Below are 144179 nucleotides of genomic sequence, written 5' to 3'. Positions count from 1 at the left end.
CTTTGAAACACGCACCATAAATAAGCCCAGAATCGCAAGAGCTTCATCAGAGCTCTCAACCGGACCGCCAAGAAACGAGCGAAACCCATCCAGCGAGCCCCATCCAGACTGCCAGGCAGCAGCCAGGCTGCAGCAACTCGTTTGTCACAGACCCGCTGCAGAGCCAAGGAGGGCGGAGGAGAACGCCCACGGAGGGAGGAGTTGGAAGCAGAGGGGGGTTTCCTGCTGTTATGGAGGAAATTACTGTTCAAAACTATTGTTTAGATGTCTGACGTCTTACTGATGCCAAAAATGAATGGTTAAAGTGACTGTTCTATCGAATTTCACAAAAAGCCGTTTATCTCAGAATAATTTTTCTGACGCTGAAACCATGCTGTATTCAACTGCTAATGCTTACATAACTACTAACTCTACAAACTAACTCTTTTAGACAGAGAAAGCACACATTCTATTAGTTCTTTTGAGATATTGTGTGTTCACAAAATCTTAGCAGAAAAGAATCCTCGGGTCTTGAAAGATGAGCCAGAATCCTCAAAAAAACCCTCTGGCAGAACCTACCTACAGTAAAAAAAAAACGGCTGGCAGTGAATGTGTTCAAGCTTGAGTGGTGATCTTTATATCATATGAAAGTAGAAGAAATAAGGAATCGATTGGGATGAAGCATGTCAACCTAGGATGTCGGGAAGGGGGGGTAAATAACGCTCCAAAGTTGATGAATTGGAATGTAACTAAACGAGTAGTGCAGCACTGTGCACGGGAAGACACACTCTCGTTCCAGATGCAATTAAGTGTAATTTAACGCTATTTGACAACAGTTTCGGCCATAGACTTTGTCAAGTATCATACAAACAGTGCAAGACAGCCATTATAAAGACAGGTTGGCTGATTGAATGGACAACACCTGTCTTGTGAAAGCACACCTGAGTGTGAGACATCATAGGATCAGTCATGCAGTAGCCTAATAGGCTACATTTTCGGTACTGGCGCAGATTAAGCAAAACATTGATGTCACAGGTAGGCTGTATTGAAGAGAAACTCCGCACATCTTTCAGGACAGGTGCGTCGGGCAAAGACAAAAACGTCCGTAATAAGTGAAAAAAGAGTCCCGCACACTGTTAAGTTGCAATCAAATTTGTTTTACTGTGACGTTTCGGTCACCGACCTTTTTCAAACAAACATTTAACAGAGGTGAGAAAACCATCTTAAATAGGGGCTGGCTGTTTCGTTGTAGCCAATCAAAGCTCCCTACGGAGACTGGTGTTCAGCTCTGACAAGACAAGTCAATTGCCTAAAAGATACAGCACTGAGTGATCTGTACAAATAGACATTTTACAAATACACTTCAATGGGTGAATAAATAAGGTGAAGCTCCACAGGGAAATAGACAGTAATACAATGATAATAAATAGACAAAAAGGCATGATAGTACAGTGGTTAATTTAGGCCAGACTGTCTTCAATTAAGTCCTGAGCAACAGGGACCCCGCAGTGAAAAGTTAAAGGGGAACCTGTGCGCAGATAGCCCATACACATGTGAGTGAGCTTCACAGTAACCAAGAGAAAAAATGAATAATAACAAGAGATAAATAGATAATAAATTTAAGGGAGAACACAGAGACTTCTCTAAATCATCCATAGTATTTCCATACACGTGTGGAAGTGGACACAGTCGGCAGGGGTTATGAGGAAAGAGAGCCTGACTGTTCTGTGCCCAGCACACACATGTAAGGTATAGGCTCCTTGGCTCCTTGAGGAGGAATGGAAAATATTTAAAATATATAGTAGAAAAAAAGAAAATACAATGTAAACAGGGATCACAGGAACATGTTGAATAGCAGTTCATCATTCAGTCCTTTTGGTGCCAATGTTTGTAATGTGTGGATCCAGAAAGATTCTCTTTGTTTTAGCAGTTTGTCATGGTCACCGCCTCGAGGTGGCAAGGTGACCTGCTCCACACCACAGAAGCGCAACGTAGAAATATCATGGTGAGTATCATTGAAATGCACCGAGATGGGATAATCCCGGTCATTTCTCCGTATTGTGCTTTTGTGCTCACTTACTGTATTCTTTGTTTCAGTTTTCTAGTTGTTTTCCCAATGTAGCTCAGTCCACACGGGCAAGTGATCATGTAGATCACATGTGTGGAAGCACATGTGATGACACTCTTGATGGGATACGTCCTACCTGTGTGAGGATGGGAGAAAGAGTAGGTTTTTACAGTGTTGTTGCATTGTGCACAGCTGCCACAACGGTAGTTGCCATTGGGGAGGGGGTGCAACAATGTCTGTGTAAAACCACTGGGTCCTCTCATTGGACTGGAATCTGCACGGACCACAAGATCCCTGATGTTTTTCCCTTTCCTGTTTACAAAGAGCGGCGAGTACTTAAAAATAGAAGAGAGTTCAGGGTCGGACTTCAATATGTGCCAGTGTTTTTTTTAAATGGATCTAAAAGCAGCAGAGTGGACCGAGTATTGGATGACACATGTGACAGAGAATTTCATCTGTTTTTTGACACTTTTTTAAAAAAGGTCAGAGCGTGTCTTTTTTATGGCCAAATCATATGCATGATCGATCCACAGGGGTGGATATCCCCGCTGGAGGAATCTCCTTCTCATTTCCACAGCTTTCTCATTAAAATCCTCAGTGGAGTGGCAGATCCTTCTTAGTCGAAAAAACTGACTAATGGGGAGCCCCTTCTTTAAGGGTGTGGGGTGAAAACTTGAAGCCAACAATAAGGTGTTTTTATCTGTATAATGTTGTTAGGAGGGAGCCATTATTCCAATGTCCAATGAGAGGACCCAGTGGTTTTACACAGACATTGTTGCACCCCCTCCCCAATGGCAACTACCGTTGTGGCAGCTGTGCACAATGCAACAACACTGTAAAAACCTACTCTTTCTCCCATCCTCACACAGGTAGGACGTATCCCATCAAGAGTGTCATCACATGTGCTTCCACACATGTGATCTACATGATCACTTGCCCGTGTGGACTGAGCTACATTGGGAAAACAACTAGAAAACTGAAACAAAGAATACAGTAAGTGAGCACAAAAGCACAATACGGAGAAATGACCGGGATTATCCCATCTCGGTGCATTTCAATGATACTCACCATGATATTTCTACGTTGCGCTTCTGTGGTGTGGAGCAGGTCACCTTGCCACCTCGAGGCGGTGACCATGACAAACTGCTAAAACAAAGAGAATCTTTCTGGATCCACACATTACAAACATTGGCACCAAAAGGACTGAATGATGAACTGCTATTCAACATGTTCCTGTGATCCCTGTTTACATTGTATTTTCTTTTTTTCTACTATATATTTTAAATATTTTCCATTCCTCCTCAAGGAGCCAAGGAGCCTATACCTTACATGTGTGTGCTGGGCACAGAACAGTCAGGCTCTCTTTCCTCATAACCCCTGCCGACTGTGTCCACTTCCACACGTGTATGGAAATACTATGGATGATTTAGAGAAGTCTCTGTGTTCTCCCTTAAATTTATTATCTATTTATCTCTTGTTATTATTCATTTTTTCTCTTGGTTACTGTGAAGCTCACTCACATGTGTATGGGCTATCTGCGCACAGGTTCCCCTTTAACTTTTCACTGCGGGGTCCCTGTTGCTCAGGACTTAATTGAAGACAGTCTGGCCTAAATTAACCACTGTACTATCATGCCTTTTTGTCTATTTATTATCATTGTATTACTGTCTATTTCCCTGTGGAGCTTCACCTTATTTATTCACCTATTGAAGTGTATTTGTAAAATGTCTATTTGTACAGATCACTCAGTGCTGTATCTTTTAGGCAATTGACTTGTCTTGTCAGAGCTGAACACCAGTCTCCGTAGGGAGCTTTGATTGGCTACAACGAAACAGCCAGCCCCTATTTAAGATGGTTTTCTCACCTCTGTTAAATGTTTGTTTAAAAAAGGTCGGTGACCGAAACGTCACAGTAAAACAAATTTGATTGCAACTTAACAGTGTGCGGGACTCTTTTTTCACAGGTACATGTAGGCTGTATACCATAATATATCATGAATCTATGTGAATAAATAGATTTATATAAATAGTAATCACAGCCTAATGCATAGAGATAAATCCTGAAACCTTCTCGCAACAGTTCTAGCCTAAGCCAGTGGTTTTCAAAGTGGGGTCCCCAGCAAAAAGGGGGGATAATCTATTTTCACTATAATTCCATGCCATCCATAAGTAACACAATCTAAGATAGTGTAGAAGTGAGTAACTAGGCTAATTATAACCATAACAGCACAAATAATTGACAAAAATCTCGAAATAAATATACAGTATTTACTCTGAGAAATGAAATAATGAGAAAAGGAACAATTATTGATGGTTAAAACTGAATAATGACATCACAACAGTCTAATCCTAATGCTAATTTAAAATGAGATTTGGGCGTTTTGGGCAAAAGAGAAAAAAAAAACGCCCAAATTTTTTTGGCCGTTTTTTGAAGCTACCTCCCCTGTTACCAATCTCACCAGCCGCCATTGGGTTGCAGGGCCTTTCTGAGCAACAACCTGGAAGGGCTGCGTGAACTTGAAGCGTCCTTTCTTTGTGATCCCAGGCTTCCTAACCCGCACATAAGGAACCACACTGAAACATAGTCAAGTCAAGTCAAGTCAAGTCAATTTTATTTGTATAGCGCATTTACAAGCGGCTGAGCCACAACCAAAGTGCTTCACAAAAGTGCAAGAAGGCATAAACAAATGATATACGCTATATAAAGCATTAAAAAAAAATAATAATAAGTAGAAGAGTTAAAAGACATTGACTAGCTACACGGTTAAAAAAGAATATATCAAACATAGGAAAACAAAGAAAATTAAAACGGTGGCTGAGGGCTTTATTTAAAGGCTAGTTCAAAAAGGTGGGTCTTCAAGTGGGATTTGAAGGTGTCCAGGGTCTGAGCTGCACGGATGCGGAGAGGGAGGCAGTTCCAGAGTCTAGGGGCTGTAACTGCGAAGGCTCTGTCCCCCCTGGTTTTTAACCTGGACCTGGGCACCTCCAGAAGCAGGTGGTCGGCTGACCGTAGTGCTCTGGAGGGGGTATGGTGGTGTAGGAGATCGGACAAGTATGTGGGGGCTAGACCATGGAGGGATTTATAAGTGATGAGTAGGAGCTTGAAATCGATGCGATATCGGATGGGGAGCCAGTGGAGTGATGCAAGCACCGGGGTGATGTGCTCACGTTTTTTTGTGCAGGTGAGGAGTCGGGCGGCTGCATTCTGGACTAACTGTAAGCGACGAAGCTGTGATTGGCCGATACCAGAATACAGGGCATTACAATAGTCCAGTTGTGAAGTTATGAAGGCGTGTATGACTGTGGCTAGGTCCCTCTGGGGCAGGTAGGCCTTGGTCTTGGCTAGGGTTCTCAGGTGGAAGAAACTTTTCCTAACCACTGCACTAACCTGCTTCTCGAACTTAAAAGCACTGTCGAGGATCACGCCGAGGTTTCTGACAGGGGTCCGGATGTTAGAGGCGAGGGGGCCTAGGGCATCAATGGAGGGGGCTGGGGGGGATTTTCCAAAGATGATGATCTCCGTCTTGCTCTCATTGAGGTTGAGGAAGCTAGCACCCAACCATTCTCTGATGTCAGCCAGACAGTCGAGAAGTGGCTGGAGTGTAGCTTGCCCAACGACCTTGAGGGGGAGATATAGCTGGATGTCATCAGCGAAGCAGTGGAAAGAGATGTTATGTTTGGCCAGGATTTCCCCTAGGGGTAAGATGTATAACAGGAAGAGGATAGGACCCAGTATAGAGCCTTGGGGGACCCCACAGGTGAGGGGGGCTAGTGAAGAGAGGAACTCCCCGAGCTGAACGGTGAAGCTCCGGTCAGCTAGATAGGACTGGAAGAACTTCAGGGCTGTGCCTTTGATGCCTACATGTTGCTCTAGTCGTGACAGTAGAATCCTGTGGTCCACCGTGTCAAAGGCTGCTGTGAGATCTAAAAGGACCAGGATTGCAGGGCTACCTGAGTCAGTGACTAGGAGCAGATCGTTTAGGACTCTCAGAAGAGCCGTCTCTGTACTATGAGCTGCCCTGAAGCCAGATTGAAATGTCTCATAGATGTTGTTAGTGGTCAGGAAGGATTTCAGCTGGACATAGACTTCTCGTTCCAGGACTTTAGACAGGAAGGGTAGTTTGGAGATGGGTCTGAAGTTTGAGAGAATGGTGGGGTCGAGATTTAACTTCTTTAACGATGGCTGCACCACAGCATGTTTGAATGCTGCCGGGACACAGCCAGTGGAGAGGATTGTGTTAAATTAGCAGCAGGAGGAAGGGGGCGACCGTGTCAAAGACTGTAGCATCTTTGAGAAGACGGGAGGGCAGGCAATCAGAGGGACAGTTAGTTGGGCGCAGGTGTTTGACTGCGTCTGAGAGAGAGGATAGGGTAATAGGCTCAAACTGCTCGAAAACAGCTGGCTGGGGGAGGGAGAGAGGGGCGAGGGGGGGGGGGGGAGGGGCAGGGAGTGGGGTGGCAGAGCTATCAGTTGGCCTGAGTGCAGCGATCTTTTCGATGAAAAAGTTTAAGAAGCTTTCACAGAGGGCAGGTGAGGGCACAACAGGGGACTCATCACGGGGGTTGATGAGAGAATTTAGCGTAGTGAAGAGAACCTGAGGCTTGTGGCTGTTACTGGAGACTAGAGTGGAAATGTAGTGAGATTTGGCTGTTTTAACAGCTCGGTGGTAGTCCGCTAGGCAACTCCGAAGGATTTGGAGGGACACATGGAGGCGGTCCTTCTGCCACTTACGCTCGGCACGCCTACAGGCGCGTCTGAGGTTACGGGTGGTGTCATTAAGCCAAGGTGTTGACTGTATTTTAGTGTGTTTGGTCCTGAAGGGGGCAACAGAGTCCAGAATGTCAGTGCAGGTTGAAGAGAATGTGGCAAGGAGCTCATCAGCACTACACTCAGAGCTATTATCCAGTGAGGGCCTACATAAAGGGGAGTCGTTGAGGGCGGCTGAAAATTGCCCAGCAGTCGAGGGGTTAATCATACGCGAGACCCGTTTAGAGACAGTGGAGGTGGTTCCTGAGCATGGGGCTGATATAGTGAACAGAATCGGAGAATGGTCAGAGAAGGACATGGCACAGATTTCATTCACAGAGACAGAGACACCATAGGATAACACCAGATCTAGTGTGTGTCCCTTTTCGTGCGTTGGGCCGGTGACAGCTTGTTTGAGATTGAATGAATCTAATAGATTCAGGAAGTCCCGGGCCAGTGGCTGTGACATACAACAAACATGGACATTGAAATCCCCACATAACATTATATGATCGTATTTCACCATAATGCCAGACAAAAAATCAGCAAAGTCGTGGATAAAATCTTTGTTGAATTTTGGTGGGCGGTACACCACTGCACACAAAATGGGGGCAGACAGAATTATTTCGAACAATTGCAGTTCGAAGCTAGCAAATCCAGCGTGTGGAATCTGCCGACAGTGGAAGAGAGATTTGTAAACAGAGGCTATACCACCTCCTCTCCCTGTCACTCGAGGGGAGTTTAGGAAATTACAATCCGGTGGGAGGAGTTCAGAGAACAGTATGTTTTCACCGACGGAGACCCAGGTCTCACACAAGAGCATAAAATCCAACTCGCGATCGATAAAGAAGTCGTTAAGCATGAATGTTTTGCATGCCAGGGACCGCACGTTTATCAAGGCCATCTGGAGGGTTAGCTTGTCGCTAGTCGGTGGCCTAGTGCGCTTCAGCAGGCGGAGGCTGGAGTGGTCAACACCACGACTGAACCTGGGCAGGGAGCGCCAGGAAGCCGGGTCCGAAATGGGGACTTGGGTACGTCGCGGTCCAATCAGCGCTGTCAGGACCGCTGGAGGGGCTGGGATCTGCGATGGGCGAGGCAAAGCATCAAGGTGGAGGAGGGCTTTAGCAGGAGTAGCAGGCGAGTCGGATACAACAGGACGAAGCCATCGCACTAAACGCCGAGCAGCAGCTCGGGTGGCGGGCAGCTGGATCTTAAATTTCACCAGTAGGCCACCCCTCATTCCCCGTCTCCTGGACCGCCTTTTGCGACGAGGAGCCACTGGCAAACGGCGCAGGTAAGCTGGAACATCTGACAACACCGGAGGGGGAGGTTTAGTCCAATTTCCTGATTCAGGTCTGGCTACCCGAGCCTCACTAAAGTTCAGATCGCGAATATTAAGCAGGGCTTGTCGATCGTAGCATAGTAGAGCAGAAACATCCAGATAGATACATAAAAACAGGGCTGCAGCAAACATTACACGGAGCGTCCGTGGAAGACGAGTCGCCGAACAGACTGGCGCCATCTTGAGGTTATAGAGAGGATGACTGCGAGAGGAGACCGTGCACCACGACGCACATCTGTGTACCTCTTAAACTTGGCTTGTTTCAGAGCCGCAGTGTGTCTCATGGTGTCACGCTGAGAAGAGGCAGCAGGGGGCGCAAGACCTTTGATGTTCAGTTTGGTGCGGAAGAGACGGACATGTAGAAGTTCAGCAGGGGAGACTTGAGTTACTGCATGGGGAGTGGCACGATAAGTAAGGAGGAAGTCAGTGACAAAGGGCTTCCAGGGCTGGCCTTCAATGTCAGCTGTTTGGAGACGGTCCTTGAATACTCTGTTCCATCTTTCAACCTCTCCATTACTCTGAGGGTAGTAGATGGAGCTGCAGCAGTGTGCAATATCCTGAGCTGCCAAGAAAGCCTCAAACTCAGCAGAGACAAAGGAGGATCCATTGTCACTCAGTCACTAGTTCAAGAGGGGAACCTTCACGGCTGAACACAGCAGACAAGAAAGCTATGACAGTAGCAGACATCACATCCGAGGTGAATGCCACTTCTGGCCATTTACTGTAATAGTCCACTAGCCTGATCGCAACACGGCCGTCAGGGGGAGCCGAGTGAAACGGTCCCACTATATCCATGGTGAGTTTTTTGATTGATTGATTGAAAAGTTTATTTCTATAGGGACAGATACATAAACATAGAGCATTCACAGGAAACAGTCTTTGTTATATATCCTGACATTTATAGCCTAAGCTAGTTTGCAATGTTTGTCCCTAGATGTTATAAGGCAATTATAAAAACAGGGTACAGAATACAGACTATAGAATACAGCTGTTAGGTTACACAAAATATAAAACACAAAACAAATATACATCTGTTATGTACAGTATACAAGATATGTAGTAAATATACATTAGTGTGTTAATGTAATACATTAATAACATCAGCAACATAAGATTAGCAACTTCAAATGGGGAGTTTTATCCACACTCACACCCATCCACTCTCACACTTAGTCAATTACACTGGCAACATCCATCTATCCTACATACACACACGGCACACACACACGGCACACACGCACACACACACACACACACACACACGCACACGCACACGCACACACACACACACACACACACACACACACACACACTCACACACCCAACCCACACATGCACAGCAGATCAGTTACAAGTGAGAGCATGACTGCTGGCTCTTCAAATACTGTTTCACATTGAGTTGAATGCTGCATTGGGAAGGGGGACTGGTTGCAGAGGAGCAGCTCTATAGTTTTGGCAGTTTTGTCATGCTGGCAGCAGGTGGTACATGACTTAATGGCAGCTTCAACATCAGAGTCCATACCAGGCCACCAATAGAGCTCCCTCAGCCTCTGTTTAGTCCTGACAGTTCCCTGGTGAGTATCATGGGCCAGCTGTATGAGTTGTGACTGAAGAGTTGGGGGAATCACAACACGGTGGGTGCCACCAATCAAACAGCCATCTAGCTCAGCCAACTGTGTCTGAATACAGGGCAGCAGGGCCGGATCCAGGCCTTTAGCAGCGCGAGGCCACCACCCCTTACGAAGGTGCTTGATAACCTGCTACAACACAGGGCATTCTTGCTAGGCCGTGTGTAGCTGGTCTGCAGTGACAGCTGTGAGATCAACAGACACCAGCGCTATCACATCCTCCTCCAACTGCAGTTGATCAGAAGAGGGCAGACGTGACAAGACAGTCCGCTATGACATCATCACCACCGGGTTTGTACTCCACAGTGCAGTTAAACCACATGGAGGCGAGCAGACCACCTCGTGATCCTCATACCTGCTCTTCCAAAGCCTTTTGAGGATAGCAGCGTTGTAAGTGGGGCTATGATCAGTGTGCAGGGTGAAGTGCCTCCCCCACAGGTACGTACGCCAACGCTCAGCAGCCCCACACGCAGGCGAGGGCCTCTTTCTCTATGATGGAGTCATTCCTTTCACTTCTTAGAGACACACACACACACACGCACGCACGCACGCACGCACGCACACACACACACACACACACACACGCACACACACACACACACACACTGGGCGAGTATGCAGAAACGGTGTCATGCTTCATAAAGAAGTGTACCGACGACATAGTCCCCACAAAAAAAGTCAAAATAATGCCGAACCAAAAGCCTTGGGTCAACAGTGACGTCAGGGCTGCCCTTCACGCCAGGGCCACCGCCTTCAGCTCTGGCACAACTGACCAATACAAGCAGGCACAATATGCCCTCCGGACCGCTATAAAAATAGCACGTAGAGATTATGGAAGGCAGCTGGAGTCAAAACTGGACACTAACAACCCCAGACACCTGTGGAGAGGGCTCCATGCTGCCACAGACTTCAAAGAGGTGAAACGACAGAACCCCAGCACGTCACCCACCCTACCGGACGAACTCAACGCGTTCTACGCTAGGTTCGACCCCTCTGCCAGAGTGCCTCCCCTCCTCCCCCCCCCCTCTCCCACCCCTCTCCCCCTCTCCTCCCCCCCCATCACCCCCCCCTCCCTCCTCCCCCCCACCACCCCTCCTCCTCCCCTCCCCACCCCTCCTCCCCTCCCCACCCCCCCTCCTCTCCTCCCCCCCCACCTCTCCCCCCCCATCACCCCTCTCCTCCTCTCCTCCCCCCCCTGCCACCTCTCCCCCCCCATCACCCCTCCCCCTCTCCGCCCCCCCACCACCCCTCCTCCTCTCCCCCCCCCGATCACCTCCCCTCCCCCCTTCCTCCCCCCACCCCCCTTCCTCCCCCCCACCCCCCGATCACCTCCCCTCCCCCCTTCCTCCCCCCCACCCCTCAGCACCCGCACCCCCCCCATTCCCACCTAACCACCAACCCCCCCACCCTCCACCCCCCACAGACCGCCCCCTCACCATCACTGAGGATGAAGTGTGCCGGTCGTTCCTGCGTATCAACCCACGCAAGGCGGCCGGCCCGGACGGCATCCCCGGGCGGGTCCTCAAGGCCTGCGCCCACCAGCTGGCAGCCGTGTACACAGACATCTTCAACCAGTCCCTCTCCCTCCGACGAGTTCCCTCCTGCTTCAAGGCAGCAACAATCATCCCCATTCCCAAACAGCAAAAAGTGACCAGCCTCAATGACTGGCGCCCTATAGCCCTCACACCAATAGCCAGCAAGTGCCTTGAAAAGCTGGTCATATCAAAGATCCGTCCCACACTCCCCCCGGACCACGACCCGCTACAGTTTGCATACCGCCCCAACAGGAGCACAGCGGATGCAGTGGCACACGTGCTCCACACCGCCCTGTCCCACCTGGAGGGGAAGGACACCTATGTGAGAATGCTGTTCGTGGACTACAGCTCAGCATTCAACACCATAGTACCCTCCAGGCTGGTAAGCAAACTCAGGGACCTGGGACTAAACACAGCGATGTGCGACTGGATCCTGGACTTCCTGACAGACCGCCGCCAGGTGGTGAGGGTGGGCAACCTCACCTCCTCCCCGCTGACCATCAGCATAGGAGCACCCCAGGGGTGCGTCTCCAGCCCCTTCTGGTACGACCTCTACACCCACGACTGCGTGGCGACTCAAACTTCAAACACAATTGTGAAGTTTGCAGACGACACAGCGGTCGTGGGGCTGATCTCGGGGGGCGACGAGACGGCCTACAGAGAGGAGGTGGGGGTACTGGAACAATGGTGCCAGGACAACCACCTCTCTCTGAACGTCTCCAAGACCAAGGAGATCATTGTAGACTACAGGCGAGGGGGGGGCGCACACCCCCCAATCACCATCAACGGCACAGTGGTGGAAAGGGTGGACAGCTTCAAGTACCTGGGAGTCAACATCCACCAGGACCTGACCTGGGCCGGCCACACCGCCACTGTTGTCAAAAAGGCCCAACAGCGACTACACGGACTCAGGCGCCTGAAGAAATTCGGGCTGAGGAAAGAAATCCTCGGGGACTTCTACAGAGGCACCATTGAAAGCCTGCTGACAGGCGGCTTCACCGCCTGGTACGGGAACTGTACCACCATGGACCGCAGAGCGCTACGGAGGGTGAGGCGCGCGGCCCAGCACGTAACAGGAGGTGAACTGCCAGAACTGCACGAACTGTACAACCAGCGGTGCCTCAGGAGGTCCCTGAAGATCATCAAAGACACAAACCATCCCCACAACAGCCTGTTCTCCCTGCTACCCTCAGGGAGGAGATACAGGGTTCCAAAAACACGCACAAATCGCTTGAGGAACAGTTTCTTCCCGCAGGCCACGAGACTCCTTAATATGCACAAATAGTGCAGTAGTCGTACCGTACCGTACTGCAGCTGCTACTATTACGGATGCCTAACGTTTAATTGTAAATTTAAGTGTATGTTTAATAAGGTGCCTAACGTTTAATTGTAAATTTAAGTGTATGTTTAATAAGGTACATGCTATTTGCACATGTATGTATAAAACGTCGAATTTGGAATGTCTGAACACGTCTAACGTATGCACATGACATGTGCACCTATGTGCAATGAATATGCCACTGTCGTATAAGCCACCGACTTGTCTTATTGCTTATTGATGCCTATTTCTTATTGCCTTATTGCTGTCTTATTGCTTATTGATGCCTATTTCTTAATGCCTATTACTTATTGCTTGTTGCCTATTTGTACTATGTCGTAAACGGAGTCCACTGCACAAGAATTTCACACGTGGTACTTGTACCATGGAGTGACAATAAAAATCTTGAATCTTGAATCTTGAATCTTGAACACACACTTTATTTTTTTTATATAATATATTTATTTGAGATTGGAATTTTGCAAAGTTGTATACAAGGTACAGACAGAGCAGTGACATTTCTTCTCTCTTTATTCTTGGAGTGCACAAGTCACAGACTGGAGCACAACCTTTTCTTATACAATCTCACATTGACAAAGGCAAAAACAGAAGGAAAACTAAAACAACAACAAAACAAACAGACAAAACAAACAAACGAACAAAACAGTAAGTCTACCTAATAACACACAATTCAGACATAGGGAGTCACATGGGGGGTGATGAGCAATAGACAAGTCTATATAGGAGGAGACAGTGAGAGAGAGAGAGAAAAAAGAGAAGTATATATAAATGTAAAAAGAGGATGCTCAGGGTGTCCATCTCAAAAAGAATAAAGTAAAAGTCAGTTTGGGTCCAATGAGAAGAGTGAGTTAACATAGGAGATGATAGGCTGCCATCTTCAATTGATCCTCTCACAGAGTGCTCAATTTTCTCCAAAGACAGAGACATGAAATCACTCAGCCAGGATGTAGAGGGAGGAGCCAGGATGTAGAGGGAGGAGCCAGGATGTAGAGGGAGGAGCCAGGGTGTAGAGGGAGGAGCCAGGATGTAGAGGGAGGCGGGTTTTGACTTTTCCAATGCAACAGAAGACGTCTACGGGCTATGAGTGAGGCAAAAGCGACAACATCAGATTCAGTTTTAGAGATTAGCTCGTGTAGAGGGCACCCCAAAAATGGAAATAAACGGACATGGGTTGAGTGTAATATTAAGGGATTCGCTTAACATGATAAAAAAACATGAGCAGAAATCAAACAGCTTTGGACAGAGGAAAAACATATGGGTATGATCAGCTGGAGAAAAGCCGCATCGGTCACAGGTGTCATTTGTATCAGGGAACAGCCTGCTAAGCTTAGCTTTTGTGTAGTGAACCCTGTGTAGAACTTTGAACTGGATTAGGGTTAGACGAGAGCATGAGGATGAAGAGTTGACTCTAACTAGCGCCTCCTCCCAACATTCATCAGACAGTTCTTGTCCAAACTCCTCCTCCCACTTACCCCTAACTCTCACAAGAGAGATGGTGTCAGAGTTCAGTATGAGGTTATACATAAGTGAGATGAAACCTGGTGTTTCAGGAAGAGACAACATATCAGATAGAAAAGAGGTTGCAGGGAGCAGAGGGAAAGATGGAGAATGTGTGCGAGCGTAATGACGAGCCTGCATGTATTTAAACAAGTGGGAGTGAGGTCAATTATATTGTACACAGAGGTTCTCAAAAGATGCAAATGTAGCCTCTAAGTATACATCTGAAAAGCAGACTAGACACACACACACACACACACACAGACAGACAGACAGACAGACAGACAGACAGACAGACAGACACACACACACACACTGACACACACACACACACACACACACTGTTTCTCTCTCTATCTACTTCTTTTTTCTGTCACTTGTTGCTTCCCTCTCTTTCTCTTCCTCTCCCTCCCTCTCTTTAAGCCACTTTCTGTCTCTCCCTCTCTTTCTCTCTCCCTCTCTTTCTGTCTGTCTTTCTGTCTCAAATGTCATTTGATGACATTTTGTGTGGAAGAGCTGTGTGCTCAAAATGTCACGCAAAGGCACAATAATAATTGAGCTAAAACATAATAATTCACCATAATGTAATTAAACAAAATAAAATAAAACGTAATGAAAATCCAATAATGTGATCAAATCTTGACCCTGTAACATAATGTCATCTTTGCTCATATAGGCTAATAACTTATGTTATTGCTATTTCACATTACAGGCCTGATAACAGCATAATGCAACCAGTTAATGGCTGTGGTCGGTGCATGCAGTGCTTAACATAATAAAATACATCAGAGTCATATAAATACATGTAAGATACTCATCTTATTTAACTCAGTTCATACACATTTATTATTTATATTGTTTATTTTCTGACACAGTTTCTCTCATTTCTCTGAGTTGTTTGTCTTTCATCCAGCTGGAGAGAGGCTGGCTGTGTTTCTGCTTTAACTTCATGGTTGTATGTAGGCTATATTGTGTATGTGTCATTATATGTTGTGTGAATAAAATAAAAAATATACCATTAAATAAAACATGCAGTTTTCAGTAAGGTCACCTTTGGGACAATGAGATCTGTTCTCTTTAAGATGAGGGTTTGTGTGGAGCAATGTCGCCCTCTGGTGGATTAAACAGGCCACGCTACAGCATGTGTGCAGGCTGGCTGGCTTTGTTGTTTCTACTCTGAAAGTAAAAGGAGCGTCCTGCACGAGATGGAGTTTAGCGCGCGCGCGAGAGAGAGAAAGAGAGAGAGAGAGAGAGAGCGAGGGGGAGAGCGACTCGCGCGCCCGAGAGAGAGAGAGACTCGCGCTCTCTAGTGCGCGCGAGTCTCTCTCTCTCTCTCTCTCTCTAGTGCGCGCGAGTCTCTCTCTCTCTCTCTCTCCTTCAGTCTCAACCTGCTTTACTGGCTTGTTGACAAGAACATTCGGTAACACTTTACAATAACGTACACAAATCCTATAGTAGTTACTGATAAACTAACCATTAACTAATCGCCAGTTAATCATTCGCTAATGAAAAATTTGGCATTAGTTTATCACTAGTTAATCATAGTTAATGAGTAGGTAGTCATTAGTTAATGATTAGTATCTAATTTCCTGAGTAGAGTAGTTAATCAGTACCTAATGATTACTAAATTTCAGCTCGTGAATAGAGTAGTTAATCATTACTTAATGATTCCAAAACGTCAGTGCGTGAATGTATTAGTTAATCATTAGTTAATCATTAGTTAATCTTTTTGTGTACCCTATTGTAAAGTGGTGCATCATACTCAGTGGTTTATGAATACTGAATCATTACCTGTCCATTAGTTACTCTTTTCGCACCCTAATATAAAGTGAAAGATATCCTTATCAAATAAACACTCCCTCCAGGTGAGATTCGAACCCTGAACCCCAAGATTGTTAAATTGTAAGTCTGGTTCTCTACCATCTGAGCTAACCAGCCTGTTGCTTGTTTGAGCCATACTATTGAATGTAGAGCCTGAGACCAAGTATTATAGTTTAAAGGTATATTCCACCCAAATACTACTTTCTGTCCAAGTACTTACAAGTACTTAGACATAAGTAGTATTTGGCTGAAACATACCTAAGTACTTGGACATGAAGTAGTATTTGGATGGAATATACCTTTAAAACTATAAGTATTTGGAGAGAAGGTAGTATTTGGGTGGAATATATCTTAAAAACTATAAGTACTTGAACAGAAAGTAGTATGTGGATAGGACATAATACTTAGTCTCTGACTCTACAGACCTATAGTATGGCTCTACCAAGTAACAGGCTGGTTAGCTCAGATGGTAGAGAACCAGACTTACAATTTAACAATCTTGGGGTTCAGAGTTCGAATCTCACCTGGAGGGAGTGTTTATTTGATAAGGAAATCTTTCACTTTATATTAGGGTGCGAAAAGAGTAACTAATGGACAGGTAATGATTCAGTATTCATAAACTACTGAGTATGATGCACCACTTTACAATAGGGTACACAAAAAGATTAACTAATGATTAACTAATGATTAACTAATACATTCACGCACTGACGTTTTGGAATCATTAAGTAATGATTAACTACTCTATTCACGAGCTGAAATTTAGTAATCATTAGGTACTGATTAACTACTCTACTCAGGAAATTAGATACTAATCATTAACTAATGACTACCTACTCATTAACTATGATTAACTAGTGATAAACTAATGCCAAATTTTTCATTAGCGAATGATTAACTGGCGATTAGTTAATGGTTAGTTTATCAGTAACTACTATAGGATTTGTGTACGTTATTGTAAAGTGTTACCGAACATTCCTGTGTTGCCAAAGTGAACGGATGAAAAAGAGAATCAATAAAAGACAAATATATTTGAGGGAAATCAAAACAAAGAAATAGAAGCTAGAACAGGATCAAAGTACATCAAGTGAGCATAAGATTGTCAAGACAAAGTATACAGTGAGTCATGTGTCATATAAATCCATACAAACAATGCAGACTACATGAACATATACATGACATCATATGAAAGCAGAGACAGAAGACAGTTTGTAATAATTCTGTGATGTAAAGTTCTACATTGTTGCTGTTATGTCAGCAGAGACACATTTAGCTGCTAAGTGCTTCACATGAGTACTTAGTGCTTAGTAGATACTGTACATGAAGGCCAATCAGAGGCTCAGTCACATCTTCAACCAATCACACACTAATGTCAATCAACAGTTACATGTTCCTTGATTTTCATCACTCAACTGATTTAACAACAGAGCAATAATACACTGCTTTATTTAAAGACAACAATAATGACATATTCAAGTCAACAAGTTCTGTTTCAAACTATACACATCAAACATTCTTCATTTAATGTTGATCATTTTCAGACTAAAATGTCTGTTCTTGTTGCATCATGTGATGTTACAACTCTGACCAGTTACCCCCCCCCCCCCCACACACACACACACACACACACAATGTTCACAACCACATGAGCAATGAACTTGCATGCAAACACTATTCTGACTTTAGGTGTTTGTGTTTGGTCACAGTGTGTTTCTGTCTCACTCCTCTATCTGACACAGAGACACGGAGGCATCATAATCACAGAGGTAAAACCCAGGGTAAAGTGGTTCAGTGAATGAAGAGTGGAAAGTGTGGAGGTGAATCAGTTTGTCAGAGGAAACTGTGTAGAAGGACAGAGAGCCAGCAGGACAGTCAAGATACACTGCGACTCTGTTAGAGAGAAAGGAGCGGGGGGGAGGTATGACTGTGGGTCTGTTATTGTGCCAGGCAGTGTAACTATTATCAGAGCACCTCAGACTCCAGGACTTTTCATTCCCTCCAAGCTCACAGTCAACACTCTGTGCTCTCCTGCTGATTCCTCTGTAAGTCACTCCTATATAAACCACTCCTTTCCTCTCCAGCTCCCAGTAACAGCGACCAGTCAGACCAACTCTACACAGCAGCTGGTCATAGCAGGCAAATCTCTCTGGGTGGTCAGGATATGGCTGCTCCTCTCTCACCCTCGTCACCTTTCTGTTGTCTTCAGACAGGAGGAGGCATCTCTCTGCTGTGATGGGTCCAGTGTGAGATCACAGGCATCTGATGAGACAACAAGACTTGTCACAGCAGCAGCTTCTCATCTAATAAACATGTTTGTTTGTTTGTTTGTTGATTTATTGACAGTTCATTTCTCAGCAGTTTGATGATGTCACATGATGTCAGCCATCTTCCTGACTCACAGGATGTGAATGAATGGACGTCACAGACTGTGCTGTAGATGCACTTTCCTTCTCACTAGTTGAATTTAAATTGAAGTCTTTAATGGGTAAATGTACCTTTTCTTACTCGGCAGCAATTTTATGGAACAAACTCCCGGAGAGTATAAAGACTGTTATCTCCAGGTTTTCCTTTAAGATCGCCTTGAAAAAATGGCTGGTTGGTTCCCAAATAGGTTCCTAACCTTTTATTTTCTCTGTCTCCTGTATGCTTGAAGCATTTGAACCCCTGGTAGGTCTTTGGTTTATTTTATGAGCTGCTCTCTCTTTTTATTTATTGATTGGTGTATTTTTGTTGTTGTATAATCAGTCATTCAATGACTGATCAGTCATTGAATGACTGATCTTGAATCAAATGAATGATTGATGTTGAGTAGTGTTGTTTAATATATTTGTTGTTTATGTTGCCCGCGTGCACACACACACACACACACACACATGCACACACACACACACACACACACACACACACACACACACACACACATGTGCGCGCTCACACATGCACACATACACTCACTCCACTTGTCCCATACAAAGGACCACAATGGAAACAAGCCAAAGGGCTTTATTGTGTTTGCTTTGTTTTCATGAATCAAACTAAATACACACTTACATTTACTCAGATCAGAGCTTTTCAACCAGTGCTCTCCACCATGTTCCACACTGGAGGAACAAACAGGGAAGAAGTCAGACCAGCAGATTCTCTTTGATGATGGAAACATGGACATTTATTAAGCTTCAATATGAAGGATTTCCACTCATATCCTCCATTAAACATGAAATATATTCCTCATCTTCTCAGTGTGACAGAGAAAATGTGTGTGACTCTCAGTCTTCTAGCAGATGTTGTCTCTTCATACCTGAGAGTCTCCAGTCTCCAGGTTGGATCCTCCAGTCCAGCAGAGAGAAGCTTCACTGAGGTTTCTGGATGATTGTAGCTCAGGTCCAGCTCTCTCAGATGGGAGGCGTTGGAGCTCAGAGCTGAGGCCAGAGAAGCACAGCCTTCCTCTGAGAGCAGACAGTCTGACAGCCTGCACACACACACACATACACACACACACACACACACACACACACACACACACACACATACACACACAAACACACACACACACACACACACATACACATACACACACAACACACACACACACACACACACACACACACACACACACACACACACACACACACACACACACACACACACACACACTTAAATGGGGTCTGCAACCGGAAAGTTGGAACACATTAAACTTTTGGAGAAACACAACCTGACGTCACACTGCAGTGGCCAATCACATCAACGCCCCCCCCCCACACACACACACACACCCACACACCCCCACACACACACTCACTCACACACACACACACACACACACACACACACACACACACACGCAGACTGTTTCTCTCTCTATCTACTTATTTTTTTCTTTCACTTGTTGCTTCTCTCTCTCCCTCTCTTTTGCTCTCTCTTTCTCTCCCTACCTCTCTTTCTCTCTCTCTCTCCCTCTCTTTTGCTCTCTCTTTCTCTCACTCCCTCTCTTTCTCTCCCTCGCTCTCCCTCCCTCTTTCTCTCTCCCTCTTTCTCTCTCTCCCTCTCTCTCCCTGTTTCTGTCACTCCCTCTCTTTCTCTCCCTCCATTTCTCTCGTTGCCCCTCTTTCTCTCTTCCTCTCTTATTCTCCCTCCCTCTTTTTCGGTCTCTCCCTCTCTCTCCATCCCTCTCTTTCTCTCTCCCTTCCTCTCTCTCTCCCTCTCTTTCTCTTTCTCTCTCCTTCCTTCTCTTTCTCTCCCTCTCTCTTTTTCTCTCTCGCTCTCTTTCTCTCTCTCTCCCCGTCTTTCTCTCTCTCCCTCTCTTATTCTCCCTCCATCTTTCTCTCCCTCTCTTTCTCTTTCTCTCCCTCTCTCTCCTTCTTTCTCTTTCTCTCTTTGGTACACTTAACATCAATAGCACCAGAGACCATGCAGGGGAAAAGGGGCTTAGTTATGATTGGAATATGTCAAGCAAAGGGCTGGAGGTCACTATTGTGTCACAGAAGGAGGTTCATCAGGGCAGCTGTTGGTGGTGAGAGGCTGCATTCATAACAAGCTTTTTGTTTTTGTTCACATTGATGCTTATAGGGAGAGAGAGAGGTGCTGTTTGCTGCCCTAAGGCAGGAGCTCCATTCACCTTATGTTCCAACACAGTTACTTCCTATTGTGTTGACACTTCCTGTGACAGTACAGTACTAGTGAGCAGGTAAAACAGAACACTTCCTGTGACAGTACAGTACTAGTGAGCAGGTAAAACAGAACACTTCCTGTGACAGTACAGTACTAGTGAGCAGGTAAAACAGAACACTTCCTGTGACAGTACAGTACTAGTGAGCAGGTAAAACAGAACACTTCCTGTGACAGTACAGTACTAGTGAGCAGGTCAAACAGAACACTTCCTGTGACAGTACAGTACTAGTGAGCAGGTAAAACAGAACACTTCCTGTGACAGCACAGTACTAGTGAGCAGGTAAAACAGAACACTTCCTGTGACAGTACAGTACTAGTGAGCAGGTCAAACAGAACACTTCCTGTGACAGTACAGTACTAGTGAGCAGGTCAAACAGAACACTTCCTGTGACAGTACAGTACTAGTGAGCAGGTAAAACAGACGGTGTTTTGAACAGGAAGTCATAACACAAATGGGTCAAGTGGGCGGGGCTACATAGCGTGAATAGGAGAGGAGAAGATTTGAGTTATGGCAGGTGATTGGAACTGCACGATAGACCCCACCATGGATAGGAGAGGGGAGGAGCCCCATCCAGGTGCTGCAGCAGAGACATTGTGAGCAGCTGTGACTTAAGCGCAAATTATGCTCGAGCGAAATCGACGGCGCTGACTGCGCCGAGGGGGTCGCCGCAGCTGGGCGTCCTATCGGCGCAGCTCGGCGTAGGGGGCGTGCAGCTCCTCGAAAATATGACTCCGCGGCGTCAAGTCATTGTTGTGAGGAATGAGGAAATGCCATTTCCTCATTTAACAGTGCTTGTCCCTCATCTAGCAAAGCCTTCTGCAGGCTCACCGGAATGAGTTTTGAAATGGAGGGACAATGAAATGTTCCACCACTGACATGATTGCAAGTTCTTGGTAAACATCAAGATAACGTTTTGGACGAGGTACGTTCGAGTATGCAGAGTCTCGCTGTCGCCGCTCGGCGGCGGCAAGGCTCCAAGTCGTGGCTGCGCAAAACCATGCCGGGCGCTTTACACAAGCTGCACTCACTCTCTCTCCCACCACCTTTATCCATGTAAACTGCCTGACATCAGGGTGCTTCACTCTCCAGGCATCGACTATAGACCACATACATTCTCAGTCGGCACAGCAACAGGCTAGTGAAGGCTAGCATAGCTACAGCTAGCTTTTCAGATCATCACTTGGCCCAGGCTAATATCATATAAGAAGTCTCTGTCTCTGTGGAGAGAGAAGAAGAGGGAGTTTGACTAGCTGGTAAGGCTCATATGAGACACTTGTGCCTGCAGTACACTGCTTTGTCCACAGCAGAGGTTAGAAGGCTGTTAAGTGGGCTGGAGAGTAGCATTATGGAAGTGGAGGAGGAGCTGGTTTGTCAGGATAGACCGGGGCTGCAGCACAACCTCGCTGAGCTGTGCAGGGACTTGGGTGGGTTCCTGCAGGAGCGAGCAAAGGGGGCGCTTGTGAGGGCTAGGTTCTCCATGCTCAGGGAGATGGAGGCTCCTAGCTCCTTCTGTTTTGGGCTGGAGAGGAGACAGGGCGATGACAGTCACATGTTTCCACCGCGGTTAGCCGATGGGCTCGTCCTTTACAAGTCCTTTACTTTAGGTTTCAACAACAGATGCAGTAAAGAGAGGAGATGATGCAATATTCTAGCACAGGATAGAAACTAGATGTGATCAATGTTGGTATCTCAGCTGCTTTCAAAACTCACATCAGCAGGAAAATACAGAGGTCAGGTATTTTCACTGATATTAATGTGCATAAAGCCACATTTAAATGGTGGTCTGTTGAACAGTATCAGTAATACTGACCTGAGAGTTTCCAGTCTACAGTGTGGACTCTCTAGTCCAACAGAGACCAGCTTCACTCCAGAGTCCTGTAAGTCATTGTTACTCAGGTCCAGCTCTCTCAGACTGGAGGACTGGGAGCTGAGAACTGAGGCCAGAGCTTCACAGCTTCTCTCTGACAGCTTACAGTCACTCAGCCTTAATGGATATGAAAAGATAAGGAAATATGATTTTATCATTTCAGTCACACAACTCACGTAAACAGATTATTAATTAATGCAAATATAGATACAGAGTTCAGTATGGCATCTAGGCTCTGATGATGTCACTTCCTGTAGCACTGGTTCAAATCCTAGTTGCTCTATTCTGAACCAGCTGGAGAGGGGGGCAGTCTGCACTGTGGAGGAGGAGGAGCTGAGGGGGGCAGTCTGCACTGTGGAGGAGGAGGGGCTGAGGGGGGCAGTCTGCACTGTGGGGGAGGAGGGGCTGAGGGGGGCAGTCTGCACTGTGGGGGAGGAGGGGCTGAGGGGGGCAGTCTGGAGTGTGGGGGAGGAGGGGCTGAGGGGGGCAGTCTGCACTGTGGAGGAAGAGGGGCTGAGGGGGGCAGTCTGCACTGTGGAGGAAGAGGGGCTGCACCACAACCTGGCTGAGCTGCACAGGGACTTGGGTGGGTTCCTGCAGGAGCGAACAAAGGGGGCGCTTGTGAGGGCTAGGTTCTCCATGCTCAGGGAGATGGAGGCTCCTAGCTCCTTCTTTTTTGGGCTGGAGAGGAGACAGGGAGATGACAGTCTCATGTTTTCACTGTGGTTAGCCGATGGGCTCGTCCTTTACAAGTCCTTTACTTTAGGTTTCAACAACTGAGGCAGTAAAGAGAGGAGATGATATTCTAGCACAGGATAGAAACTAGATGTGATAAATGTTGGTATCTCAGCTGCTTTCAAAACTCACATCAGCAGGAAAATACAGAGGTCAGGTATTTTCACTGATATTAATGTGCATGATTTAAATAGTGGTCTGTTGAACAGTATCAGTAATACTGACCTGAGAGTTTCCAGTCTACAGTGTGGACTCTCTAGTCCAACAGAGACCAGCTTCACTCCAGAGTCCTGTAAGTCATTCTTACTCAGGTCCAGCTCTCTCAGACTGGAGGACTGGGAGCTGAGAACTGAGGCCAGAGCTTCACAGCTTCTCTCTGACAGATTACAGTCACTCAGCCTTAATGGATATGAAAAGATAAGGCAATATGATGTTATCATTTCAGTCACACAACTCACGTAAACAGATTAATGAATGCAAATATAGATACAGAGTTCAGTATGGCATCTAGGCTCTGATGATTTCACTCCCTGTAGCACTGGTTCAAATCCTAGTTGCTCTATTCTGAAGCAGCTGGAGATGTGACAGTGAAGTATAGCTGATCTGGTTTGTGTTTTCATTTCAGTTCTGGACTCAATGTGTGACAGAATGTGATAAATCCTTTACTTTAGGTTTCAACAACAGATGCAGTAAAGAGAGGAGATGATGCAATATTCTAGCACAGGATAGAAACTAGATGTGATCAATGTTGGTATCTCAGCTGCTTTCAAAACTCACATCAGCAGGAAAATACAGAGGTCAGGTATTTTCACTGATATTAATGTGCATGTAAAGCCACATTTAAATGGTGGTCTGTTGAACAGTATCAGTAATACTGACCTGAGAGTTTCCAGTCTACAGTGTGGACTCTCTAGTCCAACAGAGACCAGCTTCACTCCAGAGTCCTGTAAGCGAGTCTTACTCAGGTCCAGCTCTCTCAGACTGGAGGACTGGGAGCTGAGAACTGAGGCCAGAGCTTCACAGCTTCTCTCTGACAGATTACAGTCACTCAGCCTTAATGGAGATGAAAAGATAAGGAAATATTATTATTTGATCATTTCAGTCACACAACGCACGTAAACAGATTAATGAATGCAAATATAGAGAGGTGCAGCAATCTAAATAAGATATCAAAGCATGAGGTTTGAGGTTAATTGCTGTTTATAGATGAATCAGCATGTTTGTAAACAAACAGATTGGCTATACTTCCGGGTGTAACTGCCATTCATTTTAAACAGCAGTTCATGGTGAAACCACACCCTCTTTGAACTCTACCTACTCCTTCATACTTTAAGATAGACACTCTAGTCAAACTTTAAACAAGTCACCACATATAGGACTCTATCACCTTAATTCAGATTTAATTTATCTCTTGTACTGTTTTAGAAATCACAGTTTAAGTTGATACTTTTTTCAACCTTTGTAGTGGGACCCTATGCAGTCTGCCTTGAGTGTCCTTTTTACGGAATTCACACATTTTAAAACTGTGACACTTTACACAACATACACAACTACATACATAACACTCACACTACATACACATCAGACCCTTAACCTACTTCTGCTCTCACTCACCATGTCAAACTATACAGTAGTATGTGATGTGATTTTTATTTTATTTTTTATTTAACCTTTATTTAACCAAGTAAGTCATTAAGAACAAATTCTTATTTACAATGGCGACCTGGCAGAAGGCACAACCTTTTGAGGGAAAAAATGTATAGTTTTTGAGATATTAATGGTTGTTTGCCACAGCGTTTCAGCTTTATTTCATACTAGTTTCTGCTGCAGTGGCACCAGGAAGTACTTTGTTGTTGTTGTGATGTCACAGTGATTTTTCCTATGACGTTTGATCAGAATAAAAGTCTCAAAACCTGATGTAAAACTTGCAGGTCAACCTTTACAGAGTCAGGAATACTGACCTGAGATACACTGTTTTGAGAGTACATACCTTAGTTTGGAGAAATGTGTCAAATAAATTAGAAAAACTGTAAATCAAAATCTTACCTGAGAGTCTCCAGTCTACAGTGTGGACTCTCCAGTCCAGCAGACAGAAGCTTCACAACTGAATCTCGCAGCCGGTTCTTACTCAGGTCGAGCTCTCTCAGAGGGGAGGGGTTGGACTTCAGAGCTGAGGCCAGGACTTCACAGTGAGTCTCTGAGAGTTCACAGCCAGAAAGTCTGTGATCACAGATTTAATGTAAGATTAGTTGTATGAAAGCAGAGTTGAGACTAAGCCCACATCAAAACATACACAGCATACTACTACTACTTCATAATAAAAGTGATAAACATGTAATATCACAAAGCAAAGCACAACAGAATGTACATGATGCAATTCTGTAAAATGTGTGTTTTTTTTTTATTATATACAGATTTTAGCCTAAGCTTCACAGGCAGTTCATTTTAAATTGTGCTAAAACAACACAGGATTAACATGACACTCATGTATATTAACACAACAATAACACTGTCCACAGGAAAATATTGCTGTCTGTTGTGATAAAATGTAGTTTTCCAAAATGTTTTAACCACAGCCTCTTAAAGGACGTGGGGCCCTATCTTCCCAAAAGCGCAAATTTAGCGTTTGCGCTCGTTTAACGCCGTGTGCAATGCAAATTGGGGGCGGGCACAAGCACATGCCTGTTATAATTGTACTGGGCATAGGCGTGCCACATGCCAAAGCAGGCGTTTCAGCGGTAAAATGTGGGGATAGATGGCATTATCCCTATCGTCAGCAGCGCGCAATTACTTTGTGCTAAGAGCTTTGAAAAGGACCTCTTACGCGCTAAATACCTCGCTGCGGTGGGAGCGCACTAATTTCCGTGCAGCGCAGCGCAGTGCAAAGTAAAATTCCTTTTGGATATGTCATTACGCACAGCCTTGCCACGCCAGGACATCAAATTATGCTGCTAAAATTGGGTATTAGCAGATAATTCAGTGAGGCAATCAACTATAACTCACTGAGAAACTTTTATCACATCGCAAAGAGGGAAATGAATTGAGAAAACTTGTTGGACAATGGACATAGGCTATTTACCTTCATAACCCGGAGGGTCGTTGGCACCACAGACGATCTGTCAATAAGCTCTCTCCATCTCTCTCTGTCCTTGCACGAGTGAGTACACTCTATGACACATGGAGAGAATTACAGCATATTGCATGCCTCGCGCAAACAGCCATTGCGAGACGGGAATCTGATTGGTTTTGATTGACGTAATGCCCAGCATTGCCTGGCCGCACCCGTGAATTTTGGTGCGCAGATGATTGGCACGGCTCTAATTTGCGCCTGCGACACGCAGTGTTGGGCACTCATTACTAAAAAAGTAATATATTACATATTACTCGTTACTATTTTCAAAAGTAATATTATTACTTTACTTATTACTCCATGCCAAAAGTAATTCGTTAGATACTCGTTATATTACTTTTCCGTTACATTCCACACAAATGGCAATAGGCCTTTTTCACTGCAGCGATTTTGTGTCTAAAAGGCAGGAGGTAACACAGGTGCACCAAGATGTTAATTAGGGCTTCCAACTTCCAGTCCATTTAGGTGTTCCAGTGCTGGAGCCTTAATTAGTTAGTTGGTTGCACCTGTGTATACTCTGTCTTCTAGACACAAATGGCCGTTGTGAAAAAGGCCCAAAGCGATTTTCTCTTCAAAATGCAGACTTTGCGGTGCGAATGTGTGAACTAGGTCTATTATGTGCCGTTCCATTTAAACTAATCGCTTTGCCAGAGCACAGCTTCCTACAGAGATGCTTGATGAAGAGCACACCTGGCTCAAAGTGATGACTGACAAGATGCAATCTTAACAGCTTCTGTTTTATAGAATGCAGTATGCACTGCCAATGCAAACTCAATACGTATAGGCTACATCTTTGCTTAACAAGTTTGTGTCACAAATAACGTTAGCTTTGCAACATTAACATTAACCTGACAATAATAACAGCAATGTTTGATGTCCACCAGCTTGTGAGTTTTTACGTTATCTCTGTATTTCAACAGTTTTCCGGTTTCTGTTGTGCTGTCCTCTCGTCTCGTAACGTTAACGTTAGGAAGTTTGAGGTCGTGTTTTTCACAGTGGAAAGAGTGTTAGTAGCTTACCTGTCCTGGACACCGTTTACATTTGACTTTGATGTTCAATCGTGTCACCTTTCTTCCCGACAAAAACAAAGTCATGGGAATATATCCGCAGCCACGGATTTTCCTCCTCGGCTCGGCAGGACAGAGAGGGAGGTGTGCCTGCCTGCCTGTTGCCTGGTGCTCAGAATGGGCTCTGCGGTGACGTCACCTTGTTTTGGAACGTTAAAGCCATGCTGCTTGTGATCAGTGAATGCCGACTGCGTGTCGTTTTGAGCGCAGTGGCATCGCAGAATGGACTCAACAAAAGATGTAACGACTAACGTAACGAGCTCGTTTATCTTGAAGTAACTGTAATATTATTACTTATATTCTATAGTAATTCGTTACACTACTCGTTACTTGGAAAAAGTAATATTATTACAGTAACGAGTAACTAGTAACTCGTTACTTCCCAACACTGGCGATACGTGCCGTGAACGTTTCGCATCCCTGGTGAGAATTGCATCCCCAACATATTTCGGGGCTGTTTTAACTTAGAAATCAGGGAGGTCACATCTAACAGACAATTTTATCACTTTTAAACAGTTATATTTCTGTATAAATCATTACAATTATGCTCCCGTGAGGTGGGGATGCTTTTTTTTACACTCGGCATAACACCTGGACAGCGGACTGCAATCTTCCCTGCTTTAAGGCACGCGCAAACAGGTGTGCAAGCGCTATTAGGGGATAGTGCCTGTACGAAGATAGGGCCCAAGGTGTTTTTAATACACTGCTTACCATCAACAAATCCTATGAAAATAACAAAATCAACAATGCTTTACTCTCGTTACTTTCCATGTACCATTTTTAGCCATCAACGCGGAAGTCATTTGCTCCAATTAAACACATGGCTTCATTGGGCACAGGCTACATGGACGAGATTTATTGGCATAACAAAATTATTGTTGATTTTTGTTATTTTCATAGAATCTTTTGATGATTAACAATGCATTGAAAACACTGGCCTTATCCTTTAATTCCTGGCTGCGCTCCTTGGCTTGTTTGTATTAAGCGTTCAGCCCAGGGCTCGACACTAACTTTTTTCATCATCGTCCCAGAACCGTCCCAAAATAAACCATCCCGAATTTAAAGTCTTTGTTTTTGTTATGACTGTGTCGTTTGTTTTTCTTCTTTTCTTTGTGATTCATATAGTTTATATGTAGACTCGTCAATGGACTGAGAGTCCGGTCCATTTTCCTCGTCTTTAGCTATTTCTGTGACATACTTCCTGGTTGCGGGTGTTTATCTTGTTGTCGACAGTGTCTTTGGCTCAGTCTTTCCCAGGTGCAGCTGGTTGGAGATTTGAGTGGACTGATTACATGCTACAGTTGCTGATTGGATAGCAGCCATGTCTGTCTGCCTATATAGGGGACTCATTCCAACATGGCGACGGAGTGGTACTGGAGTGTGAGACCTGTACCCTCTCATCCGCGCACTTACACCTTGTTTCATTCAATTGTTTTTCTTTGTGCATTTTGGTCTTTATTTCTAAATCATGTTTCTTTCTTTGTGTGTTGCAGGAACGAGGCGCTACCTGTTGTGTTGGAGAACAGCAGTGCCGACTGAGGGGTTAACATCAGGTAATAGTGAAGGCGGCGGCCTGCTGGACCAGATTTCCCTGTCAGTAGAGCGTCCTCGTTCCTCTTTTTTTACATTTTTGAGCAATAAACCATTTATGTTGCAAATTTGATACTTGTTTCTGTGCATTTCATGTTACGGTCCTAACCTTAGAGTTTTCTACATTATTTGTTTTTTTTCTTTGTTTTTTAATCAAAGTTACATTATTATTTGTTAAAATCATTCAAAGTGACCTTTAACAAAAATAAATAATTTACACCGACCCATATATCTGCTTCCAGCGGATGTACCCGCCTTATATCCGTTGGGAACTATTGGACTCTGATGGTCCCGCCTGATGGCCTGACCAAGTTTCACTTTGTGTTTTGACCAACTTTCTTCCTGCATAAAGTAAAGACTGCTAGGTGGGAGCATTTGCAAATTGTGGGAGCCAACGTGTCCGTTTTTAGGAGACTACGGGCCCTATCTTGGTACAGGCGATATCCCCCATTTGCGCTTGCGCACCTGTTTGCGCGTGCCTTACGGCAGGGAAGATATCGGTCTGCCTTGCGCATTTTGTCCAGGTGTTATGCTGAGTTTTGCAGCCCCGCTCGGCAGCAGCTAAATGCATCCCCACCTCATGGGAGCATAATTGTAATGATTTATAAAGAAATGTAACTGTTTAAAAGTGATATAATTGGGTATAGACGTGACCTCCCTGATTTCTAAGTTAAAACAGCCCCGAAATATGTTGGGGATGCAATTCTCAGCGGGGATGCGGAAACGATCACGGCACGTGTCGCAGGCGCAAATTAGAGATGTGCCAAAATCATCTGCGCCCCAAAATGCCTGCGCAAGCAGGATTTGGGCGACTATTACTACTAGCCACTATTCAAGGGTGTGGCCAGGCAATGCCTGGGCGTTACATTAATAAAACCAATCTGATTCCCGTCTCGCAATCGCTGTTTGCGCGAGGCATGCAATATGCTGTAATTCTCTCCATGCGTAATAGAGTGGACTCACTCGTGCCGAGGACAGAGAGATGGAGAGAGCTTATTGACAGATCGTCTGTAGTGCCATCAACCCTCCGGGTTATGAAGGTCAATAGCCTATGTCCATTGTCCAACATGTTTTCTCAATTCCATCTTGGCGATGTGATAAAAGTTTCTCAGTGAGTTAGTTGATTGCCTCACTGAATTATCTGCTAATACCCAATTTTAGCAGCAGAATTTGATGTCCTGGCGAGGTAAGGCTGTGCCTAATGACATATCCAAAAATAATTTTACTCTGCACTGTGCTGCGCTGCATGGAGATGCACTCAAGCGCAACGGGGTATTTAACGTGTAAGAGGTGCTTTTAAAAGCTCTTAGCGCAAAGTAATCCCCACATGTTTGCGCTCAAACACCTAGTTTGGCATGTGGCACTATATGTCCAGTACAATTATAACAGGCATGCGCTTGCCCACGCCCCCAATTTGCATTGCACGCAGCGTTAAACAAGCGCAAACGATAAATTACCGCTTTTGCAAAGATAGGGCCCTACATCTGGACTAACCGAGCCTCTCTGCAGTTCCTCACAGCTGGGAACAGTCTGCTTCGTCCCTCCTTTGATGTGTTGTACGCGTTCGGGTCGAACACATCTAGAACCTCCTCTGACATCTGCAGCATGTAGGCCAGAGCTGAGCAGTGGACCATAGAGAGTTTCTTCTTTGACTTGTTCTTTGACTCCAGGAACTTTTGCATCTCCTGTTGTACTGAGTGGTGGTTCATCTCCATCAAACAGTGGAAGATGTTGATGCTTCTGTCAGGAGATATATTGGAATTATTGGTCTTCTTCAGGTGGCTGATGGCTCTCTGGATGCTGTCTGGACTGCTCTCTGTCTGACCCAACAGACCTCCTAAGAGACTCTGGTTAGACTCCAGTGAGAGGCCATGAAGGAAGCGGACAAAAAGGTCCAGGTGGCCATTTTTACTCTTCAGGGCTTTGACCAAGGCTTTCTTCAGGAAGGCATCAAGGGATTGGGATTGATCACATTTATGCCAGTCTTCTCCCAGGAATGTGCTCAGTACGTTCTCTGCCCTGTTTGTGTAACAGTGGAACATGTAGACTGCAGCAAGAAACTCCTGGATGCTCAGATGAACAAAGCAGTAGACCGTCTTCTGGAAGAGCACACACTCTCTTTTGAAGATCTCTGTGCACACACCTGAGAACACCATGGCCTCACTGACATCAAGACCACACTCCTCCAGCTCTTCTTGGTAGAACAGGAGGTTGCCTGTCTGCAGATGATCAAACGCCAGCTTCCCCAGCTTCAGAAGAACATCCCTGTCAGTCTCCATCAGCTGCTGTTGACTCATCTCATGGCTCTCATCATACTTCTGCTTCTTCCTCTCTGTCTGAACCAGCAGGAAGTGTGAGTACATCTCAGTCAGGGTCTTGGGCAGCTCTCCTCTCTGGTCTGTAGTCAACATGTGCTCCAGAACTGTACCAGTGATCCAACAGAAGACTGGGATGTGGCACATGATGTGGAGGGTCCTGGATGCCTTTATGTGTGAGATGATTCTGCTGGACAGCTCCTCATCAGTGGATCTCCTCCTGAAGTACTCCTCCTTCTGGGGGTCAGTGAACCCTCGTACCTCTGTCACCCTGTCTACACATGTAGGAGGGATCTGATTGGCTGCTGCAGGTCTGGAAGTTATCCAGAGGAGAGCCAAGGGAAGCAGATTCCCTTTGATGAGGTTTGTCAACAGCACATCTACTGATGATACCTGTGTGACATCAGACACAACCTCATTGTTGTGGAAATCCAATGGAAGTCTGCTTTCATCCAGGCCATCAAAGATGAACACAACTTTACAGACAGAGAGCTTCTCTGCTGTGACCCTCTGTAAGGTTGGATGGAAAACATGGAGCAGCATGAGAAGACTGTACTGCTCATCTCTGATCAAGTTCAGCTCCCGGAACGAAAGCGGAATCACAAGAATGACGTCTTGATTTTCCACGCCCTCTGCCCAGTCCAGAGTGAACTTCTGCACCGAGAAGGTTTTACCAATTCCAGCAACACCATTCGTCAGAACTACTCTGATGTGTGTCTCTTGGTCAGGTAAGGGTTTAAAGATGTCGTGGCACTTGATCTGAGTGTCATGGAGAGTCTCCATCTTGGATGCTGTCTCCAGCTGCCACACCTCATGTTGGGTATTAACCTCTTCACTCTGTCCCACTGTGATGTAGAGTGCAATGTAGATCCTATTGAGGGGAGTTCCAATTCCTGCTTCAGCTGTTCCTTCTGTCACAAAGTCACATCTCATTATCAGACTGATCTTATGAACGTCTAAAACCTCCTGCAAAACGCTGTCCGCTGGAAGAGAAGAAAGATTAAACAAGTGTTTAACAGATATGCTGTTGTTTCCTGGTTTTAGAAATGGTGACAACAGTAGACAGAACGGCAGTCTTACATTGTGCAATGCTGGTTTGACTGGGTGTCTGCAGTCCGGATCTTGTTCTGGACCTTTTTCTACACTGGGGACAGGCGGAGTCTCCTGATGAACCGGACTGGGCCCAGTATGAGGTGATGCACGGTCTGCAGAACCTGTGTCCACAGCTGGTAGAGACTGGATCCCTCAGGACCCAATGACACAATGCACAGCAGGACAGCTGCTGCTTCACAACACCTAGACTCCTCTTCCTCATTCTGTAGGGATGAAGGCAATTTATTATGACTGATCAGATGAAGATCTAACTAAAAAATTATAATTTGAACAAAAGTTCAAAATAACTATCTCTTGTTCAAATTGTAAAACTATTAAAATATTTTGCCCATACTATCTTTATAGATGCTCAGACAGCACCGTGCTGCCATCACATGTAAAGTTTATTTTCACATGTATATGTTGTCATAGTTGTAGTTTAATCAGTGGAGTCAACATTGCATACCCATCATGGATACATGTCACTGTGGTGATCATGGATGAATGCAACATTGTAACAGTTTTTCTGTTTGTTTCATGTAATTATCATTAATGAATGTTCAGCTCCAACACACAGTCCTATTACATCAACACTGATGACATTTGTTACAGAACACAGACAGTGTCTGTCAGTCATTGGTAAATAAATAAGTTCCATTCTTGATAACCTCTGACTACAGATAGTGTTAGCAGGGCACAGACATTGATCACAGCAGTTAGGGTAGATACGATGGTAGAGTTCCATTACATTACATCTACAGTATCAACCACTGTCTGTGTTTACATGTCAAACACTGTATGACTGAAAATTGGCTTTTCAACAATGATGGGAGGTTTTGGTGTTTAAACCATTTCCTGTGGGCGTGTCTTATGCGTGTGGCCAGCAGTGAGCTGTTGTGGCTTTTAAGGCGGGGCTAGCAGGATGAGGGAATTTGAGCAACTCTGGGAGGAGGGCGGGGCTAAGGGTCAGCATCGTCAGTCTGATATCAGATTTGTGAATTACGTCAGTATCGGCAGCCCATACTGATATTGGATCAGTCACATCTCTAAGTCAAGGTCAAGGTCAAGGTTACTTTATTTGTACCCATAGGTAGATTTGGTTGCAGGGAGAGTCACTCAATTTTAAAAAGCAACAGACAATAAACAGTAGACAGACATAAAAGTGCCAAGTGCCATAGTTCCAAAGATTATTATTATTTTTTTTTTTTTAATTAGATTATTATCATAGATTATGCATGTACCTGTACTTTGCACGCCCACTGGCAAAAAGGGGGTGTGGCCAATCACAAAAAGGCACCTACATTTCAAATGGATTCACGTAACATCACAAAAGTCTGTAGAAAGGTTGGCGGAGGTATGCACTCTACAGAGCGCCCTCTAGTGTTTATATGTTTTCCTTTGTTTTCATACTGTATGTATTAATACTTTCATATTGTACATACTTTTCATTCATGTTTCTTGGCCTTGTTATGTTCTAGTGGTAGAACAGGTCAGTCTGTCATCTGTTGCAGACATTTCTACACATTTTGCCAGGCTGGTTTTCATCATCTGTATCTGTTGATCCAAACTCACATTGACATGAGTGATGACTTGTTTGACTCACGAGAGGCTTTCCGGTTGATTGGCCGTGTCATTTAAGCCCCCTCCCCTTTCCTAATTGACTGTTTCTCGTTAAATCTATTGATCCCAGGCCCAGGGTAGATAACTATGATGACCTCAGTATGTAGGATTTGACTGATAAATGTATCTTAACACTGTGAACAAAATGTGAGAGCTAATAATGATGTGATGAGACCAAGGAAGCATTGTTTTAAGTAACCAATAAGCTGTTTTAGGCTTTGATATTTGGTTTCATAAGGACAAACAGTTTCCAGCTTATCAAATGCTTGTTGTGTTTGCAATTGTCAGTTGTGTTATATTTAATTCCACCCACTGTGGCTTATATTTTATTTAGTTTTATATATTTTGATATTATTTGTTGCTCAATTGATCCAAATCTACAGAGATAATTTAAACTTATCTCATTTTATTGTTATCTTATTCTTATTCTTAGTGAATGAAATAATCCTCTTTTTTTCTACTCAAATATCAATGAGCCTGTATTTTTCTCTTTCCAGTATTCCTTCATATCTTTACTACTAACTTGATTTCATGAATACAATCTCATTGAACCATATTCCATCAGGTAGGCTTATGGGATAACAGTTCTCTTACCTTGTGTCTGAAGGTCCAGGTTCATTACTGAAGTGTGGAGGATTGTCTTTAGATCGGTCACTCTTCATAGACAGACAGCTGGGTACTGGAGACTCTGCTCTCTGCCTGTGGTGCTGACCTCTGGAAATACAAATGTTTGATACATATCATTAGTTCAATCATGAGAGGCCAGTTGGTAGGATTTAACTAACTTTATTTAGCAATCGGCATGCATGGCAAATACTTTGGCGCATGACTCCATTGGCCAGTGGCGCTGCTCTTGAGGCAAGAGGAGGGCATCTGCATAGGCTTGGAGATCCCCCATCCGTGGGGGATCAGGAGTCAAGACTCGTTGGTGGCGGACTGGGGAGGTGGGTGGGGAAAAACAACGCTTCAGAGGACGGCTTCAGGGGAGATGGACTGCCGTGAAGCTAGCTGCTGCTATGATCAGCCAGAGAGAGAGAGGTGACGTAGAACCCTTGCTATATATATGAGAATTAACTGACGTCATATCTGACGTCATTGCAGACGTCATACTAGGACTTTGACTGACCACGTCATACTAGAACTTGACTGACGTCAGGGGGTGATCGCATTATGCATGAGCGGCCTTCTGCTTGAAATTTGGTCTGGAGACCTCACTTCTAGTGACTTTAAATTCATGTTTTGTTCTCATATTCTACTATTGTCTTCATTTGTTGATTTCTATTTTATTTGTTTAGATTATTTAGATTATTTCTTATGTTTAGATTATTATCATAGATTATGCATGTACATGTACTTTGCACGCCCACTGGCAAAAAGACGGTGTGGCCAATCACAAAAAGACACCTACATTTCAAATGGATTCACGTAACATCACAAAACTCTGTAGAAAGGTTGGCGGAGGTATGCATTCTACAGAGTGCCCTCTAGTGTTGATGTTTTCCTTTGTTTTTATACTGTATGTATTAATATTTTCATATTGTACATACTTTTCATTCATGTTTCTTGGCCTTGTTATGTTCTAGTGGTAGAACAGGTCAGTCTGTCATCTGTTGCAGACATTTCTACACATTTTGCCAGGCTGGTTTTCATCATCTGTATCTGTTGATCCAAACTCACATTGACATGAGTGATGACTTGTTTGACTCACGAGAGGCTTTCCGGTTGATTGGCCGTGTCATTTAAGCCCCCTCCCCTTTCCTAATTGACTGTTTCTCGTTAAATCTATTGATCCCAGGCCCAGGGTAGATAACTATGATGACCTCAGTATGTAGGATTTGACTGATAAATGTATCTTAACACTGTGTGAACAAAATGTGAGAGCTAATAATGATGTGATGAGACCAAGGAAGCATTGTTTTAAGTAACCAATAAGCTGTTTTAGGCTTTGATATTTGGTTTCATAAGGACAAACAGTTTCCAGCTTATCAAATGCTTGTTGTGTTTGCAATTGTCAGTTGTGTTATATTTAATTCCACCCACTGTGGCTTATATTTTATTTAGTTTTATATATTTTGATATTATTTGTTGCTCAATTGATCCAAATCTACAGAGATAATTTAAACTTATCTCATTTTATTGTTATCTTATTCTTATTCTTAGTGAATGAAATAATCGTCTTTTTTTCTACTCAAATATCAATGAGCCTGTATTTTTCTCTTTCCAGTATTCCTTCATATCTTTACTACTAACTTGATTTCATGAATACAATCTCATTGAACCATATTCCATCAGGTAGGCTTATGGGATAACAGTTCTCTTACCTTGTGTCTGAAGGTCCAGGTTCATTACTGAAGTGTGGAGGATTGTCTTTAGACCGGTCACTCTTCATAGACAGACAGCTGGGTACTGGAGACTCTGCTCTCTGCCTGTGGTGCTGACCTCTGGAAATACAAATGTTTGATACATATCATTAGTTCAATCATGAGAGGCCAGTTGGTAGGATTTAACTAACTTTATTCAGCAATCGGCATGCATGGCAAATACTTTGGCGCATGATTCCATTGGCCAGTGGCGCTGCTCTTGAGGCAAGAGGAGGGCATCTGCATAGGCTTGGAGATCCCCCATCCGTGGGGGATCAGGAGTCAAGACTCGTTGGTGGCGGACTGGGGAGGTGGGTGGGGCAAAACAACGCTTCAGAGGACGGCTTCAGGGGAGATGGACTGCCGTGAAGCTAGCTGCTGCTATGATCAGCCAGAGAGAGAGAGGTGACGTAGAACCCTTGCTATATATATGAGAATTAACTGACGTCATATCTGACGTCATTGCAGACGTCATACTAGGACTTTGACTGACCACGTCATACTAGAACTTGACTGGCGTCAGGGTGTGATCGCATTATGCATGAGCGGCCTTCTGCTTGAAATTTGGTCTGGAGACCTCACTTCTAGTGACTTTAAATTCATGTTTTGTTCTCATATTCTACTATTGTCTTCATTTGTTGATTTCTATTTTATTTGTTTAGATTATTTAGATTATTTCTTATGTTTAGATTATTATCATAGATTATGCATGTACATGTACTTTGCACGCCCACTGGCAAAAAGACGGTGTGGCCAATCACAAAAAGACACCTACATTTCAAATGGATTCACGTAACATCACAAAACTCTGTAGAAAGGTTGGCGGAGGTATGCATTCTACAGAGTGCCCTCTAGTGTTGATGTTTTCCTTTGTTTTCATACTGTATGTATTAATATTTTCATATTGTACATACTTTTCATTCATGTTTCTTGGCCTTGTTATGTTCTAGTGGTAGAACAGGTCAGTCTGTCATCTGTTGCAGACATTTCTACACATTTTGCCAGGCTGGTTTTCATCATCTGTATCTGTTGATCCAAACTCACATTGACATGAGTGATGATTTGTTTGACTCAGGAGAGGCTTTCCGGTTGATTGGCCGTGTCATTTAAGCCCCCTCCCCTTTCCTAATTGACTGTTTCTCGTTAAATCTATTGATCCCAGGCCCAGGGTAGATAACTATGATGACCTCAGTATGTAGGATTTGACTGATAAATGTATCTTAACACTGTGTGAACAAAATGTGAGAGCTAATAATGATGTGATGAGACCAAGGAAGCATTGTTTTAAGTAACCAATAAGCTGTTTTAGGCTTTGATATTTGGTTTCATAAGGACAAACAGTTTCCAGCTTATCAAATGCTTGTTGTGTTTGCAATTGTCAGTTGTGTTATATTTAATTCCACCCACTGTGGCTTATATTTTATTTAGTTTTATATATTTTGATATTATTTGTTGCTCAATTGATCCAAATCTACAGAGATAATTTAAACTTATCTCATTTTATTGTTATCTTATTCTTATTCTTAGTGAATGAAATAATCCTCTTTTTTTCTACTCAAATATCAATGAGCCTGTATTTTTCTCTTTCCAGTATTCCTTCATATCTTTACTACTAACTTGATTTCATGAATACAATCTCATTGAACCATATTCCATCAGGTAGGCTTATGGGATAACAGTTCTCTTACCTTGTGTCTGAAGGTCCAGGTTCATTACTGAAGTGTGGAGGATTGTCTTTAGACCGGTCACTCTTCATAGACAGACAGCTGGGTACTGGAGACTCTGCTCTCTGCCTGTGGTGCTGACCTCTGGAAATACAAATGTTTGATACATATCATTAGTTCAATCATGAGAGGCCAGTTGGTAGGATTTAACTAACTTTATTTAGCAATCGGCATGCATGGCAAATACTTTGGCGCATGACTCCATTGGCCAGTGGCGCTGCTCTTGAGGCAAGAGGAGGGCATCTGCATAGGCTTGGAGATCCCCCATCCGTGGGGGATCAGGAGTCAAGACTCGTTGGTGGCGGACTGGGGAGGTGGGTGGGGCAAAACAACGCTTCAGAGGACGGCTTCAGGGGAGATGGACTGCCGTGAAGCTAGCTGCTGCTATGATCAGCCAGAGAGAGAGAGGTGACGTAGAACCCTTGCTATATATATGAGAATTAACTGACGTCATATCTGACGTCATTGCAGACGTCATACTAGGACTTTGACTGACCACGTCATACTAGAACTTGACTGACGTCAGGGGGTGATCGCATTATGCATGAGCGGCCTTCTGCTTGAAATTTGGTCTGGAGACCTCACTTCTAGTGACTTTAAATTCATGTTTTGTTCTCATATTCTACTATTGTCTTCATTTGTTGATTTCTATTTTATTTGTTTAGATTATTTCTTATGTTTAGATTATTATCATAGATTATGCATGTACATGTACTTTGCACGCCCACTGGCAAAAAGACGGTGTGGCCAATCACAAAAAGACACCTACATTTCAAATGGATTCACGTAACATCACAAAACTCTGTAGAAAGGTTGGCGGAGGTATGCATTCTACAGAGTGCCCTCTAGTGTTGATGTTTTCCTTTGTTTTTATACTGTATGTATTAATATTTTCATATTGTACATACTTTTCATTCATGTTTCTTGGCCTTGTTATGTTCTAGTGGTAGAACAGGTCAGTCTGTCATCTGTTGCAGACATTTCTACACATTTTGCCAGGCTGGTTTTCATCATCTGTATCTGTTGATCCAAACTCACATTGACATGAGTGATGACTTGTTTGACTCACGAGAGGCTTTCCGGTTGATTGGCCGTGTCATTTAAGCCCCCTCCCCTTTCCTAATTGACTGTTTCTCGTTAAATCTATTGATCCCAGGCCCAGGGTAGATAACTATGATGACCTCAGTATGTAGGATTTGACTGATAAATGTATCTTAACACTGTGTGAACAAAATGTGAGAGCTAATAATGATGTGATGAGACCAAGGAAGCATTGTTTTAAGTAACCAATAAGCTGTGTTAGGCTTTGATATTTGGTTTCATAAGGACAAACAGTTTCCAGCTTATCAAATGCTTGTTGTGTTTGCAATTGTCAGTTGTGTTATATTTAATTCCACCCACTGTGGCTTATATTTTATTTAGTTTTATATATTTTGATATTATTTGTTGCTCAATTGATCCAAATCTACAGAGATAATTTAAACTTATCTCATTTTATTGTTATCTTATTCTTATTCTTAGTGAATGAAATAATCGTCTTTTTTTCTACTCAAATATCAATGAGCCTGTATTTTTCTCTTTCCAGTATTCCTTCATATCTTTACTACTAACTTGATTTCATGAATACAATCTCATTGAACCATATTCCATCAGGTAGGCTTATGGGATAACAGTTCTCTTACCTTGTGTCTGAAGGTCCAGGTTCATTACTGAAGTGTGGAGGATTGTCTTTAGACCGGTCACTCTTCATAGACAGACAGCTGGGTACTGGAGACTCTGCTCTCTGCCTGTGGTGCTGACCTCTGGAAATACAAATGTTTGATACATATCATTAGTTCAATCATGAGAGGCCAGTTGGTAGGATTTAACTAACTTTATTTAGCAATCGGCATGCATGGCAAATACTTTGGCGCATGATTCCATTGGCCAGTGGCGCTGCTCTTGAGGCAAGAGGAGGGCATCTGCATAGGCTTGGAGATCCCCCATCCGTGGGGGATCAGGAGTCAAGACTCGTTGGTGGCGGACTGGGGAGGTGGGTGGGGCAAAACAACGCTTCAGAGGACGGCTTCAGGGGAGATGGACTGCCGTGAAGCTAGCTGCTGCTATGATCAGCCAGAGAGAGAGAGGTGACGTAGAACCCTTGCTATATATATGAGAATTAACTGACGTCATATCTGACGTCATTGCAGACGTCATACTAGGACTTTGACTGACCACGTCATACTAGAACATGACTGGCGTCAGGGGGTGATCGCATTATGCATGAGCGGCTTCTGCTTGAAATTTGGTCTGGAGACCTCACTTCTAGTGACTTTAAATTCATGTTTTGTTCTCATATTCTACTATTGTCTTCATTTGTTGATTTCTATTTTATTTGTTTAGATTATTTAGATTATTTCTTATGTTTAGATTATTATCATAGATTATGCATGTACATGTACTTTGCACGCCCACTGGCAAAAAGACGGTGTGGCCAATCACAAAAAGACACCTACATTTCAAATGGATTCACGTAACATCACAAAACTCTGTAGAAAGGTTGGCGGAGGTATGCATTCTACAGAGTGCCCTCTAGTGTTGATGTTTTCCTTTGTTTTCATACTGTATGTATTAATATTTTCATATTGTACATACTTTTCATTCATGTTTCTTGGCCTTGTTATGTTCTAGTGGTAGAACAGGTCAGTCTGTCATCTGTTGCAGACATTTCTACACATTTTGCCAGGCTGGTTTTCATCATCTGTATCTGTTGATCCAAACTCACATTGACATGAGTGATGACTTGTTTGACTCAGGAGAGGCTTTCCGGTTGATTGGCCGTGTCATTTAAGCCCCCTCCCCTTTCCTAATTGACTGTTTCTCGTTAAATCTATTGATCCCAGGCCCAGGGTAGATAACTATGATGACCTCAGTATGTAGGATTTGACTGATAAATGTATCTTAACACTGTGTGAACAAAATGTGAGAGCTAATAATGATGTGATGAGACCAAGGAAGCATTGTTTTAAGTAACTAATAAGCTGTTTTAGGCTTTGATATTTGGTTTCATAAGGACAAACAGTTTCCAGCTTATCAAATGCTTGTTGTGTTTGCAATTGTCAGTTGTGTTATATTTAATTCCACCCACTGTGGCTTATATTTTATTTAGTTTTATATATTTTGATATTATTTGTTGCTCAATTGATCCAAATCTACAGAGATAATTTAAACTTATCTCATTTTATTGTTATCTTATTCTTATTCTTAGTGAATGAAATAATCCTCTTTTTTTCTACTCAAATATCAATGAGCCTGTATTTTTCTCTTTCCAGTATTCCTTCATATCTTTACTACTAACTTGATTTCATGAATACAATCTCATTGAACCATATTCCATCAGGTAGGCTTATGGGATAACAGTTCTCTTACCTTGTGTCTGAAGGTCCAGGTTCATTACTGAAGTGTGGAGGATTGTCTTTAGACCGGTCACTCTTCATAGACAGACAGCTGGGTACTGGAGACTCTGCTCTCTGCCTGTGGTGCTGACCTCTGGAAATACAAATGTTTGATACATATCATTAGTTCAATCATGAGAGGCCAGTTGGTAGGATTTAACTAACTTTATTTAGCAATCGGCATGCATGGCAAATACTTTGGCGCATGACTCCATTGGCCAGTGGCGCTGCTCTTGAGGCAAGAGGAGGGCATCTGCATAGGCTTGGAGATCCCCCATCCGTGGGGGATCAGGAGTCAAGACTCGTTGGTGGCGGACTGGGGAGGTGGGTGGGGCAAAACAACGCTTCAGAGGACGGCTTCAGGGGAGATGGACTGCCGTGAAGCTAGCTGCTGCTATGATCAGCCAGAGAGAGAGAGGTGACGTAGAACCCTTGCTATATATATGAGAATTAACTGACGTCATATCTGACGTCATTGCAGACGTCATACTAGGACTTTGACTGACCACGTCATACTAGAACTTGACTGACGTCAGGGGGTGATCGCATTATGCATGAGCGGCCTTCTGCTTGAAATTTGGTCTGGAGACCTCACTTCTAGTGACTTTAAATTCATGTTTTGTTCTCATATTCTACTATTGTCTTCATTTGTTGATTTCTATTTTATTTGTTTAGATTATTTAGATTATTTCTTATGTTTAGATTATTATCATAGATTATGCATGTACATGTACTTTGCACGCCCACTGGCAAAAAGACGGTGTGGCCAATCACAAAAAGACACCTACATTTCAAATGGATTCACGTAACATCACAAAACTCTGTAGAAAGGTTGGCGGAGGTATGCATTCTACAGAGTGCCCTCTAGTGTTGATGTTTTCCTTTGTTTTTATACTGTATGTATTAATATTTTCATATTGTACATACTTTTCATTCATGTTTCTTGGCCTTGTTATGTTCTAGTGGTAGAACAGGTCAGTCTGTCATCTGTTGCAGACATTTCTACACATTTTGCCAGGCTGGTTTTCATCATCTGTATCTGTTGATCCAAACTCACATTGACATGAGTGATGACTTGTTTGACTCACGAGAGGCTTTCCGGTTGATTGGCCGTGTCATTTAAGCCCCCTCCCCTTTCCTAATTGACTGTTTCTCGTTAAATCTATTGATCCCAGGCCCAGGGTAGATAACTATGATGACCTCAGTATGTAGGATTTGACTGATAAATGTATCTTAACACTGTGTGAACAAAATGTGAGAGCTAATAATGATGTGATGAGACCAAGGAAGCATTGTTTTAAGTAACCAATAAGCTGTTTTAGGCTTTGATATTTGGTTTCATAAGGACAAACAGTTTCCAGCTTATCAAATGCTTGTTGTGTTTGCAATTGTCAGTTGTGTTATATTTAATTCCACCCACTGTGGCTTATATTTTATTTAGTTTTATATATTTTGATATTATTTGTTGCTCAATTGATCCAAATCTACAGAGATAATTTAAACTTATCTCATTTTATTGTTATCTTATTCTTATTCTTAGTGAATGAAATAATCGTCTTTTTTTCTACTCAAATATCAATGAGCCTGTATTTTTCTCTTTCCAGTATTCCTTCATATCTTTACTACTAACTTGATTTCATGAATACAATCTCATTGAACCATATTCCATCAGGTAGGCTTATGGGATAACAGTTCTCTTACCTTGTGTCTGAAGGTCCAGGTTCATTACTGAAGTGTGGAGGATTGTCTTTAGACCGGTCACTCTTCATAGACAGACAGCTGGGTACTGGAGACTCTGCTCTCTGCCTGTGGTGCTGACCTCTGGAAATACAAATGTTTGATACATATCATTAGTTCAATCATGAGAGGCCAGTTGGTAGGATTTAACTAACTTTATTTAGCAATCGGCATGCATGGCAAATACTTTGGCGCATGACTCCATTGGCCAGTGGCGCTGCTCTTGAGGCAAGAGGAGGGCATCTGCATAGGCTTGGAGATCCCCCATCCGTGGGGGATCAGGAGTCAAGACTCGTTGGTGGCGGACTGGGGAGGTGGGTGGGGCAAAACAACGCTTCAGAGGACGGCTTCAGGGGAGATGGACTGCCGTGAAGCTAGCTGCTGCTATGATCAGCCAGAGAGAGAGAGGTGACGTAGAACCCTTGCTATATATATGAGAATTAACTGACGTCATATCTGACGTCATTGCAGACGTCATACTAGGACTTTGACTGACCACGTCATACTAGAACTTGACTGACGTCAGGGGGTGATCGCATTATGCATGAGCGGCCTTCTGCTTGAAATTTGGTCTGGAGACCTCACTTCTAGTGACTTTAAATTCATGTTTTGTTCTCATATTCTACTATTGTCTTCATTTGTTGATTTCTATTTTATTTGTTTAGATTATTTAGATTATTTCTTATGTTTAGATTATTATCATAGATTATGCATGTACATGTACTTTGCACGCCCACTGGCAAAAAGACGGTGTGGCCAATCACAAAAAGACACCTACATTTCAAATGGATTCACGTAACATCACAAAACTCTGTAGAAAGGTTGGCGGAGGTATGCATTCTACAGAGTGCCCTCTAGTGTTGATGTTTTCCTTTGTTTTTATACTGTATGTATTAATATTTTCATATTGTACATACTTTTCATTCATGTTTCTTGGCCTTGTTATGTTCTAGTGGTAGAACAGGTCAGTCTGTCATCTGTTGCAGACATTTCTACACATTTTGCCAGGCTGGTTTTCATCATCTGTATCTGTTGATCCAAACTCACATTGACATGAGTGATGACTTGTTTGACTCACGAGAGGCTTTCCGGTTGATTGGCCGTGTCATTTAAGCCCCCTCCCCTTTCCTAATTGACTGTTTCTCATTATATCTATTGATCCCAGGCCCAGGGTAGATAACTATGATGACCTCAGTATGTAGGACTTGACTGATAAATGTATCTTAACACTGTGTGAACAAAATGTGAGAGCTAATAATGATGTGATGAGACCAAGGAAGCATTGTTTTAAGTAACCAATAAGCTGTTTTAGGCTTTGATATTTGGTTTCATAAGGACAAACAGTTTCCAGCTTATCAAATGCTTGTTGTGTTTGCAATTGTCAGTTGTGTTATATTTAATTCCACCCACTGTGGCTTATATTTTATTTAGTTTTATATATTTTGATATTATTTGTTGCTCAATTGATCCAAATCTACAGAGATAATTTAAACTTATCTCATTTTATTGTTATCTTATTCTTATTCTTAGTGAATGAAATAATCGTCTTTTTTTCTACTCAAATATCAATGAGCCTGTATTTTTCTCTTTCCAGTATTCCTTCATATCTTTACTACTAACTTGATTTCATGAATACAATCTCATTGAACCATATTCCATCAGGTAGGCTTATGGGATAACAGTTCTCTTACCTTGTGTCTGAAGGTCCAGGTTCATTACTGAAGTGTGGAGGATTGTCTTTAGACCGGTCACTCTTCATAGACAGACAGCTGGGTACTGGAGACTCTGCTCTCTGCCTGTGGTGCTGACCTCTGGAAATACAAATGTTTGATACATATCATTAGTTCAATCATGAGAGGCCAGTTGGTAGGATTTAACTAACTTTATTTAGCAATCGGCATGCATGGCAAATACTTTGGCGCATGACTCCATTGGCCAGTGGCGCTGCTCTTGAGGCAAGAGGAGGGCATCTGCATAGGCTTGGAGATCCCCCATCCGTGGGGGATCAGGAGTCAAGACTCGTTGGTGGCGGACTGGGGAGGTGGGTGGGGCAAAACAACGCTTCAGAGGACGGCTTCAGGGGAGATGGACTGCCGTGAAGCTAGCTGCTGCTATGATCAGCCAGAGAGAGAGAGGTGACGTAGAACCCTTGCTATATATATGAGAATTAACTGACGTCATATCTGACGTCATTGCAGACGTCATACTAGGACTTTGACTGACCACGTCATACTAGAACTTGACTGACGTCAGGGGGTGATCGCATTATGCATGAGCGGCCTTCTGCTTGAAATTTGGTCTGGAGACCTCACTTCTAGTGACTTTAAATTCATGTTTTGTTCTCATATTCTACTATTGTCTTCATTTGTTGATTTCTATTTTATTTGTTTAGATTATTTAGATTATTTCTTATGTTTAGATTATTATCATAGATTATGCATGTACATGTACTTTGCACGCCCACTGGCAAAAAGACGGTGTGGCCAATCACAAAAAGACACCTACATTTCAAATGGATTCACGTAACATCACAAAACTCTGTAGAAAGGTTGGCGGAGGTATGCATTCTACAGAGTGCCCTCTAGTGTTGATGTTTTCCTTTGTTTTTATACTGTATGTATTAATATTTTCATATTGTACATACTTTTCATTCATGTTTCTTGGCCTTGTTATGTTCTAGTGGTAGAACAGGTCAGTCTGTCATCTGTTGCAGACATTTCTACACATTTTGCCAGGCTGGTTTTCATCATCTGTATCTGTTGATCCAAACTCACATTGACATGAGTGATGACTTGTTTGACTCACGAGAGGCTTTCCGGTTGATTGGCCGTGTCATTTAAGCCCCCTCCCCTTTCCTAATTGACTGTTTCTCGTTAAATCTATTGATCCCAGGCCCAGGGTAGATAACTATGATGACCTCAGTATGTAGGATTTGACTGATAAATGTATCTTAACACTGTGTGAACAAAATGTGAGAGCTAATAATGATGTGATGAGACCAAGGAAGCATTGTTTTAAGTAACCAATAAGCTGTTTTAGGCTTTGATATTTGGTTTCATAAGGACAAACAGTTTCCAGCTTATCAAATGCTTGTTGTGTTTGCAATTGTCAGTTGTGTTATATTTAATTCCACCCACTGTGGCTTATATTTTATTTAGTTTTATATATTTTGATATTATTTGTTGCTCAATTGATCCAAATCTACAGAGATAATTTAAACTTATCTCATTTTATTGTTATCTTATTCTTATTCTTAGTGAATGAAATAATCCTCTTTTTTTCTACTCAAATATCAATGAGCCTGTATTTTTCTCTTTCCAGTATTCCTTCATATCTTTACTACTAACTTGATTTCATGAATACAATCTCATTGAACCATATTCCATCAGGTAGGCTTATAGGATAACAGTTCTCTTACCTTGTGTCTGAAGGTCCAGGTTCATTACTGAAGTGTGGAGGATTGTCTTTAGACCGGTCACTCTTCATAGACAGACAGCTGGGTACTGGAGACTCTGCTCTCTGCCTGTGGTGCTGACCTCTGGAAATACAAATGTTTGATACATATCATTAGTTCAATCATGAGAGGCCAGTTGGTAGGATTTAACTAACTTTATTTAGCAATCGGCATGCATGGCAAATACTTTGGCGCATGACTCCATTGGCCAGTGGCGCTGCTCTTGAGGCAAGAGGAGGGCATCTGCATAGGCTTGGAGATCCCCCATCCGTGGGGGATCAGGAGTCAAGACTCGTTGGTGGCGGACTGGGGAGGTGGGTGGGGCAAAACAACGCTTCAGAGGACGGCTTCAGGGGAGATGGACTGCCGTGAAGCTAGCTGCTGCTATGATCAGCCAGAGAGAGAGAGGTGACGTAGAACCCTTGCTATATATATGAGAATTAACTGACGTCATATCTGACGTCATTGCAGACGTCATACTAGGACTTTGACTGACCACGTCATACTAGAACTTGACTGACGTCAGGGGGTGATCGCATTATGCATGAGCGGCCTTCTGCTTGAAATTTGGTCTGGAGACCTCACTTCTAGTGACTTTAAATTCATGTTTTGTTCTCATATTCTACTATTGTCTTCATTTGTTGATTTCTATTTTATTTGTTTAGATTATTTAGATTATTTCTTATGTTTAGATTATTATCATAGATTATGCATGTACATGTACTTTGCACGCCCACTGGCAAAAAGACGGTGTGGCCAATCACAAAAAGACACCTACATTTCAAATGGATTCACGTAACATCACAAAACTCTGTAGAAAGGTTGGCGGAGGTATGCATTCTACAGAGTGCCCTCTAGTGTTGATGTTTTCCTTTGTTTTTATACTGTATGTATTAATATTTTCATATTGTACATACTTTTCATTCATGTTTCTTGGCCTTGTTATGTTCTAGTGGTAGAACAGGTCAGTCTGTCATCTGTTGCAGACATTTCTACACATTTTGCCAGGCTGGTTTTCATCATCTGTATCTGTTGATCCAAACTCACATTGACATGAGTGATGACTTGTTTGACTCACGAGAGGCTTTCCGGTTGATTGGCCGTGTCATTTAAGCCCCCTCCCCTTTCCTAATTGACTGTTTCTCGTTATATCTATTGATCCCAGGCCCAGGGTAGATAACTATGATGACCTCAGTATGTAGGATTTGACTGATAAATGTATCTTAACACTGTGTGAACAAAATGTGAGAGCTAATAATGATGTGATGAGACCAAGGAAGCATTGTTTTAAGTAACCAATAAGCTGTTTTAGGCTTTGATATTTGGTTTCATAAGGACAAACAGTTTCCAGCTTATCAAATGCTTGTTGTGTTTGCAATTGTCAGTTGTGTTATATTTAATTCCACCCACTGTGGCTTATATTTTATTTAGTTTTATATATTTTGATATTATTTGTTGCTCAATTGATCCAAATCTACAGAGATAATTTAAACTTATCTCATTTTATTGTTATCTTATTCTTATTCTTAGTGAATGAAATAATCGTCTTTTTTTCTACTCAAATATCAATGAGCCTGTATTTTTCTCTTTCCAGTATTCCTTCATATCTTTACTACTAACTTGATTTCATGAATACAATCTCATTGAACCATATTCCATCAGGTAGGCTTATGGGATAACAGTTCTCTTACCTTGTGTCTGAAGGTCCAGGTTCATTACTGAAGTGTGGAGGATTGTCTTTAGACCGGTCACTCTTCATAGACAGACAGCTGGGTACTGGAGACTCTGCTCTCTGCCTGTGGTGCTGACCTCTGGAAATACAAATGTTTGATACATATCATTAGTTCAATCATGAGAGGCCAGTTGGTAGGATTTAACTAACTTTATTTAGCAATCGGCATGCATGGCAAATACTTTGGCGCATGACTCCATTGGCCAGTGGCGCTGCTCTTGAGGCAAGAGGAGGGCATCTGCATAGGCTTGGAGATCCCCCATCCGTGGGGGATCAGGAGTCAAGACTCATTGGTGGCGGACTGGGGAGGTGGGTGGGGCAAAACAACGCTTCAGAGGACGGCTTCAGGGGAGATGGACTGCCGTGAAGCTAGCTGCTGCTATGATCAGCCAGAGAGAGAGAGGTGACGTAGAACCCTTGCTATATATATGAGAATTAACTGACGTCATATCTGACGTCATTGCAGACGTCATACTAGGACTTTGACTGACCACGTCATACTAGAACTTGACTGACGTCAGGGGGTGATCGCATTATGCATGAGCGGCCTTCTGCTTGAAATTTGGTCTGGAGACCTCACTTCTAGTGACTTTAAATTCATGTTTTGTTCTCATATTCTACTATTGTCTTCATTTGTTGATTTCTATTTTATTTGTTTAGATTATTTAGATTATTTCTTATGTTTAGATTATTATCATAGATTATGCATGTACATGTACTTTGCACGCCCACTGGCAAAAAGACGGTGTGGCCAATCACAAAAAGACACCTACATTTCAAATGGATTCACGTAACATCACAAAACTCTGTAGAAAGGTTGGCGGAGGTATGCATTCTACAGAGTGCCCTCTAGTGTTGATGTTTTCCTTTGTTTTTATACTGTATGTATTAATATTTTCATATTGTACATACTTTTCATTCATGTTTCTTGGCCTTGTTATGTTCTAGTGGTAGAACAGGTCAGTCTGTCATCTGTTGCAGACATTTCTACACATTTTGCCAGGCTGGTTTTCATCATCTGTATCTGTTGATCCAAACTCACATTGACATGAGTGATGACTTGTTTGACTCACGAGAGGCTTTCCGGTTGATTGGCCGTGTCATTTAAGCCCCCTCCCCTTTCCTAATTGACTGTTTCTCATTATATCTATTGATCCCAGGCCCAGGGTAGATAACTATGATGACCTCAGTATGTAGGACTTGACTGATAAATGTATCTTAACACTGTGTGAACAAAATGTGAGAGCTAATAATGATGTGATGAGACCAAGGAAGCATTGTTTTAAGTAACCAATAAGCTGTTTTAGGCTTTGATATTTGGTTTCATAAGGACAAACAGTTTCCAGCTTATCAAATGCTTGTTGTGTTTGCAATTGTCAGTTGTGTTATATTTAATTCCACCCACTGTGGCTTATATTTTATTTAGTTTTATATATTTTGATATTATTTGTTGCTCAATTGATCCAAATCTACAGAGATAATTTAAACTTATCTCATTTTATTGTTATCTTATTCTTATTCTTAGTGAATGAAATAATCGTCTTTTTTTCTACTCAAATATCAATGAGCCTGTATTTTTCTCTTTCCAGTATTCCTTCATATCTTTACTACTAACTTGATTTCATGAATACAATCTCATTGAACCATATTCCATCAGGTAGGCTTATGGGATAACAGTTCTCTTACCTTGTGTCTGAAGGTCCAGGTTCATTACTGAAGTGTGGAGGATTGTCTTTAGACCGGTCACTCTTCATAGACAGACAGCTGGGTACTGGAGACTCTGCTCTCTGCCTGTGGTGCTGACCTCTGGAAATACAAATGTTTGATACATATCATTAGTTCAATCATGAGAGGCCAGTTGGTAGGATTTAACTAACTTTATTTAGCAATCGGCATGCATGGCAAATACTTTGGCGCATGACTCCATTGGCCAGTGGCGCTGCTCTTGAGGCAAGAGGAGGGCATCTGCATAGGCTTGGAGATCCCCCATCCGTGGGGGATCAGGAGTCAAGACTCGTTGGTGGCGGACTGGGGAGGTGGGTGGGGCAAAACAACGCTTCAGAGGACGGCTTCAGGGGAGATGGACTGCCGTGAAGCTAGCTGCTGCTATGATCAGCCAGAGAGAGAGAGGTGACGTAGAACCCTTGCTATATATATGAGAATTAACTGACGTCATATCTGACGTCATTGCAGACGTCATACTAGGACTTTGACTGACCACGTCATACTAGAACTTGACTGACGTCAGGGGGTGATCGCATTATGCATGAGCGGCCTTCTGCTTGAAATTTGGTCTGGAGACCTCACTTCTAGTGACTTTAAATTCATGTTTTGTTCTCATATTCTACTATTGTCTTCATTTGTTGATTTCTATTTTATTTGTTTAGATTATTTCTTATGTTTAGATTATTATCATAGATTATGCATGTACACAGGCCCGCCGCACCCCATTACGCAGAGTACGCAGACTGCGTAGGGCATCATGTGACTGAGGGCACCAATTTTTTTTTTTTTTTTTTTTTTGGTGCCCTCAGTCAGGCCACTCACTGAACAGCAGGCCAGGCGCCGCCTACTGGTTTACTAGTGTTTTTATTACTTTATTCAGGGTTAAAGTGGGTGCATCTCATTGTAAAATTGGACTCGGCCCAAATTGGGCTTCAAACGGCCCAAATCTGTCTTCAACTGGCCCAAATCTGGCTTCAAACGACCCAAATCGGGCTTCAAACGGCCCAAATCTGGCTTCAAACAGCCCAAATCTGGCTTCAAACGGTCCAAATTGGGCTTCAAACGGCCCAAATTGGGCTTCAAACAGCCCAAATTTTTCACCGCCGCCCTTCGGACGCCGGCACGCACGTCGGCCCGTATCGGCCTGGCCTCCTTGGTATCTAATGCCCAGCCTGAATTATGATCCCAGTCTGCCCCTGCTTGCATGTACAGTTTAACAATCGCTTGTTTGCTGACATGTACAGTAATTCTAACAATTGTTTGTTTGCCACATGTAATGTAATGTGAGATACACTAGTATCCTTCATAATTAATGAATTTGCAGTCTTTCGTTTGACAGTTATTGAAAGTTTTGCGGGGGGGGGGGGGGGGGGGCACCACAAAACAATTACGCTTAGGGCACCCAAATGGCCAGCAGCGGCCCTGCATGTACATGTACTTTGCACGCCCACTGGCAAAAAGACGGTGTGGCCAATCACAAAAAGACACCTACATTTCAAATGGATTCACGTAACATCACAAAACTCTGTAGAAAGGTTGGCGGAGGTATGCATTCTACAGAGTGCCCTCTAGTGTTGATGTTTTCCTTTTTTTTTTATACTGTATGTATTAATATTTTCATATTGTACATACTTTTTATTCATGTTTCTTGGCCTTGTTATGTTCTAGTGGTAGAACAGGTCAGTCTGTCATCTGTTGCAGACATTTCTACACATTTTGTCAGGCTGGTTTTCATCATCTGTATCTGTTGATCCAAACTCACATTGACATGAGTGATGACTTGTTTGACTCAGGAGAGGCTTTCCGGTTGATTGGCCGTGTCATTTAAGTCCCCTCCTCTTTCCTAATTGACTGTTTCTCGTTATATCTATTGATCCCAAGTAGATAACTATGATGACCTCAGTATGTAGGACTTGACTGATAAATGTATCTTAACACTGTGTGAAAAAAATGTGAGAGCTAATAATGATGTGATGAGACCAAGGAGGCATTGTTTTAAGTAACTAATAGGCCTAAGCTGTTTTAGGCTTTGATATTTGGTTTCATAGGGACAAGTAGTTTCCAGCTTATCACACATTAAATGCTTGTTGTGTTTGCAATTGTCAGTTGTGTTATATTTAATTCCACCCACTGTAGCTTATATTTTATTTAGTTTTATATATCTTGATATTATTTGTCGCTCAATTGATCCAAATCTACAGAGATAATTTAAACTTATCTAATTTTATTGTTATCTTATTGTTATTCTTAGTGAATGAAATAATCGTCTTTTTTTCTACTCAAATATCAATGAGCCTGTATTTTTCTCTTTCCAGTATTCCTTCATATCTTTACTAGTAACTTGATTTCATGAATACAATCTCATTGAACCATATTCCATCAGGTAGGCTTATGGGATAACAGTTCTCTTACCTTGTGTCTGAAGGTCCAGGTTCATTACTGAAGTGTGGAGGATTGTCTTTAGACCGGTCACTCTTCATAGACAGACAGCTGGGTACTGGAGACTCTGCTCTGCCCTCCTCTTCCTCCTCCTTCCACATCTTCTGGACTTTGTGATCTTGTATCTGTGAAAGGTGCTATACAAATAAGCCTTAGTTATTTTCTCACTTGTACACTTCAGTCAGTCTCAGAGGTAAACCAGTTATACTGGGGGGGGGGGGGGGGGAACGGTTATATTTAGGCAATTAAAACAACTTGGTTCAGGTTAGGGAAATGGTTTGGTCATGTGTGTGTTTTTTTATGCAACTCACGGTTTAGAAACGCTGGGAATCGAACTCCGGCAAACGTCTGGCCACCAACCCCCACCACACCGCTCTTACTGTCCACCGTGCTATTTCAATGCGACACACACACACACCCACACACACACACACACACACACACACACACACACACACACACACACACACACACACACACACACACACACACACACACACACACACACACACACACACACACACACACACACACACCATTTTATTCTAGCTTAATTCATTATTGGGTTTTTTATCAGCACTTGTCTTGAATGAGAATTGCATTTTCAAGCAGATCCTCAGCTGGCTGTAGTGTCGGGTGGATACTGTCAGTCAGGTGCTGAAATCTGCAGAACAGGTGCATCAGCGCCCCTCTGTGGTCACCCACGGTATCCACAGATTTCAGTGAAACTGCAGGTTTCTCGGCAAGTTGACGCAAGTTGACGCATGTAGGCTACAGTAGGCCCTCTGTAGGCCTTAATATAATATGAAGCAGATTAGTTTCCCACCCCGCTCTGAAGTCCTCATCTGCCTGCAGAAAGTCAACAAGCCGTTTCTCTCTTCATGAGGAGTCATGTGACTGAAAGACGCTCATCTCGCAGAGTCTCAGACACACAGATGGAATAAAACTGGGTTAATTTAATGGTTTAATAAACTGCGTCATGTCGGTATTCTGTGAAGTACAGGCCCCACCCACATCAACTTCCCTGTTTGTTTTACTGACGCCATTATCTCACTGTTACATCTTTTCTACGAGCGAGAGAGGAAAAGAGGCAGGTGAACGCAGGAGAAGATCGTAGACAACTGAAGGTCCTTGCACATAGAGTCCGTTTTTTCGTCCGAAATTGACGCACGAAAAAAATAAAAATACGACCTCATTTGTGTCAATCATCATTGACACACCGAGTCCGACAATTACGTCCGTCATTTAAGTTTTCGGACGAGGTTCGATTTTCTGCGTTTTTCCGCATCCATGAAATCGTTTTGACAGGTGTTTGACCACCCAGAGCTGCCGTAGTGTTGCTATTCACAATGAAAAATGGCATCTGAGAAGTTAATTCAGTTCGTCTCCCAGCACAAAGCATTTTATGGCAAAGCAGGAATACAGAGATTCGGAATTAAAAGACAGAATGTGCCGGGTGATTGCAGACCAGCTTGGAATGCGGGACGCGGTGTGTGTGTGTGTGTGTGTGTGTGTGTGTGTGTGTGTGTGTGTGTGTGTGTGTGTGTGTGTGTGTGTGTGTGTATGGGGAAGGGGGGGGGGGGGGGGAGAGAGACAGAGAGCCACACAGACACACTGCCAGTTGTGGATCAATAGGATCGCGGTAGTTTTCTTTTCGTTGCGAATCTTCGCAACGAATATTGGATAATTAACGCATCGGACTCAGTGGGCAAGGTATCTGTGCGTGACGTGTTTTTTTCGGATGACGGATTAAAAAAACGCAGCGAACAATTCGGACTCTGTGTGCAAGAACCTTGACTCAGAGACTTTACAATAAACAGGGACCTACAGTAAACTCAGTGGAAAAAGGTGACAGATATCAGCCCGGGCAGAGACACAAAAAAAACCTCAAATCATTAACTTAACACAAGTGCGAGAAGGTGACTTTTACCTCATCTAAATGTACATAAAGGTGACTAGTTTCATCCCTGAATAAAATAATGATAGGAACTAGAACGGGCTAAATTTGCTGAAGCAAATTTGATTGTGCTTGCTCCCGCGTGACGTTCCGCCCCCCTTGCACCGCCCCTGCCTTAGACCCCGCCCTCCCATCCAGTATCAATACAGCCCCAATCGGCAATGTGTAGCTAGGACGTGTTTAGGCCGTTGCAAGGGTGTATTAACTGGATGCTATGGTGTTACAGGTACTGAATGCTGCTATAGCACCCCCTAGAGGCGAAATGACAAAATATTTGTCCTATAGGCTCAGAGTACATCCGTCCACACCTGTACCAAGTTTGGTTAGCATCGGACGATCTTTGTGAAATAGGCCCCACCCACAGAACTTTGGAGGTCGATTATATAGCAACGGTGCGGAATTTAAAAAAAACGCAAAATAAGTTTTGTGCGGGACAGTCCACACACGCTGTGTGATGTGGTTTGGTGAAGATCGGGCAAAATTTGAAGGAGAAATAGCGAAAAAACGCTTTTCGACAAAATTCAAAATGGCGGAAAATCTAGTTAGACGGAAATGAGCGGTGCCTATATCAGCAGATGCGGAATGACCCAAGGAATCCAGGGAAACAAGAATTTTGAATGTAGCCCTTACGGTTCAAAAGTTATGGACCAACACGTAAGGATGGCTGTTATAGCGCCCCCTAGAGGCGAAATGACACAATATTTGTCCTATAGGCTCAGAGTACATCCGTCCACACCTGTACCAAGTTTGGTTAGCATCGGACGATCTTTGTGAAATAGGCCCCACCCACAGAACTTTGGAGGTCAATTATATCGCAACGGTGCGGAATTTCAAAAAAACGCAAAATAAGTTTTGTGCGGGACAGTCCACACACGCTCTGTGATGTGGTTTGGTGAAGATCGGGCAAAATTTGAAGGAGAAATAGCGAAAAAACGCTTTTCGACAAAATTCAAAATGGCGGAAAATCTAGTTAGACGGAAATGGGCGGGGCCTATATCAGCAGATGCGGAATGACCCAAGGAATCCAGGGATTTTTTTTTTTGAATGTAGCCCTTACAGTTCAAAAGTTATGGACCAAAACGTAAGGATGGCTGTTATAGCGCCACCATCTGGTCAACTAGTGTAATTTTCCCGCACAGAGTAAAAGGTGACTCTGTAAACCTACCTACAAAGTTTGGTAATAGCAGGTCATACGGTGTCTGAGCTAGAGCTAATTTAATGCCAACGATTTCGAAACCCCATTCAAGTGAATGGGGAAAAAAATCGTACGTTAACGCCAATATCGCGAAAACCGGCGAACGAAACCCTTAGCAATCCAAATGCACACGATTCCTCAATGAGTCGCACGTTTTGATGTCTCCCATGTCTGTGTAGTGTGAAAACTGTAGGAGAAATGGCGAAGCAAACTTTTGGATAGAAGAAAATATAGAGATAGTAAATAAATACTAGAACGGGCTAAATTTGCTGAAGCAAATTTGATTGTGCTTGCTCCCCCGTGACGCTCCGCCCCCCTTGCACCGCCCCTGCCTTAGACCCCGCCCTCCCATCCAGTATCAATACAGCCCCAATCGGCAATGTGTAGCTAGGACGTGTTTAGGCCGTTGCAAGGGTGTATTAACTGGATGCTATGGTGTTACAGGTACTGAATGCTGCTATAGCACCCCCTAGAGGCGAAATGACACAATATTTGTCCTATAGGCTCAGAGTACATCCGTCCACACCTGTACCAAGTTTGGTTAGCATCGGACGATCTTTGTGAAATAGGCCCCACCCACAGAACTTTGGAGGTCGATTATATCGCAACGGTGCGGAATTTCAAAAAAACGCAAAATAAGTTTTGTGCGGGACAGTCCACACACGCTCTGTGATGTGGTTTGGTGAAGATCGGGCAAAATTTGAAGGAGAAATAGCGAAAAAACGCTTTTCGACAAAATTCAAAATGGTGGAAAATCTAGTTAGACGGAAATGGGCGGGGCCTATATCAGCAGATGCGGAATGACCCAAGGAATCCAGGGAAAAAAGAATTTTGAATGTAGCCCTTACGGTTCAAAAGTTATGGACCAAAACGTAAGGACGGCTGTTATAGCGCCACCATCTGGTCAACTAGTGTAATTTTCCCGCACAGAGTAAAAGGTGACTCTGTAAACCTACCTACAAAGTTTGGTAATAGCAGGTCATACGGTGTCTGAGCTAGAGCTAATTTAATGCCAACGATTTCGAAACCCCATTCAAGTGAATGGGGAAAAAAATCGTACGTTAACGCCAATATCGCGAAAACCGGCGAACGAAACCCTTAGCAATCCAAATGCACACGATTCCTCAATGAGCCGCACGTTTTGATGTCTCCCATGTCTGTGTAGTGTGAAAACTGTAGGAGAAATGGTGAAGCAAACTTTTGGATAGAAGAAAAATAATAAAAAGAATAATAAGTATGAGAGATTCTAAGATTGTGCTTGCCTATCTGCAAGCACAATAATAATAATGTAATAACACTCACCCTGCTTCTCCCTCCTGCTCTGCTCTCTCAATGTAAAATGGAGTCGGTCTGACTCGCTCTCTGAACTGACACATTTTACTTTCACTTTCAACAGTTTGCTCCGCCTCAGCCTGTACAGTTTGATATATTGTGCAAAATAAATAAAACTCTCAAGAAACAATTGACAACAATAGCCTATAGGCTAAACTGAGTTTTTTCAATTGTGCCTTCAAAGAAGTTCCTATATTTTATTTTTTACATGCGTGTTGTAATAAGACCGGAATAAGGCGGACTATGAGGGTGGATCATGCCTAAATCAAATAAAATACACACATTGAAATACTATGCACACATTGAAATACAATACACATATTGGAAATACAATACATACCGTATATTGAAAATACAATACACATCTGAAGAATACAATACATGTGTAACAAATACAATACCAAAATGCTTAAATACAATACACATATTGAAAATACAATACACATCTTGAAAATACAACAACTGTATTGTATTTTCGATATGTGTAGGCTATTGTATTTTCGATATGTGTATTGTATTTCGATATGTGTATTGCCTTTTCGATATGTGTATTGTATTTCAATGTTTGTATTGTAGTGAATTTTGTCATGAATAATCCTGACTGGCATTGAAAAACATGGCATTTTTTCGCTATGGCAACCGCAAATCTCAGGTGAAGCGTATTTAGTTGTGTGTATTGTATTTAGTTGTGTGTATTGTATTTAGTTGTGTGTATTGTATTTAGTTGTGTGTGTATTGTATTTCAGTGTGCATTTTTATGACGCGGAGCGGACGCTCCGCTCAGCTGGCGGCTATGGAGCCATGGAGCAAATTCCTCCTCCCAGTACCCCTCCTCCACCAGCCACTCAGCATGGGCCCTCAATATGCCCCAGTCATAGACGGATTATGACTTCACGGGCCCCTGGGCCTGCCCCCCTCACGGGCCCCCCCTCACAGCGCAAAAAAAAAAAAAAAAAATTTTTTTTTTTTTTTTTTTTTTTTTTTTTTGCCCCGATTTTTTTTATCCAGAATGCAACTCGGGCAAGTTATCAGATATCTGCACTGATTGCAAAGGATGGACACGCTTTTTCATGTGGTGACTTTGTGAAACAGTGTCTGAATGTGGCTGCGGATATATACTGTGTTCACTCCTGAGATTGCATCCCTGCAAATTGTCATGGCAAATTGTTTACAAAAGATGGACAATAAAGCTGCTTTTCAAAGTACCTTGAGGATTTTTCAAGTTGTGAATTAAGTCAAATTTCTCTCTTGATTACAAAGGTGGAAAATACAACTGTTTTTAACTGGGTGTTTACTGATTAAATGTTTAAGCTCCCCACAAATGCAGATGTTTTTTTTTAAATATATATAACCAATTGTAAATTATTACAATTACCAAACAGATAAAAAGTAGATTATTATATTGAAATGTTATTTTAGATTTAGAATGTTAATTTTCTATAAAACACAATACATTTTAATGTAATTCCACAACGTTTATTTTTGGCCCTCGGCCCTCCACCCAGATTGAGTTTTGGCCCTTCATGGGAAAGAATTTGGGCACCCCTGAGCTAGAGTCTCTTAGCAGGCCGCCTGCGAAGTGAGCTCAGGGGCCCATAAGCTAGAGTCTCAGCTGCGAAGTGAGCTCAGGGGGCCCATAAGCTAGAGTCTCAGCTGCGAAGTGAGCTCAGGGGGCCCATAAGCTAGAGTCTCAGCTGCGAAGGCCTGGGCCCGGTAGGCCCGTTCAGTAATACAGCCCTGGCCCCAGTATGTGTTAGCCTCATCTGGATCAACTTCCATGGGAGTTCATGGTGCTGTGCAAGGTAACGTCAAAACGACAGGACAATTATCTAGCTAGCTAGATATTTTCCAGTGGTTTTGACGTTAATGTTACCTTGCACAGCACCCCAAACTATTGATTCCATGGAAGTTGATCCATGTGAGGGTAACGTTACAGACATTGGGGGCACAGGATGAGCTGCTGGAGGGGTGTCCACCCGCTATGCCGACCACCCGCAATGCCGACCTTAGGTTTAGGCGTGGGGGGTGGGAGAGGTTAGGTTTTTAGGGTTAGGGTCTGGGGGAGGTTAGGTTTAGGCGTGGGGTGGGAGAGGTTAGGGTCAGGGTTAGGGTCTGGGGGAGGTTAGGTTTAGGCGTGGGGACTGGGAGACACTTAGCTCCAGCCGGTCCACACCGACACGCTGCACACCGCCTCGCTCAGCTGGTTCTGCTTGTGGGCTATCGGCATTGTGGCCTGTCGGCACTGCGGCCTGTCGGCACATAGACGTGGCACCGCTGGAGGAGGGGTACTGGGGGGAGGAATTAGATCCATGGCATTAGCTGCCTCCCGCAGCAGATCTGCCCACAGGGGCGGACTGGGAAAATAATTCAGGCCGGGCATTAGATACCAAGCAGGCCAGGCCGACGCGCGAAAAATTTGGGCCGTTTGAAGCCCAATTTGGGCCGTTTGAAGCCAGATTTGGGCCATTTGAAGCCAGATTTGGGCCATTTGAAGCCCAATTTGGGTCGTTTGAAGCATGATTTGGGCCGTTTGAAGCCCAATTTGGGCCGTTTGAAGCCCAATTTGAGCCGTTTGAAGTCCAATTTGGGCCGAGTCCAATTTTACAATGAGATGCACCCACTTTAACCCTGAATAAAGTAATAAAACCACTAGTAAACCAGTAGGCGGCGCCTGGCCTGCTGTTCAGTGAGTGGCCTGACTGCGGGCCAGGCCAGGCCAGGCTAGCCTGGGTAAACCCATCCCCCACGTGACCTGCTCTCAGACCTGTTCTCAGTCACTATGGGTTTACCTAGGCTAAGGCCAGGCCACCGGGCATTTGCCCGACGTGCCCGATTATGCAGTCCGCGCCTGTCTGCCCACGTCTTCGTCGACATTTTGCCAGCAAGGTAGCCAAGGTAGCCAACTTAAGCTTAATTTATACTCTTTAGAAAGTGTCTCTAGTCTCGACACATGGTCGCATACTAAAAAGACGTGTCTCTCAGGGTGGTGCACTCTGAGCCAGCTGAGTGGAGCGGGAACGGAGTGATTACTTCACAACTCACGTCACAATGTCACAAAAAAACGGGAAACATTCCTGATTGACATTGAAAATACAATACACATCTGAAGAATACAATACATAAATACAATACCGAAATGCTTAAATACAATACACATATTGAAAATACAATACACATCTCGAAAATACAACAACTGTATTGTATTTTCGATATGTGTATTTCGATAGGCTATGTGTTGTATTTCGATGTGTGTATTGTATTTGATTTAGGCACGATCCACCCTCCATAGTTCCTATACAGATTCAATCAAAACAAATCAAGATTTCCCACACATGAATTTCTTGATTTGAAAATTGTCAGAGTAGCCTGCGCACACACACACACGCACACGCACGCACGCACGCACGCACGCACACGCACACACTCACGCAGAGCCTGCTGTGTGAACGTAACGCTAGCTTGTCTCTCTGTGAGTGCCGTAGTTGTAGTAGTAAACATGGCGTCGGACAGTGACAGTGATGAGGACTTTGTAACTTATGGCACGCCTTTGGAGCCCCTAGAAGAAGGTAGGACGTGTTAATAACTCCCAAGCTGCCCGTTTGCAGGTTAACCTGTTGCCAATAGTAATGCGATGTCTCCAACAGTTATATTAACATGCATTGCTAACCAGCATGCTAACACCAAGGCTATGTTATGCTATGCTATGCTATGTTATGCCTAGCCGCGATATTACACCAAACTCTATTCAAAATGTTGATAGTTTAATATTGCCTTACATATTGGCTACGGCACCGTCAGAGTGAAAGTTAGCGTGATTGGTGTTTTGAGTGTATGCCGAATTGAAGAGTGGTCCCGACCCTCACTATTCATAAAAGGTTTTAAGTCAGATTCTACCACCTGTGTGTAAATTGCTGACATAAATTCGCTATATGAACTTGGGTGCGATGGTATCTCCCATGCGTGAGAAAGCCTAGGCTAGACGATATATCAATATCATGATAATCATAAGGTTGTTTCTCAATACCCATATAGACTAGCTCAAAATTCCTTGATTCCAGCTTCTAAAATGTGAATATTTTCTTGTTTCTTACTCCTCTGACAGACAGTAAATGGAATATCTTGGGGTTGTGAACAAAACAAGAGATTTAAGGATGCCATCTTGTGCTTTGGAAAACACTGAATGACATTTTTCACCATTTTCTGACATTTTATAGACTAAACGACTAATCGATTAACCAGGAAAATAATCAACACTTTAATCGATAGTGAAAAGAAACAATATTAGTTGCAGCTCTGACCCTAACACACTCTTATTCGTGAAACTATCTGAGACTTATTTCACAGTATGATATATTGAATATGTTGAGTATGGGCTTATTTACATGTAACTTGTGTGTTTTGTCCAGATGAGCCGTTGAGGAAGCCGGTTCCTCTCCATGAGCAGACGGTGAAGGATGAGAAGGGTCGCTTCCAGAGGTTCCACGGAGCGTTCACTGGAGGCTTCTCTGCTGGCTACTACAACACCGCGGGCTCCAAGGAAGGTCTGTGCTTCTGCCTCCAAACACCAAGGCACTGTACATGGCTTACCTGCTCTCACTGTGTGGCTGACTGTTGGGTTTGTACCTGGCTTACCTGCTCTCACTGTGTCACTGTCAGCGCTTTCAGACAGGCACGGTTCTGGTTCTGGCTCCGGCTCCGTTCTGGAGTCTCAGAACCTTGGTGCTTTCTGGCGAACCAGCCCGTGTTCACACCAGTTTAAGCGGAACCAAAGTGGGAGGACATTATTCGGTAGTCCTTCTTCAGTTTATTTTTTATTTTTTTAAGTTTATTAATTATTTGGTCTGGCGTTCGAGTGAACCCAGCCTTGGCCCTCTCTTCTGCAAGTTCGGCATATGACTTGCTCTTCCTTGTACTGCTTTCTAGCTTTTCTTGAGATTCGGTAGATGCCCAAAACGCCACTAAACATTTGGTTTCCTCAGGAGACCACTGCAAATTATTTTTCTCTGTGTTGTCACTGCCTTCTTCTCCTTCCTGCTCGTTTTCACAGCCTAGAATGAGACACGCCCACTGATGATGTCACGGTTCCCAAGGAAAACCAACTATTTTTTGGTTCCGCTGAGAACCAAATTTTCAGGTTCCGAACCAATTATTTTTTCGGTCTGAACGCCCCGGCCAGTTCAGATTAGGGTTCTGGAACCGGAACCGGCACGGAGCCCTGCCGGTGTGAAAGCCCTATGTGTGGCTGACTGTTGGGTTTGTACCTGGTTTACCTGCTCTCACTCTGTGGCTGACTGTTGGGTTTGTACCTGGATTACCTGCTCTCACTCTGTGGCTGACTGTTGGGTTTGTACCTGGATTACCTGCTCTCACTCTGTGGCTGACTGTTGGGTTTGTACCTGGTTTACCTGCTCTCACTCTGTGGCTGACTGTTGGGTTTGTACCTGGATTACCTGCTCTCACTGCCTCACTGTGTGGCTGACTGTTGGGTTTGTACCTGGCTTACCTGCTCTCACTGCCTCACAGTGTGGCTGACTGTTGGGTTTGTACCTGGATTACCTGCTCTCACTGCCTCACTGTGTGGCTGACTGTTAGGTTTGTACCTGGATTACCTGCTCTCACTGTGTCACTGTGTGGCTGACTGTTGGGTTTGTACCTGGATTACCTGCTCTCACTGTATCACTGTGTGGTTAAACACAGCACAAAATGAATCACTGCCACAAAACTTTGCATCATGTAAACTATTATTAACTAAAAATAGATTATTTTGTGTTTTTTGTGTTTTGGGAATCGATACAGCAGCATCACAAAACATAATATTGCAATACTCAAGTGTATCGATATTTTCTTACACCCTTCATCCAGTGTTTCTTTTATTGACTTAGCAGATCCCCCTTTCCCTCACTCACACACAGGTAGTAAAATGCTGATACAAGGGGGGGGGGGTGTAACCTTACTGCTCAACGTGTTACAATAAATTACATTTGGAACACAGCTGTCCATTATGTCCTGATGTTAACATGTGAATAACAGCTGCTGTTAAACTGATCCTGGAAGGCTCCAGGACGAGTGGACCCGGGTCTCAGAAGCAGCATTACCAAGCACATCTTCAAATCACCAGACAGGAAACACCAAATAAGTCAAATACTGCTGTGGCATTGGTTATCTGTGGCACGTCTCAAACATACAAGTTTCATCATTCATTCATAAAAAAAAATCACATGCAACTGCTCTGCTGTTCCACCTGTTTGTACAGGCGTGGATTTGCTCACCAAACAAAACCTATTTCAAACACATTTTAGTGGCTGATCCTCTGTTATCATCCTCTCAGGTTGGACCCCAACCAGCTTTGTATCGTCACGGCAACTGAAAGCTGAGAAACAACATGTCAGACCGGAGGATTTCATGGATGAGGAGGTACTGCCATAGATATAGATATATATATATATATACGGTATATATATATAGATAGATAGATAGATAGATAGATAGAACAGACTCTTCACCCAGGTGATGCTGCAGGTGATTCAGACTAGCGATGCCACATTTCTAGCAAAAATACTATTCGAAGTTGGCCAGACCATGACACAATATCAGCTTTTCTTAATGCAGTAACATTGTTACTTACTTGCAACCTTTTCCTTGTGGCGGAGTGTTGCTTTAGTGCCGTACCACATTCAGTTTAACACAATTTCTGGGTGCTACTGTGCTACTGTTACCACCCGACAGGCTGCCCAAGCTGTTCTGCATGGGTTCGCAGCATGTACGGCAACGCCACTTGGACAAACTTGATACAAGTGGTATTGCCAAGCTCTTAAAGAGACGGGCACCGGTAAAAACAAGGGAAAATGTACTTTTTCAGACAAGCAGATTGTCACATAAACTATTGGATTTTTTAAATTTATTTATAATAAAATGACTTTTGGAAAACCATTGCCCATCCCTACTTCAGAGAGAGCGAGCAGACACTGTATTCCCTTTAGGGAAATATGGTTGTCGCAGCAGTAAATAGTGGCAGGATGCAGGAAAGAGAAAAGAAAAAACGTGTCGATTGATTGATTGATAACTTTATTGATTCAATAAGAGCAGAATTGTGCAAGACAATACAACAAAAATATTGATCAAAAGGAATAAAACACAATAAAGCCCAAGGGCTTGTTTCCATTGTGGTCCTTTGTATGGGACAAGTGGAGTGAATATGTGTGCAGGTGTGAGCGCGTGTGTGTGCGGGCAACAAACGCAAACAAGGAAACATTTAACAACACAACCATACACTCAATGACTGATTAGTCATTGACTGAATGGTTATTTAAATAACAACAAAAAATGCACCAATCAATAAATAAAAAGAGAGACCAGCTCATATAATAAATCAAAGACCTACCTAGGGTTTAAAAACTGCGAGCATACAAGAGACAAAAGAAAAATAAAAGGTTAGGAACCCATTTGGGAACCAACCAGCCATTTTTTCGAGGCGAGCTTAAAAGAAAACCTGGAGTTAAGGGTCTTTATACTCTCAGGGAGTTTGTTCCATAAAATAGCTGCTGAGTAAGAGAAGGTACATTTACCCTTTAAAGATTTAAATTTGGGGGGAACAATGTTGGAGGTGCTTCCTCTTGTGGAGTAGCCATGTACATCACTGACAGTCTTAAGAAAGGAACACCAGAAAAATGACAGAGAGAGTTGGCTAGTATTGATCCCAGCCTTGTTGTCCCCGTCAGGACATGGGTGAACATGGCATCGCCCCCAGAGAGATCACCCGGAGCCGGGAGTTCTCGTCCAGCAGGTTGGACCCGGCCAGGGAGAAGGCCCGGGCCCTCAGCTCCCTGTCTGCACCCATCCCCGGAGACACCCTGCTGGAGGAGCTGATCGCCCCCGCCAGGTACCAACCACCACATCAATAGCATCCTTCGTTAAACGAGGACCTGCCATGAGTTTGGCAGCTAGGGGGCGTCGGAACCCTCCCCCCTTGGGAGAAGAAGTCTACACCTGGTGGTACTGGGGTGGAAGCTGGAGAGGTGGTGGGTTGACACTGCAGCAGAGAGGAGACAAGAGCATCAGACAGGTTGGAGGGAACACCCCCTTTTAAACACACCGCTTGGAGAGATGGCAGGCTGTCATTGGATAATTGATAATGATGATGTAACTACTAGTTCCGTCTCTGGTAGAACTTCCGTAAACTCTCATTCCTTCAGTAACCTGTGAGAGGCGATAAATACAGAACCCACCTTTTCTCTCGATTTTTCAGAAAAAGCAACAAATTTTACTCTAAAAACTAATTTGTGAATTTGTGAATGAGAACGGCAACAGCAAGGAGCTTTCTCTTGTCAACATCCCTTAGCTGATTCATCCAGAGAAGCATCACTTAGCTTCTTAGTATAGTATATATACTGTATATATATATATATATATATATATATATATATATATATATATATATATATATATATATATATATACATATATATATATATTAGGGCTGTCAATCGATTAAAATATTTAATCGCGATTAATCGCATGATTTCCATAGTTAACTCACGATTAATCGCAAATTAATCGCATTTTTTTAATCTGTTCTAAATCTACCTTAAACCGAGGTAGGCTACTTTAAACCTGAGAGCTTTGTGCAAATATGCACTGTTGTATTAATATGGGTAGCTATCATTCGTATGGGTAAGTATTTGGCCATTGGTAATATTGTTATTATTGCTACTAGTTACTGGGAATACACATCTCTCAGGCTGCACTGTGTGAAGTTAATTGGTGCGATCCTCTACATCTCTCCAGCCACAGACAGGAGAAGCTGCGTGCATGCTCTCTCCCCCCTCTCTCTTTCTCTCTGGGTATCTCTCTCTCTCGCGTTCCCGTTCTCCGTCGGTCCCTCTCTCACTGCCTGTCTGTCCATCTCGCTCGCTTTCTCTGCCTCTCTCTCTCCCTCGTCACCCCCCCCCCCTCCCGTTCTCCGTCTGTCTGTCTCTCACTCTCTCTGCCACGGTGAGACGAGACAGACGCGCTCCCTCTCTCTCACCCAAAATGCTTTCTCAATTTGAAGCTGAACTTGCCAATATACCCATTTTATTCCTCCTTCTCTGCTCACAGAGCTTTCTTTCTGCTTGCTATCAACGTTACTGCTTCCTGATTTCCAAAACTACGGGTCGGACCAAGGCTCAAACATCACAGAACGTGCATGCGTTAATCGCGCGTTAAAAAAATTAGTGGCGTTAATAGGAACGATAGTTAACGCGCGATTAACGCGTAAACGCTGACAGCCCTAATATATATATATATATACGGTGTATATATATATATATATATATATACGGTATATATATATACGGTATATATATATATATATATATACATATATACAGTATATATATATATATATATATATATATATATATATATACATATATACAGTATATATATATATATTTACCATATATATATATATATATATATATATATACATATATACAGTATATATATATATATATATATATATGTATGTATATATATATATATATATATATATATATATATATATGCACAAAAGGCGTCCGCTCCTGAAAGGGGCTGCAGCCGGTGTTTTTCTTCCTCAGAGTGGAGCAAGTCAAAGTGCTGGTGGTGGAGAAATAGGATGTTGTAATTATTATTGAATTTACGTTACTGTGACAGTGATCTTAACTCATTGAATGCCATGGACGTCCTTCGACGTCCAATTAAATAGTGACGTAGAATGCCACGGACGTCCTTCGACGTCCAATGCGTTTTTTGACGGTGGGACGTCGATCAAAGCCTTCCGCAGCTCCTGTACAACTATAGTAGCTATTGGAGGTGTATAACCTATTTTACGGACTCATTAGGTGGCGACAGTGCTTGCTCGGTGCAGTCCAGATTAGAGACAGGTCCGAGAAACAGCCTAAAAGCCGTGGATCAAAGACAACCCGATGCATGCTCCCAGAGCCATTTGCTCTGTCGCGGGAGCTGACATTGGCTCCGAACAGGAGTCAATCCGCGCTCACAACTGAGCCCCTCTGTCCCTGTCTGTCTGTCTGTCTGTCTGTATAGTTTCTCCACCCGATTAGCAGACAGGAAAGCAGCCCCTGACGCCAAACCATTCAGCAATCCGGGTTGGCTCTTCCCTGCTGTGGCGCTGAGAGCCGACAGCAGCACACAAACGGAGCACTCCGAAAATATAATGGTTGCGTGAGGCTGTGTGCAGTGTGGGGAGGAGTTTACGGGGGGAGGGGGGGAGGGGGGGAGGGGGGTGGTGCACGCAGGGCATCACACAACAACTACGTCACTACATCAGAAAATATTATCTTCAGACTCAGTGAATGTGCTTGAAATGCTGCATTTCACAAAAGGCGGATTATCTCAGCTAATAATTTGAAAAGCCTGAAAACGCTGAAAACAACCTATCTTCTCCGGCTCATAACTAAAGAACGGAAAATGGTATCAATAAACTTTTTTTTGCTGATGATACAATAGAGCCAGCTCGTTCTTGTGCGTGTTCGGTGTTTACATAGTAATATCACACAATATTCTGTGGGCCTCGAGAAATCACTGAAAACGCTCTGAAAACTCTGGCACTGGGAGCATCCGTTCTCCAAAAGTGGCTGGCACTGAATGAGTTAAAGGCAGTATGGATACCGGACATGTATAGAGAGGCAAAGTGACCGCCTACTTCCTAGGGCTGTCACTTTTCATTCGAAATTCGAATGCAACTTCGAATGTGGGGGGAGGGGTTCGTTTTCGAAATGTAATTTGAATGTTCGAATTTTTATTTTATTTTTTATTATTATTTTTTTTTTTTTTTTTTTTTTTTTATGAACCAAAATTAACCAACTGCTGCTTGCTGGTAATGTTAATCCCATATCAGAAAAAGTCTCCAGATTTGTCGCGTTAGTCTCTTCTGAGAAAGATTGTCTCCAGGGTCTGAAAAGTTGTCTCGAGTTGGATGCAGCCAAGTTTGTGAGGCAGTGTTGTGACTGTGAGTGTCCAAGCTAACACGTCGGGCTGATGCCCGGTGGCCTGCAGTGGGTTGCACCAGCTGTGCGTAAGTTGAAACGTAAGCTAGTTTGAACGTAAAGTCTCACTAAGTCCGAGTTTACGCACTACTAAAAATATTTGGGTTGCACCAAGTGAAATAGTTACAACGTAGGCATAAGTTAGAACTTAAAATTTACACCTACGTCTTACTAGGTGTAAAGTCCTCCGTAAAATAGCAGTCGGCACGGATTGCAACTTGGCACCGTGGCGCATCGTTGTTTTGCGTCCGCAACGCGCTCTCCGTGATAAATTACACCCTTTGATATTTATGACTCACGCTTTTGTTTCCCACAAGCTGCAGCACTGCATACAAATTAAAATAACCGCAACAATTTAGTGAGGCAGGATGGTGGTATAGCCTACAATACTGATGAAGAGCTCACAGATAAACGTTAACAGTAATATGAACCTAAACGAACGTTACTCAATAACGTTCTCATTTGATTAGTGTTGATGAAATATGAAAGCACTAATTTGCAGTGGGCAACATGTCCTGTTTTCACTCCACTTAAACAACCGTAAATAAACACCGTTTCCACCGTGCTTTTCACTGATTGGTCACAGATACTGTACACGTCATTGTCTGCGACACTATTTTGGTTAGTATGGACTTTAGGGTCTACTAGTTAAGATGTACCTTACGTCTCCGTGGTGCAACCAAACAAAGACACAACTTTAGTGTCAAACTAACTAGTTTGAACGTAGCAGTTAGTGTGGACTTTACACCCTAACTTAAGACAGAACTTACGTTCAGCTGGTGCAACAGGCTGCTGGACTGAAAAAAAAAAAAAAAAAAAAAAAAATTTTTTTTAATTAACCAAAAAACTTCGAATATATTCGAACGAATTTCGGGCAATTAAAGTTCGTTCGAATTTTATTTTGGGGAAAAAGTGACAGCCCTACTACTTCCTGCCATTTATTTTCCCATAGACATTTTGTAAAATGCTTATAAAAATAGTTTTACTTGTTCAAACCCAACGGTTCAGATATACTGTATTTAGAAACAGGAGAGACCACATAACATTTCACCAAAATGTAAAAACATTGCGGATTTACATTAAATATTTTCTCTGTGTAGTCTTTTTAAGTTTTGGTCCGAGTGCAATGTTCTATGGTCTCTCCCAATTCTAAATTTAGCTGAACCGTTTGGTTTGACGAAGTAAAACAATTTTTATAAACATTTTACATTTTCCTGAAGATGTATTGTGTATTAACTATTTAAGTATACCTGTACATTACTTCTTTATTAATTAAATTCTTTATAAGCATCACTATATTTCTATTCACTATAAACATTTTACGAAATGTCTATGGGAAAATAAATGGCGGATAAAAATCTCTGGTACAGTGCTGAAGCAGGAAGTAGGCGGTCACTTTGCCTCTCTATAGGAAACAGGATAGGACACCAAGTGCCGCAAAGGGCATCATCCAGAGCAGGAATACAGGGCTCCACATAGTCGAGCGAGGCAGATATCCGCAGATGGCGCGCGTGCTCTGCGCTGCCTGGGGCCGAGGCTTTCATGGTCTGAGTGGCAGTCAAGTGATCATCATGTGTACAGTGATAAGTGAGAAACGGCCCGTGAAAAGTCACACTGAAACGCCATTATGTAGCAGCGGCGCTGATTGGAAATATCCGGTAAGCCTTTGCTTGTTCCACAACACTGTATTTGTCTGCTAGAAGACAAGTGCTAAGCTAGTGAGCTAGCAAAGCACTCCAGGCAATGCTTTTTCCACGCCAAAGAAAAACACAGAAAAACGCTATTGTGGACACACACCCTTAAATAGGAACATGTCATTCTTGAACTTATACTTATGGAAAAGTTTTGTGATTGAATTGTAAAATACGTGTGTGAACTCGGCTGTGTTGGTTTTGTGTGTCAGGTCGTCCATCGGGGTGGAGCTGCTGAAGCTGATGGGCTGGAAGGAGGGCCAGGGCGTGGGGCCTCGTGTCAAGAGGAAAGCCAGCAGGCAGAAAACAGGTCGGCTACGCTTCACTTCAGCTTCCACCTGTTCCAACAGATGCTTATTGGCTGCACTCATTTATTTAAATTATGAGAAGTTAAAGAAACACAATTTTCAACCAGCTTTGTATCATTACAACATCAAGTAGTATGTCCGAAAACTGTAAACAGTTTTGAAGTCATTCATTTATATTGCGAGTTGATTTGAGTGAAGGTGTGGACCAGTGATGTCATTCATGCACAAATGACAACACTGGTCCACAAACTAAATTAATGGCTTCATTTAGTTTACAGTTTTCTGATATACTTCTGATATACTACTGTTAGAAAGGTTCTCCCGCAGGTGCCTATTCCTGCCATAAATAGTATTTATGGCAGGCCGACTATCCCTGGGGCCCAATCCAGGGCCTCCGGATCCAGCTGGTCCCATGGAACTGCTGCGAATGATCACATTATCAGTGATGACATCACAATGGGAACCTTGAACAGTGATGACATCACGGTGAGGATAAGGAATGAGGATAATGAGGGCACAATAATCCTCATAATGATCTATGATCTATCATCGGTTATGTATATTTAAGCAGGCGTAGAGAGGCTTGCCAGTTCAGACCTGCTTGCGATGAATTGGAATTGGCGGATCTCCAGAACAACTACTGACTGTTGTAAAACTGGTTGAAAATCTGCGGGATGTTCCTTTCATGAGCATAACGACATGGTGCTGTTTCTCCACTGATAGTACAGTACAGTTGAAGTTTTGTGACTTTTGAGCAGCAAATTGTATGTTTTTTGACTCACTAATTAAATAAATTAAGTTAACTAATAATAAGAATGAATTAAAAACATCCCAAATTCTAACCTACTGCAATCTAAAAAGTTTGTTAAATATACTGAGGATAGAGATAAACTGTAAAGATAAATGTTTTGTTCTATGCGAAAACTACTTGTGATTTTACCTTATACATTGGAATAGTATGCTAATGTTTGTACCATGCTGTTATAAATACAGTAATAAAGAGCAGTCAAGAAAGGTATTTTTTTGAAGTTTTAATAAGCTCATCTTCTTCCTCCTGATAGAGGGTGGAGCCAGGGTTTACGGCTGCGTGCTGCCCCCTGCTGGCTCAGAGGACTCAGAGGTACGTGGACCCACTAAAAACCAGTCTGACAGTGTGTTGGCACCAGCAACAACTCAAGAAACCAGTCTGCTCTGGTCTGTCCAGACCTAGTCCTAGATGTCCAGTCTCTGGAACGTCTGTTCAGTTCCTATCACCAGATACGAGCATTAAAATTAAAATTAAATCATGAACCAATTTTAGTCTCACCGAGGCTTGATGTTACTGTTGGTCATTTTTGACAAAAATATTGTCTTTGCAAAGACAGTCTTCAACTTTATTATGTCCCAATAAGGGGGAGGCAGGGTTCCTGAAGACAGTGGACTAGAAGGCCAACAACTAGTCACTGGTGAGCCATGTCACAGCAGCAATAACAAAAAGATAGATTAAATATAGAGCAGCAGAATACAACATATAAATACAAGGGTAAAGTGCATGGAGACCAGACATGTTGTTTAAGGGAGTGATTTCAATAATAACACCCACAAAGGCTCTGATTCGCTCGATTGTGGATTGATTGATTGATTGATTTAAAATAGGGAAAATACATATTAATGAACTTTTTCGTGTAAATATGCCAGATTATAATAGCCACAGGCTAGTTTTCATCTGTAGTCGCTTGGCAGGTTGATGTTGCAACAATACATGTACAAGTTACAAAATTATATGAATTTCACAACCATAACAAAAGACAACAGATAATACAGACAAACGACAATATAATATGTGTGATGTGGCGAGACAAAGCAGGGAATGGAGAGACCACAAGTTTAAGTGCTTGAGGGGCTCAGTGTTAAAGTGTCTGGTGCTAAAGTAAACACCAGACTCTGGAGTCTGAAGCAGGATCATTTCTTTGCTATTTCCTCTCTCCTCTCTCTGCGTGGCAGGATGACGACAGTGAGGAGTTTGCCCCGCAGAATGTGACCTTTGCCCCCAAAGACGTGACGCCCCTGGACTTCAGCCCCAAAGTGGGGGTGCAGGGTCTGGGGTACCGGGGTCTGGACCCGGGGCGGGCCCTGCAGGGCCGCTCTGCTCCACAACACTTCAACCTGTTCAACCTGCAGTCTGACAGAACCAGCCAGCTGTTTAAAGACACATCAAAACACACACATAGAGGAGGGGTGGCCGGACAGGTAGGTTAGGTGTGTGTGTGTGTGTGTGTGTGTGTGTGTGTGTGTGTGTGTGTGTGTGTGTGTGTGTGTGTGTGTGTGTGTGTGTGTGTGTGTGTGTGTGTGTGTGTGTGTGTGTGTGTGTGTGTGTGTGTGTGTGTGTGTGTGTGTGTGTGTCTGTGTGTGTGCGTGCGTGCGTGTCTTCCTGAGCTGCTGCTGTGTTTCCTATGTTTGACGGTGTTGGTGACCTTTTGACCTTCAGGGGTTCGGGGTGGGGGCTCTGGAGGACGATGATGAAGATGTGTACCACAGAGACGCCATGTCTAACTACGACGCGGTGCTGGGCGGAGAGGAGCCGGGCGACGGGCTGTACGGCTGGACTGCACCACAGCAGTACACCAAGAAGAAAGGTACTAGGGGGATGATTCATCCATGATTGATAATAGATCGTTAAGAATTTGAACGATAATGGATCGTTAAGAATTATCGATTGTTACGAATTTTGTCGATCACATGGAATTTCATCGGACTAACGTTGTTATCAAATAGAGATTGACTGAATGAATTTCACTACGTGGCAGAGTCTCAAAGAGGCTCGAGTGTGTTCAAGACTGCAGACTGGCTCGTTAATTTGTGAAGAGGTTTGACTCTCACTCTGACTCTTTATGAGCGCCACCTATCTTTTTTGTTTAGTTTTTTGTTGAACAGTTAAACTGTAACGCCTTATTTAAGAGGATTGTTGTCAGATTAGAACTTCTTGGAATAAAGGTTTCATTGAGGAAAAACACACTTTCTTTAGTATTTTCTGCCAGACATTTTTTTATGTGTGTGTGTGTGTGTGTGGGTGTGTGCCTGTGAGTTAAGGTGTGTGTTTGTGTTCATGCCAATTGGCTGAAAGGGGGCAGTGGAGTGGATAATGTCACAGCTATTGCGAATGTGCGCGTGTTTATATTCTACTCATCGTTGTGGACCCATCCGTATTTTCTGCTGCAACGTTTCCTCTCAGCTTCCTCTACAGCTTCATTTGAAATTAGTTTTAAATCTGCTTTTAAAATGGTCTTAAAAAGTGATGCATTTAACTAAATGATTCTTTGATCTGCTCTCAGAGCGGTGCAAAGATTCCTCGTACCTGGGCAAAATCCTGGAGGGATTCACGCTGGCCTCGATATCAGCTGAGGAGAAAACGGTAAGAAACTGAAGTGTAAACTATCAATAATCTATAATGATCTATAATCCAATCGGGGCATTTCCCTTGCCTCTTTGATTATAAAGAACTTGGGGGTGCGAACATATAAACATATCATATCATATAAACATGAGGGAAGTGTCAAAACACATGGTCCCCAGATAAAGCCACAGCAGCAATGTAAGCAAAACATGCCTCCAAACGAGCCATTTTGACTTCCGTAACTTTGTGACATAAAGTGACGGCAGGGGACACACCAGAAGCACACCAGAAGCTTTGCGTTGTGGAGGCAGTTTCATTTCGGCATCCTTGTTAACAGAGGAGACCGATCACACCGGCCACAGCGCGTCACATCGTGATCCTTCTCGCGTCCTGCAGCGAGAGTTTCCGCATCGGGTCTATTTTTGACGCGAGCCGCGAGTGGGCGTGTGCAGCTGGGCATGAAGTCAGTACAAGTTGTGACCAGCGCGGAACAAAACAGAGCGCTTCTGGTGTTGAGGGCCAGGGCCCAGTTGCACAAAGCACCTTAGGTTAAGATTTCCCCTTAGAGTCAGAGTTAAGGTGTCCATAAAGTAGAATCGGCTCCACAAAACACCCTGAAATCTTGTGTTTATGTTTTCCTTAAAATGTTTAACCTTATGGAGAAGATTTAAGGGTTTTTTGTGCAGCCGATTCTATTTTATGGACACCTTAACTCTGACTCTAAGGCTGGGTTCACACCGACGACCCAAGCCTTGCCTATGCCTTGCCTTTACCCACGCTTTTTAATAGGCGTCCGTTTTAGTCAACGAGGCTGTGTAAACAGAGCGTCAACCCTGCGTGTACCCACGCCTTGCCTGTGCCTTGCCGATTTTATCGAATAGGCGTGAGTTCTATTTTGAAGCCGACAAGGCGCGTGCAGGCAGACTTCTTCTGTCAAGCCATGAAAGAAAAACGCACAATATCCGTCGGAAATGGCAAAGTCAACTGAATTTCAAAATAAAATGGAGTTACTACAACAGTGGAGCAGAGAGAGAGAGAGATTGACGGGTGGTTATCACGTGGGGCTTTCTCCCCGTCGGCAAACAAATCTTCATGAGAGAGAATAGCGACCGAAGAAGCAAGATGGACAATGTTGTTGTGCCAGCACATATTCTTGCAAGATCACCTCTCTAAAATGTCCGACTATAGTCAGACCTGGTTATACATATCCAGCATCAATAGAACATTACATATATCAGATTTATTTTACCTAGAGGCTACCCATGACAATTCTGGACAACACGTGAAAAAATACAGTCGGGAGAGAGGAGAGACGCTTGTGACTCGGCTCCAGGTTCGGCGTGCAAAAGGCGTGCGGTGTGATCGCAAAAGCGTGTAACAGGTTCACGCCCAGCTCGGCGTAGGCGTGGGTTGAGGCAAGGCAAGGCGTAGGTTGTCTGTGTGAACTAAGCGTAAGGGAAATCTTAACCTAAGGTGCTTTGTGCAACTGGGCCCAGGCTCCTACTCGACACATCCGTGACGCGCTGCTTCGGAGACGTTTCTGGTGTGTCCCCGGCATAACACTCATTTCATTTGCCCGCTTATCAGCGCCACCCTCACTAACTGAATGTCGACAAACCTTGTATGTACTGTAGCATATCTGTGTGTAGCATGGAAAAATATCCAGAAAACATTCAACTGCACCAACGATGGATCTATCCTAACAGATCATCTTATCAGAGGTCCCGCCCCCTCAAAACAGCACATAGTTCATGAGAAATTAAGTTAATGAGAAGTCTCACAGAGGCTGGATCTGAGGGATTGTTTTTGCAACATAATTCATAACCTTGTTTTAAAGACCCATGAGACATGTTTTAAACAGCTAAAAATAGCATACAATGGGACCTTTTAATAACTCTCACCGTCACCCCCCCCCCCCCTCCCTCCCTCTCTCTCTCTCTGTCTCTCTCTCTGTAGATCTTCCCTCCCCCCTCTCTGCCCAGGGACTATCGTCCGGTGCATTACTTCCGCCCGGTGGTCGATGTGTCTGGTGTCAGTCCGGTGCTGGCCGAGGCTCTGCGGTCCTCCAGGGGCCAGCTGGTCCAAGCCGAGGCCGGGGCCCAACATGGAGGACGCCACCAGCTGGACTCTGGCCAGAGGAGGGCGCTACTGGGGGAGACGGCCCTGCCAGGTATAACAGTGATGATCAAGTCACATGAGCCTCTGTGATATGTGGAATGTTTGTTTCATCGTTGTGTTTTTGTGCTCACGTGTCACTGAAATGGAAGTGTCAGCCAGAAAATAATCCCTCTTTACAATGTCCCCTTACATCAACCACATCTATGATTTAACTAGTCTCTCTTTACTATGACCCCTTACATCAGCTACATCTAGGATTTAACTAGTCTTTCTTTACTATGTCCCCTTACATCAACCACATCTAGGATTTAACTAGTCTCTCTTTACTATGTCCCCTTACATCTGCCACATCTAGGATTTAACTAGTCTTTCTTTACTATGTCCCCTTACATCAACCACATCTAGGATTTAACTAGTCTCTCTTTACTATGTCCCCTTACATCTGCCACATCTAGGATTTAACTAGTCTCTCTTTACTATGACCCCTTACATCTGCCACATCTAGGATTTAACTAGTCTCTCTTTACTATGACCCCTTACATCTGCCACATCTAGGATTTAACTAGTCTCTCTTTACTATGACCCCTTACATCAGCCACATCTAAGATTTAACTAGTCTCTCTTTACTATGACCCCTTACATCAGCCACATCTAGGATTTAACTAGTCTCTCTTTAGTATGTCCCCTTACATCAGCTACATCTAGGATTTAACTAGTCTCTCTTTACTATGACCCCTTACATCAGCCACATCTAAGATTTAACTAGTCTCTCTTTACTATGACCCCTTACATCAGCCACATCTAGGATTTAACTAGTCTCTCTTTACTATGACCCCTTACATCAACCACATCTAGGATTTAACTAGTCTCTCTTTACTATGTCCCCTTACATCTGCCACATCTAGGATTTAACTAGTCTCTCTTTACTATGTCCCCTTACATCTGCCACATCTAGGATTTAACTAGTCTCTCTTTACTATGTCCCCTTACATCTGCCACATCTAGGATTTAACTAGTCTCTCTTTACTATGACCCCTTACATCAGCCACATCTAGGATTTAACTAGTCTCTCTTTACTATGTCCCCTTACATCTGCCACATCTAGGATTTAACTAGTCTTTCTTTACTATGTCCCCTTACATCTGCCACATCTAGGATTTAACTAGTCTCTCTTTACTATGACCCCTTACATCAGCCACATCTAAGATTTAACTAGTCTCTCTTTACTATGACCCCTTACATCAGCCACATCTAGGATTTAACTAGTCTGTCTTTACTATGACCCCTTACATCTGCCACATCTAGGATTTAACTAGTCTCTCTTTACTATGACCCCTTACATCAACCACATCTAGGATTTAACTAGTCTCTCTTTACTATGACCCCTTACATCAGCCACATCTAGGATTTAACTAGTCTGTCTTTACTATGACCCCTTACATCAGCCACATCTAAGATTTAACTAGTCTCTCTTTACTATGACCCCTTACATCAACCACATCTAGGATTTAACTAGTCTCTCTTTACTATGTCCCCTTACATCAGCCACATCTAGGATTTAACTAGTCTCTCTTTACTATGACCCCTTACATCAACCACATCTAGGATTTAACTAGTCTCTCTTTTCCTATGTCCCCTTACATCAGCCACATCTAGGATTTAACTAGTCTCTCTTTACTATGTCCCCTTACATCAGGCACATCTAGGATTTAACTAGTCTCTCTTTACTATGTCCCCTTACATCAGCCACATCTAGGATTTAACTAGTCTCTCTTTACTATGACCCCTTACATCAGCCACATCTGGGATTTAACTAGTCTCTCTTTACTATGACCCCTTACATCAGCCACATCTGGGATTTAACTAGTCCCTCTTTACTATGACCCCTTACATCAGCTACATCTAGGATTTAACTAGTCTCTCTTTACTATGACCCCTTACATCAACCACATCTAGGATTTAACTAGTCTCTCTTTACTATGTCCCCTTACATCAGCCACATCTAAGATTTAACTAGTCTCTCTTTACTATGACCCCTTACATCAACCACATCTAGGATTTAACTAGTCTCTCTTTACTATGTCCCCTTACATCAGCCACATCTAGGATTTAACTAGTCTCTCTTTACTATGACCCCTTACATCAACCACATCTAGGATTTAACTAGTCTCTCTTTTCCTATGTCCCCTTACATCAGCCACATCTAGGATTTAACTAGTCTCTCTTTACTATGTCCCCTTACATCAGGCACATCTAGGATTTAACTAGTCTCTCTTTACTATGTCCCCTTACATCAGCCACATCTAGGATTTAACTAGTCTCTCTTTACTATGACCCCTTACATCAGCCACATCTGGGATTTAACTAGTCTCTCTTTACTATGACCCCTTACATCAGCCACATCTGGGATTTAACTAGTCCCTCTTTACTATGACCCCTTACATCAGCTACATCTAGGATTTAACTAGTCTCTCTTTACTATGACCCCTTACATCAGCCACATCTAGGATTTAACTAGTCTCTCTTTACTATGTCCCCTTACATCAGCTACATCTAGGATTTAACTAGTCTCTCTTTACTATGACCCCTTACATCAGCCACATCTAGGATTTAACTAGTCTCTCTTTACTATGTCCCCTTACATCAGCTACATCTAGGATTTAACTAGTCTCTCTTTACTATGACCCCTTACATCAGCCACATCTGGGATTTAACTAGTCTCTCTTTACTATGACCCCTTACATCAGCCACATCTAGGATTTAACTAGTCTTTCTTTACTATGACCCCTTACATCAGCCACATCTAGGATTTAACTAGTCTCTCTTTACTATGACCCCTTACATCAGCCACATCTAGGATTTAACTAGTCTCTCTTTACTATGACCCCTTACATCAGCTACATCTAGGATTTAACTAGTCTCTCTTTACTATGACCCCTTACATCAGCCACATCTGGGATTTAACTAGTCCCTCTTTACTATGACCCCTTACATCAGCTACATCTAGGATTTAACTAGTCTCTCTTTACTATGACCCCTTACATCAGCCACATCTAGGATTTAACTAGTCTCTCTTTACTATGTCCCCTTACATCAGCTACATCTAGGATGTAACTAGTCTCTCTTTACTATGACCCCTTACATCAGCCACATCTAGGATTTAACTAGTCTCTCTTTACTATGTCCCCTTACATCAGCTACATCTAGGATTTAACTAGTCTCTCTTTACTATGACCCCTTACATCAGCCACATCTGGGATTTAACTAGTCTCTCTTTACTATGACCCCTTACATCAGCCACATCTAGGATTTAACTAGTCTTTCTTTACTATGACCCCTTACATCAGCCACATCTAGGATTTAACTAGTCTTTCTTTACTATGTCCCCTTACATCAGCCACATCTAGGATTTAACTAGTCTCTCTTTACTATGACCCCTTACATCAGCCACATGTAGGATTTAACTAGTCTCTCTTTACTATGACCCCTTACATCAGCCACATGTAGGATTTAACTAGTCTCTCTTTACTATGACCCCTTACATCAGCCACATCTAGGATTTAACTAGTCTCTCTTTACTAGGGATGGGCATCGAATTTCGAATTTTCGAATAATCGTTGTTATTATCAAGGTCGACTTTTATTATTGAAATTCGAAATTCGAAAAAAAAAAAAAAAATTTTTTTTTTTTTTTTTTTTGAGTGAAATGTTGCATTGTCTCCCCTGATTCTAAGAAATCGCTTGGTTTGAGCAAGTAGAACAATTTTTATAAGCATTTTAAGCAAGGTTTATGGAAAAATGAATGGCGGATGAAATCCCATGAAGAGGGAGAGGGGGTGACTTTGGCACCCCTTTGGCACTCAGACCTGAGCCTACTAAATATTTAATGAACCACTCATGATTGTCAAAACTGTTTTTTATTTTCGAAAATGTCAATGTCATGTAACATGTTCTTTACTTCAGTGGTGCAATGCTTGTTTGAGCTAAAAATCCACAGCAGAAGCTTTTTATATTAATTAATAAAGCCGTAGACTTAGAATCAGGGGAGACAATGCAACATTTCACTCACAAAAAAAATAAAAAAAATAAAAAATTTTTTTTTTTTTTTTTTACATTTTTTTTTTTTTTCGAATTTCGAATTAAATTCGAATTTGGCCAGCGAATTTCGAATAGTGTTTTTGCTAGAAATGCCCATCCCTACTCTTTACTATGTCCCCTTACATCAGCCACATCTAGGATTTAACTAGTCTCTCTTTACTATGACCCCTTACATCAGCCACATCTAGGATTTAACTAGTCTCTCTTTACTATGTCCCCTTACATCAGCCACATCTAGGATTTAACTAGTCTCTCTTTACTATGACCCCTTACATCAGCCACATCTAGGATTTAACTAGTCTATCTTTACTATGTCCCCTTACATCAGCCACATCTAGGATTTAACTAGTCTCTCTTTACTATGACCCCTTACATCAGCCACATCTAGGATTTAACTAGTCTCTCTTTACTATGTCCCCTTACATCAGCCACATCTAGGATTTAACTAGTCTCTCTTTACTATGTCCCCTTACATCAGCCACATCTAGGATTTAACTAGTCTTTCTTTACTATGTCCCCTTACATCAGCCACATCTAGGATTTAACTAGTCTTTCTTTACTATGACCCCTTACATCAGCCACATCTAGGATTTAACTAGTCTCTCTTTACTATGTCCCCTTACATCAGCCACATCTAGGATTTAACTAGTCTCTATGTCCCCTTATATCAGCCACATCTAGGATTTAACTAGTCTCTCTTTACTATGTCCCCTTACATCAGCCACATCTACGATTTTTGTTTTTGTTTTGGGAAGAATTATTAGTGGAGACAAGAACATGTTAAAACATTTAGATACAGATCTAGGGCTGGGTAATATATCTACAATATATCAATATTGTGATATGAGACCAGATATCGCCTTAGATTTTGGATATGGTAATATCATTATGACATACTGTTGTCTTTTCCTGGTTTTTAAGGCTGCATTACAGTAAAGTGATGTAATGTTCTGAACTTACCAGACTGTTCTAGCTGTTCTATTATTTACCTTTACCCACTTAGTCAATATATCCACATTATTGATGATTATTTATCAAAAAATCTCATTGTGTCAATATTTAGCGAAAGCACCAATAGTCATCCCTACAATATTGTCACGATTATCCATATATGATGCATGGGTATTTGGTCAAAAATATTGTGGTATTTTATTTTGTCCACATCACCCAGCCCTCCCAGTGAATGAGCAGAAATTTAGGTCACCCCTGCGGATGACCTAACGTAGCCGGATTTTTTAATTCGGTAATTAGGGCCGATTGATGGCCGACACCGTTCTGCACAACTGAACATTTAGCCCACTTCGTAGAAAATATATATATATTATATATATTATATATATCATGTATTGCCATTCAGCCTAAAAATAACGAGATATGGTTTTTGGTCCATACCGCCCAGCGCTGCTAGCACACATAATGATCACAGATAATGTAACTGCTCCTACTCTTTGACTATATCCTCCTGTACAGGGCCCACATCAGTCATGGACCTGCTGAGCTCAGTAGACAGGGAGAGACTGGCCAACCTCCGCAGCTCCTCCAGCCGCCCCTCCATCCCCACCCCGGATCTCCCCCACGCCGCACTGTCCGCGGGGGCGTCAGCTCAGAGCTCCGCGGCCCCCCCGTCCCAGCAGCAGGAGGCCCTGGCGGCCTGGAGGGGCACCCAGGGGTGCCAGAGCTTCAGACCGTTTGAGAGCAACCCCAGCAAGCAAGCTCGCTACGACCTCTACCTCAGCCGACTGAGGCAGGGAGACAGAGGTAGGCGACTAGTCGCGGCAGATATATCATATTTATATTATATATTATGTTTTTTCACCCAATAGCAATGATCAATTCTTGTCAAAAATGTCAAAAATGCAGACGCCCTGGAGGCTGTTGCAGACCCCACTATGACGGAGTGGGAGGTGAGCAGAGAGAAGGAGGAGTTTGTGCGCTCCTCTGTGCTGTACCGGCCCAGCTCCACCTTCCTCTCCTCACGCTTCACCAGAGCCAAACAGGAGGAGGACAACGACGACACGGTGGAGGTCAGCCTGGAGCAGGAGGTCAGACACTACCCTACCCTATCACACTGGAACATCATGAACGGTGCTGTACTGTACCTTAACCTACCACACTAACATATGGTACCATCACAAACCATAATTATACTGTAGCAAACCTCACCATAACAAATGATCCTGTACCATAACACACCATATCATCATGACCAAGAGGTTAGAGGAGTGTGTGTTATGCAGTGTTGAGGTCATTACATAAAAAAGTAAGGTAAGGTATTAGACATTACTTGTTACAAAAATTAAATAAATAAATTCATTACTTGACTTAATTACTCCCTGTAGAAAGTTAATTTATTAAACTACTCATATTACTTTTGCGTTAGCCCACAACATCACCTGAGATGCATTGTCATGTAATTGCCAGTTAACAATATAACATTAAAGGACATATATGTAAGAATGAGGAATTAGTGACACCGGTGGCCGTTAGGGGAGCTGTTGGTCGTGCTGGCGGGCATGCTCCCACTCTGCCAGCACGAGAGAGTCCGCCAGCGGCCAAAACAGTGCCTCTTGTGCAATCAAATGTCTCGGACGAAACTAATTAACTATATAAAAATGAACAAAGTTGATGTTATTAGAGGTGAGGTGGAGGGTGCGTTGGGTTGATGTCATGGTGTCTCCCTCAGGGCGATGTGGACGATAAGCAGGCAGCAGTGAAGATGAAGATGTTTGGGAAACTGACCAGAGACACTATGCAGTGGCACCCTGACAAACTGCTGTGTAAGAGGTTCAACGTGCCAGACCCCTACCCCGGGTATGCCCCCACACACACACACACACACACACTGTCTCAGACCCCTACCCCGGGTATGCCCCCCCCCCCCCCACACACACACACAGTCTCAGACCCCTACCCCGGGTATGCCCCCCACACACACACACACACACACACACACACACACTGTCTCAGACCCCTACCCTGGGTATGCCCCCCACACACACACACACACACACTGTCTCAGACCCCTACCCCGGGTATGCCCCCCCCTCCCACACACACACACACAGTCTCAGACCCCTACCCTGGGAATGCCCCCCCCACACACACACACACACACAGTCTCAGACCTCTACCTTTTTTCCGTGAATGATGATTTAATGACAAATTCAAGTATACTGTGTAAAGAAAACATTTCCGTTTGAAGAGATGCAAATCATTGTTAAGGTCCTTGCACACAGAGTCCGAATTGTTCGCTACGTTTTTTTAATCCGTCATCCGGGAAAAAAACGTCACGCACAGATACCTTGCCCACTGAGTCCGATGCGTTAATTATCCAATATTCGTTGCGAAGATTCGCAACGAAAAGAAAACTACCGCGATCCTATTGATCCACAACTGGCAGTGTGTCTGTGTGGCTCTCTGTCTCTCTCCTCCCCCCCCCCCCCCTTCCCCATACACACACACACACACACACACCGCGTCCCGCATTCCAAGCTGGTCTGCAATCACCCGGCACATTCTGTCTTTTAATTCCGAATCTCTGTATTCCTGCTTTGCCATAAAATGCTTTGTGCTGGGAGACGAACTGAATTAACTTCTCAGACGCCATTTTTCATTGTGAATAGCAACACTACGGCGGCTCTGGGTGGTCAAACACCTGTCAAAACGATTTCATGGATGCGGAAAAACGCAGAAAATCGAACCTCGTCCGAAAACTTAAATGACGGACGTAATTGTCGGACTCGGTGTGTCAATGATGATTGACACAAATGAGGTCGTATTTTTTTTTTTTTCGTGCGTCAATTTCGGACGAAAAAACGGACTCTATGTGCAAGGACCTTTACTCTGACAATACACTCTGACAATATCCAGGGAATCAAACTCCATGTCTACCAATGCTGCTGCTTTCTGTAAATCGGAACTCTTCGTGCAAATTTTTCCGGAAAGAGGAAAGAGCTCTGCCTACTTTTACCTGTCATTGGGCTGACTGTGATTGGTCCTGCAGGTCAGGTGTGGTGGGCTTACCTGTAACTGACTTGACTGTGATTGGTCCTGCAGGTCAGGTGTGGTGGGCTTACCTGTAACTGAGCTGACTTGACTGTGATTGGTCCTGCAGGTCAGGTCTGGTGGGCTTACCCAAGGTGAAGAGAGACAAGTTCTCAGTCTTCAACTTCCTGACTGTAACAGAGAAGCCAGAGCCTGCAGGTACAGCTGCGCCTTGCATGACACACTGCTTTCATTCACCTCTTCACTTTCAGCAGACAGGAGGCGCTGCTGCGTTCCTGACAGCGAGAGAGCTTTTTCGAAGTTAAAGCTATAGTACATTAGAGAGCTGCAAGCCCGAGGGTACCCGAACGGGCCACTCGGGCCTGGCCAATTCGGGCCGGGTTCTGGCTTTTTTTTTTTTTAATGGGGCTCGGGCTCGGGCTGGGGCTTGTTTCAAAAATACAAGAAATAAAGTTGTATTTCTCGCTTAATTTTACACAGTAGACAGCACATCACAACAGCATATGCTTTTATTCTCTGAACTGAAAACCTTATTTCAGTTTTGTGTTCCTCCTCCTCAGCTCCTCCTCCACCTGCAGAGCCTGGTAGGAGGTCTAGGTGGGACGTTTCAGGCCAGACGGAGGGGAAGAAGAAGAAGGACCCACTGAGCGAGTTCCTCAGCGTGGCTCGAGGCCAGGCGTCTGGATCCCAGCCAGAACAAGCTGCTGTACCCGCCTTACCTGCCCCACACCCTGAATCTGAGGTATTGAAGTGTTTGATATATATAAAAATAAAAATGAAAGTCCCAGTGGGGTTTACGCTACGTTCACACAGGGAACCTATGCCTTGCCTTGCCTCAACCCACGCCTACGCCTACAGACCTTGAGCTGGGCGTGAACCTATCACACGCTTTTGCGATCACCCCGCACGCCTATTCCACGTTCACCTGAGCCGAGTCACAAGCGCCTCTCCTCTCTCCCGAGTGTTTTTTTTGTCACGTGTGGTCCCGAATTATCATGGGTAGGTGAAATAAATCGGATATATTTAATGTGCTATTGATGCTGGATATGTATAACCAGGTCTCCTTCTTGGGTGACTGCTGTCATAGAGAGCTGGATGCTGTTGTACTAAGTGGATTAACTTTTCATTGTCCATCTTGCTTCTTCGGTCGCTATTCTCTCTCCTGAAGATTTGTTTACCGACGGGGAGAAAGCCCCACGTGATAGCCACCCGTCAATCTCTCTCTCTCTCTCTCTGCTCAACACTGTTGTAGTAACACCATTTTATTTTGAAATTCAGTTGCCTTTGCCATTTCCCACGGATATTGTCGCGTTTTTCCTTCATGGCTTGACAGAAGAAGTCTGCCTTCACGCGCCTAGTCGGCTTGAAAATAGAACTCACACCTAAACGATAAAATGGGCGCAGGTCAGGCGAGGCGTGGGTACACGCAAGGTTCACGTTGAGGCGCCCTGTGTACACAGCCTCATTGACTAAAAAGGACGCCTATTTAAAAGCGTGGGTAAAGGCAAGGTGTAGGCAAGGCTTGGGTGCCCTGTGTGAACGTAGCCTTAGGCATCGCTTCCATCCCTCCTGACCAGTCACAGTCTCTGAATGCTCAACCTGCATCATGTGATCAAAGTTCAGCAGGAGAGGCAGCAGAGAAACTTTACGGAGAGAATCTGTGGAAGAGAAGGTCCACGTGCAGCAGATCAAATGTTGGTTCTGGATCCTAAAGTGTTGCACCCAAAGGCTCTCACTCCGCCCCTAAAATGCCTTTTCCACAGAGTGACTCCTCCCACAACTGTTTCCTGCATCTCATTTCCCAAATCTATGGCGAGGCGTAATATTTACTCATCACCGCCAGAAAGAATGAAGAAAGAAATATGGCCACCAGCAGATTACATGACATAATAATTATTACTTCTCTTATGGCAAGTAACCATTGTTCTCTCCATGATCTTGTCTCACTGCCCCACACACACACAGCCCAGAGCCGTGTATATAGAAGAGTCGCAACATCTCCATTCACTTTTTACTCTCAAGAGTTCCAGGAAGTAAGGTTCTGGATTAAGCAGCACTGTCGAGTTGCAGCAAAAGTATTTGTGACAGTTTGTGTTGTACTTTGAAAGTTTTTTTTTTTTTTTTTTGTATAGAATCAAATTGTACACATTATCAGCTTTATTTTAGCATTCACAAGTAGCGCGAGACCCGTTCCTGGCTGTTCATTGGCTAATGAGTCACGCATTTTGGTCCTCCGCTGACGCCGCTCTCTCTCTCTAAATTGCTCTGACACAGCCTCCTTAATGGAAACGCACCCGTTTTGAATGTTACGATTGTCGACGTTTCAAAAGTTCACTTAGAAATTGCCCAAAACATGAATGGAAACCCAGCTATTGTATTAATTCAATTCAATTCAAACTTTATTTCAGACACAAGCACAGGTCCATATAAAACAAGACAAGACATAAAATACATAAAAATACATTATAAATGCAAAGACAACACTAAAATAAATACAAGGCATCATAAAACATAGAGGCTTCTTCTCCAATGTCGCCACAAAGGAGAATAAAACCTGGTGTTGCTTAATGCAGGATTGGTTAAGGCCACAATAACCCTGTTCACAGAGGCATCTAATCGACACATGAATCTGTACATGAGATTTCTCAAAAGTGCATTTAGTGTGGGTATACCCATAGTGACAAACAGCTGACTGGCACTATGCCAACGACGTAGAGCATCATTATAAGCCACATTCAGTTTTTTCATGCTGCTTTTTCTGTAGCTGCCCCACAGGTGAGTGTACAGTGGCGTACAGTACGTTCTGAACAGTGACACTTTGACATCAGCTGTACACATATGGAATTTACGTATCAACATGTTTGCCTGGGTGTACTGTTTACGTCGCTGTCTCATAATATCATTATCATCAGACATATGACATATCACATATTAGTATGTGACTGCCTCTGAACGCTCATATAGTGGTCTGACCTGTTCTCTTCTAATGTGATTTGATAAGTTCAGTTCAGTGAATGTGATTTGATGGTACATCTTCTCATGATCTCAGAGGAACGTCCTCGTTGAACAAGTCTCAAAACAAAAGGATGTGTTCCCTCCTGCAGACGAAGGCACCAGAGCAGCCCAGCTCTGACCAGAAGAGTGAGGAAGAGGAGGAGGAAGAGGAGGAGAGCAGGCCTCCCATGGATCTGTTCAAAGCCATCTTCAGCTGCTCCTCCTCAGACAAGTCCTCCTCTTCATCAGAGGGAGAGAGTGAGGAGGAGAAGGACAAGGAGGAGGAGGAGAGACAGGCCAAGGCCGAGCTGCAGCCGCCAAACCTCTTCAACATCACGTCCTCCACCTCTGGCCAGCAGACAGGTAACAGGCCAACCTTCAGTCCATCAGCACTGTGTGATGTCCCCTCTGAAAGCAGTGGTTCCTCGTTTTATGACTTAGGAACATCCCCCCCCCCCCCCCCCCCCGCACACACACCTCCCAAATGTGCCATTGCCTATCGTCTCATAGTTCTGAATATTAATTGCACTATGGTATATAAACTCTCAGTTCAGTTTGTTTTACTGAAAATAATAAATAAAATCTACTTCCAAAAAGATTTGATTGATAGTATACAGTAGATTGTTTTCTGACATTTCTTGTAAACATTCTTGAATATATTTTCACATTTAAAGTACAACTTAAATGTTATTTTACACTGACCAGTGCAGCAACTTAGAGTTAACTTTTAACAGCAGGAGAGATTTTCACTCAGATAGGCTCAGAGGTGAGAGGTCACGGGACCCCTTTGGAAATGGTTTTTCCATCGCCAAAATGTAGCCTAACTTTGGAGCGTTATTTAGCCCCCTTCCCGACAAGCTAGCATGACGCACCCCCCAGTTTGTGGAACCACACAGTCTTAAAGTAAGACTTTAAACTTTGCTGCTTTTCAACCAGTTTTGTTGATGTTTCACGTCACTCGGCAGACTTTTGCCGGCTGGAAAGAGGAGGAGAGTATTATTCTCATTATATTTCCCATCTCTGTTCCTTTTAAAGCAGAGCTGTCGTCCACAGAGCAGGCTGATCCTGGACCAGAGCCGTCCTGTCAGAAGGTCAAACAGGAAGAGGAGGAGTTTGGTCCAAAACTCCCGCCTCCTTCATCTGCCCTCAGTGAGTCACACAGACATATACCGTCCTCCTGCCCCCTGGAGGCCTGCAGAGAGTCTGCAGCTTTTACCCCAACCAAACACTACAGCAGACTCTGATTAGCACTGTCGCACACCTTCAACCAGACAGCAGATATGACACATCGATATTGCGTTTTGTGCCGTGGCCGGAGGCATTATGTTTCCGGGTTTTCCACACGTCTGTCCGTACGTCCGATGGATGACCTGATTACATTTTGGTGGTCAAAGGTCAAATTTCAAGGTCACTGTAACCTCACGACCGCCCATTCCATGCTCGTTAACGCAATATCTCAGGGACGCCTTAAGAGAATTTCTTCAAATTTGGCTCAGGCATCCACTTGGACTCGAGGATGAGCTGATTAGGTTTTGCTGGACAATGGAAGTGGGCGGGGCTGGGGAAAATGGGCCGTAGCTAGGGATGGGAATGTCGTAGAGTCGGGATTCGAGGGGTTGGTTGGGGGAGTGGCTAGTGGGATGTGGGTGGTGGGAGGGGGCGTGATCAGTGATGCTAATGTAAGCGGGTGGATATTAATTTCCCCAAAACCAAGCCTATTTTAGTGGGGACATGCTACTGTCCTCCCAATCTTTCCCAAAAACTTCTATGAGCTGCTGGAGGAGACATGCTCAAATTGTGATGATTTCTCAAAGTTGAAATTGAGGTAATTGTCACAGGGGATTTGAACACGGACATTGTCAAGAAGGACACCGCCATCTATAAAGCATTGTCATTTCTGTATTATGTTCGACCGTCACCAGCTAATGAATCAACCCACACGAGTTACACCTACTACCCAAACCTTATTGATCTTATTGGTGTCAGATGGGACCAGGATCAGCGGAAGTGGTGTAGTGGATTATAGTCTTAGAGATTACTCTGATTTCTGCCACTAGAAAGATACAGATTTTTTTTTTTTTGTAAGTGTAATAATTTTATGAAAATCATGAATCACCTCCTCTGTTGTTCCTCTGTTCAGCCACAGGTGGCGCCACCTCCCTCTGCTCCCCCGCCAAGGAGGAGAAACCCAGCAGGAGAAGCAAGGAGAAGCACAAGGCCAAGAAGCAGCACAAACACAAGAAGGAGAAAAAGGTAGAGAGAGAAGCCCACGACGTTCTGCTGCCTCCCCTCTCGCGCCAGCTTCAACTGATGTTTATGAACGCGACCTCTTGAGGTTGTGTGAGGAAGTGCATGCGTGCAGTGCATATGCCAAATTCGGGAGCTGTAATCAGGAAATAGCGGCGACTTATAAACAGACTGATATTGATATAGCTCGCTGAAAAGTAAACGTGAAGGGGTGGGATTGGTGGACCAAGCTGTATTTAAAATTAACCGACGTGAGATGTTTCGCTCATATATGTCATTTTGGGAGTCATTCAGATCGACTCATTCTGTCGTTTCGGTATGAGGACGTGTTGCCCCTCTGACTTCCTGTTATTTCTCCCCAGAAGAAGAAGCACAAGAAGCACAAACACAAAGGGAAGCAGCAGAAGAAGAGTAAGAAGGACAGCAGCTCGGAGGACAGCGACGAAGAGGGCCAGGACGGACAAGCGTCGACTGAGGAGCTGCTGAAAAGGTCAGGGGTCACCGAGGTCCTGCGGTCAGAACAAACAGAGCAACGGCATGGAGATCACTGAGAAATAATGTAGTCTCAGCGGTTAAGACGCATCACAAGTTGGGTTTCCATCCAAATGCAGCGCAAATCTTAACCGAATTGTCAGAAAATCTGCAAAAGAAAATGCTAAAGTATGTGCGTTTCCATCCCCTACTGTTATGCGAATTCTATAATAAGAATGCAAAGTGTGTCTGTGTGAGTGAGCAGAATTGTGTTTGACCACAGCGATGCCATTTTACGTGCGATCGCGTTGAATCTTTCGGGAATAAGGTGATTCCACAAACGGGGAAATGTTCCTGTGAGGCCAGAGTGAGCATGGCTGGTAAAAAAAAAAAAAAAACTCTCTCGTAACGGACAAGCCCGTCTTTTATTGTCACACGAACACCACAATACATGCATGCGGCCACAACACACTCATGCTGACGGTGGCCGGTGAAAAGTGTCCTCTGCATTTAACCCATCCAGGCATGTCCTTTCCTCCGAGGGGCAGGCCAGGAGCAGTGGTCGCTTTCTCGTACAGCGCCCGGGGACCAACTTCGGGTGTTGTCGTCACTGGTCGGATGACGATGACGATCTGATCTTCTGCATGTTTTTAGTGGGGGGGTGGTAGAGAAGTGCAGAGGAAAGACTTGAAACAGGTGTGCTGCCTCGTGTCTCACCTTCTGTCCTTTCCTTGCAGGCTGAAGAGCGTACGATCCACGCAGCTTTGGTGAAACAGGAGGTTCTGGGTCCTCTGTGAGGACCACCAGCATGAAAACACAAACTGCTTTCATTTTAGATAACCCACTAGTTGTTCTTTTTTTTATTTAATAAAATGTTTCTCCTATGGTGTTGGTGTTTATTACTGGTGGTAACGGCACAGTGGTGGATAAACAAAGACAAATCAAGTTGCATTGAGAATATTCTGTTAGACATTCTTCAACAAATCTAGGAAAAGGTTTTTTTTTTATATATACTGACAGTGCAGAAACTCCTTGTGGATTTTTGAAGCAGCAGTTGATAACCGGACACAGCAAGAAAAAATAAATAAATAAAATAATATATATATATATCACAGATTTATATAATATTTACTATAATATAGTGACTGCACTATAGTAAATATTAGTGGGGGGAACTTTGAGTGTTGACTTTTGTTGTCATGTTTCCTCTAGCAGGAGGAATTTGAGCCACTTGGAAATATTGAGTTATTTTGATGTGTCTGTACTCTGGTCTGTGGAAGATGTCTGTCTACTGCTTTGAACCTGCATTAATGCTTAGTGTATAACATTACTTTGCCTTGCTATATTTTGTAGCAATTTCATGACTTGACGTGTTAAATATAATTAATTTGAAAAAACTAGCACTTTTGATCTCCATTTTAAAATATAGGCCTAAATATTGTTTGTGGGGCCCCTTGAGAGTCTACTACTGCAGGGATATTTATGTAGGCCAACTCAGCTAGTCATGCTAGGGCCAGTTTCTTCGTCTAAAGGTAAATGGGAGTTTTGTATGGGGGTTTTGGTTTAATGTTTGAAATAAGGTCTGTCGTTATGAAAAGTTTATGAAACAACTAACTTTGTGCACATAAGCAAGATCATCTTCACAAACGAGGACCGCTGTTGTGACTTTTAAACAGTGTTGGGCAAGTTACGCTCAAAATGTAATATACTACATATTACTAGTTACTTTCATTTGAAAGTAATAAGTTACTTTACAATATTAGTGTCTGTGTAGAGTAACTCGTTACTTATTAGCCTATACTACTTTTGCATTACTTTCACTGTAATAACAGCAGTAGCAGAATGACATCGCCGCCCTGGAACATCCCGAAAAATAATTTCAAACGTCTTGAAGTCAGTAAACAATCCAAAATTCTGAATGTTATCCTTTTCCTTTGTTATTGTCATCTATAGTGGTTATTTGCATAAAAACACACAATTTGATTAGGAAATGATTTAAATATGTGCTTTGATTAAAAAAATAATAACTAAATTTGTAACTTGAGTTACTTGACAAAGTAACTGGGAAAATATTACTGAAATCCTATAAGTAATAAGTTATATTACTGAGTTACTGCTAAAAGTAATATTACATGTAATATGTTACTTTTGTAATGAGTTACCCCCAACACTGCTTTTAAAGCTCTTCTGAAAATAACATAAAAAATGGATTTACACTTCGAAAAGCATAAAAGTGGCCCTCATTTGTGAACATCTTGCGGAACACAAAGTTTGCTGTTAAAACCTTATGAACCAGAACCGCACACAGACCTCATTTCAAGCAATTTTGACAAAAACATCCCATTGCCTTTTAGACAAAGGAATCCGAAGTATTCAGGGCTCCCGGACTCATTCCTGCGGTACTCTGTTGAATGTAAAAAGGCGAACAGATCATTTTTCATTTGTTTGTCTAAAGTTGAATCTCGTCGTGCCCCTCCAGGCCGACAGGAGGCGTGCTCTGCTCTTCCCGCTTCACCAGTATCTGGCTTCGTTCAACAAACACGAACAACGTGACCAAGGAACTTATAAAGAAGGAAGAGACATCATCCACGTCACAGCGTTCGCATTGGGGTGGGCAATAAACTATCATATCTGTGTCCAGCCATGAGCCATGGGTGTAGTAGGTATAGAGAGTGCAGTTGCACTGGGGCCCCTTTACAGAGCAGTCTCTCCATCGACGTACTGGGCAGAGAATGGGCCCTTGCAAATGGGAGATTATGATGATTTATAGTGGGACTTTACCATACTGTCCCCAATTGACGCGAGTGATGTATCTTCCTTCTTTATGGATTCCTTGCACGTGACTCGGAAGCGCTCGGAAGTCAGTTCAGCGGCTCTACTTCCTGTATTCCTGTCCCTCTCCGCTCGCTCATGCGCGCGCTGCGTTTGTTTGTTTGTTTGTTTGTTTGGCAGTCCCTTAATTAACAGACGGGTTGGCTCCCGCAACTTGCATGTGCTCCCGGAGCATTGGAAGAGTGTGGAATAGATACCCTGGCTTGAGAGAGCATTTGTTTGGCGAAAGGAAGGAAGGCTAAAGCTAAAGCTAAAGCTAAGGTCTCTAAAGCAGAAAGGGGTCAAACGCTTGTGCAGTAGTAGCAGCGGGGCCGTGCAGGTGTGTGTGTGTGTACTGCTGTAGTAGCCTACAGGAGCGGATCCGCTTCAGCTGCTGTTCAAGACTTTCTGCCGCTGCCTGCTGGAAAAAGGAAAAGAAACGGCTGAAATTCCGCTGTTCGGTAGGGGCGAGGTTCCTGCGGCTACGAAGACAAGTTCAGAACAGGAGATCCGCCGCCTGAGGACGCTGCCATGTGTTGAACCCCAAAGTGAAGCCGCACAGGTTAGTCATAACCTGACGCTAGGGGTTGTCAAAAGTACCGATAAGTATTGATAAAAATCAATACTACACAATTGAATCACTTGCTCCCTTGCCCGCTGTGCGGGCTCACATGCTCTTATGACATCACTGAAGATGTCACAACTTTGCATCACTGATGACATCACAATTGGTCTTATGACATCACTGAAGATGTCACAATGCCTAACAGCATCAGGGATGTCACAATAGAGAGCCAAAGTAAACATCACTTCCTGCTTTTCTCCCTGTACCAGCGTATGAAAAATATGAAAATATGGTTGTGAACAGAGAGATACATTGTTTTTTTTATCCCGTTTGAATTGTGCCACGGGGTGTTACATTTTGTCAATTTAAAAGATAACTATGCATGTCAAGAAAGTTGCAGTTTGTCCTAAAACTGAAACGTATGGTTTAGTTTTGTCAATCAACTACCTCTCGTATCGCACATTATACATCACATCACACCATCAACAACAATGGACTCTCCCGACTCGGGACTAATCGTGCATTCCTTTATAACTGGGGACTGGTAATCTTACGACTTCAAAGGTCATGAGTTGGGCGGTGACATCATCAGAGCTGGTATTTCCCATTCCAAACTCGTAGGAGTCTCAGCAGCCCCAACCTCAAAAATCCAAGATGGCTGCGCCGCGCAACAACAGTAGTAGTAATCGTAGTAATGTTGTTTAGCACTTCTGTTTTGTTTGTGTCTCGTTAAATCAGCTGTACACACAGCACTGCATAACATCTATCTGTGTGGACATGAGGCTGCAGTGTTTGTATGCGCGAAATGCCGCGAAATGCCATGTTGTCAATTGTTATTGCTAACAATGGCTAACAATGGCTAGCCTGGCTAGCGACTGGATCTGACCAATGAACAGTGAACTTCCCAGCTCAAGTTTTCTGCAAATGGAACGCTAACAAAACGGATGTGATGTCATTTAGCCTCCACATCCCAGTTATTTTGCGATAAAGGAACGCACGACAAGTTTCTTGATCAATATAAGCGGTAGGGATGGGGGCGAGTACTCGGGTACTCGAGTACTCGTTTGTAACGTCATTAGTCGAGTAGCGTTTCAGCTGTCCGGGTACTCGCCCCACCCCCCTCCCCTTTAAAAATGGTAGCTCTGCACACGACACCACAGGTGAATCTGGCGATGCAGACAGAGACAACATGCATAAGAGCAACGTTTGGAAGTATTTTGACAGAAAGGACGACACGACTGTGCAGTGCAGGTTATGTAATGCTAAACTTGCGTATCATAAACATACCAGTTCGATGCTTAACCACATGTGTGTAAAGCACAATGAAAACGTCAACTTAACCGGGACAGATGAAAAGCAGTCTCGCATTACCTCGTTTGCTAGCAGCAACAAACGCCGTTGTGATGCCGTCAGGGCAGAGAAGATTTCCCAGCTCGTGATTAAAATGGTGCCTGGAGATATGCTCCCGTTAAAGCTTTGTGGAGGGGGGAGGCGTTAACCATCCAACCACCGGAGTTTACTGAGGTAGGCCAACAGCTGCTGAGCTAACGTCAGATCACTGTCATGGTCCGTCCACATTTATTTCCTCACAATAAGTGCTCCAGGTAGCGCTTTTTCCATGCAAAAACGCTAACGTGGTGTGAACAGCCCCCTAGACAGAATACTACCCCTGCTCTGTCATTATTATCGTTGTAATAGATATTCTTACAGACATATGGCTAATGCGAAATTAACTGCAAACTTGGGTTCTGTTCTGCTTGTGTTGTGTTTCCACACGGACAGCCCCCTCCTGGCGAGTACTCGATTACTCGTCCATAATGGAAGGAGAGTACTCGAGTATTTAAATGACTTTAAAATGCCCATCCCTAATAAGCGGTTGATCACTATAACCGTGATCACTGTAAGCAGATTCCACTGTATAAGAAACACACTCCGTGCTCGTAAATGTTTCAAGTTTTCTCTCTAACGTATGCAAACGCTGTGCTCTCCAGGCTAAAAGGAAGCTGGATCTAGAGGACGGCGCCCTCTACCTGCCGGAGGTCCGCACCCGAAATGACAAACGCATTGCGGCAGCCAGAATACCAACCAGTTCCCAGAGTGAGTACACTCTCATGGATCTGAGGATACTGTAGACGTGAAATTGTTTTACTTGGTCAAACCAAGCGTTTCAACTATACTTATAATCAGGAGAGACCATATTATAACATTTGATTGCTTTTATTTTTTTAGGGGTGGGCGAATTTAGATAATAAGTCTACTTTGGCCCAGTGAATTTTGTGTTTTTGCTAGAAATGCCCATCCCTACAGCGTAACATTAATTTGTTACATTTATTGCTGTGAAACATGAGTTGACCATTCATTCATTCTGAGACTGTCTGCCGGCTGTGCTTGCTTTCCCTAGGTGAGTGTAGTCAAGTGGAGCAGAGTCCAAAAACACACTGTGATGCCCAGACCCAGACATGGCAAGACCCTGCGACGGAAGACCACACGTACTCGCAGGGTTCGTACTAAGTCTATTTTTACCAACGTGTTTCAAGGTTTTAAAGAATGCTTGAATTTCAATTAGGGGTGTGGATTTTCTGTAAATTTTACTTTCGATTAACTGACAGTAGGGATGTCACGATACTAGAATTTCTACTTTGATACGATATCAATACTCCATACCATTTTCGATGCCACGTGGGGGGGGTGGCAACACATCAAGAGGCACTGTTTTTAGTCCCGTTTTTCTTCTGTTTTGTACTGCTTTTTTATATTTTTATCAAATTTTGTACTGTACAGTGTCCTTGAGTTTGAGAAAGGTGCTTTTAAATCACATATATTATTATTATTATAAAAAATAAACAAAAACAGATCGACGGACAGATGCACGCTTCACCATAATCTAGGCCAGATAAAACGCACACAAAAAACCAGCAGATTAGCCCTGCTCTAGTCATCAGCCTATCATAACACTTTTACCTTGTGAGAAGCAACAGATACCCACCAATGACAGGGAGGGAGAAATCAGTAGTATGTTTGATTTTTCATTAAGAGAAAGTACTGCTGATATATTGATACTGTTGCAAATGAGTATTGTATCCATTTAAAATTTTTAGTATTGATACTTATCGATACTTTTGACAACCCTAACTGACACCTTTAAGCGGTTAATAATTGGTTAATTTAAAAAAAAAGATATCGCAATAAATATAATTAATAATAAATAATAAATATCGCAATATGTACGTATCGTATCGTGAGCTCCTTGCCAATACCCAGCCCTAGTTTCCAGGTAAACTTTGTGTTTATCAGTCAAAATAAAAACTCCAAATGAACCACTAAGGTGTTTGTTAAAGTCGATTACTTTATAGTTGGTTCCATGCTGGGTTGCATCAAAGTCTGTCATATCATGTGGTCTCAAGGGCGTAGCATAACCTACCTCAAAAAGCTTTTAAACAGCCATCTTAAAGTGTTTTGTGCTTCACCACTAAAACATTGTATTTGTTATTCACATTTGATCAACCTTGACAACATGTAGTGCTCATTCCCGATAGGTGCATAATAAAGGATTTATTAACCACAACATAAGGCACTGTTCTCGCTTTAGATCCGGTACCTGCAAAAAGCATAGTTAACTGTTAATAATGTAGTTAATGCGTAGTTAATAGATAATAAATGAATAATAAACTATTTAACTTTAATAAAGCAACAAAAAGGCTAGTAACGAAGCTTATAAAGTGCTTATCAATTTCTTATAAGCTACCAATAAACAAGTTTATGATGCTATTATTAACACTTACCTAGTCTTATTAACATAATAGTGGTAATAAGCACCTTATAAGGATTTATAATGGTCTTATTACCTATTAAATCACTAGCAACCGAATCAACAAAATAGCTAAAAATGCTACTGTTTGTTAGCCTCAGCCACTTTTTGATGTCATCCTCCCATCCCTCGATAGAAGAGGGAAGAGGCAGGACGAGTGGCGTGTTAGACTGCTCCCACATAGGGACACAACCGTCTGTTCCTGTTTTCACTGACAGGTGGGAGGTACTGTGCGAGACAGGTGGGAGCGGGGCTGGGAGGACTACACTGGAAGAAACGCCCATATTTCACGTAAGGCATCATGGCAGCTCGGAATAAGGTGGATAGGATGCACCTATATATCACCCGTATGTCGGTATCGGCCGTATATCGGATTCGGTATTAGGGCTGCCCTCGACCAAAGATTATCCTGGTCGACCAGAAATCGACCACAGCTCCGACCAATCGATTGGTCGAAACGGAGTCTAAAAAAACACACACACACTTTTTGCAGTCTACTTTTTTGTTTTTATTTTTTGCAGTGTACTTTCTTATTTTTTGCAGTGTACTGACTACTGAGTGCACTATACCTGATAGCTGATAATTATAAATAAAAGCTATTTTGGCACCTGGCCATATTCAGCTAACGCTACGATGGCAAACGGCTTTCAGAAAGCGTGCGCGATGGTTATGGTTATGTAACGTTAGCACATGGTTAATTAGTTGGCAGAAAGGAGTGCTACACAGCTTTTGCTATTTATTCCAGTAACACCTTATAACAGTCTGTCTAACATTACCGGAGTCGGAGTGTATCTCTGAGGACGTCCAGTATCACTGATGACTGTAGTCTCATAAGGTGCATAACGTAACGTTATGCACTGAATTAAGGGGATTGTTTTCGTTTTCAAATACAGTAGATGTGATGAAGTGCAGTCTATTCTATTTTTCCCTTAATTGTGGCTTTGAATATCCCTTATTGTTTGATCTGGTCTCCTCCTTTATCCCTAATCATCCTCCTCTCATCATGTCTTTGTGCTCAGCTCCAAAGTTTTGCAGGTATGACACCTCCCTGGGCCTGCTGACCAAGAAGTTTGTGGGTCTGATTGCGGACGCTCCTCATGGCATTCTGGACCTCAACTGGGTCGCCAAGGTTCTGGAGGCGCACAAGAGACGCATCTATGACATCACCAACGTCCTGGAGGGAGTGCAGCTCATCCGCAAGAAGGCCAAGAACAACATCCAGTGGATGTGAGTGCAGGAAGATGGAAACGGCAATAGGAACAGATAGAAATATAGACAGCTGGGCTGTAGTACTCTGTAGAGCAGTTTGAAATTGGGTTTATCTGCGAAGGGCTAGAAAACAAATTACCTGCCAACAATAATTTGTACTTTCTAAAATATTTAATATACACTCACCGAGTACTTTATTAGAAACACCATACTAAGGGGCCATTCGGACCAAAAGCGTTTTTGGAGCTGCCAGCGTCTTTCTGCAATTCATTCTCTATGTAAGGACGTGCTAGACGTCCTCTTCTTTTAATGAACGCACCTGGCGTTTCAGCGCTGGTGGCGTCTGATGTTTTTGGAGGAGCGCTGTGGGCGTTTTAAAGCAGAAAAAAGTTGAACATTAGAGGAAAAGCGCCCTGCTCGTCTTTTTCACTCTTCCTACCTTTTCTCCTCCCGAGGGATTTTCAACCTCTGCTGCTGCCAGAATTGGCAATAATCTGGCTTTCATGTTGACAGTCAACAACATCAAACAGACAAAACCAGCTGGCTACCGTCCGTGTGGTCGTTGTCTCGTCAACTCTAGTGCACGCGACTGCAGGGGAAAATAAAACGGAGCACTAAAAAACCGCTCCGTGCGCTGTGTTTTGTGCACAATGGAAGCGCTCTCGACATGATTTTCATAGCGTTCTGACTGAAAAAAAAAAAAACGCTTTTGGTGTGAATGTCCCCTAATACTGCGTAGGACATCTGATTTCAGTTCAGTGTCAGCAGAGGAGAATGACCAGACTGGTATGGCCACTGGCCAGGCTGGTTGGCGAGCAGTCTGGCCATTCTCTGACCATTCATCAACAACCTTTGTTTTTCCCACCATTCTGTGTCAACTCTGTTGAGCATGAAAACCCCAGGGGCCGGTTGCACCGACTGGTCTTACGACTGGTCTTACGCTAAGTCGGTCGTAACTTTACGACCCAACAACTACGCCGGTTGCACCAAGCCTTTTTCTCACTGACCGGTGGTAAATATTACGCCTAGTCCAGAGCAGGCGTAAGGTGCAGTATAGACGGTGTTCACCTGTGTGTTGCGCAATAGCTACAACCCCTCAGCACTCTGGCTGTATTCAGACCCGAGTTATAAACTGGAAACCGGAGTATGTTATAAACGTTATAAATATAGTCACGTTATAAACAACTAACCAATGCTGGGGGTCTGTATGGAAAGTGGAAATCAAAATGGTTAAAAGTTAAATCAATTTGGTCATTCAGTGGCGTTTTACTGCCATGTAAAGTAACGACAAGTAACAGTTAGCCGCTTAGCCACACTATTACATAGAGCTGTGCATCTTCACTGATCTCACGATTCGATACGATTCGATTATACAAGTCTACGATTCCATTCCATTCGATTATACGATGCATCTTAACACATTCACTGCCAGCCTTTTTTTTTTACTGTAGGTAGCTTTTGCCAGAGGGTTTTTTTGAGGATTCTGGCTCATTTTACAAGAGCCAAGGATAATTTTCTGCTTGGAGTTTGTCAACACAAAGTTCACAAAAGTACTAATAGAATGTGTGCTTTCTCTGTCTAAAAGAGTTAGTTTGTAGAGTTAGTAGTTATGTAGATATTAGCCGTTGAGTACAGCATGGTTTCAGCGTCTGAGACAAAAAGCTGAGATAATCGCAGTTTTGTGAAATTCAATATCAAACAGTCACTTTAACCATTTATTTTTGGCATCAGTGAGACATCAGACATAAACAATATAGTTCTGAACAGTAATTTCCTCCATAGCAGCACCCGCACCCCCTCTCCTTACAACTCCTCCCTCCGTGGGCGTGTCTGGTGGATTTCAGCAGCGTTTGTCAGTCACAAGCCAGTCTCTCCTGCCTGTCTGAGCAGTGAGCAGCAGCCTCCCTCTCTGGCGGCCCCTCGTCGGCGAGCGTGGATGTGGCTTAATCCGTTCTTGGATTTTCGGTTGAGAGCTTTGACGAAGCCTTGTGTGACTCTAGGCTTTATGCTGCGCGCTTCAAAGTGTGCTTTCCACCCAGTCCACCTTTGGAACCCCCCACCGCCGTGCGCCCGTGTGAAAGGTTTTCGCCTACAGTATGAGAATGAGGCTCGCTTCTGGGTCCTCGGTTGAGCTCAGCTGGAATGCGTGCGTTTCTGGCCAAACAACACTCAATAGTCTGAGCACCGTCGCCACTCAGTGGGTCGGCGGAATGGATTGCACACGCCCGGCGGCTCTAACAGTATAATAGAAGATGCAAAAGGGCCAGATCAACGATCCACCGTCAAAAAAAAAAAACGATTTTTTTTGACGTATCAATACGTCGCTGGCAGTCAACGGTTGGATTCTGCTTGACGTTTCAATACGTCGTTGGCAGTTAACGTGTTAAATCGATGCATCACTTTTTCCGCAATACATGATTTATTTTTTCTCACTTTCTTTTTTCTCACTGTGTGGCTACTTTTAAAATAAAAGTGCATTTGGAATTGCATTGTATTATGATCCATAATTAAAATAAACAACTGCATGTACTTACGGTAGATTCTATTTTATTTGATTATATTAAAAAAAAAAAAAAAAAAAGGATTTTGATATTTGTTAATCGATTCAGAATCGTCCTATTAAGCATCGCGATGCATCTCTGAATCGATTATTTTCGGCAGCTCTACTATTACAGCCGATTACCCATCAGCGCACGTATGTCGGCACACTCTTCTAAACAGGTCGCGTGCCGCATTCCAGTAGGCATGCCCATACTTTCACATGGACGCGCATCGCTACGACCGGGCGTAGTTAAGACCAGACGTAAGCCCTGTTGGTGCAACAGGCGTAAGTACACTCTAAAGACTGGTCTTGACTAAGACCGACGTAGGAGTTACGACCAGGCATAGTTAAGACCAGTTGGTGCAACCGGCCCCAGGAGATCAGCAGTTTCAGAAATACTCAAATCAGCCCGGTTGGCACCGACAGCCATGCCACGGTCAAAGTAACTGACATCACATTTTTTCCCCATTCTGATATTTGATGTGAACGATAACTGAAGCTGCTGACCTGTATCTACATGATCTGATGCATTCAACTGCTGCCATAAGATTTTTTTTTATTACAATAATAATAGAAACAATACATGACCAATCCACCAACCACTTCCCACACCGCCAACATACAATAAACACACCGTTGAGCAACAGAGCACAATAAAAACAGGACACTATTAAAAAATTACAGGACAGACAAAATATATACATATACACACATACAACGAAGATTAAACAAATCAAAAATGTGATGATCGTCATTATCACTCTGCTAAGGTAGGCCTTAAAGATGCAATATGTAAACTTCTGTAAGATTATTATATTAAATTACGGTAACTAAAAATGAGTAGACCTACTGTATTGTATGTCATACACTTGTTGTTGTTCACTTACATTATCTTAAATGTTTCCAACAATGTCCCAACCCAGAGGAGTCCTTAATTCTATTCAAAGACACAGAGTGTTTCACATGATCTCATGTAGATGACGTCATCGCCTCTTTCCCCAAAACGCTGAATAGGAACCAAGTAGAAACGTTCCTTCCTACTGCATGAGGAGCGGGGACACAAAACACCAGCGCACAGCTCATACTCAGGACCTCGCTTCCTCCCACGTAGGCTAAATTAAGTTTCTCTGTGGTCACTGGTGACCAAAACGTTAATTTGTAAGCAAGTACAAGTCACACCTTTCAATAAAATAAGTGATGAAAATCCGTTGCTTGGTTGCTGAAGAAAGGAAGATGCTTTTCTCCGTGGGTACTCAGGTACTCAGGTACTCAGGTACTCAGGTACTCAGGTACTCACCACGAGATGAAATATTAATCCAAAATGCTGTACCGTTTCCTCCAATACTAACTAAGTGGATGACTGTAGCTCACTGTATACTGTACGGAGAGTGCCGGTAAAGCCATTGTGTATCTTGGTTATGTATGAACGATATGGCAAATTAGCGAAACTCCCCAAAAGTTGGCGTATCCCTTTAACAAAAATTTAATCCAATTCACAACATGAAATTAAACAGTGAGAAGTAAAAATAAGCATATCTGTAAATCCAAATAAACAAAACAAAAAAAAAAAGCCTCAAGTGGTTAACCAAGGAAAACCACTTAAGTAGAAGTAGCATGTGGAGGCGATGATTAAGCTATATGTCAATGTGAATATCCAAATAATAATATGGCAAAGCAAAGCCGTCCTTTTTTGTCGTCGATGCCAATAAAGACCTTAAGCATAAATGCTTGGATTCAGAAATCATGGAAAAGGGCTACTAAAGACAAAAAACTGTTTGAGAACCACTGCGTATATGCAATCAGACTGACACTCTTACTGTGTTGGGTGTGTGTGTTCTCCTCCAGGGTTGGAGGTGTGTTTGATCGTGGTGCAAGGGAGAAGGTGTGCACCCTGAGGAGCGAGCTCAATGACCTGGAGAGAGAAGAGAGAGAGCTGGACGAACTCATCAACTCCAACAACACAGAGCTCAAACAGCTCACCGACCACGACGACAGTCAGAGATATCCTTTACCTGTGTGTGTGTGTGTGTGTGTGTGCCCGTACCCCTATTCACCTTATGTTCAGACGCGGGGGTGGGCCAAATTCTTCCGGGTCGTGTTAACACTTCCCGGCGGTCACGGCGCCAAATACAAGCGTCAGAAGAAGAGAGTTGTTTTTGTAGCGGACAGCGCAGGGGGTAAATTAAAGAACGTAGCCTACTACTTTGAGCTCGGTACACGGCAAGCAAGCGGAGTATCCACTGTTAGCCAGGTCAGATAACGTTATCGTCGACAATGACGAGCACTTTCTTGTAAAACATACCTGGACTCCAACAAAGAAAGCTTCAGATAGTTTTCTCTCCTCCGAGCGCAGCTCGAGCCACTTACGTCTATAAGAGCCGCAGACGTTAACGTCATTCCCTGGAATGCGAGACTTAACGAGCCAGTTACATGGCGTTGCATTCTTTCTTAGACATTGCCGTTTGCCTTTATTTGGTATGTTACGTACAATTGGCTAAATTATTAGTTAATTCAGAGTTAGATGATATTGGAGCAGCCGGCCTTTTTCTTTTTTTCTTTTTTTTGCCGGAAGTCGTCACACAACCACACAACCGGGTCAAATGGGCGTGGCTACATAAGGTGAATACTCTGCTGAAACACGGTACGGTGGCGCAGTCGGTAGCGCTGTCGCCTCACAGCTAGAAGGTCCTGAGTTCGATTCTCGCCTGGGACGCTGTGGGCGCTGGAGTTGTGACCCCCCCATATCTTCAGTGCCTACTGCCCAGGTGGGCTATCTCGTCGAAAGGGCCTTTCTGTGTGGAGTTTGCATGTTCTCTCCGTACCCCCCAGGGGGTTCCTCCGTACATAACCCCCCACTAAAAACATGCAGAAGATCATCATCCGACCAGTGAACATCCGAAGTTGGTCCCCGGGCGATGGAAATAAAAAGCGACCATTGCTCCTGGCCTGCCCCCCTCGGAGGAAAGGACAAGCCTGGATGGGTCAAATGCAGAGGACAAATTTCACCGGCCACCGTCAGCATGAGCGTGTGTTGTGGCCGCATGCATGTGTTGTAGTGTTCGTGTGATAATAAAGACGGGCTTGTCCGTCTGAAATCGTGTTTAAAAAATCGTGTTTAAATGTCCGTTGATGTGACCCTTAACCCCTACCCTGCACGTTGGGCTATGTGACGTACCAGGACATCCGCTCCATAGCCAGTCTGCGGGACCAGACAGTCATTTGCGTCAAGGCTCCTGCCGAGACCAAGCTGGAGGTGCTAGAGTCAGCGGGGGTGAGGAGAGCACGTCTCGATTTCCCACGTTCTTCTCTGTTCCTGATTCTTCTCGCCTCCTTCTCAGCACGTCTCTCTTCTGTCCTTTCTCTCCTCACAGCAGGGCTCGCTGCAGATCCATCTGAAAAGTAAAAATGGTCCCGTTGAAGTCCACCTGTGTCCGGAGGAAGGTCTGGAGGATGCCAGCCCTGTTCAGAACACTACCACCCCCAAAAAGGAATACCCGCAACCCCTACCTCAGGCCCTGTGTCCCGCCATGGCCCCGCCCAGCTATACCATCAAGCAGGAGCCTATGGAGAGTAAGTTGGGAACTCGTCCACCACCGATGTGTAGCCCCCCACCTGGGTGATGTGTAGCCCCCCACCTGGGTGATGTCGTGTAGCCCCCCACCTGGGTGATGTGTAGCCCCCCACCTGGGTGATGTGTAGCCCCCACCTGGGTGATGTGTAGCCCCCCACCTGGGTGATGTGTAGCCCCCCACCTGGGTGATGTGTAGCCCCCCCCCACCTGGGTGATGTGTAGCCCCCCACCTGGGTGATGTGTAGCCCCCCCCACCTGGGTGATGTGTAGCCCCCCACCTGGGTGATGTGTAGCCCCCCACCTGGGTGATGTGTAGCCCCCCACCTGGGTGATGTGTAGCCCCCCACCTGGGTGATGCACGGCAGCCAGTTTGCGCCAGAACGCTCACCACACATCAGCACACCTGCCCACATCAGAACGCTCACCACACATCAGAACGCTCACCACACATCAGCACACCTGCCCACATCAGCATCATAACCCTCAAAGTCCCCCCTGCTCCCATATAGCCCTACTTTGTGATCCATGGATTTGAAAAGTGCTATATAAATAAAGTATTACTTACTTACTACACCACAAATTAATAGAATAAGTACAATGATGTAAAATAAATGACTTTTAATTTATAGACATTTCGAACAATCCTTATACAGTGAGTATAACGAGTTTTTCAGCTGGAGCAAAAAATAAAATTTGTGTGTGTGTGTGTGGGGGGGGGGGGTCGATTCGATTAACGTAACATCTTGACGCGCGAGTCTGAATTTCTGTAGCTGCCGGCATGTTGTATGCATGTTGTATGCATGTTGTATGCCTGTTGTATGCATGTTGTATGCGTGTTGTATGCATGTTGTATGCATGTTGTATGCGTTGATGTGTTGATGCGTGACTACGTTACCCTGCCCTGTGCCTGCAGTAGCCTTAGCCCTCGTTCACACACCATACGCAGAAGCCACGCTGAAGCTACGCAGCGCTATGGCAGTTTCATTTCTGCGTCCTTGTTAACAGGCGAGACTGTTCACACCCTAACGCCACGCTGAAGCTACGCTACAGCGACAGTTTCAGCTTCTGTTCTATTTTTCAAGCGTGCAGCGAGCTGCACCCGAGCTGCCAGGCATGAAGCGTGCGGCTGGTGTGAACGGTCTCGCCTGTTAACAAGGACGCCGAAATGAAACTGCCATAGCGCTGCGTAGCTTCAGCGCGGCTTCGGTGTATGGCGTGAACGAGGGCTTACACATGGTACGTCTGATCACAACTTTAACCGGGCGAGTTGGCACTTTAGATTTTTGCAAGCTACAATTTCACTATTTTTGTCTTTTTCTTCTTCTTTTTTGTCTATTGTAGATTATATGCCTCAATCCCCATATGAGGTTGTTCCCCCTAAGATTCAGACCTCCAGCTCTCTGACTAACAGACCTACTGCTCCATCACCTCGACTGGACAGCAAGAGCCGGCATACAGATGAAGGCAAAAAGCGAAAAGGGGAGGCAGCTTCTAGTTCTTTAAAAGGAATGCAAAAGGCAGTGGTCATCTTAAACAGGCTATCTGAGTATACCATACGTAATGCTGTTTGTCCACCAATGCCTCATCTAAACATCAAGACCTGGGATACAGATAAAGGCAACAAGCGAAAAGCGGAGGAGGCTTCTAGTTCCCTGAAAGGGGTGGCAAAGGCAGTGGTCATCTCCAACACGCTATCTGAGCATACCGTGCGTAATGCTATGCGTCCACCAATGCCTCAGCTGGATAGCAAGACCTGGGATACTGATAAAGGCAACAAGCGAAAAAGGGAGGAGGCTTCTAGTTCCCTGAAAGGGGTGGCAAAGGCAGTGGTCATCTCCAACACGCTATCTGAGCATACCGTGCGTAATGCTATGCGTCCACCAATGCCTCAGCTGGATAGCAAGAGCCGGGATACAGATAAAGGGAAAAAGCGAAAAGGGGAGGTGGCTTCTAGTTCTTTAAAAGGAATGAAAAAGGCAGTGGTCGTCTTAAACAGGCTATCTGAGTATACCATACGTAATGCTGTTTGTCCACCAATGCCTCATCTGGACAGCAAGACCCGGGATACAAATAAAGGCAACACGCGAAAAGGGGAGGAGGCTTCTAGTTCTCTGAAAGGGGTGGCAAAGGCAGTGGTCATCTCCAACACGCTATCTGAGCATACCGTGCGTAATGCTATGCGTCCACCAATGCCTCAGCTGGACACCATTGAAGAGGAAGACCTGAGCATGTGTGACATTGACGCACAGTGCTTAAGCTCAGAGACCAAGTCACACAAGAAGAGAGGAAGAGGAAGGCCTCGGAAAACTACAAAGCTCAGCACAGAGGATGCAACAACAACACCCAAACCACAAGCAAACAGTAACGCTGCAAACAACACAACCACGCCACAAGGAGAAACAAATGCTGTGAAGAAGAAAAGAAGACGAAGAAGAAGAAGAAAACTAACAACCGCCACAGTGCGCAAGACAAAAAAAGGTAACCTTACTTTTCTCTCTCTATTTCTTTACTGCTGCTGTACAGTCTTCAGTTTTGCTTTAACCCTTCTTTCATTTCCACAGCATCAGTTAACCACAGCAAACCGCATCAAGTTAATGTAAAAATTAAATATATATTTTACGAGTAGAACACGTTGGACCAAGATGAATATAGCAAAGTGGATTTACTCTTCACTAGAATGCAAACTCGAATTGAAGATAAAGATGGCAAAATGTTATCTGAAGAGTTGTCTTTTTAAATAATGCTCCCAGTCTCAGACATAGGGGATTTTTTTTATTTTAGATAGTTACTCTTATTTAGTATTTTAAATACTGCATTCCGAATACACGTTTGTGTATGTACATGCATCATCGTCCTCCATGGTCAGGCCAGGAGCGGTGGGCAGCTGCAGTGAAGCGCCCGGGGACCAACGTCTTCCAACCGCTGCTGGTCAGATGCCGTGGAAACACACAAATCCTTAGTCCACTTGGACGAGGTTGGTCCGGATGCAAATCTCTGGCCGGTAGACAGTCCCATCCATCATCGCTGACTGATAACATCATCCATGACGTAAGCGTCATCGTTGTGACATAATCTGCGACCTGGTCACTTTCTTTCTTTTTTGGGGACAGAGTCCTGAGTTATGAGTTATTGACAGTGGAAACATTAAATTGGTTTTATTGGAAGGAGATCATCTGATTCATGCTCATTATGTGTTGCCTTCAGATGTCCAGCAGCTGCTGGTCTGTAAAGAAGATGTTCCCCCTGAGCAGCAGGAGGGGCGCCCCAGTCTGGACCAGGAGGCCCCAGAGCCCCCACACATTAAAGAGGAACAGGAGGAACTCTGGATCAGTCAGGAGGGAGAGCATCCTCATGGGCCAGAGGAGGTCCGTATCACCAAGTTCCCATTCACTCCTCTCCCTGTGAAGAAAGAAGATGAAGAGAAACCTCAGTTCTCACATCTTCATCAAAGTCAAACTGAGGAGAACAGAGAGGCAGTATTAAAACCAACCAGGAACTTACATCCAGCTAGTCATTTACAACCAACTACTGATGGCAAGACTTCAGACTCTTCTGAACCTGAGACTGACGACAGTGATGATTGGAATGAGACTAGAGAACCTCAGTCAGGTTTAGAGTCAGAGAAAAACAGTGAAGTCCCTGTACCTCAAACGAGATCTCAGACCGGGAAGAAACACTTTCGTTGCGCACTTTGTGGTCAAAGCTTTGTTTATCAACCAGACCTAAAGACACACATGAAAGTCCACACGGGGCATAAACTATTTAGTTGCTCATTTTGTAGAAATATGTTTGCCTGGAATGAAGTATTAAGGAGACACATGTTAATTCATACAGGGGAAAGACCTTATCCCTGTTCAGTTTGTAAAAATGTTTTTGCCTATGAGGTAGGACTGGTTAAACCCACAAAAGTCCACACAGGAGACAAAACATTTAGTGGCCCAAGCTGTAGTAAAGCTCCGCCTGGTGCATCAGAGAAATACTGTCATCAAAGCCAAACTGAGCAGAACAGAGAAACAGAGCCTCTAGCCAGCAGCTCAACTCAAGAGATGAAAACAGAAGCTGATCTAGAGGACTGTGGAGTATCAGAACCATCCAGGAATGTAGAGCCAGCTACTCATTTACAACCAACTAGTAATGACAAGGCTTCAGACTCTTCTGAAGCTGAGACTGACGACAGTGCTGATTGGAAGGAGAGTTCTGAGACGGACGACAGCGATGATTGGAAGGAGACTACGGCGCCACAGCCATGTTTAAATGCTGGGGAGAAACGCTTTATTTGCTCGCTCTGTAGTAAAGGCTTTCATTCTGTGGCACACTTGAAGATACATATGAGAGTCCACACTGCTGAATCCGTTCAGTCGTTCAGTTTGCGGTAAACTATTCAGACATAGAGGGACACTGACGGCACACATGAGAATTCATACAGGAGAGAAATCGTTTAGTTGCTCATTCCGTAGTAAAAGATTTTGTTATTCAGCACAATTGAAGAATCACATGATAATTCGCACATGGGAGAGACAATTTAGTTGCACACGTTTTGCTAAAAGTTTTTGTGCTAGAGACATGAGTAGATGCATGGGAATCCACACGGGAGAAACCATTTAGTTGCTTAGTTTGTAGTAAAATATTCAGTCAGAGAGGAGCATTAATGACACACATGAGAATTCACACAAGGAAGAAATGGTGAGTTACGGTGTCATCTTTCACGATGTGTTGTGGTGAGAGCAGCAGCAGGTGGAGCAGCAGAGCTGCTGGTTGAGCTGAATTGTTCAGCAGTAACAGAACAATAAATAAACCAGAATCAGGGACACAACCAGGGACACATCATGATAGTCCATCATTCAGGAGCAGACCCAAAGCCATTTACCTTGTATTTTGCCCTTAGTATAGCCTGAAATTCAGACTGAAGGGCCATCAGTCAGTCTAAGAGTTCCCCGAACCAATCAGTAGTGACCAATGTATCTGAACTGAACACTAATCGACGTATCTGAACCAATACCAGAGCGACATATCTGAACCGATCCTAGTGACCGACGTATCTGAACCGATCACTAGTGACTTACGTATTTGAACCAATCACTAGGGACTATGTAATGATATGAAATTTCACAGTATATGGTACAATATCATGGTATAAGGTATTTCATGGTATTGATTTTTTTTTCACCTTTTTAAATGTACTATGGCCATTGGGGAAAAAACTATTGATATTTTGCTTTGAAGAATAATATTGCTTTATTGAACTGAAACTAATATGAGAATCTTTACACAAGCAGCGTCTATAAAGCTGAACAGTAGTGGCATTTCTTTTGGGGGGGGGGGGGGTAATAATAATTTAAAAAATATATAGTTTTAAGGCTGGAACCAAGCCAGCCAGTGACCTTCTGAATCATGACTGACCATAAAACATTTAACTTAAAGCAAAAACAAAATCTAATTTCAGACTTTTTTTTCTCTGTCTTTATTTTTTTGTCTTTGCCTCAAGTGAAATGTTTTATGGTCACTATTTGTCTTAGTTCCAGCCTCAAAACTCATAAGGATTGTTGGAAATGTCTATGGAGAAAATGAATGGGGAACTTGCGGAGCAAGAAGCGTCACGTGACTGTTCAGCTCTATTATGAACGTATTTGTAGTGGCATGTGGTGCCCTGCATATTGCTTACAACAGATACGATGTAGGCACGGTATAGACCTTTTTCACAGCTGCCATTTTGTGTCTAAAAGGCAGGATAAACAACAGGTGCAACCCACTCACTAATTAAGGTCCCAGCACTGGAACACCTAAATGGACTGGAAGTTGGAAATCCTAATTAATGTTTTGGTACACCGGCTGTGTTTATCCTGCCTTGTAGACACAAAATGGCGACCGTGAAAAGGGTCCTTTAGGGAAAGCTTGTAACAGTCACAAATTACTAAATTACTTTTGGAGTATTGTTTGGTTGCAGTAACAGATTAATCCACTTGGTGGTACTTCTTTTTTTTTTTACACTAGTGCAATGCCACTCCCAGTCTGCCTCCACACAAGTAACCTGTCTCTTCACTCTTCAGTAACATCTCAGTATGTGTGTCAAACTAGGCTCTGCCATTATTTTCAGTTACACTGATTATGGAAGTATTTGCTAAATTCTAAAAGAAGACATTTTATGATCAATATGCTACAGCTAAAACGTGAATGAAAAACCGTTGAACAAATGGTTCAAACTTTTTACGGTTAACTTCTAGCCATTTTTACCTTGTTCATCTGTTCCAACTGTTCCTGTCCTCAGTGCCATTAGGCCATATTAGAGCAGCAGAAAAAGTTCACATCTTCTGGTTCCCTTCCCCATTTCTTTGAACATCCCTTTAAAACAAATAAAGTTCTACAATAATAACCTCTAGACTAAATTGGACCAGATTGACACTGTTCTGAATTTTCTGTGGTGATTTTAACCGACCTGTAAAATAAAGCGTTACCTTTTATTTTTAGATATGGTTTTATTTAGCCAAATATGTTGGGTTGTATAGGCTAGACATTTTTGTACTTTGAACCTTTGTATTTTTCCCTCATTTGTTTTCATAGTGTTTAATAAATAAATAAAAATCTGTTTAAACCAAAGTCAGAACTTCAACAGCTTTGTGTGACTGTTTATCACAAGCAGCTGATGCTTAGTGACACTTTTCACTTCCCTGTATGTAAATAATTGAGGCGATATGATACAAGCCCAGGGCTTTATTTTTGTCTAAGCTTTACAGTAAATAGAAAAAAGGAGCTTCTTGATGCTTATAGAAGGATTTAATAAAGAAGTAATGTACAGTTATACTTATTCAGTTAATAGAAAGTACATCTTCAAAATAGGACATGGACACAAGGGACGCAACGCGTTTCAACCTCTGGTCTTCGTCAGGCTGTAGGCGGAAAAAGCTGGTTACCGCACCTGTATAAGAGCAATACGTGGCACAAGGTGAGTTGACGTGGCACACGGAAAAGATACTGTGACGTATGAGCCACGTCAAAAAAGTCTAAGCTTTACAGAATGAGTTTACTAATGAGGTTCCTCTTCAACCTTCTGCCACCAGGAACACTCCAGACGTGGCTGCACCGAATAACGATTTGCAAATTCATGTTGCAAAATAGTTCGCCATGAGGTTTCAGACCCATGTGAGAATGATGATACTGAGGCTGAGCACTCCCACCATCAAACCGAAGACCAACAGAAGCACAGCCTGCAAACAAAAGAGTGCAGACGCCAGAGTTAGTCAAGTCAAGTGAAATATATATAGAGGCCATTTTTCATACAGAAAGCAACACAATGTGCTTCACAAGGCAATACACATCTAATAAAATAAAATACCAACATATACATAGGCATGCACACACACAAGGACATCGAAAATGTTAGGGTGCATATAGGAGCAGACGTTAGCTCTGAAAATGCAACATTGGTGTGTTATAGGTCTGAAGACAGAATAAAAAAAAATGTTTAATTCGACTTTTAAAAGAGCTAATTAAGCCTCAGAAGATCTCATGTCACTTGGAAGAGCATTCCATCTGTCTGGAGCAGCTTTAGAGTGCACATGAGGAACAAGGAGACTTCTTGTTGGTTGATATGGCACAAGCAGTCATGGAGCAGGGCCCTGACCTAACCCCTAAGCCTATGGGGCCATCGGCATTGCAGGTTGTCGGCATAGTAAGCGGACCCCCATGTCCTTAATGGATTTATTCAGTGTCCAGAGGGTGTAGAGATCATTGGGAGAGAGGGAGATATAAAGTTGCGTGTAATGATGGTATTGCGGTACTGGGGTAAACGGTTGCTGTATCCCGTATTCACTAAACAGATAGAGGATGAGCATCAAAGTCAATGAGTAACTCTGTTTTTGTAAGAAGACATTAACAGCAATGCAGATATACTGTAGCTATTTGAATCGTGTGTATAGGCTACTTACTCCAATAGACTCAGCAGAGCAGAGAGGCTGGCGGCTGATCTTGAGGTAGAAGATACCAGGGTAAATAAACAAGAGGCAGGTGGACGTCGTCGATCCTGCAGAACAGATAGGAATAGCTGGTTGGAGTGCTAACAGTGCATTCTGTATGTGTCTGACCATGGCAACTTCGTAGACCTTTTCAATAGGGCTTTACTGTGTATACTGTGATTCTATCTTTCCATAATCAATAATGGTGGAATATTGACATGTTGGCAATACCGAGCTAAATAGTTAAGACATTCACATAAGATCTCAAAAGCATGAAAATAATTGTGTTCCTCAAATCATAAATACTAATAAGATGATAAACAATCATGATCATAATATCTAGTAAAGCAAAACATTCCCATTTTAGCGATAACTATGCAAGTCTGTTTGGACCCTGTTACCAAATAACTTACATTAAATACCATTAGTCTCCTAAACTCCAAAGATGTCTGACCACATACCCACTACTCCAAACAGGTATTTGATGTCTGGGACAAAGAAGGCCATCAGCAGCTCCGCGCCCACGATGGTCACAGCCTGCGTGATGTGGATGAGCCAGGAGAAGGGCCGACCTCCACGCAGCACGGCCAGCGCCTTTTGGATCTGGAGCCAACGCAAAGATATAGGTCAGACCACACACTCAGCAGATCTACTGCCATACGGTTTGGATGATAGTGAGTGACAATGAATGAACATCATCAGTGATGTCATAAATCCCACTGTGACACATCATCAGTGATGTCATAAATTCCACTGTGACATCATCAGTGATGCTGGTCTCATTGGCCATACAGCAGCTGAGCTGCGGGCAAGGCCGCGCAGCTGCAGGGCCAGCTCGGTGAGCTGCAGGACAGGCGAATTGAATGGAAATGAACACTCTTAAATGCATCAAAATGAGAAACAACTGGGACATTAGATGATAGTGCATGACCGGGGAAAGGGCTAGTCGGTGGCAGTGAAGGGTTAACTCACAGGCATGTGTATTTGGCCCGCAGTCGGCAGCAACACCAACAGCAGCACAGCCGCCCGCACCCCCTTCACCATGACGTCACGCGGCATGTAGGCGGCGTAGCTTAGCAACAGCTCAGAAGTCACATGGGCTGTCAGCAACAGACAAGAACAGGTGATGGTGAGAGTGAGGGTCTGTGGTTGAAATAAAAAGACTTGAGGTATACGAGGGATCAGCCGAGCAGCATTTTGGTCAACAAACCGCGTCACTGGGTGGCAACGGCAATGGAACCCTATGGAGCCTGAGTTTGAGCGTCTGACTCTAGCCGGCTGACTGTGTTTACAATTTAAAAACTGCGACAGTTCACACAACTTTAACACGACATGCATATATTATACATCAAACTCTTGAGCTAATTCTGCTCTCACTCGGAATGTCAAAATATAAGCGATGTGATGTATGTATACTTTTTGAGATATTAACGTTTGTTTGGCACAACTCATACTAGTTAACTGCCGCGGGGTTACGCATTTTTGGGTGGCAAGTGACGTCACGCTGATTCCTCGTATGGTAACAACGAAAACTCTGTTAAGTCATCTCTGTTACTTAGTGAGGTGTGTCCATGCTGTCTTACAATCAGATATGGGACGTAACATAGTATTTGTACTTAAGTACTGTGCTTCAGTCGAATTTTCAGGTATCTGTACTTTACTGACTATTTATTTCTCTGATAACGTTTTACGTATACTCCTATGTCCTTATATTTTTTCACAAATATCTGCACTTTCTGCTTAAATTTAAAAAACAGGCTAGTTACTTTAGTTTTAATGCAGACAAAAACGATGTAGCGTTTGTCGCTCTCGTCTCACGCTCTCCCAGCGTTCACACGACTACCGCTCGCTCTGTTCATGCAGAGTCTAGCTCGCTCGACCGCGCCCTCTCTCTTATCGCTCTCTGTCTCTCGTGTAGCCTGTCACACCATATCAACAATGTAGCCTCATGAGAAAGGAGTAGATGACATTTTAAGGGTTTTAATGAGATAATTGATTTTCTTTGTGGAAAAACCATATCACACATTAATCAAAGTAGAGTTTTTATAGGCCTACATCATTAAATATGTTTGGTTTGCACATAATCAGCCAGTAGAAATACATTTTACTTGTAGATGTTTTAGTAAATTTCAGAGTCTGTACTTTTTTACTTTTACTTGAGTGAATAAGTTGAGCCAACCTACTTGTACTTTTACCAGTCTTTTTTTACACAACTAACTGTACTTCTACTCAAGTAAAGAATGTGTGTACAGTGTACTTTTTCTATCTCTGCTTACAATTAGGGCTGCAACTAAGGGTTATTTTCATAATTGATTAATCTGTCGATTATTTTCTCGACTAATCGATTACGGTAGTTGTTTGGTCTATAATATGTCAGAAAATGGTAGGCTAGCAAATGACGATCAGTGTTTCCCAAAGCCCAAGATGACGCCCTCAAATGTCTTGTTTTGTCCTCAACTCAAAGATAATATCACTTTACTGTCACACAGGAGTAAAGAAACCAGAATTACACAGACATTTGAGAAGCTGGAATCAGAGAATTTAGACCTTTTCTCTTAAAATTGTAGGCCTACTCAAAATGATTCATCGATTATCAAAATAGTTGTCGTTTAATTGTCTGTCGATCGACTCATCGATGAATCGATCTCTGCTTACAATAGAAGGTGAGGTAGCCAAACAGGGCGGAGAGCAGGTAAAGCACGAAGCTGAGAGTGATGCTGATGTTCGTAACCTTCTGCATCCTCGACTTTGTGGGCCTGAAAGACACGGGGAGACATTTTTTTAACACCTGAAATGAAATTGTGAATGTAAAGGTGACGACTGGTGAAGTGTGCTGAAGGGGCTAACCGGTCCAGCTCGCAGTAGACGCTCAGCGCCACCGGGTGGCCGACGAAGGAGAAGGCCATGGTGGGGATGGCGTAGGCACTCTGCAACACACACCAATCACAGAGCAACTTATCAGCTTCCACTGTTACACAGAACCTGAGGGCCAGGTGAGCGGAGGTTGTGTGTGTGTGTGTGTGTGTGTGTGTGTGTGTGTGTGTGTGTGTGTGTGTGTGTGTTTGTGTGTGTCAGTGTTTTTGTTTTGTTTTGTTTTCTTAGATTTGTAATAAAGTCACTTCCTGTTTAGGCGGACTTCTCCTCTTGTACATGCTTCAGTACATACCTGACTGGAGATGACAAAGAGTTTGGGCGTGCATTCTGCGTCGGAGGAATTTGATATCTGCAAAAACACAGGAAGAGGGAGCGTGTTAAAAACGGCGAGAAGAGGTTGCATCCGAGAGGAGGAGACTACTGCAGTGTTGCTACTACAAATGGGAGTGGGGTGGAGAGATTCCCTCGCCTGGCTATGTGGCTGAAAGGCAAACAACCATCTAAGACTTAGATGGTTAACTTAGATTCTAAGTTAACCCATGCCAGCTCTGCTGTCTTGTACATCCAAAAAGGGCAGAGTTCATGCAGGCACAGGCAATGAGCGTTCTCCAGCTCTCTGGGCCTCTCATCTGCCGGAGCTGACTCCTGGGTTTTACCTAATCCAGCGGTCGTGAGTGGAGGGAGGAACAGTGAGGAGGGGGCGGACCCCCGAGTCTGGAATTTGTATAAATATTCTGTGAGGCAGCAATGTGCCGCAAGGCATCCAGTCTACCGGAAAGCCATAAGAAGAAGAAGATGTCACCACTGATGATGCTTCGTGGTTTACCTGCTCTCCCCCCTGTTTGGCGACCTCACCTTCTATTGTAAGCAGAGCTGCAAGGATTCATCGATTAGTCAGAAAATGTCATAAGATTATTTTGATCAATAATGATCTCATTGATGATGTCACAATGCCTATGACATCATCCGTGATGTCACTCGCTGACATCACTGATGATGACATCCAATGTGGGACAAACATTGAAACTGCGCGTGCGTGCTTGTGTGTGTGTGTGTGTGTGAGTGTGCCACTACACCCTGCTTGTGCGTGTGTGTGTGTTCACGTGCGAGTGTGTGTGTCTGTGCATGCGTGCAAGAAGAACTGGGGGTTATAATGACCTGGTAGGCACCTGGTGGCATGGTCACATTGTAAGGGAGTGGGCAGGGCATCGACCACTTCTTCACCACAACCTGGATGGGAGGCAACACAGCAGGTCAACAAGCAACAGATGACAGATGAGAAGAACGTTTGGAGGTGTCGCAGAGCTCACCATGCCTGTGAAGCATAGCATGACGAGGAAGAGGACGAAGACGCCGACGACGTGGATCCTGAAACCTGGAGGGGAGAGAGAGACAGAGCTGGTAAGATACAGCAATAAGACCCAGTCCGAGTAGCAGATAAAGGCGCCTCCGCCTGCTATATTATGAGCAAAGTAAAGTCTGCTTACCAATATGGAAAATAGTCAGAAGCAGAATTAGACACGCCAGCGTCAGCATCAGTAGGATCACTCGCGTCCTGCGATCTCCAAACCAGGCATATCTGAAAAACTCAGGGTCGTCTGGGCTGGGGAAGCTGGCCTCCAACTTCATGATGAGCAAAAGGGACGACATGCCTATGATGATGGCAGCAACAAAGGTTCAGAAAATGAGTTCTGCAGGTCCAATAAATGAATACAGGCGCTCCAAGTCGCACACCAGAATAAATGCAAGTGCCAGAAAACGCTTCAGAAATCATAAGAGTGGTGTTCGTTTGTGAAGATTATCTTTAGAAACTCAACGTGCAAGTTTCATAAACCTTTGTTAACCACAGACCTTATTTCAGGCACCTAACCAAAATCCCCATACAAAAAAAAAACGCATTGGGGCCATATCTTAATCTAACCAAAATCCCCATACAAAAAAATGCATTGGGGCCATATCTTAATCTAACCAAAATCCCCATACAAAAAAAACGCTTTCGGGCCATATCTTAATCTAACCAAAATCCCCATACAAAAAAAACGCTTTCGGGCCATATCTTAATCTAACCAAAATCCCCATACAAAAAAAAACGCTTTCGGGCCATATCTTAAATAATCTAACCAAAATCCCCATACAAAGAAAATGCATTGGGGCCATATCTCACGTCCAAGGGTAGTCAAGTCAAGTCAAGTTTATTTGTATAGCCCTAATTCACAAGCATGTCCCAGAGGGCTTCACAGAAAATATGTCTGGCTAATTCTAAATCTTTGCTAGTTTCAAAATCTCCCTTTTAATGACCTCTGTCTGGGTCAGTACATCAAAGGATGTGTTTCAGTGACCCAGTGGTCATCTTTGTATTACAGTAAAGGGGAGAAAGTGGGCAATCTCTGTCTGTCTGTTCTGTTTCAATGATTGTCGCACTGCTGATGTCATAGGCATCGCGACAGCAATGTCATAAGCGCAATTGTGATGTAATCAGTGATGTCATAAGACAATTGTAATTTCATCAGTGATGCGAAGTTGTGACATCGTCATATGAGCAAGTGACCCCGGACAGCGGTCGAGCTGCAGGGCCGCGGGCGAGACTAGGAATCGAGCACGCGTAACGTAGCGCCCGAGATGCCTAGTTAAAGGAAAAAGGGGAGTTTTCGAGTGCTAGAGACTAGCACATCTTTTCCCCTTGCCCTTGGGCGTGATATACAGTATTGGCCCATCAGTGTTTGGCAGTGTACAGTATGCCGTCAGAAATAAGCTACGGTCAAATAGAAGTCAGCTTACCTCCAATACTTTGGATGAGAATAGTGACCGCAACCAGAACCTACAACACATTTTACAATGGCTGTTATGTCTTATTGGTTACAATGAAATGAATAACATGGGGAGTTAACTGTTTTGTGGTAGGCATAAATCTGAGATCCCTTGACAGGGCAAACCCACTATATATATATATATATATATATATATATATATATATATATATATATATATATATAGTGTACTGTATAGACATACACGTGTATAAACAAAACTCACTTTTCCTGCTCTTTGAAAGGCTCGACCTCCAAGGTCTTCATATGACTTGATACCTGTGAGAGGAAGAATCAGATAAATGACAGACACTCTTCACTATTCCAAGATGATCAGAAACCATCCTTCAACGGCTCACATCCAGCCTTTCATCTCAGTCAGTCAGTTCATCTCTCTGGGGAAGGGGGGTCCGTCCGTCCGTCCATCACACTCGGATGTCCCAATGCAAAGCCCCAGAGCACCCACATTTGGCAGGTGGGTTCCCCACTACTCAGGCAAGGCCTATAACCTCTGAACAATATGGGCCACAATCACAATTCCACTTTCCCTGGAATCCTTGGTTCATTCTGCATCTACAGTATCCAAGGGGGTACGGTGGCGTAGTCGGTAGCGCTGTCGCCTCACAGCTAGAAGGTCCTTAGTTCGATTCTCGCCTGGGACGCTGTGGGCGCTGGAGTTGTGTTCCCCCCCATATCCTCAGTGCCCACTGCCCAGGTGGGCTATCTCGTCGAAAGGGCCTTTCTGTGTGGAGTTTGCATGTTCTCCCCGTGCTCCCCATAGTCCATGGGCCAAGGCTCAAATTTTGACATATCGGTACCACCTGAGGTGACCGCACGATTTTGTTATTTTTGTCTTCCTACATGTCTCTAGTTTATATTTTGGTATGATAACCCTTCCGATTTGGTAGCTTAAGGATAGTTATCACTCTGTAAACAAACCTACCCCCAAAAAATCACAAAACCCTGATTTCATCATATCTCCTGAACCACACATGATAACGCAGAAAATGTGATGTCTACCCCTATGTTTTCATGGTCAGGGATTACAATGACACCCTATACAACATCATAAACTGTTCACATGAATAGTTAATGGTGAATTAAGTGGTGTTTTGGTGAATTCAGTGGTGTTTTGAGAAGGATACAATGCAATTAGTCCATGGGCCAATGGTGAAATCGGTACCACCTAAGGGGACCGCGCAATTTTTGTATTTTTGTCTTCCTACATGTCTCTAGTTTATATTTTGGTATGATAACCCTGCCAATCTGGTAGCTTATTGATAGTTATCACTCTGTAAAAAACCTTCTCCCATATAAATGACAAAACCCTGATTTCTGTGTATTAGTCCAGATGATATGTGAAAATCATGTTCACTTTTTCATAAATGCATGAAACTTGGTACACATATAGTTTGGGGCCCTGTAAATCTTCAGAAATTAAGCCATCACAAAAATGCCTCGCGGTGGCCATTTTAATTCCGCCATAAGTGAATTATGTAGTTTGCATCATATCTCCTGAACCACACATGATAACACAGAAAAGGTGATGTCTATCCCTATGTTTTCATGGTCAAGGATTACAATGATACTATATAGAACATCATAAACTGTTAAAGTAACTAATCAATGGTGAATTTAATGACGTGAGAAGGAAATCACAGTTTCTGATAACTGATGCTATAACCTCAATTCCATGACCACTCTCTGGCTAAGATTTTTTGATGAGTAATTTGACTTCTATGGGCCTTTTGTTAAAATAGCCCCCAGGCCCCTCCCAAACATCCTCCGACTTTCTGCCAGATGGCCAAATCCAAGATGGCCACTGGTACAATCTTGGAAAATTTTCTTTTGAACCAGAGCACCTAGAATAATGTATGAAGACACTTTTCGGTGTAAGTCAACCACAAAGAATCTGATTCTGACATCAGTTTAACATTCTGTCATAATTTTGACCCACAATTCCAAGATGGCTACCATCCAGTAGCGTGAAAACTTAACTTTTGAATGGCAACATATACGTATGTGGTGTTTGGGGTTTACCATTTTTAGAGTAAGGACGGAGATTAACAATGGTGAATTATAGCTATTTTAATTGCAAATCCATGCCTACCAAACATGGTTTAGTAATGACAATTATTGTGTTTTGAGGGTAATTTCATAATTATGTTAGTCTCGCTGGCCAGCCTCCCCTCCCTACCGGGAGAGGAGTCTGGCGCCACGGAAACAGGCAACTGGGATAAGCCCTCCCCTGCTCTACAGCTGCTATCCCATTGGAGCGACTGTTTCAGTGGGTGCCGGATGTCTGCTCCCGGCTTATTACAAACTCTGTCATTGGCTCCGACCACGTCAATCAGAGCAGCTTCTGCTCCCTCCTCCCTGTCGCTGTGTCGCTGTAAATAGTGCCCTGCCGCCTCAGTGAAAACAACAACGCTAACTAGCTAGCAAGCTAACGGCAGAAACCTACACGCTAGCTCGTTGCTACATGCTGAAAAGGGCAAGTTGGATTGTTGGAAACTATTTTCCAAGGGCACTGCCGCTAAGCGCTGCCCATCGCAATCCCACTATGGAGACCTGCGTGGGAGGGGAGGCTGGCCAGCGAGACTATGGGAAAGGTGAAAGTGAATAGCCTATGTCCATTGTCCAACAAGTTTTCTCAATTAATTTCCCTCTTTGCGATGTGATAAAAGTTTCTCAGTGAGTTATAGTTGATTGCATTGCCTCACTGAATTATCTGCTAATATCCAATTTTAGCAGCAGAATTTGATGTCCTGGCGTGGGCACGTCCGTGTGTAATGACATATCCAAAAGGAATTTTACTCTGCGCTGCGCTGCACAGCATAGAGATTATGGTGCGCTCAAGCGCAGCAGAGTATTTAGCGCGTAAGAGGTGCTTTTTTTTAGCGTGTAAGAGGTGCTGCCCCGTATTCTGAGCAGAAATGGCTGATTGTGGCACGCCTATGTCCAGTAAAATTATAACAGGCATGCGCTTGTGCACGCCCCCAATTTGCATTGCGCGCGGCGTACCGCTTTTGCAAAGATAGGGCCCCCGGGACTTGCAAGAATCTGGTCAACTTCTCCTCTCCTGCAGCATGGGCTGATTTTGTGACGTTTGTGAAGTGACGAAGCATCTGGAAGCGCAGCCAGTTTCATTTTGGCGCACTTGTTAGCACATTAGACCATGGCAGAACAGCCGTGATGCGGCCGGCTCGCCCCATGCAGAGATTGTTTCGGCGTCTGATCTATTTTTGTGTGAGACCCGCGAGTGATTGTGTGAAGCCAGATAGGAAGTCAGTACAAGTTGTCACCGGCGCGGAGCAAAGCAGTGCGTCTGGTGTGAATGGCCAGGGTCCTGCTCGAGCTGAATTTACACACAGCGGCACTTTGCGTCTGCAGCATCACAATCATCTTCCACCCTCCTCCCTGCATGCATGCTCCAACCCGCTCTGACTGACTGGTGGCGATCATTTATGGATTTCGTTTCCACTCCCTCCGGGTCGAATCTGTCTATCTCAAATGCCTGTGCCACTGTGAAACAACAACATCAACAATGCTAGCTCGTTGCTACATGCTGAAAACGGTTGGATCTGGATTGTGCAATAAAGCAGGCCTGCTTGATACGTTTGGTGGATAGTTGTAAAGGTGAACGGAGCCTTTTTCCCCTATACCAGGGTGGAGGTATTAGCAGCCAGACTCTGCCATTGTAGGGAGGGAGTCTGGCAAGTGAGACTACCCGGGGAGGAACTCAAGGTAGGAGCTGCTGAGATGGAGTGGAGCGCTCCAAGGCAGTGATTGACCTGGTTGTGGTCAACTTGTAAACCTCCACGAGTTGCTGGAACATTGTGTTTTTGATGTGTGGCCTTATTCAACTCCAACATCACATACAGGAAGACGCAGAAGAGCAAGCGCATCTAGAAGAAGCTCTATCTCCAATCTGTAGGGCTGCAAGAACCCTACATCACTCTCGTTGACATGGGCATGATCTAGATGATGGCAACTCCATCAGCAATTGGATTGGCAGACACAAGATGGCACCCCATACAAGTGGTCGGACTATGTCCACAAGGTGTCATCCATCATCCTTGTCCGCCATGGTGATGTTGACATATCTGTGTGATCGACCGGTATGACACAGCATACTTGGCTAAAGATGATGAGCGGAATCTGATGATTCAGAATCTATAGCTACAGCTAATAAAAAGAGCTTATTTTAGTTATCTTGTCATACATTCATTAAATATTTTAATGCAAGAAATCCTGGGGGTAGTTGGTACAGCAGTACCAAGGTAAAATGGGTGTTGACATTAACATATTTTCAGTGAACATAATTCTGAAATGACTCCCAAATCATCCACCATTGTTAATCTCCTTCCTTGTGGTAAACCCCAAACGCACAGTATACCTTCCCATTCAAAAGTTACATTTCCACAATACTGGATGGCAGCCATCTTGGAATTCTGCGTCAAAACTATGCCATAATGTCAAACTGATGTCAGAATCGGATTCCTCGTGGTTGACTTACACCGAAAAGTGTCTTCATACATTATTCTATGTGCTCTGGGTCAAAAGTCAATTTTCTAACATGGCGCCAGTGGCCATCTTGGATTTGGCCATCTGGCAAGGAAAATCCCAGGATCCTTAGGAGGGACCTGGGCGCTATTTTAACAAAAGGTCTATATAAGTCAAATCACTCATCAAAACATCTTAGCCAGAGAATGGTCATGGCTTTGAAGTTATAGCATCGGTTATCAGATACTGTCATTTCCTTCTCACAACGTCATCAAATTCACCATTGATTAGTCACTTTAACAGTTTATGATGTTCTATATGGTATCATTGTAATCCTTGACCATGAAAACGTTGGGATACACATCTCCTTTTCAGTGTTAGCATGTGTGGTTCAGGAGATATGATGCAAACTACATAATTTGCTTATGGCAGAATTAAAATGGCCGCCACAAGGCATTTTTGCGATGGCTCAATTTCTGAAACTGTACAGGGCCCCAAACTATAAGCGTACCAAGTTTCATGCTTTTACGAAAAAGGGAACATCATTTTCACATATCATCTGGACTAATACACAGAAATCAGGGTTTTGTCATTTATATGGGGGTAGGTTTGTTTACAGAGTGATAACTATCCTTAAGCTACCAAATCAGCAGGGTTATCATACCAAAATATAAACTAGAGACATGTAGGAAGACAAAAATAACAAAATCGTGCGGTCACCTCAGGTGGTACCGATTTTTGCCTTGGCCCATGGACTAACACACCCCTATCAAATAAAAGGTGTCAAGCCACCACGTAACGTTAACGTTACTGCTACAAGTGTAACTAACTCGAAGTGTGTTTCACCCTCTGTAGCACCATGTCGAAAAGAAAGGTAACATTTGAGGACGGTAACGGGGAGCTGGAGCTGGAAATGGATGACGAACCTCCCAACAAAAAGGTACATGTCCCGTTCACAACATTGTTTAGGGAGGCAAAATATGCTAGAAGTTATAACGAATACTTCAAGGATTGTGTTTTACTGTCATGTCAAGCACATCCATCAGTTACTCCAATTTACATCACACCAAACACATTTTAATTGGGATTGGCAGCTTATTTTTGGGATTTTTGGGATTTGCACCTACTGTAGATGTCTACTAGTCAAACAATTATATCTTCAGTAATGTAGTGAAGGAAACTTATAACTTATCAAGATGATTTGTTGACCTTTTCCTGTGTGTTTAACAGCAGTCAATAGTCCTGTTTTGCCTTGTGTGACTGACTACAGTTTACAGAGTTTAGATTAGCATTAAACAGTGCAAAGCAAATAAAACTGACTGAAAATGTGTTTTCAGGGGAGTTAAGTGATGTGATACTGACCATTTTTCTTCTTTGCTTCTCTTGCTGGTGATCTAGAATTGTGAGGCTGTGAGTGGCCCCGGCTCCAGGTTCAAGGGCAAACATTCTCTTGATAGTGATGAAGAAGATGAAGGAGATGACAAGGATAGCAGCAAATATGAGATTCTGGCCAGCGATGATGTGGAGGGTATGTGTTGTCTATGACTATTTAGACCGTCTGTCTGGCCAGTGGCCACTTGTACATCGCTATGAAAGACATGTTTTTATTTTTTCATGAATGCATTTTTTTGTGTTCTTGGTAAGCCTGAGTCTACAATGTTCTTATTCCCTTCAAGACAATTTTGGGTGAAGCATAGAAAAGCGACCTTATGACAACAAGGTGGCTGAATCCTTGGGCTTGCTGGGAGCCTTTCTCCCCTCCCTTACCATCAAAATGCTCCATGTTTAGCAAGTTAACGTTTTACCTAAAGGAGCGATGAAAAGTAAGATCACAACTTTGTTTTCAGGCCAAGAGGGAGCAACGATTGACTGCGATGAGGGAGTTCCCATCACACCCTTTAATCTGGACGAGGAGATGCAGGAAGGACACTTTGACTCTGAAGGAAACTATTTCATCAAAAACGACGAACAGATCAGAGACAACTGGCTCGACAACATTGACTGGGTAATTGCATTTTTGTGATTTCTGCTCCATTTTGGAAGCCTTGACAAAAAAAATCAAATAGTGATTATTTGACAGTATATATATTTTTCTTTTCATACATATTTTAGAACTTTAAAGTTGATTAAAGTGAATTTGTAAAAATAGTTGGCAGTAGGATTGACTGAATTTGAGTATGATAAAAGATTTTTTCCAATATTGTACTTGATTCATGGACCAAAGATTACCTGGGCCACTGAAACACCTTGTTTCAAAATCAATATTGGACATTCTCTCCCTCTGAAGCAATTAATTGCAGCTTCTGAAATTGAAGTTCTCATTGCAATTGCGATTTTCTCGATTGTTCATCTCTACTGTCCAGTAATAACATGTCTGTCCTCTTTCCAGGTGAAAATAAAAGAACAACCTTTCAAGCCGAAGAAGAAAGGTCTCGCTGCCAAGCGGAGACGCAGAGCGGGCGACGAGGATGAGGCTGAAGAGGAGAAACTGCGAGAGGAGCAGCGGGCGGCCAACAGCGAGAACGAGGAAGACGCCGAGGTTCAGGAGCCCCCTGAGGACCCGCTGGCCTCCTACACAGAGTCCCAGCTTACCGAGGCTGTGCTGGAGCTGCTGCTGCCCGGGGAGACAGTGGCCAAAGGTCTCCGTCGGCTAGGAGGGCTCGGCGGGCGAAAGAAGAGCAAACTGAGGGAAGGGAGCGAATGCACAGAGGAAACCAAACGGGATGCAGAAAAGCTGGACAGGCTCACGGCTCTGGCTGACAGACTGGTTGTGTGCGGAATGTTCGAGATCTATCAGCAAACGTATGAAAAACTGGCCTACCTGCTGAAGAACATGAGCAAGAAGCAGGCAGCTAAGAGGCAAAAGCCCAGCGGTGGCGACGATGACGGAGAAGATGAACTCGATATGTTTGGAGATAAATTTGATGAGAAGCATGCCAGCAAATCACAGGAAGAGGAAGAGGATGAAAGAGGTTAGTCCGCGTCCACTCTCGATGCCTAGGCTCGCCCGCTGTGCGGGCTCGCCTGTCCTGCAGCTTGCATTCGCAGCTTGGCCGCTGCGCGGCCTTGCCCGCAGCTCGGCTGCTGTACGGCCTTGCTTGCCCTATTGGCGTGCGCACAATGTCTCCCTCTCTCCCAGTCTCTCTCTCTCTCCCCCTCAGTCTCTCCTCTCTCACTCCCTCTCCTCTCTCTGTCTCTCTCTCCCTCTCCCTCAGTCTCTCTCGTGAGCCTCAGACTAATGACAGCATCACTGATGACATCACTGATTTTTTCCCCTTTTTTTTATTCAAACAGACAAGTGTACATTAGAACAGACATGTGCTCATAACAGAAAATAAATAAAAATGGACAAGTATGATGGTGCAAATTACAGTCGAGAATCAAGTAGCAATGACAAGAGAGAAAATAAAAACAAAGGATTCCTCTTTAAATAGTTCACAGTATAATTTGACATTTTTATTACTTTTATTACTATCTATACGTTTAAGAGTCCTAATGTAATCATTAATGACATGTATACTTTCAATCGTGATGTTATATTTAGTTTTGCTTAGAATGTAATCCTGCATTCGAGTCCAGAATGCATGCGAGTGTACTGATGACATCACTGATAACATCACTGTGAATTTTGTGACATCATCACTGAACTATAGCCTTGTGTGTATGTGAGTGAATTTAGAGCCCTAGCTCCCTTTTATATACTGATGATGATGATGATGATGATGATTGTCTCGAGATGTCATTGTCCCGTCATGTTTAATCCCGTTTTGTCTTTCTGCAGTGAGCGATGGAGTGATGTGGCAGTACAAATGGGAGAATGAGGAGAATTCAGAGCTCTACGGCCCCTTCAGCAGTCAGCAGATGCAGGTATGATCTCATATCACAAGTTTTTCTTGTCATAAATTGTTTAGAAATTTAAAATGCTTTAAAGAAAGATTTTGTTAAAAAAAATGTCAATGTCCAGGAATTACTGAGTTTTGGTATGATGAAAGTTTTTCACCAGCATTGTACTTGATTTATGGGCCAAAGATCACGTGCAGCTCTAAAATACTTGTGCAGAAATCCATTTTGGATGCTGCTCTCTCTCGGGCAATTAATTTGCCTCTGTGATTTAGAAATTGTTGAGCTGAAGTTGTGATTTTGATTTTTTTCACATTAATTGTTCAGCTCTAGATCTGTTGCAGCAGTTTGAGATTAAAGAGCAGTTCTTGTAGGTCAGGGGTGCCCAGCCAGTCGATCGTGGTCTACTGGTCGACCGCGGACTGATCCCAGGTCGATCGCGAGGGGTGTCAAAAATTGCGATTATTATTATTATTATTTTTATAATCAAATAAAATATAATGGAAGTACATGCAGTTGTTTATTTTAATTATGGATCATAATACAATGCAATTCCAAATGCACTTTTATTTTAAAAGTAGCCACACAGTGAGAAAAAAGAAAGTGAGAAAAAATAAATCATGTATTGGGGAAATAAAGTGATGCATCGAGATGCATCGATAATCGTAATCGAATCGAATCGTAGCCCTCTGAATCGTAATCGAATCGGATCGTGAGGCCAGTGAAGATTCACAGCCCTAATGTCAAGTGGTTGTGGGACAACGAGAAAGTGTTGTGAGGTTAGTTACTGCAGGCTGGAAACGATGTGTGTGCGTTTGCGATGTTGAAACTGGACTACTGGTAGATCTCGGGAGGCTGGCTACTTGAAAAGTAGATCTTGGGTCAAAAAGGTTGGGCACCCCTGTTGTAGGTGATTCAGTGGACAGTTGTGCCCCTATATCTTTTCTTTCCTGTCAATCTTAAACACCACAACAATCTAAATCAAGGCTTGCTTGGTATTGTGGCTCTGGTGAAAACAAAACATGAGGAAGTTGTTAATTGAAGGATGCAGATGCAGCAATTGATTTCAGTGTTGAAGAAATTTGAGTAAAAAAACAACTAATTGTTGTGATGAAATTTTAGTGTGATTCTATTCCCGTGCTATCTGTTACTTACCAGGTCCATAAGGAGTTTATCCAAGTTAACAAGAAATGGGAGACTTGAATGTGCCTGGAGAGCCGTCACACGTTGTCCCTGTTTACACAATAACAGTATGGAGCAATAGAGGGCAGACAGCTTTTCTCTCTGTTGAGATATTGGAAGCATTCATGTCAAGTCTAAATGTAGAGCACCAAGTCAAGTCAGAACAAATCAAGAGCCTAATATAAATGTAATATCTTAGAAAACTAAATATCTAGGATTTTGATACTGTAAGTCATTTACACAAACAAGGTCTTTTTGAGTCTCCACCTCAGATTTTTTAGATAGCAATATACTGTATATCATGATATGGCTTAAATAATCAAAATTGGTGTTCATTGCATTGAACGGCTTGTTACAACAGCAGAAATGTACACACACACACGCACGCACACACACACACACACACACACACACACACACACACACACACACACACAGTGCAGCACTCCTACTCCCCTATACAACAATCAACTGTAAAAATATAATCAGACCGATTCCTACTGTGCTTTTCAAAGCCCTAATCCCGATAGACAGTCCCAATACGGACTGTCTATGGAAATGTATTGGTGCATTGCTGTTTACTACATCATGGGGTCAAGTGCTGATTCTACTTTTAACTTCTGTCTGACTGCCAGGTGGCTTTAATCTTCTTACTGTCTGTTTTCCAGGGCTGGGTGGATGAAGGCTATTTCAAAGACGGTGTTTACTGCAAGAGGCTAGACCAAGAGGGCTCTCAGTTCTACAACTCCAGGAGACTTGATTTTGAGCTTTATGCATGATTTATGAGCCGCATCAGATGGATGATTGATGACCCTCACGATCACTATCATCATTCATTATCTCTCTCTCTCTCTCTCTCCCTCTCCCGTCCGGTGGTTTGGTATCAAAACAGAAGTTTTGCTTTCTGTATATTGTTTTAAAATAAATTACTCATGTGTGTCTTGTCACTGTGAGCCCTTTTTCTCAACCCCCCCCCCCCCCCCCCCCCCCCCCCCCAGGGCTGACCTGCTGACCTAACAGTCAAGCACATGGTGATATTCACTAGAATAGAAGAATACCCTGGTCACTGCAGAGCACCCCACACTTGGGAAATTAACGATACTGGGAGCAGAAGATGCAACATCCAGTTCTCTTATGGCCATGGCACACCAATCAAACATAACATTCTACAACAAACACCACCGATGTACTGTATGTTTGGTGTGCCCTGGCTCTGGCTGGCTGTCTTTGTTGGGAATTATTTGGACATGTTTGGTGAAATTCAACATGTTCAATCCTTGTTTGTCCGTGTTTAGCCCATGGCGCACCAATCAAATGTTCTCTAACAACTGGCAGTTGTTGGAGAATGTTTGATTTGTGTGACATGGCCATACATTGTATGCCCATTGTATTATGAGATTGTACTACAATCTCATAATTGAGACATGTCACACTTGCTGGCAAGTTGGACTATGATGGATTCATTGCAGTGGAATATTATGAAAGGAACAGCTTCAAGTATTCACAGACAGAATACAGACCATAGTTAGATCTTGTGTGTTAATGATAGATCAGTTGCCTCCACATGGATTTAAAATCAATGTTAGTCTGTTAGTGGTTGATTGGATTGAACTTTTTGTAAGGTATGGCATGACATGTTAACATTTAGTCATTTGAGCCATTTCAAATTCCAAGTATCTTTAATTTATAACAAGTAATAATCGTAATCATTCCTCCATGATCTAATTTTGATAAGTGGTGGTAAGGTACTCCAATCAGATAATGACATTTTGACAAGTCAAGTTTACTTTACATCTATAACTCGCTTGTGATGACTTGTGGATTATGACAGTGGAATTGTAGTGAATTATAGATTGGACATTGATTTGTATTGCAATCCAAGGGATTAGGAGCTACTGTGAGGAGTAGCCTACCTACTATTATAGATTTTTTTTAACATGTAACTATAAAATGGATTTGTAGACCAAAATACTCGGTAAATATAAAAAAGTAAATTAATCTAAATGTATCATTCTGACTACTGACTAATTACATTTGGTGTGAAAACAATTTGGGTTGCCTTCATACAACACACACACAAATGGTGTTCAACTGATCAATCTGACTTGTCATAATTCCACTTTGACAAGTCAGAATGTACATTACACGGCATATTTACATAGATAGAAATAAAATACTAATACTCATTAACCAAAATCGAGCCTACTTGCAGTTATCAGGTCAGGCGAGGACAAAGACTAAAATGTTTTATCTGCTTTCCTATTGGTTACCATTCTCCGACGGCGCCACCAAGCTGTCTGTCATTGGTTAGATTTCTGCAGGTTTTTCCGGGCGGAAAGCGAAGTCGAGCTCTGATTGGTTGATCCGTCTGTCTGGTTGTCGGATTTGTAAAAACGGATACATTTGCGAGTCGCTGCAGGGCGCCGTCCGGCCGGCATGTCTTGTTTACGATGAGGACGGACTATTAGTCAGCGGTGTATCAAGACATCTTCGGTAAGTTAGCTTCACGTCAATTAGCTCAATAAACCATATTCAATGACGCTATGGTCTGTGAATCTGCGCAATGGCCCACAGAAGAGCGCTTCAACGTCGGCAAGTCTGACAGTCAACGGCTATGACTATTCCCTGGTAGTGAAGCCCAGGCTGTATGTTGTATGTTGTTTTTCACTGTATATCTCGATGGTCGTTCAGGAGCCCCACAAAAAGCTCTACTCTCCGCTGTGGTTAATTAAACTGTCTGATCCAAATAGTGAAAGTTATTTTATGGAGACCGTTGGCCGAGCAGACAGTCAAGCTAGCTAGCTACCTAGCTATAACATTAGCCTACCCCCTACACATCAAACTTTGCATAATGAGACCGGGGTCTGTTCCAGCAAGTAGACCTCACTCCCATTTTCATCAAATCCCCGTTGTCATTTGATGGAAAAATATCAGCGTGGAATTGATTTGAGGTTGAACGTAACGCTTTAGCTCAGGGGCGGCTTTAGCTCAGGAGGTAGAGCGGGTCGGCCAATGACGCAAGGGTTGGCGGTTCGATCCCCGCTCCCTCCCAGCTGCTGTCGCTGTGTCCTTGGGCAAGACACTTAACCCTCCTTGCTCCTGATGGTGTGTAGGCACCCTGCGTGGCAGCCTGCCGCCATCGGTGTATGAATGGGTGAATGTAGACTATCTACTGATTGTAAAGCGCTTTGGATAAAAGCGCTATATAAATGCAGGCCATTTACCATAACGCTAAAGCTAGATTTACTATACTATTCCATATCAATTAGCGAATTTACTGCTTGCCGCGTAGTGATTTTATTACCTTCCCTGCTAAGCTTTTTAGATAAATGATAAATACATTGTAAAAAGTGCGACACTGCCGTTACGATAAAGATACGAAGTGCTCATTTTCTATTTTGGTACCAAGGCTATTTCCCAACGTGCATCTGCATCCCCTTGACAATTCAAACGGCTGTTTAAAAAATAAACTTTGTAGGCTATTGCAGCCAATTATGCCCTAATTATTTACTGTTCTTATTCTTCATTGCAGAATAACCCCCTGCCCTAGACCACCAGATAGTAAGTGAAGCCTCATTTTGCAATACCTATATTCCAGTGCTTTCATATTGGATTGACACCCTGCATGTTTGTTGTGTTTCCCCCGTTGTTGTTATTTACAGAGGAAGACAGAGTGCCAGGGGATGTTGACCTATCCCTCTGACTCACTCCCTCAAGTAGTTTGTCCAATGGATGAAGATGCTATTCCCTCAAACCCTTTCTGTAGTGCACCTCCCCACAGTGAACCTCAGCCACCTCTCCTCCCCCTTTCCTCCGTCACTCCCAGGTATAGTCCTCCTCACACCTTTTTCGTTGCTTTCCAGTCGGTGTATTTCCCCCGTCCTCTGCTTATTTTGGCACATTTCTCTTCCTCACACTTATGGATCAATGCTTTGTAGGACTACCAGAGTCTTAACACGTACAGCTCCTCGCTGTATAGGAACCACTGTGTTGTTTATAGGCTGAAGGCTACTGTTTTCTTTTAATGTTCACAGTTGTAGGGATGATGGGATATCTGGCATCAGGAGGAGTGGTCGCATTCAAAGGGTTAGAGATCAGCAGAGCCACAAGGACAGCGGGGCAACGCCGAGACCGTCCAGTCAAAACCCGTCCCCCGCCAAGAGAGAGAGGGAAAGCAGCATGGTAGACCTTTTTAACTTATAGCTCTTGTTTAGAGACTATTTAATACTTAATACATACAGTAATGAAAAAAACACTAGTTGCTGATACAGTGCTCATGCAATTCCTATGCATCTCTGATTTCTAGGTGCAATTGTCACAGTCTCTGTCAGTAAAGCTGCTGAGAATCGATGGCTTACATGTACACGCAAAACAAAACAAGGTCAAATTGTCTTTACTTGCTTCTCTCGGTCTCTCTCTCTGTCCCTCCTCTCTTTCTCTTCTCCATCAATTGTCTGTCTGCATGGCATGCCATTGATGGTGTTTTTCTTGCATTAAATCCGTTGGTGTCACTAATCTGTTTGTGCAGAAGCCGTACTGTATGTGTGTGCCAACACTGGAGACCTGTACAGTGAATGGGGTGTGAGGGTTAATTGGGTGATTTAATCCTACTTCACGGTCTGTTGCATTTGGCACAGACAAGCAATCATGTGTCTAATTTGACCCTTCACCCACGAAAGCCTAAATCACTGATATTACAGAGAGGAGTATATCGTCATTGTCTACTCTTTTGTTTGTCATTGAGCAAAATTGTAGAGGTGTACTGATAACTTTGAAAACGAGGATTATTTTCTTTTTCACAAATACTGACAGCATGTTGCATTTTCCCTACATGTGTCTGTTAACCCTAACCCAGCTAGAATGGGGGGAAAAAGAAAGAAAAAAATATTCAACTGGGGAAGTATAGTGAGTAAAGATGTAATTGTTTCTTTTATTTAAAAAAATGAAAAAATTATATCCTGTACACTACATATAAGCTATTTTGTACAACATTTCTTCTGTTTCCCCCCAAACATCACAGTGACATGTGGCATAATTTTACGCTTTTATTTTCTGGTATTATTGACTGTCTGGCTGGTGCGAGTGAGCCGCTTCGCCTCTCCTCCACTCTCAGCACCTGGCACTTTAGCTTGACACAGCTGACACTTTGCTGCACTGAGATCAAAGAATCAGCACACTGTCGACATTTTTCTTTCTGCCAGAAAAGTATTTATTGCACCACAGCACTGCTCTTTAAAGTATTGGTATCGGACCAGCTTAATTTGCCGATTTTACTTGGGAGCCTGATTTGGGAGCTGGATTGGCACTAATACTGTCGGTGCACCTCTGCAAAAATTGTGCTTAATTTTTTAAAGCAACTAACTATTTTTCTTCTCCTGCAGAATGAACATGATTTTGATGTTGCATCAGAGTGTCCAACTAAGTAAGTGTGATAATTCATTGTTCTCAGCTTGTGTATTCATCATAATTATTTGTTCAAATTATAAATGTAATTATGTGGAGAAACGGCTCCAGTGTCCCCTGTCAAAATGCTTGGGAACTGAAGAAAAAAAAAAAAAAGGCTGCATCTTTGCTTGAAAGCAGCGACCAGCAGTTACAGAGGGTTCACTTCAGTTTGACACTGTGGGCATTTTTCTCTCTCCGTGCAATTAATTTGCACGTCAGTAGAATTTTTCAACCCTATATCCAGTCAATGCAACCGTGCACTGCATAGTATACCAATGGCGAAGTTTTGCTGAGCGATATTGTGGCTTTTATTTTTTCAGAAATTCGCTTCCGACATGTACACATCTGTTGCTGTGAATAGTCAAGCGGGTCAAAATTAGCCTCACAATTTCATGCTGTTTATTGCTGTTTATTTATCTTGGTGTCTAAAAGGCTTTATATGAGGATAGAGGAAACGTAATGTATAAGAGGGGAAGGAGACAGTCACTAGATCTCAGAATGAGGGGAGCTTTGTCTAACATGAGCAGGGCTTCATAGGACCAGCTGTAGTTTATGGTAGGATGGCAAATGGATGAAGAGCTTGGCATCAGCAGCCAAATGATAGAGGAAACTTAGATATTGATGTTCATTTGGGAGTGACACCATTCTTGTTTTTCTAAAAATTCAATTTCCCTTTTCTGTATTTGTTTCTTATAGGCACATGGAACAGACAAGCCAAAGGAACATGGCAAATATCTCTGCCACAGAGAATGTAGATAAACAGTTTGGTGAAAATACTGCACAGGATCCTGACCCCCCTCAATCAAACACCCATAAATCAGACATGAATACGTGTGGGGATTTGGCTTTTGGACACACTGTTGAAAAAGCATCTACCGTCAAGAGTTGGGTGATCGGCCCGTTGTTCCAGACATTGAAGTCCAAGATGGCCAGTTTCACTGAGATCGTCATGACTCCTGTTAAACTCTTCAAAGCTAGTAGTCCACAGTTTAGTGACCATCCAGACCAACTCACCCAGTGTGACCTGCATGCCATGAGAGCATCTAGTAGTGAAAACTCAGAGCCCAGCAAAACGTTTCATACAGAAGGACAACGTGAGAATGGGGATGAGCATAATAAAGATGACCAACTGAATTCTTCGGCTTCATCTGAAATAATGCTCAATGTTCTCAACTGTTCTCCAAAATTGCTGTTGGATGAGGACATGTCGGCATGCCACTCAGAACAGGTGGATGAATTGACTGACAAGAAAAGGAACGCAAATGAGTCTGTGCCTTTGCAACACAGTCCTTTACTCTGCAATACTTTTGAGCAAATCACAGACTCTAACGAACCCAAGTCCTCCGCTCTGCTGAATCAGCCCTCTGATAATGGAAGTGCCTCATGTGAGCCCAAGTTGGAGAAGTCCAGTGAAATGGAGGAGCAGGAAAGCAAACCAGGTGCTCAAAACAAGCCGCTGCCCAGAACACGTGCTGGTAGAGCTCTATTAAAGAAAGGTTCCTCCAAGAATTCTCTATCTGAAGTTAAAAAGGAAGAATCTAACCTTAAGGCAAATGGTGAACAGCCTTCTCGCATATATTCAACCGAGATAAATTACTCAAGTGATACTGAAAAAGCTCAGTCATTATCATCCTCACGCCATTATACTCCCCCTGACATGGTCTGTCTTCCAGATGATGATGGCAGGAATACAGATGGTGTCTTCTCTGTTGGAAAAAGCCTGCAGTGCCAGGAGAACTCCAGTGGTGGTGTGGATGAAAGTGTCCTGAAGCCCACCCTCAATACGCAGCCTGACTTGTTGGAGAATCCAGCTGCAAGTCTTCCAAAAGCAAAGAGGAGGTTGAAACTGACCTCTCAGTCAGATATTGAACCAAACGTAGCCAAGAGGAAAAGACTGACAGCAGATAAACGTACGAAATGTAAAAAAAATGGAGAGGTATTAAATGTGGCATCGTACAGTGGTGTATCAAGAGGGTTAAAACCACCAAGAAATGAAGGTGCCTCAACAAATACCGCCATAGACATGGACATCATACTGAATCCTGCTAGAACAAGAGCACCTATTGCAGCAGGTACGAAAAGGAAAAGCAGAGCTGGGGGGCAAATGTTTCCCACAGTAAAGGAAGCAGTGTTGGAGACAGAGAGTGAAAATCCCTCTGGTAAGATGTCGCTTTGCTCACTGGATAACAGCAATGGTGTGTTGGAGAACAGCCATAAGGACAGTAACAGGAAAAGCAATACTAATGGTTCAAGCAAAAGGCCCAAGAAAAGAACCAGTGTCAGTCTCAGTAAACGTGATGTGAACGCTGACAACATGGATCTGGAAACCACTATGACAGCCACTTCGGCAAAAGAAATCAATTTATTAAAAGGCATTGTACAGCCTTTAGATGCAAAGCTGTGCCGGTCTCAATCAGCATCCAAAGCCCATGTTCCCCCAGTGTTGAGTGTGGAGTCATCCCAGAGCACAGAGTTCATGAATTTGAGCAGGAAACCACTCAAACGGAAATCACAAAAACAAAAGAGGTCAACTCCAGAGCTAGACGACACTTCTGTTTCTACTGCTTCAGCAGCATCAGTGGAGACATTAGAATTCAATTCCATTGTCCACCCTTTAGAAGCAAAGATGTGTCTGTCTCAATCAGCATCCAAAGCCCAGCCAAAATATGTTTGCCAAACGAAGGACGTTTCCCCAGTGTTCAGTGAAAAGTTGTCCCAGAGCCCAGAGTTCATGAGTTTGAGCAGGAAACCAATCAAACGGAGATCACAAAAACAAAAGAGGTCAACTCCAGAGCTAGACAACACTTCTGTTTCTACTGCTTCAGCAGCGTCAGTGCTAGAATTCACATCCAGAGATTTAATTAGCTCTCGGTTTGTTCACAGGGGTGATAGCTGGAAAACAGAACTGAACCAGCCATCTAAGAGGCCAAAAAAGGATTGCACGAAATCTGTCAAATCTTCTGGGTCGGGTCGTGCACAAGTGACAAAGAGAAGTATGGATACATTTAACAAGGCCGTGAAAGAAAGGCAGTCAAAAGAAGACAAAGATGAAATCTCAGAAGCGTCTGTGCATTTAGAAATGACCCCAGTGGAAAATAATCAGAAACCTGTTCCTTCACCCTGTCAACCTTCTACAGACTGTTTTGTCACCACAAGAAATCATAGGAAAGGAAGGACTACTGCCTCTCTGGCAGATGAGGTGTTTCCCAGCGATGCTGAAGCAACTAACCTTAGTCACGACACAACTATTGATGAAGCAAGAGAAGAGCTTGATGAGGATTCATGTACACACAGGGTCAGGAAGAGGGTGAAAAGTAGGCCAAGCAGAGCAGATAAGCAAAGGAGACAGTGCAGGGTTTTGCGTAGTAAGGCACATTCAGATGAAGAGGAGATGAACTCCATCACGAAGGAGGAGCTCGACTTGGCCAGTGCTGCAGGACCGTGCTCTACAGAAAAGCACGACCTTTCAAGCCGCCTGTTACGCAGCTACTCGTGCCCAGAGATCCCCTCCCTCCTCCACCACGACGCGCCCTGGACTTCCCCCCTGCACTCACTGCAGCACGGCAGGATCCACGCGCCGTACCAGCACCAGACTCCCCACGTTCCTCCCGTCCGTCCTGCCCACACGTCGCCCAGACGGGCTCGCCGACACACCGTCTGCAGTGTGGAAGTGAAGCGGGAGATCGCCCACCTGTGCCTTCGTAAGGAGGTGTACCCGTCCAGAAGATCCGCTCCTCCCTATGGCGGCATCAGCCAACTTTCTCCCAGCACTTCCCTCTCAGCTCTGGCCTCCTGTTTTATTTCAAGCCCCTTGGCTTTCCTCTCCAAGAAGCTGGAGAACAGAGGAGCCGCCGGCAGCAGCACTTGCGGTCACGTTTCCTCTCCTTCCTCCTCTGGCGTTTTCCCCTCTTCCACATCTCCATCCAGCTCCTCCTCATGGCACCTTCCTTGTTTCCTTCCAAGAATGGACACCTCTGCTGCCGCTGGGTCCTCCACCTGCAGGTAACAGACTTGTGTACTTGTTTTATCTCTAATAAGACACAGGGCTTAAAATTCGGCGAGGGGTTGCGGGAATCCTGCACATTTTCCAGAATTCCCGCATATTTTCAATTTATAAAGGGGGAGTAATCCCGCAATGGTTTGTGTGGACCGATCTGTGTTTGTGCGGAACGTTGCTGCATTCACTGGCTGGACGCGGTTACATGGGTGGACCAAATCTCACTTCCTTGGCCAGTTGACAACAAACATTAGCACGCTAGCTCTGTCTGCTCAGTCCTCTCTCGACATCAACGCTCCTCTGCTGGTTTCTCGGTTGCTTGCAAACGTGTTGGATCGCTGGCTAAAGCTTAGGACATACTCCAGGAAGGCAGCGTGAGGCGGAGCTCCGCAAACCGGGAGCGCACTCCCCACTCGGGTCGAGGTGTTCATAGTCAGAGTGCTGCTCAGAGCACCGCTGTTTACATAGTACAGTGAATGGCCCATGATAAAGTCAATGAAACGCAATTAAAAGTAAATAGAATTCCATTATGATCAGTACACTGCGGTTTCACTCTCAAACGATTGTATCAGCACATGAATAGAATCGCCAATCCTGTTTTTATTGAATGTGAATAGGCCTAGATCTGTCTCAACACAGCAGATTACTTGAAATTGCTAAAAACTTAACAGTTAGAAATCATCAAAGTTTACCACATGGCTCAGTGTAGTGTACTACTTCTTCATTTCATTTATCTTCCTGTCTCTCCCATGGATCTATACGAGGGATCAGCCGAGCAGCATTTTGGTAAACAAACCGTGGGTGGCAACGGCAATGGAACCCTATGGAGTCCAAGTGGCGCGAGGCTTGAATGTCTTTACTCTAGCCGGCCAACTCTGTTTACATTTTAAAAACTGCAACTGTTCACACAACTTTAACACGACATGCATATATTATACATCAAACTCTTGAGCTACTTCTGCTCTCACCCAGAATGTCAAAATATAAGCGATGTGATGTATAGTTTTTGAGATATTAACGTTTGTTTGGCACAACTCCTACTATTAACTGCCGCGGGGTTCCGCATTTCTGGGTGTCAAGTGACGTCACGCTGATTCGTCCTATAGGACAATGTAAAACACATACTGTAGTTGAACACGGGTTAGTGTCTTGCCCCAAAGTCTATAAATCCCCCCCAAAATGTATTAATCCCCCCTATCTGACGAACATAAGGGGGGAATTCCCCCTAGTTTGCAAAGTGAATTTTAAGCCCTGAGACATTTCATGATGTGCCAATGCTGTACTGAATGTGGATTTGTCTCCTTCAGTGCGATTCCCTTGGAGTGTGAGATCGAGACAAGACAGCAGAGCGAGGAGGAGGAGGAGGAATATGGCGAGGACACAAGTTGCTCCAGTCAGGAGTTTGAGTATGCAAGATTGAGAGAGGAAAACGCTCTGTCTGATTCTGAAATCAAGGTATAAATGAATTGAGATGAGTGTGATGACATCTCTTGTGCATGTTGGTGCTATTTCACGAATCTGAAGAGTACACAATTGGTCATTATATTTTGCAGGATGGGAGGGCATGCATAAAGTTAGATTATATGATGGAACGTTTCTATTTTTATTAAAGCATCGCATAAAAGCATGATACCTTTTAGGACAGACTTTACTGTCATTCTAGCTACTTTTGTGCTGCTGACAGCCTTCTGCTGTGCTTCAGACTGAGCCTAATCATCATTGTACCATAATTAGAGTAAAAAACGCCCTCTCTGTTATTACTGCCATTATTATTTAAACCTTTGAAACAACATAGGCCTGGTGATATTCAATCTCTTTCCTCATCGTCACAGGTGGGGCAGAAGCATGAGGAGCGAGGGAAAGTGTCGTCCATTAGAATTCGCAAAACCTTACCAAAACCACAGACCAATCTCACCCCCATGGGCCTGCCCAGACCCATCAGGTATGTACTGTATAGTGTGTAAACACTTGCTACTGAAATGTGTGTATTGTTGTGGTGGTGATTTGGACTACTGTCGTCCTTTTTTGATGGTGCTTTTTTCCCCTCATTACTTTTCAATGGCAAAGGATGTTCTCTGTAGGATTGAAAGTAGTAGAGATGAAAATGTTCAATCTTAAAGCGAAAGACTAGTGTGCTTCAAATGGGTTTTCAATTTTGTTGCGTTAACGGAAAATCCCAACTCATAATCGTGCTCATTTCGCTTCGCAACCAAGTTACCGTAACTACTTTTTACGAACTATATTGCTTGGCAGAAGAATATCCTTTTCTATCCTTTTTTTTTTATTAGAATTGATTAGAATGGCAAGATTTATTGAGCATTTGTGTTGTCTGTTTATTACTATGATGTGTTACTGCCATTTTATAAAATCATTAAGGAACCTCAACACAGCACTTCAAGAGATTTGTTTCTGTATAATTAGGCAAGAGGACTTTCAGCAATAACACATCTTAGCTCTTTTAAAATCACTCTTTACATCCTGATGTAGCCGATTTCTGCAGGGTCACGCTTTATCATTGGAATTGAATTGAATGCAGACTAACAGATAATACAAAATGCAAATGTCTGCCTCACAAAATTAGGTGAACAAAGTCGGCCAGTCAGCACTGGGCACTGATCTACGATTTAAAGTGAAAGCATGTCAATATCAGTGTACACCATGTTGTCCATTGATTGGTGTTCCTGAATGATTTCCTCACTGATTACTATGGGGTTTTATTTCACAGGCTGAAGAAGAAGGAGTTCAGTTTGGAAGAAATTTACACCAATAAGAACTTCACCAAGCCCCCTGAAAGGTAACGTAAACATTACACACCTTCTTTCAAACAAGGTAAATGAGTGGGGGTGAGGTATCTGTGGCAACAGGGATTGATTTTGCATAAGTTGGTGCATTGCGTCCTCATGCAGATTGTTCCCAGGTTTAGGTGCCTGATTGCAAATTCTGGATCAGCTCTCGTGAACAATCAAACCAGTTTTATCTGTAGATTTATGCTACGCTTCTGTACAAATAGAGTTAAATCTTCCTTAATATAAGTTGGGGCCAAGCCATTTATTGCTTTGAATTGAAAGTAATAAATCATGATGTTTTAACCCGCTCAACCATTAATTTGAGTTGTCTTCCGTCTCGTACTTCAGTCGGCTGGAGACCGTGTTTGAGATGCCGCTCAGTCGCCGGAACGGTTCTCAGTCCCTGTTTGGCCTGAAGCGCGTCAAGCGTTTGTTGGAGTTCCCGGAGGTGGGCGTGGTCAGAAAACCAAAGAAGCCACTTGTCGGTGCGGGGAAGGCGGGGCTTTCCACTTCCAGGCCGAGGCGAGGGTGCTTCCACAACCCGAAAGACGAACCGTCCCTCAGCGTGCAGGAGCTGGACACTCTGCTCTGTGCCAAACTCAATCAACTGGATTTGTGGGTATCGTTTGATCAGAAAGACAGTTGACAGATGCCTATCAAAGGGTGACTTTGTCTTACAGACAAAGACAAAAAAAAGCCTACCACAAAGAGATAAGAACACTTAACCTATGTTTTTTTTTCTCCTTTATATTTTTTGTTTTTTTGTTGGGTTTTTGGTCAACTGTTGCTCTTCTTTGGCCTACTGTACAGCATGAAGATTCGTCGTATCGTGTGAATCTTCCAGTATTTTCTAACAGTCTGGTTATTAGTGTTGTGACAAAATTATTACTGAAGAATTATATTTCATCGTTTAGAATTTGTAGCCTACAAGTTAAAAGAATAATACATCGTACACCGTAAATGTATTGGTTCATAGAAGTTGTTTATACATGTAAGTATTTGCTAAAAATGTATTATAAACTGCTACTGCATTCTTTTTTGCGCTTAAAACTCAACCGTCCAACTTGTGGCCGGCCATCCTTCCCTCACATCTGGAATAAGTAGCCATCTTTGCTTTAAACACACAGTGTCATAGGAAGATGTTTTTTCTCACAATGCCTCACAATTCTTACAATGACATTGTGCTTTCTAAAATAATAATTCGGAACGCTTTACACCCATCCGACCGCTTTTGCACAAAATAAAAGTAACATGTTAGGATTCTGACGTCGCAGCTTCGATATTATTTTCCAAAGGCAGCTATTTCCCTCCCTAAGAAGTTATATGAACTTTTCAAACATGCCAAGAAGAGATTTTTGTGTTTATCCACAGCAACTGATTTCCCGGCCACAGCTGAGCCCCGAGTCTTTTCAGTCCATGAGTCGTATTTAGGTACAATGTATCTGCCAGTGTCTCCAAGTAACACAGGAAATTAAATATAAGTCGTTTTATTCAGCTCAGGGCAAACTGATCAATTTTTGTATCAACCATTTTACAGCTGAAGAGGTTTTTGCTGTCATTCTGTCCATACCGGAGTGTTCAGATGCCACTGTTGGTTCGCTAATCTCGTGTCATTTTTATAACCTGTGACAGGCTGAGTTTCTCTGGATCATTATTTTTGTGGTATTTATATTTGTTTTGCAAAATGTAACCTGTTGAATTGATAAACTACCTGTTTGATTTTGTCATGCCTTTACCTACGGTAATTTGAATACGATTGCCTTAACTGTAAGGTTTGCTGTTTAAATAGATGTTTTGTATATTCTGTATATCGTCTGCAGCTTTGTAACAATCTCGTTACCATTTGAATGAGGGCATGTGAAGAGCTTCAGACAACTCAAAGCACAAACATGTTTGTCATTTTTATTACAAAATGTTTCATGTGTTTATATGTGTGAATATAAAATGCAGCATATGACATGAATAAAGCTAATAAATGAATAAAGCTAATATGCTAACAATGCAATTACACAGAGAACATGTAACATGTTGACAAAACAAGGGCAGCATCTCACGATGTTGACTGAAGAAGCACTGCCAAGATTTTATAACATCTTTATTTTACTTACATTAAAGACCCAATCCTTAACGATACATTTATTTTTACTCAATTGTTTCATTCACAGATTTACTCATTTATTCCTTTTTGTATTCTCTGCAGTTGCATTATACAAGAAAGGCTAGATCAAATTTCAGTGGCATTGAGAGGGGAATGTTAAGGATTGGGCCTTTACTGTGACAGCTGCTTATAATCTTTAATATATAATGTAAATGTAACTTTGTAACTGTCAAAGTTTGTTGTAGAGTCATGCCCCAAACTAGTTTATGCTGGATTTTATATGGTCATTTAGTGTTGGAATTGTCCACATGTTCATATATCGTCCAATAAATATTACAGTATAAAAAAAAGTTACAAAGCCCCCCCCCCATCAAGTTCTTGAGTAGTTGTCTCTGTTCAGTGTGAAAAGTTATAAGATGAGGAATGTTAAAGAGGAAGTAGAAAATGTAAACTGAGTCAGCAGTCATTTGATCGCTAGGTGATACTAAAACACAGCAGTCTTCCTGTGTTTTGTGCGGTGACCAGTTTCTTCGGATCTCAGTCCGTAACTTTGGTATAGTTATAAGCAATCCATCCAAATCCAGATGTTCGCTTGGAACCAGTCTGGTTGTCCAAAGTGCAGATAGAGTTCATCAGTCTATCAGAGTGAGGAGGTATGAAACCAGTGCCATCAATACCGGGATTAAGACCAGAAGAGCCAACCACGACACGATGGAAATGATGCCACATTTTTTTGCCCGAAGGGAATATTTCTGGGCTTCCTCTGCCTTTCCTTGTGCCTCACGCTCACGGGCCTGTTGCAGTAAAGACAAGAGGTTTTCAATTAGAGTTTAGCAAAAATCAACTCTTGCTGTCTATGACAACTAAGTGAAGCAGTCCAGATTTAGGACTTTGAAGGATAGCATTTAAAGCTGCACTAGGCAAGATTTTATGAAAAAATAAATAATAATAATCATGTTATCAGACACAAAGTGGAGCTACAATAGAGAAGATCGTTCCATCCCCACTAACTGAGACTCCATGGATTCATCTGATTTGCCAAAATGACATATCTAATACACTTCTCCACCAGTTTGTGACGAATCAGAACTTTGGAGTGAAATCCAAACTCTCCTAAACATGAGCTGCTGGGTGTGTTTTTTTTAATTACAGGCACAAAGACCACACATAACAGACAATACAACAATGTGATAGCACAATACATCCCCACACAAACAAAAGAAAAGAAAGACAAAAACTAGAAATAAAATGACCAAAAATATACAAAAAAGCAAATAGAAATAGAATGATGAAATACAGTTCAGTTTGGTAGGATCCCCTCAACAACAATTAGTTTGTCCCACTCTTCACTGGAGCAGACCCTCTCCCACTTCATGCTGTGCTACTGAGCACCAATTGTGCATCTGCCCATAGACACAATCTCCTCCAAAATAAATTGGCTTCTCAGTTTTTTAAGGAAACTTAAATTCAAGTCTGTTTGGGATCGAGCTTAAAAAAAAAAGTACAACTGTATTCACTATCTGGAGTTTTCAAACCTTTGACTTCTGAGGTGTGACAGAAAGCAAAGAGCCAGATGATAAAAATACCTTGACTGAATTGATCAGAGCCACAATCCCAATGCAGGAGATGCCACAGATGATGCTGCTGATGGCCAGTTTCCTGTGGTGCTTGTCCTCGCAGCAGGAGGCAGCAGTCTGCCCGCAGCAGGAGGCGGCGGTCTGCCCGCAGCAGGTGCTCACTTGGATGCAAGTGTCCCCATTTTGCACATCCGCCTTTTCACTGGAGCCCGCAACAGTGTTCAGTGGGCTTTCCTCATCCGCTGTCTGAGACATTTCTGTGAAGAAAAAGCAGAAGAGGTGTTGTGAGAAAACAAATTGGAAAATGTGTTTTCATGACCTGTATCTTGAAATCCTCTCCAGTGAAACACACTTGATACAAATGACGAGTTCATGCATAATGCCCTTGACAGTATTGCTTTTTTCAACCAATTGGGAGCCTGAAGGACCTTCCCCCACACACACTTTTAAGGAGGGACACAGAAACCAGTTCGATTTGAACCTGGTGAAGGGCTGCTGAGGAACACCTGAGGGTCCAGCTGTGTAGTGGACGCCTTTGTCTACTTTAGAATAACTAGTGCAGTGCCCGTTCAAAACATGCCTGTCCGGAACACGCCGATTGCTGCTTGCAGCTTTCTCGAGAACTGCGCATGACGGTTCAATATGTGCATGTCCGAATGGGGTGATTGCTGCTTACAGCTTTCTCAAGAACCGCTTATCCAAACAACTTCACATTCGACACTGCACTTCCTTGGTCCCCAGCAACACACCCGCCAAATGTGAAATCGAATGGATGAACTGTTCTCGAGATATGCGAAGTAGCCTACACACATAATTCACTCACTCTCACACACATGCACACATATTCCTGCAATTGAACTGTAGAAGCAATTTACGGCCTTTCATTGGTTGATTCTGCCAATCAAATGTGTATGCATGCACGCTTATTGGCTAGTGTGTGCTCCTCCATTTGAGTCTGTTTCATGGCTCACTGTCAAGACACTGTAAAGAAGGAAGAAAGTTTGCAGGGCTCCAAATTAGAGTGAATTAATTTGGAGCCCTGCAGTGTGCAAACGTTCTTCCTTCTTTACAGTATCTGCCTCTAGGTCTGCACCTGCCCTATTTAGGTTTGGATGTGAGTGTCTTTACTTTTTCTCACTGTCAAGACAG

General features: G+C 43.4%; 7 protein-coding genes, 1 long non-coding RNA gene and 1 pseudogene across 9 annotated transcripts; 5 read left to right on the top strand and 4 right to left on the bottom strand.

Moving 5' to 3' along the window:
- Positions 1–17638: 17638 nt before the first annotated feature.
- Positions 17639–21216, bottom strand: LOC310791491 (stonustoxin subunit beta-like; annotated as a pseudogene). The gene is made up of 3 exons: positions 21167–21216; positions 19007–19056; positions 17639–18214 (listed from the first exon to the last, which is right to left on the bottom strand). The product of its transcript is annotated as a stonustoxin subunit beta-like (transcript).
- A 779-nt stretch (positions 21217–21995) lies between these two features.
- Positions 21996–37452, bottom strand: LOC310791490 (protein NLRC3-like; the record flags this gene model as incomplete). The annotated part of the gene is made up of 11 exons (XM_083653169.1): positions 21996–22143; positions 22435–22608; positions 23452–23625; positions 24106–24272; positions 25188–25197; positions 25273–25446; positions 30508–32311; positions 32409–32644; positions 34635–34754; positions 36362–36481; positions 37445–37452. The coding sequence occupies 11 exons, from the start codon at positions 37450–37452 to the stop codon at positions 21996–21998; spliced, it is 3135 nt and encodes a 1044-aa protein (XP_083509295.1).
- A 23167-nt stretch (positions 37453–60619) lies between these two features.
- LOC310791322 (G patch domain-containing protein 1-like) lies at positions 60620–90322 on the top strand. Its single transcript, XM_083653015.1, has 20 exons — positions 60620–60695; positions 61536–61670; positions 63458–63543; positions 64848–65008; positions 70063–70160; positions 71220–71278; positions 72142–72387; positions 72626–72773; positions 73470–73549; positions 75488–75701; positions 81217–81504; positions 81607–81788; positions 82430–82557; positions 83861–83949; positions 84312–84493; positions 86856–87108; positions 87781–87894; positions 88886–88998; positions 89355–89482; positions 90201–90322. Exons 1-20 carry the CDS (start codon positions 60626–60628, stop codon positions 90232–90234), a joined length of 2808 nt encoding a protein of 935 aa, XP_083509141.1. The 5' UTR covers positions 60620–60625; the 3' UTR covers positions 90235–90322.
- A 3547-nt stretch (positions 90323–93869) lies between these two features.
- On the top strand, positions 93870–105716 carry LOC310791489 (transcription factor E2F2-like; the record flags this gene model as incomplete). The annotated part of the gene is made up of 9 exons (XM_083653168.1): positions 93870–93887; positions 94831–94936; positions 95241–95339; positions 97667–97874; positions 102244–102392; positions 103554–103669; positions 103770–103968; positions 105311–105433; positions 105709–105716. 9 exons carry the CDS (start codon positions 93870–93872, stop codon positions 105714–105716), a joined length of 1026 nt encoding a protein of 341 aa, XP_083509294.1.
- A 20-nt stretch (positions 105717–105736) lies between these two features.
- LOC310791021 (uncharacterized protein) lies at positions 105737–109195 on the top strand. Its single transcript, XM_083652737.1, has 2 exons — positions 105737–106447; positions 107174–109195. The coding sequence occupies exons 1-2, from the start codon at positions 105841–105843 to the stop codon at positions 108343–108345; spliced, it is 1779 nt and encodes a 592-aa protein (XP_083508863.1). The 5' UTR covers positions 105737–105840; the 3' UTR covers positions 108346–109195.
- Positions 109196–111096: 1901 nt separating this feature from the next.
- Positions 111097–116442, bottom strand: LOC310791488 (putative sodium-coupled neutral amino acid transporter 6; the record flags this gene model as incomplete). Its single annotated transcript, XM_083653167.1, has 10 exons — positions 111097–111171; positions 111892–111986; positions 112380–112521; positions 112891–113018; positions 114574–114674; positions 114766–114845; positions 115085–115141; positions 115951–116022; positions 116103–116167; positions 116280–116442. 10 exons carry the CDS (start codon positions 116440–116442, stop codon positions 111097–111099), a joined length of 978 nt encoding a protein of 325 aa, XP_083509293.1.
- A 1964-nt stretch (positions 116443–118406) lies between these two features.
- LOC310791218 (CD2 antigen cytoplasmic tail-binding protein 2-like) lies at positions 118407–128074 on the top strand. The gene is made up of 7 exons (XM_083652895.1): positions 118407–118425; positions 122961–123045; positions 123504–123633; positions 123953–124110; positions 124495–125077; positions 125887–125972; positions 127796–128074. The coding sequence occupies exons 2-7, from the start codon at positions 122965–122967 to the stop codon at positions 127904–127906; spliced, it is 1149 nt and encodes a 382-aa protein (XP_083509021.1). The 5' UTR covers positions 118407–118425; positions 122961–122964; the 3' UTR covers positions 127907–128074.
- An 8351-nt stretch (positions 128075–136425) lies between these two features.
- LOC310791050 (proline-rich protein 14-like) lies at positions 136426–141134 on the top strand. The gene is made up of 5 exons (XM_083652766.1): positions 136426–136574; positions 137877–138024; positions 138402–138511; positions 139295–139363; positions 139704–141134. The coding sequence occupies exons 1-5, from the start codon at positions 136537–136539 to the stop codon at positions 139999–140001; spliced, it is 663 nt and encodes a 220-aa protein (XP_083508892.1). The 5' UTR covers positions 136426–136536; the 3' UTR covers positions 140002–141134.
- Positions 141135–141241: 107 nt separating this feature from the next.
- Positions 141242–143500, bottom strand: LOC310791051. The gene is made up of 2 exons (XR_014553417.1): positions 143040–143500; positions 141242–142247 (listed from the first exon to the last, which is right to left on the bottom strand). It is a non-coding gene; the product is annotated as an uncharacterized lncRNA (long non-coding RNA).
- Between the last annotated feature and the right edge of the window lie 679 nt (positions 143501–144179).

This window comes from Poromitra crassiceps (genome assembly GCF_964638095.1).
Source record: "Poromitra crassiceps genome assembly, chromosome: 16".
Lineage (NCBI taxonomy): Eukaryota > Metazoa > Chordata > Actinopteri > Beryciformes > Melamphaidae > Poromitra > Poromitra crassiceps.
The sequence above is the reverse complement of the archived record's forward strand: the minus strand, read 5'-3'. Positions and strand labels throughout refer to the sequence as shown.

Excerpts from the sequence above, each read along its gene's own strand:
- LOC310791050 (XM_083652766.1), top strand. The coding sequence starts at position 136,537 with ATGGACACCTCTGCTGCCGCTGGGTCCTCCACCTGCAG. Across the intron at positions 136,575-137,876 it reads GCTGGGTCCTCCACCTGCAG|TGCGATTCCCTTGGAGTGTG; the intron begins GTAACAGACTTG and ends TGTCTCCTTCAG. Across the intron at positions 138,512-139,294 it reads GGCCTGCCCAGACCCATCAG|GCTGAAGAAGAAGGAGTTCA; the intron begins GTATGTACTGTA and ends TTTATTTCACAG.
- LOC310791322 (XM_083653015.1), top strand. The coding sequence starts at position 60,626 with ATGGCGTCGGACAGTGACAGTGATGAGGACTTTGTAACTTATGGCACG. Across the intron at positions 61,671-63,457 it reads CACCGCGGGCTCCAAGGAAG|GTTGGACCCCAACCAGCTTT; the intron begins GTCTGTGCTTCT and ends TCATCCTCTCAG. Across the intron at positions 87,895-88,885 it reads GCCTCCTTCATCTGCCCTCA|CCACAGGTGGCGCCACCTCC; the intron begins GTGAGTCACACA and ends TCCTCTGTTCAG.
- LOC310791218 (XM_083652895.1), top strand. The coding sequence starts at position 122,965 with ATGTCGAAAAGAAAGGTAACATTTGAGGACGGTAACGGGGAGCTGGAG. Across the intron at positions 124,111-124,494 it reads GGCTCGACAACATTGACTGG|GTGAAAATAAAAGAACAACC; the intron begins GTAATTGCATTT and ends TCCTCTTTCCAG. Across the intron at positions 125,973-127,795 it reads TCAGCAGTCAGCAGATGCAG|GGCTGGGTGGATGAAGGCTA; the intron begins GTATGATCTCAT and ends TCTGTTTTCCAG.
- LOC310791021 (XM_083652737.1), top strand. The coding sequence starts at position 105,841 with ATGCGTCCACCAATGCCTCAGCTGGATAGCAAGAGCCGGGATACAGAT. Across the intron at positions 106,448-107,173 it reads AGTGCGCAAGACAAAAAAAG|ATGTCCAGCAGCTGCTGGTC; the intron begins GTAACCTTACTT and ends TGTTGCCTTCAG.